This window comes from Cyprinodon tularosa, unplaced genomic scaffold, assembly GCF_016077235.1.
Source record: "Cyprinodon tularosa strain WSP-4 unplaced genomic scaffold, ASM1607723v1 ctg484, whole genome shotgun sequence".
Classification (NCBI taxonomy): domain Eukaryota; kingdom Metazoa; phylum Chordata; class Actinopteri; order Cyprinodontiformes; family Cyprinodontidae; genus Cyprinodon; species Cyprinodon tularosa.
Window position 1 is genome coordinate 992,416 of NW_024039212.1, and position 115,081 is coordinate 1,107,496.

Genomic DNA, 115,081 nt, shown 5'->3' on the forward strand with positions numbered 1-115,081 from the left:
CAACTATGAGAGACAAAATGAGAAAAAAAAAAATCCAGAAAATCACATTGTCTGATTTTTAAAGAATTTATTTGCAAAATATGGTGGAAAATAAGCATTTGGTCAATAACAAAAGTTCATCTCAATACTTTGTTATATACCCTTTGTTGGCAATGACAGAGATCAAACGCTTTCTGTAAGTCTTCACAAGGTTTTCACACACTGTTGCTGGTATTTTGGCCCATTCCTCCATGCAGATCTCCTCTAGAGCAGTGATGTTCTAGGGCTGTCGCTGGGCAACACGGACTTTCAACTCCCTCCAAAGATTTTCTATGGGGTTGAGATCTGGAGACTGGCTAGGCCACTCCAGGACCTTGAAATGCTTCTTACGAAGCCACTCCTTCGTTACCCGGGCGGTGTGTTTGGGATCATTGTCATGCTGAAAGACCCAGCCACGTTTCATCTTCAATGCCCTTGCTGATGGAAGGAGGTTTTCACTCAAAATTTGACGATACATGGCCCCATTCATTCTTTCCTTCACACGGATCAGTCGTCCTGGTCCCTTAGCAGAAAAACAGCCCCAAAGCATGATGTTACCACCCCCATGCTTCACTGTAGGTATGGTGTTCTTTGGATGCAACTCGGCATTCTCTCTCCTCCAAACACGACGAGTAGAGTTTTTACCAAAAAGTTCTATTTTGGTTTCATCTGACCATATGATATTCTCCCAGTCATCGTCTGGATCATCCAAATGCTCTCTAGCAAACTTGAGACGGGCCTTGACATGTACTGGCTTAAGCAGGGGGACACGTCTGGCACTGCAGGATTTGAGTCCCTGGCGGCGTAGTGTGTTACTGATGGTAGCCTTTGTTACTTTGGTCCCAGCTCTCTGCAGGTCATTCCCCCCGTGTGGTTCTGGGATTTTTACTCACCATTCTTGTGATCATTTTGACCCCACGGGGTGAGATCTTGCGTGGAGCCCCAGATCGAGGAAGATTATCAGTGGTCTTGTATGTTTTCCAGTTTCTAATAATTGATCCCACAGTTGATTTCTTCACACCAAGCTGTTTACCTATTGCAGATTCAGACTTCCCAGCCTGGTCCAGGTCTATAATTTTGTTTCGGGTGTCCTTTGACAGCTCTCTAGTTTTGGCCATGGTGGAGTTTAGAGTGTGACTGTTTGAGGTTGTGGACAGGTGTCTTTTATACTGATAACGGGTTCAAACAGGTAACATTAATGAAGGTAACGAGTGGAGGACAGAGGAGCCTCTTACAGAAGAAGTTACAGGTCTGTGAGAGCCAGACATCTTGCTTGTTTGTAACTGACCAAATACTTATTTTCCACCATATTTTGCAAATAAATTCTTTAAAAAACAGACAATGTGATTTTCTGGATTTTTTTTTTCTCATTTTGTCTCACATAGTTGAGGTATATCTATGATGAAAATTACCGGCCTCTCTCATCTTTTTAAGTGGGAGAACTTGCACTAGTGGTGGCTGCCCCACTGTACGTAGATCATATAAAACATAAAATATTGAAAACGATTGTTCTATTAAGCAAGATAAAGGAATTCCTAAGTGAAAAAGTCTTGTACATTCTGTATATCTCACTGATTGTACCATATCTGACATACTGTGCAGGAATGTGAGGGAAACCTGGGGTAATGCTTATGAATCACATTACTGGACAAACAAACAGCATTTTAAAATCGTGTTTTTAGCATCTCTGTCTTTTATCTACAGTAAGGTAAAACTGCTTTTATCTTTTAACCTTTTTTGAGCAGGTTTTACACTTTATTACACTCCATCTGGAATACTTTAGTGAATCCTGCCATGTTAATCAATCCTAGCATAGGAGCCGGCTGGAGTAAATGCTGAGGGACCAACCTTGCCAATATTTTCTGCAGTGATAACTACTAAACGTAGATCATAAGGAACAGATCATCATCATCATTTTGGGCTAAGATTGGTTCTGACAAAGAGCTTTTACTTGGTGAGAACAATGCAGAAACATAATAGATGGACTATCATTTCATGCATTTTAATTTTTTAGCTGTGTATTTCACAAACAAATTGAATCAAATCACGTTTTCCAAATTACCCTGAGTTACAAAGTGCAAGCACAGGCAAAAATATATCAAAACTGTTCTTTTTCAAGGGTCCTAAGCTTGAGCCATAACTGCAAGCAGGGTGCGAGACACTGGATAGGCTTGGAAATTTATACTTTTCCAGGCCTTTATAAGCAAATATATATAAAATATAAAATGAAGGAAAATATTGTTAGTATGTAGAGAAGGCTAAGGATTGTGAGAGAGTGAAATACATGTAAATGAACAATCCAACTTTTTATATAAAATATAAAATGTACTAATTTACAAAAATACCACATCTCCTTTTTAGCATAAAACTGTATTTCAACATAAAAGTATGTATTTAGTTACATATGTATTAATATGACAAAACATATCAGTATTAAATAACATATCTTTGTATGTTAAAACACATACATTATGAAATTCCTTGTTAAAACAAGGTGTTTCAGTATTAAAACACATTTTACAGAGTGTGCTGTATCATTACCACATTTTTACAATTTGTAACAAACCAAATTGTGTGAAAAGAGTTTTGATTTATTTGGGTCAATACATTTTGTGTCCGCCATCAAATCCAAGATGGTGGTCTTGTTGAAATGTTTGCTCCAACAGGCAGCACCAGTCCATTGGGCGTCTTCCTATATCGATTTTATGATTGTGACTGGAGCGGATTTTAATACATCAGCTTGTTTTAGAATTAGCTTAAATAAAGGGGCATTGGCCAATTATTTTTCATATAGCAACTTGTGAGATAGTTTGCCCGAGGATCAGTAAGGTGAACAAAAAAAAAAAACAGTTTCAGTCACTGGTTCCAGATTTCTCTGTTGTTTTTTTTATTCAGTATTTTCACTCTAATAACCCTCCCTGAGCTTCCAAGAGCTCAGTGCTTATATAACCAAGTGGCAACACACCTGCACTTGAGTGGGACAAGCCACAATTAAACAGGTAGAAAAAAAAAAAAACAAAGTCTAAACAGAAATATGAATCTAATTTACAAACTCATCTACATAAACAAAGAGTCTGCAAAATAAACAATGCAATATAAGATAACTCAAAAAGTTACTTTAAAGAAAAACAAACAAAGCATTACTCCAAAGGAAACCTTCTAAATGGTAGAACCCATCAGATGACATCATCTATCCAATTTAGCAGGAAATACTTGGACAAACAATGGTGAGTAAAAAGGAAAACAAATACCATGAATATACTTTGAAACAAAATAAACAATTTCAACCAATAATCCAGAAGTAATAGCTTTTAACCTAAACATAAATAGATGGAAACTGCAAGATAATGCTAACACAAACAAACTGGGGATTGTAAGTGAAGCAAAGTTGCAAACTAATGTTTAAATTTAAGCATTACAAAAAATAAAAAATACAAAAAAAAAATAAGGGACAAGTGCTGAACACAAACTGAACCACTTTGTCACACAACTATAAATTCAAAATTTGTGCAAAAGCAATGATAGCTGATGTTGGTATATTTAAAGTAATTTATTCACCTACTACAGAAGCAAAACTTTGCGGTTCTTCTTTTGATCGCCGTCTCCCTTCCTGTTTATAAACCTTTTAAAAAGTGTACTGTGGAAATGAAATCCACAGTAATGGATTTCCTCTGGAGGAATTAGCACTAATGTAGGATAAAATATCAAAAAGCACAAATAAATACAGAATGATGATTTTGAAGACTGACACATTTCAGCTTCACAGGTCAGTTTACGGTTAGAAAAGTTAGCAAACATAGCTGGTTAGCCATTTTATTTGATTTAAAGCTTAGTGTGAAATATTAACACTGAACAGACACCTAAATAAATTGATTCCTGTATTTTCGGGTAAAGTCTTAAGAGACTAGCAGATCTTAAAGCTAAAAACAAATGTTTAACAAATTATATGTATAAGAGCATTTTTTGCTGTTCTGGAATGTTAAATGTTTTTAGTTTTCGATTGAAAACAATGATCTTTTGAAACACGAGATTATCAGCTGAAGGCCTATGGAGGCATTCTTGTTATGTATAAGCAATTTGTTTGACATTATTATTCTATTCATGTTGCAGGATAGCTTTAACAATTACAACAAACAACATTAACAGCTACTCTCAATTCACACCTTGTCAGTATGCTTTATATTGTAAAAATAAAATATGAAATGCAGTTAATTTGGTATTGAAGATTCATTTTTTTTATTTTTGAACATTTCAAGCCTGGTGTCACAAACTCCCAGGAGACAACCTTGGATCCAGACTATCTTTAGCCTTTCTGCAGAAAGGACATGCTCCTCCTTGATATAATCTTGCAGTGTCTTTCAGTCTCCAAGGAGGTTATGGATCTATCGCTCCAGCTTATTTATGCGACACAGCATTTGAGACAACAAAGAGAAGGTGTTGTTTTAAGAAGCAGGGAATGTGATGATGGTGCATGAAGGGGTGACAGCTGAAGAACCTTAGGTGCAGAGTCAGATATGGAGGTCCCAATGGGCGTTGAAGTTCCCCAGCAGAATGATGGAATCCCCGGGAGAGGTGCTCACTAACCCTAACCCTCTCGTTCATTGGGGTACCCCATCACCAAATGGTTCAGCTGAGAGGAGACCAGCAGACTCACTCCTGCCCTCCGACTCTCCCACTTCAAAGTAAAGGACAGTCCAGCCTCACCTGAGGAGCTGGGTTCCAGAGCATAGGCTATGTGTAGAGGCAAGCCCAACTATTTTTTTTAGCCACCTCCACCTGCTGCACAAACTTAGGCTCCTTCCCCCACAGCAAAGTGAAATTCTACTTCCCCAGAGCTAGTTTAAAGGTATAGTGGAGGATTTCTGTGAATTTTTTTTTAAATACCCACCCTCTCCACTTTAAAAATAAGAGCAAACACTTATTAAACATGTTTGAGAGCATGCACAAGCCCATTTCTCCTCGTGCACGCTCTATTTAAAAGTTGCTGTTTGCATCCGTCACACAAGATTACTTTTTAAAAGAAGATTTGCAATTTTTTTGACTATGGCTACGTTCACACTGCAGCCTGAAGTGACCCAATTCCGATTTTTTTGCCCATATGTGACCTGTATCAGATCTTTTTATGACAGTCTGAACGACCCAGATCGGATTTTTTCAAATGCGACCCAGGCCACTTGGATATGTGGTCCTGAATCCGATACGTATCTGATCTTTTCAAATGCGACCTGTGTCTGTACGGCCAGGTCGCATTCATCCGACCTACACGTCATTGATACTTGACAAATGTTACTAAACGTTACTAATCTGCGTCCTACTAAGCTGAGGCGGGAAAAACTAACAACCATTGCGGAAGATAACAGAGAGAGCAGTCAATGGAGAGAAAGTGAGGTTGCTGACTTAATTCATACTTGGAAAGATAGCTCGATTCAGATCAAACTCGAAGGGTCTTACCGGAACCTGGCTCTCTTTCTTTTTGATCTTCTTAAAAAGATTTCGTTCGTAATGTGCCTGCTCCTGTTGGAGAAGAACTTAAAGAACGCAATATACGCTGCGGTATTACGAGTCATGTTTTTACTTCCGCAAACACTGAGGACACTTCCTAAATGTGACGTCATCGCGTCCTCGAGTGCGCATGCGGGACACTTCGGTTGAACGCTTTCAGTTCACACAGTAGATCACATACAAGTCGCATATACTTGGAAGTGGGAACGGACACGCAAAAAAATTTGATTTCACAACAAAATCGGAATTGAGCATTAAGGCCTGCAGTGTGAACGTAGCCTATGTCACACTTACCACCAGTAAGTGAAAATGGGTACGAGAACGTAGGAAGGCCTTACTGGGGACCACTTTTGTCACTCCTGCTGCTCCTGGCCAGGTTCTGCAAGGAAGAACCTGAACACACCAGGTGCTCATTGATTAGCTCCCTCCCCAGGCCTGGCTCCAGGGTGAGGTCCTGGCTGCGGTATACTGGCCGACATCGCGTGCCTCAGTTTTTATTTGGTGCATTAGTCTTCATAAGGGCTTTTTGGACCATTCGCTTTCTGACCTGTCACCTAGGGCCTGTTTTGCTTGCATTGCAAGTCCCTAACGGAGACTTTGAAGCACCCAACAACATAGCTTCTGGGATCATCTGGGCACCCATTCTGCCACATTAAGGTGGTGATTTAAGGAGGGGGAGAATATTTGTTATGAATAAAAAAATCAATTTCAACAGCTCTGGTTTCATTTTCCCCAAGGAACATTTTGGTTACTCTAGCTTTCGTCCACGATTCATAAAATGTATTTTAGATCACTTAGTGGTTCTAATTTATTTTGATCAGTGAGTCTGAATGCATGGTTATTTGTCACACAAATCTCTGTGTTGGCACTTAGTTTAGGGGTATATTCCTCTCACCCAGTGATTGCTGGGATAGACTGCCTCTTGTGTCTTTGATAACAAAAGAGCATATAAGAAGATGGATGAATAAATAACAGCACAATAGTGATTGGTGCATTGTAGCCATAAAAAAACTTTGGATGCTTATCTGCCATTAAAGACATTGCTGTCACACATTGTTCATATAAGTTATTTATTAAGTCATTAAGAACCAACTGTACTGTGCTGTGTCTAACAGAGGGATGGCACAGCATGGTCTTGGCAACTATGAATTATGCAAAAAGGAAAATATATCAAATGAGCAGACACACACAAGAAGTTAGTGTCATCAGTTTTTATTTATTTAGTTTCAATGCCATTTCTCACATTGTAAGAGTTACACATCATCTGTGATTCATGCTTTACCACAATAATGATATGATATCTTTGGCTGAACAAACACTGCTTCCCTTTGTCAATGTAATGTGAAACTAAAGCCGGAGGGTGCCGACCAAAACGCAGAACTGTGGGTGAAAGATGAAAAGGAACATTTTGTATTAGCCACTGATGTCTTTGTTGGGATGCCAGGCCTGCCTACATTTCTGTGGCCTGACTCATGTCTTGCTATCTAGAGACACTAAAGCTCTATTCCTACATTGAAGTAGTGTCCCTGTTTCAAATATAAGCCCTAAACTGATTATTTTAACAGCTACACAAATTTGGATACAAGTGGTTACCAGGTTTTGCAAACATTATTGTGCACACACATTTTTTGATTTATTTAGACAATTTAGTTTTCACTATTAGTAGTCAAAAAAAGGAAGCTTTTTCAAATTCATATGGATGCTGTGTCCTGAATACCTGGTAGTTTCTCTTATACACCTGCAGCCCATCAACTCATAATCACCTAATTTTGTGTTGTATCTGCTTCCCTCTCTGTCAAATAATCTTTGCTGTTGAAAACTTGATAGTTGTTTTTGTTTTCTAATTAAACCCCTTCCCCATCCACAGATTACTCTATAAACAGCTGGATTTATCTCCAACAACTCCTCTCAACAGCAGCTTGACTGAAATGTTGCAAAACAAGTCAGGCTTATAATAATTTAGTAAAAAATACCTGTGATTTGTGTGGAGCCCAAACACAGAGGCAGAGGGTTCCGCAGTCCTCCTCAGCAGATCAGTCCGGGTCCTGTTTGTTTCCTTCTTTACTAATATGCCTTCTTTGATGAGACTGAGCAAAGTTATGCTTGGCTTGTCTCTTTAAGTGTTCTGCTGCTCAATGAGAAGTTATACTTTCTCTGGAACTCCTCAACCTTAATTAGCTGTTGGCTACCTGTAATTCATCATGTACGCCTTCTTTTTACACAAACTTGAAGAAATACTAAGTATTTGAAGTTTCAGTCATTACTGTCTTGTTACTGTTAGCTTTATCAGTACATAACATTTTGGATGGGTCTAAGAGGTTAGATGCAAATAAATGGTGCACTAATGATAAGGCCTTCTTTATATAAACTGTCCTCATTTAGTAGCAGACACAATCTTCTTGTAGATGCACTGGGGCTATTTTTAACCAACATTTATTGTCAATGCACAAAATGTACAAATACATGTAATCAAACTGGAGAAATGCATTGCTGTGATAAATTACCTGAGCAAGAAATAAACCTGTAACTTTTACAGCAACCTAATAAGTAAGTAACAGATTTGTTACTGTAATACTAGCCTAACATTAGGCTTGAGATTTAGACTTTCTTCAATAGACATAGAAATGAATAGGCCTGGTTACACAGCACCCTCACTTCAAAATTTTGAAGATGTTTCTTATATCCAAGCACACAAATATTAAGAAATTAAACTAAATCTTTCATCTGATAGTTCAATTTATATGTGATTGTTTCATAAAGGTAATTTATGTTAAGTTTATTTGAATAAAGGGAACTAGGGAGAACCTAATAAATGACAATAAAATAACAAAGGTCGATTACAAACAGTATAAGATGTCAAAATTGATAATCTCATTGCATCAAAGCATCATGAACAAATTTTTACATTTTTATTTATTTTGTAAATTATTAATCAATAACCTTATTTTTAGTGTTGGATTTTTTATTTAGTTTAGAATGCTTTGGTGCATTTTTTCTGTTTATCTCTCTGTTGTTCTGGGCAATATATTGCAGTTCCGTCCATGTTGGACAGTTTTTCCTGTACATATACACTGTTCTCACCCCAACAGCAATAAGCATCAATTTAAACCTGTGTGACGTGAGGTATGAAACATTTTTAACTAACCTTAACATGTTGTAATATGCGTATTAACCAGCTATATTATTCTTATATTATACCATGATTGAAACAATATTTTATATGTGTCTATACAAGGCTCCTTCTTAACTATAACTAAAAATAATCAACAGATTAGGAAGTGTATACAATGTTTATTGACAATGTAGTAAATTCCATTCTTATAGTGAGGACAAAAACTCACTTTTTACAGGGCTTCAAGAAGGGGAGAGCTCTTGGTTTCAGGACAGTAGCTGTTAAGAAGGTATGGAGGAGCTGAGACAGTTAGTCAGGAGGTCCAGGCCAGGAGGAGGCTAAGGCTTCTTCTGTGAGTGTGTGCAAACATACACCATCTCCAAGTTGTGTCTTGTAAGCTTTTACAAAATCAACATTTTATGCTCGAGAGGCCATAACTCCATACAGAAAATATTGCATTTCAAAAGCCTTCAAGCAAATCAAACAAAAAAGAAAGAACATTTTCAACCATTACAGATGTTATATTTTTGTATTCCTAAAAATTTTACTTGAGAGACGTTGACTCTAATAAATAGCTTCACTTTTATAACCATCAGGGTGATCATTCTCAATCATTTATTATACATACATATATATATATATACAGTATATATACAGTATATATATATATATATATATATATATATATATATATTTATATATAATTAACGAAAAGGCAATATGAGTCACAAACACTTATCCAAAAGTTTTTATTTTACAGTCAAGCTGTAAAAAGTTGATATGGAAAACATTCATTCCCTGTATGGTGGCATTTTAACATTACAAAGCTATATCTGTAGCAGGCGTCGATTTATTGTGTAAAAGACACTTCAAGAAAAAAAACAAACAGAAGTACTATGCTGTGTATGATATTGGTGTAGATATTATAAAGAGCAATGTTGGGCTTATAATGGCCACTGAAATCAGTCAAACCCAAGGAAAATAATAAATAATCTCACAAAGTCAAACCATCTTAACAAGAGTCGATCAATATTACTAAATATGCCCAGAGTAGCCAGTGGCATTTCATGACAGGGGCCATATGGTTGTTTTCCAGGGCAGCTAGAATAGCTGGCAGGTGTGTGAAAGAAACCTGCACAAAATAAAGATATTACTTATCTGCTGCCTTTTCTATTTATCTAAAGATTTGTTGCTGGTGAAAAAAAGAATGTGCTTTGTATAAGACTGCAGAGCTTCTTATTTTGCCACAGAATAAATTATATTCCCTAAATATAGGTTGGTTAGGAGCAGCAGGTACGACTCACCCAGGGTACTGCTCATTTAAAAAGAGTGACTAATACTAGTTAAAATCCTCCTGGTGGGTTAAGACTGAGCCCTGCCTGTCATTGAGTGTCCGTTTATTGTTTACGTATGTGTGTCTATCTGCTTAAATAAATCATTAATTTGGCTGAAATTTTGTAGCAAATAAATTTAGCAATAAATAGGAATCATATTGATTAATGCAGCTTTACAGTTTTGTGAAACAACATATACTTCAAAGCAGACTATTTACATTGTTTTACATCAGACTGTGCTTTTTCTAAACAAAAAAATTTTTTTATTTTTTTCTAAACTTTATGTATTTATACAATATATTTTATATATACAAAGTTGAGTAATCTTTATGATCTCCATTCTATTATTATTTGAATAATATTATTTGAATTGTCTCTCCATGTAAATGTTCAGTGACTGGCCTGTGATAGCCTTTTCACCAACACTAAGGGACCACTTACATCCTCCCTATAAAACACTGCAGGAAATGTATCATTCTTCTGTAACATTAATTTGCTTTTTGCTTTTTATTTATTTGCCTCTGTTGTTTTTTGTTCTTGGACAATGTTTGCTCCTGTACTTCTATTTTTTATGTTTATTTAAATTCATTTGGGAGTTGTTTATCTTATTGTATTTTTAAAATGTTTGTTTTACTAATTTGACCTCTCTCTTGTGCTTTTTATTAATTAAAAGCTTCTGATAGGAATCTTTATACTGATAAGGCACAATGGGAAATAGCACAAACAAATCAATTTCGGGAACTTTTTCTTGCCAGTAATTCACGGTCTTCAATGAAAAAAAAATATCTAAACATTTTTTTGCACAGTTTTAGGGAGTGGAAAATCAATAAAAAAATGGTTTTATATTGTAGTAAACAGCAGTGAGGTAAAGTTAGGTAATATTGAGAAGCTTAGTGTCACTAATAAGGCAATGGTTGATAATCTGCAGGGTAATTGTCAATGGAATTAATTTAAAACCTTTGAAAAGTCTTATTTTAAATGCATTCTATAAATACATAGTATTCCATTTTCATTCATCAACCATAGTTTTAAGCTATATTTGAAAAAAACAAAAAACAAAAAAAAAACATGCAATTCGAATATGTATACTATTAATGTAGTCTGAGATGACTTAAGGACAGATAAATGTTTGTAAAAGAAAAAGTAAACCTTTGACATGGTTTTTAAAATCTGGCAGGGTCTGAAGAACACATGCAATTACTTATGCAGATGTCTTGTTCTTAATATTGACTTGCCTTTTTCTACTTAGTTATTGAGAGTAATAAACCCCTGGAACAACACTGTTTATGTGACCTGAATATTGAAGGTATTTATTATTTTAATGCCTTATATTAAAGCCTTTCAGTTTTTCTTAAAGACTGTCTATGGGCGATCATTTAATGTCCGTGATTATACTGGCTACAAATGTTTAATGCTAATCAAAGAACATAATATTTCTAGGAGAAAAAAAACACCTTGATTGGCCTTGTTTCTTCTGAATGGATGCGTAGGCAGCTTATTTGCAGCACAAACAAATTATAAACAGTTTCAACCTATATCCTCTATACAGATAATGTGGGCGAGGTCTGATGTAGGGAGCACAGCTTTCTCATTCTTTCAATGAAAATATTATCTTGATTGCAAACCAGTGCAATCAAGAGTCAGACCAAAGAAGAGTTTTGTTTGGGTGTATAAAGATTCATTTTGGCTGTAGCAATATATTTTGTTTCTCCCTGTTTGGACAAATAAAGTGAAAAAAATGTATTGTGGATACAATTGAGTAATTTAACTGGCCTTTCAACCACCATATATGCAGCATTACTCTAACTTTACGTTTAGGGCTAAATAGAATGTTCTGGGAAAGATAACTTTCTGATTAATTTAAATGATGAGACAGAAGATGTCCTCAGGAAAACATGTAAAGAAGTACCTAAGAGGAGAACGACATCTGTGGGCATCAATGTACAGCTGCCTTTACAAAGTAAACACCATATATTTTGTTTACCTCTTCATATTAGGGGTCAGCTAAAAGGGGTCACACTGTCAAACTGCATACTGTACTCCCCTAGCTGTGGTTATTGCTAAAAGTAGTCTTGTTCTCTTATGGGGAACAAAGAGTGTTACCATATGCTAAGAATGGCCTGTTCTTACATTCACTCGTCATAAATAGAAGACCAAAGTAAACAGCAATTGTATGGTAAAGCTGCAAGAGTTCACTTGAAACTGAGATGAGTAAGATATTCCGCTCAATCAAAACAACTTACTTTTTCCTTTAATCATTGTTATCAGTTACAGTGAACCTTTCATAAACACAAAATATAGATATTTTGTGAATTAACCCTTTCCAGAGGTCATGCTAAGGTAATATTACAAAAAATGATCCTTAAAGTGTTTTAAGTTAGGCATGATGCACATGCTCCACAGTGTGTTGTTGTCGCTGCATCTCTCACCATGGTCCAAAACAGCATCAATCTCATGCACCATGGTCCAAAACAGCATCAATCCCATGCACCATGGTGCAAAACAGAGTGCCATTGCACAACATGTACTAAAGAATGCATTCTGAAGCTGTGTAACAGCGTATAGGAGGGAAACATGTTTAGTTGTTGGCAACAATGTTGTCCATAGACATTAATATGTAGTGATGTGCTCATGAGGCATTTCCCCCTTGTGGTCTGGAGCAATTCTGTCCTACTAAGCTAATTTGCAGCTGTTTTAACTTGCTGTTGTTTTTGCAGATTGCACTATCTCTCCTTTGCATGTACAAACAGTCTTAAATTGGAAGGTAATTGAGAATGGACCTCCATGTTGCTTAATACATAAGCACTACAACAACAGATTTCTTTGACAGACTCCTGGATAGGTCTTAAAAACATCTTAAAAACACTAAGCGTAAGTCCAGTTGCCTTCCAATTTAAGCCTGTTTGTGATTGTCACAGCCCAGAAGACTGATAATTTACACACGCATATTCCTTTGCATGGATTTGTATATTAATATCCTTTATGTATTTCCAGCGGGTTTTGTGTTTGCAGTATGTTTTAAATGTTTGTGTATTTTTCTTATTTTTATGTTTCGAGTGTCATTTTGGTGTTTTCAGCACTTTTTGAATTTGCTTTGAAATAATCTCTTTGCAGAACATTTGCACCCTTTGGGGAACATCCTAAAGGATGACTATAACTTGCAACACCATTTTAACTGACTGAATAGTAATGTACATTACAACTGTAGCCATAGGTTGCTGGTTGGTTCGCTGTGGTGAATGACACAGAAGAAACTCTAGGAGTAGTACACAGCCCTTTTAAAAACCTCCATATTGTGCTTTTTTATAATAACCAAATGTACTGTACTCAGGAAACATTCTGATCAAGTCCTTCACACTAGATAAATCCCTTTTTATATCTTCACTTTTTAAACTTAATATGAGCTTAAGAGTTTACTATAACAACTTTCTATATGTGCTATGCATTATTACCTGAGTTTATCCCAGATATTATTATTATGGCTACGTTCACACTGCAGGCCTTAATGCTCAATTCAGATTTTTTGTGATATGTGATTGTTTTGTGTGGTTTTTCACATTCCCAAATACATGATCTCCTGAGTGAACTCCTGAGTGAACTGCATTCATAAAACTTAAGTGTCCCACATGCGCAGTAGAGGGCGTAATGATGACAACTGTGCTCTTTGTTTATTGAAATAAACATGGATGGAAGTGTTGGACCACATCTTGTAATCTTTTATTTTACAACCGAGAACGAGAGAATTTATTTCCAATTTTCAAGAAGGTCGAAAAGAATGACTGGTCTTCACATCATCGTATACCATGGTTGCTGTTTTTTTTTTGACGCATCTGCATAGCAACAAGCAGAACAGTGATCTTTGTCAAGTATTAATGATGTTCAGGTCAGATGAATGCCACCTAACTATTTCGACGCAGCTGGAATTTGAAAAAATCAGATCTGTTTTCTTCAGATTGTCATGAAAATATGAAATACAGGTCACAAATTGCTTACAAAGCAGAATTTGGGTCATTTCAGGCTGCAGTGTGAACGTAGCCCGTAATTCTTCAGGAAAATTATGCTACGTTAAATAATAATGGACATCCAAAATTTAGAGTTTTAGAAAATTAGAATATAACATAAATTAATAGAAAAGGGATAGCTAAGGGGAAAATGCGTGGCTTCTAGTGATTTACAGAAAAGTTCATTTAGGACCCCTGAGCTACAGTTCTTCCCCACAAGCCCCAAGTAAGACACTTGTCCCATGTGTATGAGTAATGTGGATCTTGATGTGGTTAAGTTGACCTCAGTAAGGGCCTTGTTTAGCTTCCACTAATTTTCTAATTGATTAAATCAAGTTCTCCTTTTGCTTGTACCCCTTTTCCCACCACCCTTTTTCCTTTAAATTTTCTGTGATAATGCTTGAATACGACACTCTGTTACCTATTAGTTTCTTTAGCATAAACTTTGGTGGCTTTACAATCTCTACTCTGGTCTCAGTGACTGTTTTCTGGACATCTTACAAACCCACAGTCTTCCCCATGAATGTATAGCCTTCTGACAAGACTGAGAGACTACAGTAAGGCCAAATAAAAACAAAAAACATTTGCAGCTGTGTTGATTGGTCTTATTATAGGGTGTAACGGCATAAATTGAATTGTCAATATTTTTTAAAAATAAAAATTTTCTGAGCTAATACATTGTGGGTTCAGATTATCTTAAAGCCATACTTAGGGTTAATATTAGTAGAAATAAAAAATTTGTACATTTTCCTCTATATGTAATGGATGTATATAATATATGGACCTGCAATATATGAAAGCAGATACAAAAAATGTTGAACTATTTTACATTTTTAAGATCTTTTATGTTCTTTTAGGTAATGTCTGATAACCATGTTCGGCTTTAGCCAGTTAATCTACTTACAAAACCTTGATATTTTATACTATTTTGTCAATTTTTTTTCCTCAACTCTGTCTGGATTTTGATTTGCAGCAGATCAAACAGAAATTTTGGTTTTGTGGTAGTTTTCTCTTCTTTTTGTGATTTTACAGAAGAAGAAGTCCAACTGACAAAGATGTCTGAAAAATACAATGATGTAATACCACCAATTTCACACACTAGAAAAAGTTTTAAAAAACATTGGTTTTATAAAATTCACCTTTTATCATACAAGAAATGGTGAATCTTAAGTATTTTCTGTGAACTTCTTTAAGCAATTTCATGCAGTTTGATGGATTAGTGGTATTGTGTAGTCTTTGAAATGATTATGGTGAGAAAACCCTGTTGACCTGTGGTGATAACATAGCTTTCGTCAACATAACTTTGAAGTTGTTTTATCTCAGTTTATATCTAATTGACTGATGAATATAAAGTTTGAATGAGCATAATAAATTAACAAAAAGGCAAACAAACCTAAACATCACAATACAGAATAAAACAAAAGCATGTAACACTTTAAACAAATATTTAGGAACAGGCACCTTATAAGTCTGTAATCTCTTATACATAAGGTTGTTTTGTGTTACCCAGCAAAGATTGTGTTCCAAAAAATTATGGATCTAGTCTTGAACACAGCAGTTTCATCCAGCTTTAAAAAGAAAATATATATAAAGTCACTCAAACACATACAATAAATTCTTTTTTTGATTTAGCTGCACTTGCTTTTACTTTTATGATTTGTGTTTAATTGACATAGTAAAGCCAGTAAATAATGTTAAAGAAGGAAAAAACCGTAGGGAAGATCATCCGTGACCATTTGTCAATAGAGTTTACATCAGTCAAATCTGGAATGTTTACTTTCAGCTGAGAGGCCCGCCTCCGTAGTCGGCTTTTCTTTTGAGTCATGTGGCGATCCAGAGCATTTCGCCCAAAGTTGTGTCTTGCCAGCCCTGATTTGCGATATTGCAGATTTGAGCTGTCATATGTTAACATGGTATTCCGTGGATCATTGAGACCTAGAGCCAGCTCTGTGACACCCATGTCGTTCTTGATATCCAAGGTACCCAAGAGGATGTTTTCATGTGAGTCCATCTGTCCAGGAAAAAAACAGTTATTTTCCCCCCCTTGCAAATATAAACTGAACACATAAATGTGTGAATTTATGTGTATGTGCATAAAAATATTCAAAACTCTCTTCCAAAAAATGCAATTTTAATATAATACATTTGATCTGATTGTTTACGTAATATTAACCCAGGGGATTAATGGAACCACACAAGGTTCAGATATATTTCACAAGCACAGCTTTTGTCTAGTGTGAACAAAGACAATATTACATGTGCTATACAGTCATTGACAAAGATATTAAACCACTCTTATTTTCTTTATATTCTGGTTCAGAAGGAAGGTGTTCAAAGTTAGTAATCTAGAGACGCTGTCCTACAGGTTTTAGATTCTTCCCTTATTATGCACTGCTTATTTCCATTGAACAGGTGATAAACAAACCTTTAAAGTAAAAATTTCATTATGTGTGTCAAAACAGGGAAACACATGAAACACGTAGGACAGTGGCCATCAAAAACTGACTCTGGAAACCCATGCTCTAAAAGGTAGATTACCTGAAAAATTTAGATTTAAAGAGATTTTGGTGTACCTTGTTTTTTTGATCACCAAGTCCAAGTGCAGCATCATCCATAAAGATTGGCTCCCATATTGAATCATGGCCAGCTAGGTCTCTCTGTTTCATTCTTGCGTAAAGGGTATCATCTCTGCCAACTACATTTCCCACAAGCCACTGCAGACAAGTGTGAAATACAAAGAAACAAAAAGACATCCAAGTTCCAAATTATAGTGAAGAATAAGCAGAGCAGCAAGTATTCACTATTAAACCATGCTCCAAATTTTGAAAACTAACTTTTACTGACAATGCCTTTTAATGGAGGCCTTATTTAACAATACATTCAACAATACATCTTCACTCATGGCTCTGAACCCAGTAAGAGAGTAAGTGAGGTAATCTGTGCTTTAGGATTTCTGGAAGGTTTCAATCTCTGAGGCCAGTGCACTCCCATCACATCAGACTGTTCTCCCATGATACATTTGTCTTAGATAAGTTTTTTTTTGCTTTAAAAAAAATATAAATTTTTTTTTTATTGTCATTACACTGTCACAAGTACAGAGCAATGAAATGAACTTTCAACATTAAACCCATCACCTTGGGGAGCAGTGGGCTGCCTATGTGCGGTGCCCGGGGAGCAGTGTGGGGTTAAGAGTCTTGCTCAGGGAGCCAGTGTGGCAGTCCGTGGGACCGGATATTAATATCTGATATTGGTCAGATATGAACCAAAAAACGAATATCCAATTATAGCGATACTTTCTTGCTAATAGAAACACTCTCCTTCTGTTAAAATTTTTCAACAACTATTGTTGTTGACATTTCTTTCTTGTTTTAGTAATATTACCTTACCAAGCCTTTTCAAAGCTGTAGTATATTCTAAGATAGTGGAAATGAAAAAGTTGTATCGAGAAACCCCTACTATTCATAAAATTATTTATGTAAACTAGACTTCCACCTGTCAATCTGCAATACTCAGAAATTTGCAGATTTTCAGGTGATTGGCAACACCTCGGTCATTATGAAGTCGACTGATTTCGAACGCCATCTGTTTTGTTTTTTATGAGTTTTTCTCTGAGCGTTTTAAGTTTTAGCCTACACATTTTAAAGAAGTAAGGTGAGACGTCTTTCTGGAAATTTGACAGGAGCAGCGGAAACAATCAGTGCGAAAAAACCATGAGAGAGAGAACCAGAACCGGGACAAGGCCGCCAGCAGTGCCCCCCTCTGGATCTATATAAGGTACCAAAGCAATAGAGGCAGCAGTTTGCGGTGCTAACTCAGAAGGGGAACGGAGGAGCACAGCTGTAGATTGGAGAAGACTGCAAGGCAGGGCAGTGGCTACGGCTGTCAAGGGCTAACTATAGAGGCTAACTATCACATGACCTACGGTGTTGCGGCCGTCATACATCAAGAGTCTGCCAGAAGTAATGGAAGTTATTTATTCTTTTTGTGCAGGTCGGCACCAAATGACACACAGACTGGTAGCAGACCTGGGGCCGGGGGTTGGGTGTCACTGCGGGATATCAATAAGGGATTTAAAGACATTTCAAAGGAACCAGAAATTATCCAGTCTTCAACGTAGCGAAACAGATGCATGACATTCATAACAACTGCCCCTAAGTTTTTTTTTTTTTTTTAAAGCAGACCATAGGAAGTTAAAAATATCTTCTACAACACATCATCAATAACTTAAGTAGAATTTTACCTTATTTGCATCTATCCTCATCTTTTCATTGTTTGCTGTTGCTGTTTTCTCAGCTGCTTTTTTCTGACGCTGAGGACCCTGGCCAAAGAAGATGTAGTTCACCAGTGCATACTCCAGCAGAGCCATGAAGACAAACACAAAGCAGCCCATGAGGTACATGTCAATGGCCTTGACATAAGGGATTTTGGGAAGCGTCTCTCTCAGGTGGGTGTTAATCGTTGTCATGGTGAGCACCGTGGTAATACCTGTTGAAGAAGAATCCTTTAATAAAATAAAGAACAAAAACTAACACTGGAATTTTACTTTTTGTAGCTTCCCAACAAGGTATATCACAGATAAATAACAATATTTTTAGAAGAAGACATTTTAAAATAAAAAAAAAGCAAACCAGTGCCATTTTATAATAAGATTACAACTACTTCCATTGCTATTTTGGCTAGATGTGTTCTACGGACACCAAAGAGGATTTAGAATTTCTTATTCATTAAAAGCGCTATGATCAATCACACAAAGGTCATTTCAAAATAATTTGACAGTTACAGTTATTTATTTATTATTCCTATATCTGAGTAAGATTAAAGGAGTTTTTGATAAAAGGGTTGCCTAAGGAGACATTAAGTAAGTTTTAACAAAAAAATATCTTTAAAATAACCTTTTTATTTGATCCTTTACTACCGAAACATCGTTTGATGGGCAGACTGACACCTCAGTTGTTAATTGCCGATGCATCTATAAGCATGTTGCCCATTTTGCCTAAATACACTTCTGATCAGAAGTTACCGCGCCTTTGTGCAGATGTGACATTAAGTGCGTCCATGTTAAATACGTCCAACCTAGCAAACAATTGAAGCAATATATTCAAGATGCAATGTGTGGACACTAAGAAGTGCTTGGAATCCAGCTCAACTCAGACACCAATGGTAACTCTGGTTAAGGTGAAACTTTGGCCACAGATGACAGTGTAATTACTGTGCCCAAACATCCGCTCTAACCCCTAAATCCCTCAATTACTATATAGAGCAGGGACTATACAGTGGAGATTATAGTGAACTCAGTTAACTGACCGTTCGGACAAATGATCACTGCTTTTTGCGCTCTTGGTCATGTAACTCCTCCTTCACTGCGCGGTGCCTGCGCCATCTTTTTTATTAGTCACTTAATGCTTCGCGAAGAGAGCTCTCAGCACAAAGCATTCTTGGATATATCTGCCTCTTCTGAGGCCTTTCTTTTCTTGTCATACAATTCGTAGACTCTTTTCCTCTTACGACCCTCTCCCATTTTCAAAGAACCACAGTCAGAAAGGTGAGCTTCAATGACTGTCTGAAACCTTAGATAACTTCACATACGCCAGAAAGTGCGCAGAAAAATATAACTAATCCGCCCGGCAATAAAATATCATCCGCTATATCTTTAAGAACTGAATAACTATGGGATGCTCTCATCTAATAAAATTTTCGAACTAGTGTGACCAAAAAGAAGGTAATGCAAGATACAAAAAATGTATGATACAAATTATTAATAACTAGTTAATACTACAAAACAATAAATTCAGGCAGAAGAAACTATTCAAAATAATACATATTATGGAACTAACCCTAGGTAATGTATACATGTTAGAAATCGCAAACAACATCCACTGACAATATATGTATTTTTCATCTTTGAATAGCTGACTGGCCCTGCGATGGACTGGCGACCTGTCCAGGGTGTACCCCGCCTCTTGCCCATTGACTGCTGGAGATAGGCACCAGCACCCCTCACGACCCCACTCGGGACAAGCGTGTAAAGAAAATGGATGGATGGATGGGATGAATAGCTGACTGTTCGTGGTTAGAGAAAAATGCAACTGAAGTGAGGATAGAGTTACTTTACTGGGATATTTCTAAAACAAAATAATTTTTTCCCCCCCAAAAAAATTGTATTTCTAATTTTTTTATTTTATGAGACTCAAGTTAATGCGACACAGTAAATGTAAGTGGTTAATAGCCATAACCACTCATATGTGCTCTTTCTTGTCTAATGTTGACTAGTGTTTTTTTCAATGGAAAACATTTCACTTACTGTATAGACAACATGAACAGTTCTAAAGAAATTCTAAATAAGTATTGAATTTTTCCGATTAACTTTTCATCAATTCATCACTTTGTTTCCTTTGAATACAAATATTCCAGTCTATAGTAATCCATTTCTTTTTGCCACTCCTTTACCTAGACATATCCAGGTTGAGCAGCAGCTCTTATCCATCTCTAAAAATTTAAAATACAGAAGACTGCTGTTGAAGTAAGGTTGAATTACATGGGGGGGAAAAGGTTAAGTATCTATTATTAGAGCAGTAAGTATAAAGTTTAGCAAAACTGTAACAAAAGCAAACAAGGCTGGAGGAGACATTAAGACATTAATATTGCAAACACATGCAATCAGCAGAATGACAAGTCACAGCAAAAATCTATAACACCTGAAACCATTTAAGATTTATTCTCTCACCCTCTTTAGGGTAGCTACTAAATCTGAAGTGTCCTTTAGGAATAGTTTGGAAAGCATAATGTTTTAGTGTATAATACGTTTTCAGAAAATCTGGGTAGGAGCCTCTAAAATACCGGAAAATCCTCCAACAGGCAACTGCTTTATAGAAAAAAAAAGTAATTCTTGCCACAAAAAAGTGACTTCTTTTTTGCTATTATAAACTGTCACACTAGAAATTATGTTCTCCAAGATTATTGTAAAGGCTGAACAACACAAACACACATTAACCATTCAGGTTTCACACATCTACTTTAATGCCCCTAAATTAGGCCAGAGTAAAGTGGTGCCTAAATTTGGTGGGGAAAGGAGTATGATCAAATATTTCCCAACACTGTTAACCTCCATCCATTACAAAACACTACTTGTTGTGTTTTTGTTTTTTCTTCCTCCAGCCCATGCCTTTCCACTGAATGCAGCTCAGCTGTCAATCAGTAAAATTGAGGCTTAAAATAAGAGGCTTCTAAAGGCTGCAAAACCTGACAACAACCATACACTTATTTTACAAAAGAAGGATAGTTAAACTGCTAAATAACTAACCGAAATCTAAGTTGCAGAATTAACTGAAATTGAGACATTTAAATCCCCTCAAAATTCATTTGGAATTACTTATTTTTGAATGAAAAAGGTTTAAATTATTCAGTTGGTAAAATATTCATTGTATGTGCTCACCCAGGGCCACTCTAGCAGCAGAGGCATCATAGTTGATCCAGAAAGAGACCCAAGACAAGATGGTGATGAGGATAGAAGGCATGTATGTCTGCAGGATAAAATATCCAATATTCCTCTTTAGCTTGAAACTCAGGGAAAGACGTGGATAGGAACCTGGTCAGAAAAAAATGAGAGGAAGGGAAAAAGAAAAAAAAATCCCACTTTGCATGACAACATTCTCTTACTTACATGTCTAGCGACCAGCGGCGTAGGAAGCGGGGGGGGACAGGGTTAGTGTCCCCCCCAATATAAAAGCCAGGTGGATATGTCCCCTCCAAAAATTGTACCGCAAAATATTAGATTTTGACATTTTTTTAACTAGCGTGCTTTTATTTTGAAGGCGCAGCATAGCGTTACGTCACTGTACTCCCCCTCCCCTCTCTGAACTGCTGAGTGAGCTCTCAGAAGGGAGGGAAACGGCGACACAGAAGTCAGAAACTTGTGAATGAGGTAAAATGGTCTGTCGGGATGCTGCTATGAATATTGCCTATTTATAACGTCTTGTTGTCAGTTCACTTTCATATATAGAAACTGAATCTTTTTGGTTTAGTCATCTTAGTCTTGTACGGAAGAGGATTAGGGCCACTGGAAAAAAAAAAGTTAACTGATTTTTACATTTTTTTTTTTAGTTTAACATGGGGGGAAAAGTCAGAATTCTGACTTTTTTCAGAATTCTGACTTTAATCTCAGAATTCTGACTTTTTTCTTCTGACTTTTTTCTCAAAATTCTGACTTTAATCTCAGAATTCTGACTTTTTTCTCAGAAATCTGACAGATGATTAATATTTCTAATCAATTTACAGTGTTTTAATTTTTTTTTGGGGGGGGGGGGGGGGGGGGGGGGGTACTATACAGATATATAAAAACAAGAAGGTCTAACTAAAAAATAACCAGAATATATGTTTAGAGTAAAGACTGACTACTTGTGTTTACACAAGCACACAATTTCAAATCTGCTGAGCTTGCTGTGCAAGAAAATGTAAAATATACGTATAAAGAAATATAACAGGAAGTACTGCTAAAACTAGGGCTGCAACAACGAATCGATAAAATCGATAAAAATCGACTTTTAAAAGCGTTGGCAACGAATTTAATCATCGATTAGTTGTGTCGCGCGATTAATGCGTCATCCGCCGCCGCCGTCATCCCGGGGAAGCAAAAGAAATATGGCGGAGCGAGTCAGCGCCGCAGTTGCAGTGTTGCCAACTCAGCGACTTTTCAGACCCCTCCAGCGACTATTTAAAAAAAAAAGCGACTAGCGACAAATCTGGCGACTTTTTACGGTGTCACTGGCGGCTTTTGGAGACTCTTACGTGAAAGCATGTATCGTTCCTACTCTTGTCCTCCAGCGGCAGCTGCTGCCGTGGGGCGCCTCCCCCATCCCAACGCCTTTCTCCCTCTCATTTGTAAAAACAAATGAACATGGCACGGAAGCACCACTGTTATGACGCAGCACCTGAAAAGAAAACAGGTTGGAGCCTTCGATGGCAGTGAAGAGAGCTGATCAGCAGGATGAGTAACCATGTTTGTTTGGTTTTAAAGTGGGGGAACGTTACGTTAGTTTCTCAGGTAGCTCATCTGATGCTTTCCTTACCGTGTTAGTAGGTTACAGACAGTGATAAGGTTGGCTACTTATTTTACTTTTAATTTCATTTGAATTAGCTTAAGCAGCGTTTATATTTTCTTTATAAATAAATTAAATTGCAAATTATGAGGGCAAGGCTTTTAAAGTTTAAATCTTCTGGCAAAGATAAAGTAAAGAAGATCCTGCAATTTATGGAAGTAAAGCAGAATAAAATCCAGCAAGATCAGTAATATGTCAATTAATTAAATGTAAATATCTGTCTTTGGAGGATGTGTTTTTTAGCACCCCTAGTTCTCTCATTTTTATTCCAAATACAATTTATAATTTGAATCACAGGGCTATTTTTATCTCTATGGTTCAGTATTTTCTCTAGTAGCAACTTTAACTGCTATACTTTCCTGTCTTAAAAGGCAGAACTCTTCTAGTCTAAAAAAACCTCATTTGTTGAAATGGGGGGGCCTATTGTTTGAACCCCTTAGGGGCTTTTAAAACAAAAATGTATTTTTTTGCGCTTTATGAAACAAAGTACCCTATATTTTGTGGATGTACAGCTACATTTCTCATGTAAGTTTGCGTAGTTTTAAAACAAACATTTATTTTTCATATTGCACCAGTACAGTTAATGAGCAACCTGTACTTGTGTGCTTGTTTGTTCTGTCTAAAATGTTTATTTTGGAATAAAGAGGTTAATATAAAAAAAATATTTTGTGTCCGATTCATCGATTAATCGAAAAAATAATCGGCCGATTCATCGATTTTCAAAATAATCGTTAGTTGCAGCCCTAGCTAAAACATAAACTAAATGTTAAATAATGTAGATATTGGTTTAAAAAATTCTTCAGATTTGGAAATTTGGAAGGAATACATAATTTTGAAATTAATCAACAAATCTGGTAAAAAAAAAAAAAAAAAAAGAAAAAATAAAAGTTGCACTTTTTTACTTGAGGAATTTGTTGAATAACTTCATAATTATGAGTTTAACTACTTGGAGGTAATGCTACACTTCTCTGCTTACTGTCCTGCTCATAAAAGGTAAACATTATGAACCCACCATTCATTTTCTACACTATTTGGAAAACACAACACAAATGTAATATAACAAAAGTATGTTTAACAACAAACATGTTAGCATCAAGCCATAGCCATGTCTGTTTTAGAGACTATCTCTCTTGTTTTAATGACCTTCTGCTCCTCCATTAATGAGGGGACCCCTCGGGCACGTAAAAAGTTGCCTAATTCTGTCATTTTCCACCAATGTGTCACTGGCCACCTCAAACAACTCACATCTTTGTCAGTGAAGCCGAGTGCTCCACATCTCTGCCTTCATGGTGACCATCTACAGTACATTAAGATCCAAAATTCTGAGATTAAAGTCAGAATTCTGAGAAAAATAGTCTTAATTCTGAGAAAAAAAAAAAGTCAGAATTCTGACCTTTTTCCCGTATTAAACTGAAATAAAATTTAAAAATCACTTAACATTTTTTTTTTTTCAATGGACCTGTCTTCTTCCGTAGTCTTGGGATGATCACTCATCCAATATTTAACTGCCAACTTTCTCTAGACGTTTGCCACGCTAGCCAAAAATTTTTTTTTTTTTTATAGATCTCATTTCAGTACAATGCCACCACCAACTAAAAGGCTGAAACAGCAGTAGGACTTACTCAGATTTTTTAAAAAAGAGAAACGTCAGTGTGAGTAACAGTCACCTAACACAACTTGTGTTGAAATTAGCCCGGTCTGGGCGTGCGTTTAACGAGGATTTTTTATTTTTTGCGTGGTTTTGATTCGCCGAAATGGACAGATGTTATACCTGCCGCGCTCCTGATCGTTAGTTAAAACCACAGGGAGAAATAATTTTAATTCTTAGCAGCAGCGGCCGCATTGGTTGTGCAGCGGAGTGCTGCACAACCACTAATTAACCAACTAATTAACTTCTGCACCTTTATTTCCTCAAATAAACTGCTGGCTCCTCTTTTTAGGCTATAAACAGATTAACACAACATTGAAAACTCTGTAGTTTTCTCTGTTCTGTACTGCAAACTGGAATTAAAGGCGCAATTTCTACCAAAGGTCTGGACAGACTGGCCACCTGTCTAGGGTGTAGCCCACACCAGCACCTCCCGACCCCACTAAGGGACAGGGTGTACAGAAAATGGAAGGATGGATGGATTTCTACCAAAGGTTTAGAATGCGTTTTTCAACCAGATGCTTCAAAGCGCCCTGTCCATAATTCTTCAACACACCGTCAGCTCCCTCTGTCAGTCAACCTATATAAATTCATTTTTGAACATTATTTCAAGTTTGACAAAATAAAACATATCAAACTTTGCACTTCTGTGGCCTACTGAATTGTTTTTAATCCAACTGAAATATTTGATTTTCTACTGCGTATGCGGACACTAATTATGCCAAGGGCTCCAAGACTCCAGTCATTTTGTTTGGTGATATGCTCACATCTTATGAACAAATGCATTATGTAAATTTTAAATGCATTATTTTTGCAAGACACATTTATAAAGGAATAAAGTACAAGATTAAATAGCCTTTTTTTTAATTAGCATACTTAAGATATGTTTCTGTTGAATACGAATCTCAGATTTCCGACATGTGTCCCCCCCAATAGTAAACATATTCCTACGCCCTTGCTAGCGACAAACATATTATACCTTGTAACTACTTTCTAATTCTTCAGGTGCAAGCAGATTACCATTACCTTAAAAAAACATGTAATAGTTCTTAACAGAATCTAATAAGTCAGGATGACAGCTATTAAAGGGGGCAAAATTCAATAAACAAACATCTTGCTTGTGTTTAAAATGATACACATGATTATTTTACTCTGTTGTCTTTCCCAACCATCTGATAAAAAGTGAAAAATAAAAAGTATCAAATAATAAAATCAAACAACATTATTGCATTTAAGAGCACAATTAGAATCATCACCAAATTACTTAAACTGTCAACGTGACCCATCAAAAAGAGTGGAATGGATTGGACAACACAACTTTTTCCTAGTCTGCTATTAGTCTGAGGTCAATATATTCACTGAAAATTATGAAAAATAAAATGTTTCAATTAATTTACCACACAATTGCGGCTAAAAACTCCATCCTTATTTTGGTTTAAATATATATATATATTAGGGATGGGACGATTTATGAAAACCGTCCGAACCGTTCGGTTCGACTGTCTTGGTTCGATTTGCGTGTGTTTCATTCGGTTCATGCGCTGCTCCTTTCTCTCATAGGCGAAGCGTTTACACTCCAGAGCAGAAGGTGGCGGTAATGCGACCAAAGCCAACCACCAGTAGTAAACAAGAAGAAGAAGAAGCGAAGCAGCTTAGCCGGGTGTAGCAGGGAAAAAAATCAGTTGTTGTGGAGAATTGTGTCGGAATGGCGAGTGGGAAAGAACAGGAGTTGGAAGACGCGCCAGCAGCACTTTATAGTTCTGCTGTATGGGACCACTTTGCACTTAGAGTGACCTACGATGACGGCGGAAAGAAAGTTGTGGATAAAAGTGCAACAGTGTGCAAGCATTGTGCAACACGTTTTGTTTATGCTAACAGCAACATGACCAACATGTCATGCTAACCCCGAAATCCCTCATACTCCGTCAGCAACCCCCGCTCCGCCCCGCTGCGCTCCAGACCGGCTGCTCAAAGCAAAGCCTATAGCCTCCACTGTGGCTCCCGTCCGCTCCCCTCTGAGTCCCTTGGAGATCGTAGAGAGCATGCGGGAGATGATTAAATTCAAAGCAGCAAAACATACGGAAATGATCCAGGGTTTCCGCGGATCATTTAAAATAATTACAATCCATTATTTTTTGGGGGATTTTTTAATTAATTTCATAATTTTTTATGGGATTTCGGTGTAACAATCAACATATACCGAATCGAACCGAACCGAAAACCGTGACCATGAAACCGTGAATCGAACCGAACCGTGTGAACCGTTCCACCCATAATATATATATATATATATATATATATATATATATATATAATTCACAGGAGAGCTCAACGACCAGATAAGAACAATCCGTTCTGTCCACAGACTAACACTAGCCAATACTCTCTCAAGAACTTAGAAGAGACAATTAAGACATTTCCAGCGAAAATGTTGAACACACTAATTAATATTTTAAGACTTAAAGTGAATTTTTACATTTTTTTTCTCTAGTTATAATTGACAGGATCAGGCTCTAGATTTAAAACCTCGCTCTTCTTGCTACTTTTCAAAATAAGGGTATATCAAAAAAAGTAATGGAAGAAAATCAAAATCCAAAGGCAACAAAAGCAATGTCCAAAAACAAAATACAGAAAACCAAAAAAAACAGAAGATGCCAGAGAAAAACAACACATGGGGAGCAAAGCAAAGAAGAGAAACCAGCACTGATAAACTGCAGAGTAGGATAATATATGGGAGACAGAAACAAGAGTGGAGTAATCAGTTAATTGGGAGCATGTGTGGACAGAAGAAGTGAGAAAGGAGCCCAAGGGGAAAGGAAACTGGCTCAAGGGGGCAACAGAGAGTAACACAGAAACACAACACTGGCAGAAAACCACTACAGATAACAAAATCACAGTGAAACTAAAAAGAAAGCTTAAAGGGCATGACCCTGACTTGAATGTGATTGATATTTTTATCCTCACTAACTGTTTGCATATACATGTTTCATTCCAGGGTTTCATCATTTGCATTACCTTGAAAGCTTGCTTGTCCACAGTCCAGTGTTGCCTCGAAAAGTACTTAAAGCATATTGACACCACCTAAAGGGCTGTAGTGAAACAAATGTGCCTTACTCCTGTAAAACGTAATGTGACCAAAATTTGAAAAGTGTGTTTTGTTAAAGTGCGATTGTATAGCAAATGCAATTAATCTAATTTGCTATACACCTGCACCTAACACTACGTTTATTGTGATTCAGAAAAAGCTAAACTTCTCAGACATTTTATTTATATGGAAATAAAGAAAACTTTTACATTTCTCCTAATTTGTTTTTTTTTTTCTAGGTTGTTTTACATCTGGTGAATACATCTTTTTTGTCTTTCAGCAGGGTGCTACATTTAGAATATATGCATAACGATTTTTAGTTCAAGAAATTTATTTGAGTGTCTTAGTAAGGCAACAGTTGCAACTTAAAACAAATATATATATACTTTTTTGTTATATAGAATTAAATAACGTGAATCATGTTTATGAAATTACCTGTAGAGAAGACAACATTCTTGGAGATGAGCTTATGATCCACAATGGAAAATTGGGGAAGTTCAATCTTGTCCACCCCTGTCACAGCATTATGTCCTCCTCGCCAGTAAAACTCAATATCATCAGTGGTGTAACCATCTGAGAGAGAGCAGAGTAAAAACATTGCTGGGAATTAATTTATAATTATTCAAAATGTGCCTTAGATTTGACTTGTGCAGATGCAATTAAGTTTGAAACTATTATGTTGAACAATGTTAAAACAAGAACATTTGATGATGGGTTTAGAGATAAATGTTTTAGCTAAGCTTGGATGACAAACTTATCCACTTAAACATTAATTTACAAAGGAAGTGAGAAAAACATGGTCATAGGGTAAAAAATAGCAGGGGGGCTTATTGAAGTATGAAAAACCTGTTCAGTTTTATTTCTTTAAGCTTTCAAACTCACTGCAAGTCCCAGGAGCTTCAGGTTTTCCTGCAAAATTTCATTTATCCACCTTGATAACTCTCACTATTGTAATGCAAATAACCTCTGATGCTGAGATTGGAGAATGGCTGAATCAAGCATCAGAAAGAACACGTTCTTTCAAGCAACTTCATTACTTGCCCCTGCAACGTTATACTCATTTGCAGTGATACAAATATATTGATGCTATATCTCAATATTTTATACAGACAAACCTGTTGAACAAACAGCTGAAATAAATGTAATAGCCATGCTTTGCCAACAAGACAAGGCAGAGCGTATTTATATTATATATGGAATTCACCAATTTGTCAATGAGAAACTATACTGCAAAGCTCATATTGTTAAAGAAACAACAACTTAATGAATAAACAAATTGTACCTTATCTTATTGTTCACTATTTCAGATTAGAAAATGATCTACAAATAGAATTATTTCAATAAAAGAATAACATTTATTTCACACAATGAAAGGTACTATGTATGAAACCCAAAGATGTCACATAAATTGACTTTGTCTAAGTTATGTTTGTCATTTTTGACATTTGTCCTATTTAACAATTACCGCAAAACCAAAGGTGAACCCTTCCTTCATTTTTGACAGGTCCAGTATTCTTTGCTAAATGCACTTGGTGCTATGGTTTGTTGTTGCCCAGCTTTTGCATCTGGTTTTAAGTTGTTTTTCCTTTAGGAAATCTTGTGATCTCATGATGCTGAGTCATGTTTTTTTCTTGCTGTGCCTTTTCCTCCATAAACCCATTATGGTTCATTTGCAAGTCACAGTATGAACTTTTCCTGACTTTCTTTGGACCCTTTGCATCCCTTGTATAGGAAGCAGGTTGTAAAAGACAGTCATGGCTCATCTCCATGTTTCAGCACACTGATTAGGTCTGTAATTTCCATAATGTCCACACCGCATTTCAAGTGGTTATAGTCAATAACAGTGGTTTTTGTTTTTCAGTGTCTCCAATCTCCACTCTCTGGTGCATAGTGCTATGCAGACAAACATATTTCTTCTTTTTTGTTGTATAAACTGTCCGCAATCCACCTATGAACAATTGTGTAGAGTACAGCCGGCATCCTGAAGTTTGTTTTGCTGGTAGCTGCTGATGATCTTTGCTTAGGGTGTTAAGCAGAGTTGTGTTGCATCAAGGAAAAAAAATAAGCCAGACAACATAACATATTCTATATAGTCTGAGAGAGAGAGATGTGAAGACACTGTCTAAAATTACAATCTTTTCTGGTCCTTAAATTGCTCCATCAATTTCAAAACATTATTCTCAGACAGCCTTTCTCTTGTGGTGCTGGAGGAATCTTTTCCCAAGTAAGGGATTGCTTTGCACATTTATTTTGTATCCAATTCTGGTGCAATCAAAAATTTAATTTCAAATTTATCAGGCTTCTATTGCAGGAAATGACAACAAAGCACACAGTTCTATACAAACTGTTGCTCGATGATTGAAATTGCAGCTAAATTGTCTGTTTTATTTTACATTTTCCACATGAGTGTCTTTGTTGTCGTAGCACAGATATTTCATTACATCTTCAGCCATTGTGGCTTTGACATGTGAATTACCAAAGTCTATGGACAAAAAGTCACACATTGTGCAAACACTTCCCTTTGCTGCCTTTATAAAAAGAACTGCAACGAAGGCCATTAGCATACACATTAATTATCCAGCCTGGTTCTGTTCTGCATTTCTGCTGGACTTTGAGGTCTCTCATGGTGAACAGCATACTGATATCCACCAAACAGAGGCAGCTTTGAAGGGATTTGTGATTTTGCGTTTTGGAAACTTAGTTGGGACTCAACTCCAGTTTAATGGCATCTGTGAGGTTTGAAGAGAGATGAAATCCTCAACTTTTCGACGGATCCATACATTGCCATCTCTTGCCGTCTGTGTGTTCTGGTGTCCATATCAGCAGCCTTGCGTTTCTTGCTACAAGGAGATTTTCTGTCCTCATCTGATGTAGCCTGATCATGCTCTTCCTCAATCAAAGCACTGCTTCTGTCCTGCTGTATTTTTTAAAAGGGAGCCTTAGCTGTTGCAGGAGAGGCCACATCCTCATCAGATAAAGAGTCTGCACCTGTGAAGTCCTCTTGATTGTGAAGCTCACATTTTTGCCTTCGGAATCATAGTCTGGCATGTCTTGTAACATAACCAAAACCAAAGATTGTGATATGTGTAATGCCAAAATGAGGAAAATGGACTCACACTAACAAAACATTCAACTTTTAACCCAAGGCAAGAGTCCAGAATGGCCTAGAGGAGCTTGGCTTTGTATACATTTTGGCAAGTTGGTTTATCTGATATGCAGTACCATTTCTCAAGTATTAGAAATTTCTATCTAAACTATATGGTTTACATTATCACAATGGTAAAATTAAATTATACTTTATGAGCACTCTAATAAAATCTTAGGATTTTTGCATTTTTTGCTATACCCATTGTTGTGTATGAACATATTCAATGAATTGCTTTCACTGAATATATTAATATTTTGAGTGAACGGTGAACTGAACGGGCCAGTTTTGAAGTAATGAAGGTGAACGACGATCGCTCTGAGAAGAATGAGCGACACACACAGCTGACGTTAGCTGGATAACGTCAGCTTTAGTGGCACTTATTATGGCAAACAGCATTACAGATCAGTATGTCTACTGCTAGAATTAATGTGTAAGGGCTTTACAGCACTTACAGTTTACCTTGATTGCATCGAGTATTTTCTGTTTCTTTCTATATATTATGAACACACATTTAAAGGATGAAATTTGATGTTCTATTGTGTAGGATTGTGGCTTAATTTACCTAATGAACTTGAACTAGTTTATTTATAGGTTTGTAACCTTCGATCATTTTCTGAAAAACTGAGCTAGGAACGTAAGCTATTTCTTTTTCATCTGTCTGAACTGAACTATGAGCTTGTTCTTTTTAATTATGAACTGGCACTGCATTGACTATGCCTATTTAAATTATTATTAAGTAAAGTAATATTACTATGTATTATTAAATAATACATAGAGTGAATAAAATAAATAAAGAATTAAATATGAAAAAAAATCATTCCTGGTCAAAAGCAGATGCATAGATGTTTTCTGAAGCTATTTACTGTGACGGCTGGGCCTGCTTGTTTGAACAGAGCAGCTGTAGTCTTGGCTTTATGTTAGAAACGGCCACATGGAGATCCCTCTCAACTCTGAGGAGTCATGATCTGTTTTTGTTTTTCACATTATGTCAAAAAGAAAAGGTCTATTGGCACAAATATGTGGACTCAAATGGAAAAAGTAGATTAGTTGCAGCTTTTGACTGGGCTGTGTACTCTGTTGCTACTGACAACCAGAACCTTAGAGGGTTGATGTGGAGAAAGCAACTTGTAATGGTGGATCAGAGGAGCGATCGAGCAGGCCATCCTGCAGCTCTAATGACAGGAGATGCGCAGTGAAGGAGGTGAAAGGCTGGTGTATCCAATCGTAATTTTCCGCTGTGTCATATTTCAGGAAATACTTACTGAAACTTTCAAGGATGCTCATGAGGTGAGAAGCAAATAGCCTCAGCCCACCACTACAGCTTTCTCTTAGATGCTGTGACCTTTTCAGAAAGCATAAGCACAGTTTTGTTTGAACATTGTAGGGACAAGTTTAAGCTGTTTAGTTTGTAAAAGATGTTGGCTAAATACACAAGGCTCGCAACCAACATTGGGTCTGTCAGACAGTCAGCAAGGGAAATACTAACATGCAGAAATCCTCACACAGTTCAAAGAGCCTTGTTAAAGGCTTACCATGAGGTAGCAACCTGACCTCTGTATGAAAGAGAAGTGCCTTATGGTCTGATCCCATTTCATGACAGTGTGGCAAGAGGTCTGCTTTGCTGGAATTCACTGAAATTAACAATCTTAACAGATGTTTGAAGAACATCACAAAGCTCTGGCTCGAGCAACCAGTGCAGAAATTTTACATGGGGGGCTACTTCCAGAGTGCAGGCCCTCAAATCTTTTCCACCCCCCTGCATAGCTATAGCTCCATCTGTGCACATGGATATACAACCCTTCCGTGTCACTTTTTTTCTTTGCCAACCCCCCACTCCAAAAACACGTTGCTTTGCTGACCAGAATCTTTCACGCACGATCAGAGTCTCATATAAATACGTTGATACAATGAATTTTGAAAAAAAAAGATGCAACAGTAAACCAATCTCTGTTTTAAATTATTTAAGTAGACAAATTTTTAAGTTGAATTTTTGTCACTGCGAGGGTTGTCTTTGAAAACCAGAATGTTTACATTTTGGACAAAGAAGAGTGTGAAAGAAGCTATTTATGTTAGGAGAGAAAAACCAAACTTAAACAGAGGGGGTGGTCTCAGGTTTCAGCTCTCAAAAACCTACAATGCAGAGATAGAGTTGATTCCTTCCTATATCATCTCAATCCTCATTGCCATGCAGGAGACCAAAACATCTCACCTGGTCAGCCAGGCAAACAAAAACCCTAACGGCTCCCCTTTCAGAGGCATGGGCCAGTATTGGGTTTGGCAGGCCAACAAAGACCTCACTGACGCCCCATTACTAAGGCGTGGACCTGTTTTTTTCTGTTGAATTTGTATGTTTTTCAAACCATAAAAAGGCTTTTGTATTGGCCACTTTATGAGCCTAAACCTCAATGCTACTCCAGACATTTTGAACTGAGAAAGCTTTCTAGATGGGAGGCGAAGTGTCTTCAAACTTTGAAAACAACATCCAATGGTTTGTTTTTTAACTTTTTTGGAGTCACTGTGAACACTTCCTGCAGCTCCCGACAGCTGCTGACAGCAGACTGGCGAGAGAGAGAGATAGGAGAAGCCTAGATAGGGCAGACAGTAACTAGCTTTGAGTAATAAAATGCCTGTTGGAAACCAATCATTCGCTGTCCTTTTAATGTCTGGTTGAAAGCTACATTAATTTTGCGTATTTATATTCTTCCAAAATGATTTGGCGACCCCCATATATCATCTCGCAACTCCATATACGGTCAGATCTTTCCACTGATTTTTGATTGGGTTAAGGGTTGGACTTTGACTGGGCCATTTCAACTCATGAACATATTTCATAATAAGGTGTTCCATTTCAGCTTTGGCTTTATGTCTGGGGTCGTTGTCCTCCTAGAAGGTGTCCTATTGGAAGGTGGCCCCAGTTTCAAGTCTTTAGCAGACTCCAAATCCGTTTTCTTCCAGATAACAGTGCATTTGGCTCCATCCATCTTCCCATTAGCCCTGACCATCTTCCCTGTCTCTGCTGAAGTATCCCCAGAGTATTATTCTGGCACCACCTTATTTCACAGTGGGCATGCTGTGTTCAGAGTGATGTGCAGTGTTAGTTTACCACTACATGTTGTGTTTCATTTTTTGGCCAAAAAGTTTAATCTTGATCTTATCTAATCAAAGCACTCTCTTCCATATGTTTGCTGCATCACAACATGGCTTCTAGCAAACTGCAGAAAGGACTTTCTCATGGTTTCCTTTCAGCAATTATGTCCTGCAATTCTTCCATTAAGACATCCTTTGTGCAGCCCATGCCTAATAGTTGGAATTTTTGGAATCCCTTCCCTACATGACTCAGTTACATTTGACAAAGCTGTTATTGTATCTGTGTGAGTCGTTCCAGGTTGTAATAAACTACAAACTATATTCTTTTTGGCTATAAATGCATACTATGACAGTATATCAAAGGCAGCAAGGTCTGGGTAAGCCTGGGTATTCTGGCTTTTTCCCACAGTCTAAAAATATATTAGGTAGATTGGCTACATTCAATTTCCAGTGTGAATGAGTGTGTCTTTGCATAGTTGTTTAAACTTTATATTGAACAACGTGTACATTTATGTGATACCTTTCAATTGATGTACAGTAAAATAAAAACTAAAGCTCATGTATTTTTATGTTTTGTCCTAGATTACAAATTATTTTGCCAAATTGACTGTTGGAGAAATTGAAAGGTTACCACCAAATCCTAGACAAATAAGAGGACAAATGATAGAAGATTAATGCGGAATTAAAACTGAAAATGTGGAGTTTTGTTTGTACTATGTTGGATATTAAAACTTCACAATAATATTCCTCAAAGAGAAGCCAATCTCGCAGAGCATTATCCAGATGCTACAATCCCAAAATTGTAAATTATATTTTCTCATTAGCTAAATGTATCATTACATTTCTAGTTTTTACATATTACCATAGGACAACACATTCAAAAATGTCAGGACATTCCAGCAACCCTCTGTTCATCACCTCTACTGAAATAGGATGACCTTATTTTGTTCTAAATGTTCCTCCCAAACTGACTCTAATGTGTTCCCGAGTGTGTTAATTAAATTTGCGTTTGGAGTACTGTATGCAACAAACTGGTAATCACTATGTGTCTGAATATGGAGGAATCAATTGAAGATGCTGTAGAAACATCAAATGAAGATCCTACATTTTTTAAAGATAAAATCTTTCTAACTTTTTAAACAATGCCTCATATTTACAAGGTTTTTAAACGGCAGCATACAAGTGTTAGTGTATCAACATGTTTTGCAGTGTGGCTTGTTCTCTTTCGGGAGGCTTGTTCTATTTAATTCATGTCCAAATCTACCCTCCATTGCTCCAGTTAGACCATTAAGTTAGAGAACTATTCAGTTATGTAGCTTTACTTTACTCTAAACCATTTATCCCCTGTAACACATGAAACACGTTAAACAAGTTTGAACAGGTTAAACAAGTTAAACATCAACAGTAACATTACATCTGACTGAATTATAAGTCTTTAACTCCAACTCATTGTTGACCTGCACTATCTCTATTGGAAGGCAGCCTCTCTAGTGATGAGAAGCTTAATCACACACTTAGCTGACGGCTATGTCGAAGATAGAAGAAGTTATTACAGCTTTCTTAACCTTTGATACTTTGAGTTCAGCATTGTTGCTTGCAGCCACGGCAGATCACATGATAGGTGGCTTATTGCTCAGTGGGGAACTGATGCTATACTGACTTCTGCAGCTACTGTACCTTAGTAAACTGTATGTGATATAAACTGTCATGGAAATTATTATTAGGAGATGCTGCATCATTTACACTGTTTTTAGATGACACTTTTAACAATGAAAATGACTATTTTTTTCAACATTAGTGTCATTGATTATTGAATAATTGTTGCAACCCTTCTTAAAACCCACCAAAACTTTTTAGCATTTCCCACCCCTCACATGGCAAGGAGCTACTGCAGTACATATTTGCGCATGCCCTCGCTGCTGCTTACTAACAGGCAGTGTTTTTTAATCCTGCCCTAAGGATACACTGCTCTACATGTTTAAGATGTTTCCTGGACTCAGCAAACCTGATTTTAACTAACTGCTGACTAACAGGCTTTCACTGAACTGCAATCAATGGAATGAGGTATATCAAAGCAGTGAAACATGAAAAAAAAAATATGTAGGGCAGTGTGCCTTGAGGGCCATGGTTTAAAAATGTGGTTTGTTCAAACAAATAGTTTCAAGTGCATCTAAGCTGCACACTAGCACGGGGAATTCAAATTTAATAGGCAATTGTTTTCTGGTACAAAGTAAATTTACCATGGACCTTAAACCTTTTATTTCTCTCTAAAATCGATAATCGATTAAAGGTTCCATATTATGCCACATTTGAAAATATATAGATATTAACAATGTAGCCCACATAACATTTCTTGTCATTTTTACAGGAACATTTCTCCAAGATTAGGCAGACAGCATGAACCGAAAATACCCTTATTCAGCCCTCCGCTGGATGAGGTTTTTTGGCTTTCCACGCCTTTACCTGCCAAACGAACGCCCCAATAACCCGCAAACATGGAAACCAGTCAGAGTTCATAATATTAACATCTAGTAGCAATGAATAACATATTAGATAAAGGCCGTAGCTTGACTGATTGGCTGCTACAACCAGCTATGAACAGCTTATTTCCCCTTATGATGTCATAAGGGGAAATCTTTTTCACACAGCATTTTTAGCACACATTAGTTAGATGGGGAAGAGGGGAAGAGAGGCATTTTCATTTTTCATTTTGTGAACATCATACGTACCGTTGAGGACACATATGATTATTAGAAAAAGTATTTAATCTAAATTCTGCATTATATGGGACTTTTGAAGAGAGGAGGTGGAAAAAAATGTGCAAAGGGTTATCTAGTGCTCCCGGATGTGAGAATAGAATTTGTTTGTAAAAGCACTTAAAGGTTTTAACAGTAAAAAAAAAAAAGATTTTTAATCTTCTAAAAACATACTATAGTACTACCTTTGTAAGACTTGTTACCTTTTTGCATATTCTTAAAATAAAAAGTTTATTAAACCTTATGATTTTTAATTTCCTGGGTTGTGATCTTTGGTTAACAAAAACTCAAGAACCTTGTGTTTTTCCTTAACGCTCTACTAATGCTCTTTGTACAGCAGGCTCAGCTGCAGGCCCTCCAGCCAATTTGCAAGGTTAAGTATGTTACCCTTTAGTTGTTTCTATATGTGAAATGAATGCTGAATTTATCATTAGGTTAGCTGAGCTCCCTCTGATGTTCCCAATATAGTCCTTCCTGGCAAAGGCATTCTTTGGTCTCATAATTACAATGTTGACTTTAAAATTACACATTTTACTAGTTTAATCAGTCTTGATATACTTGACGACAAATACACAATGAAAGCACAGTATGAACCACATAAGGGCGGTTGGTTTCTAGGAACACAGCTCAGTTACGTTTCAGGTTGGCCTGTGCTTGGTAGGTAACATGGTAAGGCAATAAATATGAGCTACTTCTGCGCTGTCAGCTTTGTCCCATTGGTTTGTAAGATACTCAGTTTTCAAGCACCAACTTTTGAATAGATGAAAACAAAATGAGGAATTCTATGTGATAATAAAGGTACAATAATGAAAACTGAAATAGTTTCTAGTTGACTTGGATCTAAGACCTTGGTAGAGTTGTTAATGTGTCCTTCATATCATGGAAAATGATGAGCCCAATTTTAGTGTATTAAGGTATCCAATACTGCATGAGTATCCAGTACAATGGAATTTAGCAAGCGCATTCCTCTCATGACCATAAACAATAAAGTCAGCAAAGACATCTGCATGTTCCCAGCAAATTACTAAATACGTTATAGCAGTAGCTCTTAGGGCCTATTCACTCATCAAATTCTTTATTGCCCTGCTCATTAGGGAGAAAGGGAAATAACTGAATGTGGGTTATCTTCCCTTTTGCATGAGTGCAAAGGGAAAATAACTGAATCTAGGTTAAGTTCCATATCAAATGACTCAGCTTTTCTCATAAGTCTTAATCTATTTTTGTTAGAAATAAAATCAATAATTTACAACATTTTAAGATTTTTTTTTTAAACTTAGACAATGCATTACTTTAAATGTTTCACATCAATGTCCCACAAAAATTTGAATAATTAAAGCATTCTTTTATAATGTGCAGTAGATACAAAAATAAATGTTTGAGCTTGAATTGGGCTCTGATCCCCTCTACTGGGTTAATCCAGTAAGAGGAATCAGAGCCACCTTTTGTTTTTCCCAAAATTCTTTGTTACATCTACAGTACAGTAATCTCAGTGCTCTCCATCATCAGTTAGAACTGAGGAAGCCTCTTCGATAAGAGGCGAAATGTCTTGTTTCACCTCTTAATGTGTTGCCTAAACTGAACTTTTTAAGCTTGACGATAGCAGAGAAGATTCTCTGGATGACAGAGAATCTTCTCAGATATCTTTTATAAAATCTGGTCAAATTTTGTTAGCTAAATAATATGTAATTTAAATCTAAATATACAGTTGTGTAAAGTGGTACTATATAGTGAGTAAAATCTAAAGTGTATACTTATATTTGGTATACATCCATCACTTCAATACCATCACTAATTTGAAAAATAGTAAATACATACTTACAACTCTCTATCTCAAGTGTGCAGTTTTGCTCATCCAGAGGATACCTCCGTAGGTCCATCATACAAGCAGCTGTAGTAGTAATCCTGAAAAATATAAAACAGAAGAGAAGGAATCAACTTGGATTTTATTTTAGGAGGATTAAAAAGGGTACAGCACTATAAAGTAACTGTATCAATCATTAATCTCTTCAGGTAAACTACACAAAACTGCAAGAGCATCTGAGTAGCTTTGTGGAGCCAATGAAAAACATCTCTGTTTTTACAATTAGATATATAGTAGTTTCACACGATATATTGCAAGTAATGAAATTCAAAATGTAAGGCTTGAAACAAAATGTATAAGATCTTGTTTAAATTCCAATTTATTGCTATCTGGTTTGAATGCTGACAAAGAACTTAGTTCATTCTCATTTAACAAAGAGTAATGTATTTTGAAAAGGCTTCTGATTAACATGTAGAATCTATATGAATGAAAGCATAAAAAAAGTAAAGCTAGAACTTTTGAGCTGCTGCACCAATGGTGATGGTGGAGAGTAAACCTGGAATAATAGATTCACAGCTGATCTCTGTCCCAGTTTCACAGGATAATCCTCTGTTTGCCCCAGCTTAGATCAAAGTGACATCAGGGATCAAATTCTGTAGTATTGCTGTAAACCAGAAATATCACTGGTTGTATTTTTGTCTCTTGCAACCCTCTCTTCATATTTTAAAACATAATGGCTTAACACCTTATACATACAGTACCTACCTTTGAAGTGTAATTTAAAGTTCTACTATATTTTCTACTTATACTGAGACATTTTTGTAACTGTTTAATAATTTTTTTTGCTTTAGTGTTTTTTATTATTATTATTATACCTATTTTATTTATGCCAGCAACAACATTTTACTAGTTCGAATGAAAGCTATTAATTATGTATTAAAGTAAATCAGTGATTTTTCTATATAGTTGCTGTTTTTCATTTTGAGTTTATTTACCTTTGGCATAGTTAAAAACACAAATTTGTTGACAATGTTACAGTAGTAATTTACAGATATAGTGTAACTAATTATATTCAGGACTGATCTCAGCAGTAATCCTGAAATTACTTTTGATTTGTCTTAAAGCGATAGTATCAAGGTGTTACTTTATTGTATCTCTTATACTATATCCGTTGGTTGTGCTGTTCTTTTTACATCTCTTTGCAGGTGATGAGGCAGACTGAAGATGATTTATCGTTATTTCCCCTTTATCTCTTCTTTTTTTCATATTTTCCTTTTTTTCTGTTTTTCCTTTCCTGTTCTACTTACATTGAAGTGTCCATCAAATCTGTAATATTCCCTGCATTATTATAATAAACCTATCTATATGCATAAATCACGATGGTGATAGCATACTGCTCCACTTGTGAAAACAAAATCTGTTGGGCTTACTTTTTGGCATCAAGATAATTATTGTTATTGCCACATTGCCGGACAGGATTCTGTAAAAAAAAAAAAAAAAAAAAAAATATATATATATATATATATATATATATATATATATATATATATATATATATATATATATATATATATATATATATATATATACCATTGTCACCCTAAAGGGGATTACACCTCGGAACTTCCCTTCTGGTTCTTTTCCTGGGAGCAAGCTACTTAGTTTAATTTGTTATTAACTTTAAACTTGGTAAAACTATATAAAAATGACTAAAAACAGGAGTAAAAATTAATAGAGTTTATTCCAATTCAGATTGTTACAGGACAAAGAAATTGCTTGGAGTCCGTACAGCTGTGGGCTCAGGTCGTTAGCATGTGATGGCATCCGGAAAATGAGCCCCGAACAAGGTCATCTCCTGCTTCTTATACCTCATAAGTCTATGTGTTGCATCAGGTGGATGCTTAGCTGTTCGTGTCAGAAACTGACATGACATCCATGCCCTGACCTTTGTGCCTCTTGCCTCTACGCCTCAGGATTACAGTTAGCTCTCCTTTATCAGTCTGGCTCTAGGATGTATCATTATCCAGCGTTTGTTGTACAGACAAAAATACTGTCTTCATTAGATGGCCCCTGCGCACACAATGTGATACACCATGTAAAGGAAGGCTGTCCCCACCATCTAACCTGGCCAACAGATAAGTAATACACATGACTAATAAAGAATAAACCTAACACCATGGAACATAGATGAGAGGTAAACCAGTAATGGAAGTTGCCAAGAGGTCGACAGCCACAGTGAAGGAGCTGTAGGGATTTATGGGAAGTACTGGCTGTACAACATGTGAGAACAGTCTACTGTCATCTTCATACGTCTAGGCTATGGGGTAGGATGACAAGTTGGAAGCTTTATCTTGCAAAGAAAAACATGTAAGCCCAGCTTAATTCTGCAAAAAGACACCTGACAGCTCCCAAACACGTGGGGAAATGTGTTATGGTCTGATAAAACTCTGGTTGAATCTTTTGGACATTACACAAGTTATGTTTAGGAAAAATACAGCACTGCTTATCACCAAAAGAACATACTCACACCATACCGACAGTGAAGCATGGTGGTGGCAGTATAATGTTTTGGGTCTGTTACATCAGCTGGAAGTGGGGCCTTAGTCAGAGAAAGAACAGTTCCAAATACTAGTCAGTGTTAGCACAAAACCTTGTCCTTCTGTTAGAAAGCTGAAGATGGAAAAATAACTTCATCCTTTAGCACAACACAACGGAATAAAATTGAGGCTTTTGAACAGCACAGCAAGAGACCTGAATTCCGTCAAACATCTGAGGGGTGATTTGAAGAAGGCTGTGTACAGAAGATGCCCTTACAATCTGTCTGATTTGGAGAGTTTTTCCATAGAGAGGTGGGCAAACACCACTTTAAGATGTGCCACACTGATAGGCTACTATCCAAAAACTGTAGTGCTGTAGTAAAACAGAAAGATTCTGCCTGCAACTGAGTATTTTATTTAAAGGTGTGCACATTTATGTGACCATGTTATTTAAGTTTCTATTTGATATCTTCTATTTTAAAGGTGTCAGTTTGTATTTTGATTGCACAGGTTTTAGGTCACATTAAAGATGAAAAATGTTCTGAAGTTTTTTTTTGTGCCATTGTTATTTGTACATATTTTTTACACTGCAATGACCTGGCATTTGAACAGCTTTTCTAATTTCTTAATACACACTGTTTACGTTTGGTTGCTTGAAGCAAGAAAATATACAAATATCTACAAAAAGAATCCCATATTGCCCAAGTATAAACATAATGTAAAATTCTAAACTGAAAATAATTATAGTTATGTAACCGTTTGACACAAGGCTTGACATGAGTAATATAACAGGCAAAAATACCAAATCCTGAACTCAATCTAATTATGAAAACTGAATCTATAAATTGTCTTTTTTAAACTTTTTTATTGTTGATGAGACATATCATATAGTATTCAACAGAAACTAAGCAAGTCTATTAGAAGGGAAACACTACAAAAATAATAAAACTATTAAAGAATATTTCTAAGGATTACTATTTGATTATCAATATTCTGTGGTATACTGGTATACTGTGCCTAGGAAATACTGTAAAAGTGCAATGGAAAGACCTCACATGTGTTTCATATTGTAAACTTTTTTACCCTTCAAATAGCATGTTAGAGGAAAACTGTGCAAGTCTGAGTATTCAGATTAATTCCCCTTTTCTTTTGTTCCCTGTTTATGTCAGAATTTATTTCTGTACAATCGGTTTGTTGGAAAGAAGCTGACAAATTGGCTTCAACGTGTTTGGCTGAGAAGTAATTTGCTTGTTATGTACAAAGAACTCTAAGATCTCTGTCTCAAAATGAAGCCAGTGGTGTAGAACTCAGTTCAATAGCCTCAGGTAGAGTTCCATAAAAAGTAAACACATGTTTAAATGGAGCATTGTTTCTTTCTGTGAATCTGAGGATCACTGGATGTCAATTTGCTCACTATATACAGAGCTGACTTTACCTCTATTTCAAGTTTGCTCCTTTTGTTAAATGGCACAAAGCAGCATTTGTCACTCGTTACGGCTTTTTAATGCATGGCAGCAGTTCAGAAAATTAAGCTAACCATGTCAACATACCCATAATCCAAGTGTCAGGTGTGGTTCCCAGAAAATAAGGAAAAATCTAGTTTCTAAGCAAATAAAACCTTTGACGAAACAAGAGAATCATTGACTAAAATACATGCAGTTCACAAAATAGTACATGTATTAGGCTTAAAGGAGCAATAAGAAATTAGATAATGAAAGGAGGGGGCTGCACGGTGGCACAGTGGGTAGCACTGTTGCTTTGCAAGAAGAAGGTTCTGGGTTTGATTTTAGGCACAGGGTTTTTCTGCTTGGAGTTTGGATATTCTCCCGGTGCATGCGTGGGTACTCCGGCTTCCTCCCAGAATGCAAAACATGACTGTTAGGTTAATTGGCTTCTCTAAAAATTGTTCTTAGGTATCAGTGTATGCATGGTTGTGTACCCGTATGGGGTTACTTAAGTGTTACAGCATTTATGAAAACAATTTGAGGTTTAAATAGACCAGGACATTCAGTAAATCACAATTTAATACCTTAACTTCGTTTCATAAAATAGGCCTTTGTCTATCATTCTCTAATAATTGATAAAAAAATAAATAAACTCAATATCAACCTAGAAACCCCTGTAAAGGCGTCACAATACATTTATCAGTCTCTTTAACATAATTATCAATTGTATAAGTTTAAAATAAATCTAAAAATAGATGGTTTCATGCCTAAAACTCATTTTGCATGCTTTTTTTTTAGCTTGTTTTAGCTAAAACAGCCACTGGATAAAATGTTGAATAGAATTGTATATATGTTTTCTTTTAAAACAGTTATGTAGTAATGTTTCTTTGATCTAATCACAGCAGCAAATCATAGTGACTTGTTCACAGACTTGGCAGAGTTTTTACGCCACATGCCCTTCTTAAGGCTTATTAAATTATAACATATTTTCACAGTTTAAAAATCACAATTTTTAAAAACAAATGTGTGAAGAAAATAAATGTAGAGCCATGCTACACTTCCATATTAAAAAAAAAAATTAAAATAAGAAAAAAATTATGTCTCAAAGTGAAAAACTATGTAAGTTTATTTCTCACACATCAATATTTTCCAGCTTCTTTTCTCTTAATTATCAAAAATGTTTTGATTACAGCGGATAAAAAAAAAAAATTAGGAGTGTTATATTACATCAGATTAGTAAAGAAAACACAAAAAAATATTTGTGACTAACTAAAACCTGTTTTTATTTTTGTCATTCTTACTTTTAATCTTTAATACAAAATTAACACTCATGCACAACATTAATGTTAATACTCAATGGAAAAGTTAAAAAATAACAAATAGGGAAAAAGAATTGTTTGGTTATCATTGTGTTATCTTATTTATGCAGAGCTCAGAAATTCACAAATTAAACTGTTTAATTAAATAACATACAAATACAAGAATAGAAAAGAGCAAATCACAAAGTGCAACACTTAAAGGAACTGTGAAATTGCTTATCCTTTTTTGATACTGAAATGTTCTTTTCAGATGACATTTACCGTGTAGGATCTGAAGACTATTACCATGGCAATTCCTTTCAGAAACACACTATTTGCCAACTTCCAGAGATGCATCATTTGATATTTAAGGTAATGACTGCATTTAGAGCACAGTCAGCCCCCACTGCCAGCTGCTTCCCACCCACAGCCTGTCATGAAAACATAAGGGTGGAAGTTATCAGTGAAAATATTGCTGTTTGACATTTTTACTGGAAAAACCTAATTGGCTGAACCTTGATTATTGTAGTTTTTATCCTTCATTGCTAATAAGTGCACCATTTAAATGTCTTGATTTTGCCTCTGTGCGTGCACTCATTTTCTATCATAAACCTTAATAAACATTCAGCTCAGCAAGTGATTTTATATAGACCCTCTGCACAAAATGTGTATTAAGAAAAAACTAGATTGCATGTTTACAAACACAAGTTGGAGACTTTGTAACAAACAGACACACTGGCAATCTTATTAGGTACTCTGTGTGGTTTCCAGGTTCGATATCTGTTGTAGTCTCACATAGACATACTGTATGAGATAAATACATGTATATTAGAGTTTAATTATATGTATATGAAAGTGGCAGTGTGATTTATGGCTTGTATGGCCTCTCAAACATATTTCACTACAATCCAAATAAGCTCTCAAAGATTATGATCTGGTGGACAAAGGCCCAATGAAGTATAATAAACTTGAAACCATTTTGAGATATAAGAGTGTTTTTTGTAATGTTGCATTATATCTGCCAGGAAATTCCCATATTCTGATTGGTAAGCTTTGATCGTAAAATTATTTTGATGGATGGATGGATGGATGGATGGATGGATGGATGGATGGATGGATGGATGGATGGATGGATGTTCTAAATACACTGGTTATTTGAGCTACTGTTGCCTTTACATCATTATCAGTCTTCTCATTACCTGTTGACTTCTGTTGTCAATTGATATGTTCTATTTTGCAGACCATTCTCCATAGCCATATCAAAATCTTATAACCCTTCCTTTTTTGTATCACTTTTAAAGTGTAAAACTTTTCCTGTTCAAATGTTTTATTCTTTGTATGGAAAAAAAATAAGTTTACAATTGTTTAGAACATGTTTGCTGCTTCATAGTGCATCAACATAAAAGCTTAGGTTTTAATCGTATACTTTAATAAAGTAAAACTTAGACCTATCAATCGTCATCAAAAAAATGATTCAAAACAAAAAAAACAACAATACATTTTAGTATGTAAAACTATATTCCAGTTTAATATGCATATGTTTGGAATTCAGTATAACTCATATATACATATACAGTATGTATATGTATATATATATATATATATATATATATATATATATATATATATATATATATATATATATATGAAACTGAATATCTGCTCTCCTGTACTCTCTTAAAATATTTTGTTTCAGTAAAAAAAACATACATAGTGAAAATTGACTATTCTTCCTCTTTGACAAATTGTCATTTTACTGGCCTTCTTTGATATATGTTTAAAGTTTGTCTACGGCCCCAGCTACACTAAAAGCTTACGTTATCCTTAAGTCTGATTCCCCCCCCCCAAAATAGGCTAATCTTAAGTATACTTTAAAATACAGAGCTTGGTATAAAGGTTTCAACGTAGGGTGGAGGTTGGTAGAGGACCCAAACGCAGGGATTAGTTTTTCTGATTTAATGCAAAACGTAAACAGAAAGAAATATACAACAAACAAAAAACCAAGAGACATCAGGGTAAAACAAACATGGGTAGTCAAGTAACAACAAAAAACAGCAAAACTTTTAGAAACTGAAGAGGAGGAGTATATATGTGGGACAGAACAAATAATGGACTAATCAGCTAATAGGGAGCAGGTGTGGATAGAAGTAACTAGAAGGGAGCTAGGGGAAAGGAGACTGGCACAAGGGGGGAACAGAGAGTAACTCAAAAAATGCATACAGCTTTAATAAAACTCAAAATGGAAAAAAAAAACAAAAAAACAACAACAACAAAACAACGACCAACAAAACAAAATGACATAAATGCTGAAAACTCAAAAAGGAGTCCAAAGGGAAGAATCATAACAAAAGGAAACAAGGAGGAACTTAGAAAGAAACACAGGGATGAAAAAAACACCTACAGGAATAAGATGCAGGACTAGACACAACAACATCCATGGGGTTTGGGAGAGACTGAAAAAAATGTCACAAACAAAACAAACCAAACTCTCAGGCTGTATGAGATTTGTGATGGGTGAAATATCTAAATTGGTTTTTACCATAGTTGATCAAACACAACCACCACCCCTCCACTCCTTCCTCTCCACACCCAACAGAGCTCAGTCTCCTCTGCTAAAACATCCCTCAACTTTAATGGCAGTCTACTGTACTTTTCTTTCAAGACAGTCTTTGGAAAGTGTAATGAAATTGAGATCTTTTGGACTGCAAATTCCTTAAAATCAGATATTTCTATTGCATACTTCTGTTGGGAGCTGGAGAAGTTCCACCTTTCTCCAGCAGAGTCTGCCGTGGATCCTTCTGAGTGAGCCTCCTGCACAGCTGCAGCCCATCAAGATCTTCAGAGGATCCACTATATAAGCTGTCTTCAGACCTTGCCTCAACGCCGCAGTGTTGATCCAGTTGGTCAGCGCCTAAGCCTAGATTCTCTGTGTAACTTGGTGACTTTGAATTCAGCCTGGATTCTAACCGTGCCTTTGTCTTCCAGAAATCCAGTGTCTCCTCTGAGAAGCCCTGGAAGAGCTAACTTGCCGAGCCGACCCTCTGAGCCAAACCCGAAGAACCATAGAGACTTCCATGCAGCTCAGGACTAAGAGCTGGAAAACCCTAAGCCAAGGTCTGTTCATTATTAGACGTGAGACGCTGAAGCAGCAAGCGGACTCTGCTGATCAACTCCTCTCCAGATCCAACAGTGACTCTCCCAAAGCTAACCTCAAGAACCCTCAAGGTACAATCAGTTATCATCTAGAAATCAAGCTCCTGCTTGCAACGCTAACTGAACTGTCTCTCACGCAGACTCCGGTGAACCAGTGCCCAGGCCCGAGCCAGAACCAGTACATTCTGTGTGCTTGTACCAAAATAAACTTGTTAAACTTTTATTCCTGTGTCCGTCAGTGGTGTTCTGCATATCTGGGTCGCTCTTTGAGAACCCATCATGACAGAACACTGCGGCCAAACTCAAGGCCCAGCAGATCACCTCACCCGTCAACTGGAGGAGCAGGATGCCCAAATTCAAGGACAAACCCAAACGCTCCGTGAGTTATACCGCCTGGTTGTTACTCATAACAATATGCTACAGAGCTTTGCTAACTATTTGAACAGCGCTAATGCTGCACTGGCACCTCAACCATTTCCGGGTCCAGTTCCACTTCCGGGGTCACCAGCAGTGACGTCATCCGAGTTCCGCCCAACTCTTCCAGAGAGGTTTTCTGGTAACATGAAAGATTGCAAAGGATTTTTATTTCAGTGTCGTCTGATTTTTCAGAACTCTCCAGGCAGCTTTTCCACGGATTACAAGAAGATAACCTTCATCCTTTCTCAGCTAACAGGAAGAGCCTTGGAGTGGGCTCAAGCACGATTTACCACCGACGATATTCTTAACTGCTATTACTCTGATTTCCTCTCCGAATTTACTCAGGTATTCAACCAAGAGACTGATCAAACAATTGACTCTCGAGCTCTTTTCAATCTAAAGCAGGGAAATTATTCGGTGGCTGAATTTTCCATCAACTTCCAGGTTAAAGCGGCAGCTTCCGGATGGAACCAAAGCGCTCTGAAGGGAGCCTATTTCATGGCTTTAAATGAGCACATTAAAGATGAGCTTGCTACTCTCGACGAACCAGCTACCCTCGAAGATTTGATTCATCTTACGATCAGATTAGACAATAGAATCCGTGCCAGAAACAGTTCTAAAAGGCAGGGGACACTTTCTCCTGCCTCACATAACGTGACTGTTTGTTCTTCCCCTACAGAGCAGCCGCCCATGCAGAGACCTAGTTCCCAGTCTCTTCCGCTGCCTATCCAGGCCTCTCATTCGGGCGAAAGAGATGTCGAACCCATGCAGGTGGGACACACTACGCTCACCCCAGAGGCGAGACAAAGACGTTTTCTAAGCAAATTATGCATTTACTGTGGTGAGAGTGGACACTTCATCGCTTCCTGCCCGGCTAAATCAAAAGCGAGGGCCCGCCAGAGGATCTGAGGAGTCTGGCGGGCCAAATTAACACTAAGAAATCTCCTCGATTGTTGCTTCCTGCCACGTTGTTTTGTTCTAACCAAAGCCTCTCCTTTTCTGCATTCATCGATTCAGGCTGTGAACGGAATTTAATCGATTCAAACCTTGTCCAACAACTTCAAATTGAAACCATTCCTCTGACTCAACCTCTTAGTGTTTCTGCAATTGACGGAAAGAAACTTCACCAAGTTACCCATCAAACTCAGCCCCTCGAGCTACTTCTGTCAGGTAACCACCGAGAGACAATAACATTTTTTGTTTTTCCTTCTGCATGTTCCCCTCTGGTGCTTGGTTTCGAGTGGTTGGAGAAGCATAATCCTCACATAAATTGGACTGAGCGTCACCTGGAATCTTGGTCCACTTCATGCCATGAAACATGCCTCCGTTCGGCTGCCCCCTTGGTGGGGTCTCCTAGAGGTGGGGGGGAGATGGACTCTCCTGACCTTTTTTCTGTTCCTTCCGAGTACGATGACCTAGCCCCTGTCTTCAGTAAGGTCAGTGCGACGTCCCTACCTCCACACAGACCATATGACTGTGCCATTGAGCTATTACCTGGAGCACCACTACCTAGCAGCAGATTGTACAACATTTCCAAACCTGAACGAGAAACCATGGAAAAATACATAAATGAATCATTAGCTGCAGGAATAATCCGCCCATCTTCTTCTCCTCTGGGCACTGGGTTCTTCTTCGTTGGAAAGAAAGATGGCTCCCCGAGACCATGTATTGATTACCGAGGTTTGAACCAGATCACAATAAAGAACAAATACCCACTTCCTCTACTCGCCTCTGCATTCGAACCTGTACAAGGAGCTACAGTTTTCTCTAAACTGGATTTAAGGAATGCTTATCATCTCCTTAGGATCCGAGAAGGAGATGAATGGAAAACAGCCTTCAAGACTCCATTGGGCCAATTCGAGTATTTGGTAATGCCTTTTGGTCTAACTAACGCTCCAGCCTGCTTCCAGGCCCTCGTGAACGATGTTCTCAGAGACTTTTTAAATGTGTTTGTTTTCGTCTATATTGATGACATACTCATTTACTCTAGGAATCTCGCCGAACATAAGAAACATGTCCGCCTTGTTTTACAGAGACTGCTGGAGAACAAGCTGTTCGTAAAGGCAGAGAAGTGCGAATTTCACCAGTCTTCAGTCACCTTTTTGGGGTTTGTGCTCGAGGGCGGCCAGGTAAAACCATCTGAGGACAAGATAAAGGCAGTGTTAGATTGGCCAGTTCCAGAGAACCGCAAACAGCTACAGAGATTTCTGGTTTTTGCAAACTTTTATCGTCGTTTCATCAGGAACTATAGCCAAACCGCCCTTCCATTAACTTCTCTGACCTCTGTCAAACGCACTTTTCAGTGGACCCCTGAGGCGCAAGCTGCGTTTGATAAACTGAAATCTTTATTTTCCAGAGCACCTGTGCTAATGCAGCCTGACCCGGCTAAACAATTTATTCTCGAGGTGGACGCTTCAGATTCTGGAGTTGGAGCAGTCCTATCCCAGAAACTTTCGTATCAGAAAATCCACCCCTGTGCATTCTTCTCCCGTAGACTTTCTTCCGCTGTGAAGAATTACGATGTGGGAGACCGAGAGCTGTTGGCCATCAAACTGGCGTTGGAGGAATGGAGACATTGGCTGGTGGGAGCTGAGCATCTGGTTCTAGTATGGACTGACCACAAGAACCTGGCTTACATCCAGTCAACCAAGCAAGCCAATCCTCGTCAATCCAGGTGGTCCATCTTCTTCTCACGTTTTAATCTCATCATCTCCTACAGACCTGGATCCAAAAATGTCAAACCCGATTCTCTCTCTCGTCTTTACTCCGTCGATCATCCCGAGACGCCTGAACCAGTCCTCCCGGCTTCCTGCACTGTGGGAGTGGTAAACTGGGAAATCACTGACCTTATCAACTCCGCCCTGGCTACTGAACCCGACCCAGGTAACGGTCCCACTAACCGATCCTATGTGCCATCTTCCGTCAGGTCCCGTCTCATCCAATGGATGCAAGCTGCCAAGTTTTCTGCTCATCCGGGAGTCAGTAGAACTATTGCCTTGATCTCAAGACGCTTCTGGTGGCCCACCCTCCATAGAGATGTCAAGGAGTATGTGTTGGCTTGCTCCACTTGTGCCCGTAATAAAGCCTCACATCAACCTCCATCTGGCCTGCTTCAGCCGCTTCCAGTTCCCTCGCGCCATTGGTCCCGCATTGCTATTGACTTTGTCACCGGCCTCCCCGTTTCTCGAGGTATGTCCACCATTTTCACCATTGTTGACCGTTTCTCAAAGGCCTGCCATCTCATTCCCCTTAGGAAACTCCCAACGGCCTTCCAGACAGCCTCAGCTCCTCAGAAGATCTGGAGAGAAACCATCACCACCCTCAACCGATCTTCAGATACCAACAAACGCTTCGCTGACTCCAGGAGACGTCCCGCCCCCGAGTACACAGAAGGCCAAGAGGTATGGCTGTCCACTCGAGACATTCCCCTTAAGGGGATGTCTCGAAAACTCTCGCCCAGATTCATAGGTCCCTACAAGATCTCCCGAGTCATCAGTCCGTCTCCAACTGCCTCAGTCTCTCCGGATTCACCCAACCTTCCACGTGTCCCAAGTCAAACCTGTCGTCTCGAGTTCTCTGTGCCCGCCTTCCGACTCCCCACCACCCGCCCTGGAGGTCGATGGTCATCCAGCCTTCACCGTTCGACGCATCGTGGACTCCCGTCGACGAGGTCGCGGCTGGCAGTACCTCGTCGACTGGGAGGGCTACGGACCGGAGGATCGCCAGTGGGTTCCGGGCTCGCACATCCTCGATCCTGCCCTTATCGAGGAGTACGAGCGTTCCTGCCCTTCGACCTCTTCCGGACCGCCAAGGGGCGGTCGTTGAGGGGGGGGGTACTGTTGGGAGCTGGAGAAGTTCCACCTCTCTCCAGCAGAGTCCGCCGTGGATCCTTCTGAGTGAGCCTCCTGCACAGCTGCAGCCCATCAAGATCTTCAGAGGATCCACTATATAAGCTGTCTTCAGACCTTGCCTCAACGCCGCAGTGTTGATCCAGTTGGTCAGCGCCTAAGCCTAGATTCTCTGTGTAACTTTGTGACTTTGAATTCAGCCTGGATTCTAACCGTGCCTTTTTCTTCCAGAAATCCAGTGTCTCCTCTGAGAAGCTCTGGAAGAGCTAACTTGCCGAGCCGACCCTCTGAGCCAAACCCGAAGAACCATAGAGACTTCCATGCAGCTCAGGACTAAGAGCTGGAAAACCCTAAGCCAAGGTCTGTTCATTATTAGACGTGAGACGCTGAAGCAGTAAGCGGATTCTGCTGATCAACTCCTCTCCAGATCCAACAGTGACTCTCCCAAAGCTAATCTCAAGAACCCTCAAGGTACAATCAGTTATCATCTAGAAATCAAGCTCCTGCTTGCAACGCTAACTGAACTGTCTCTCACGCAGACTCCGGTGAACCAGTGCCCAGGCCCGAGCCAGAACCAGTACATTCTGTGTGCTTGTACCAAAATAAACTTGTTAAACTTTTATTCCTGTGTCCGTCAGTGGTGTTCTGCATATCTGGGTCGCTCTTTGAGAACCCATCATGACAACTTCTTTATTTTTTCAATACTAATTTCATTTGAATAATGAATACTACTTTTACTATTTTTAAGAACTAATAACTGCAGTGTTTTATTTATAAATTAGCATACCGATGTGCCTTTACTGCATGGTCTCCTGCTTTTTAAATTTTTTTATTTATGATTTTACTCTTTGTTTGCATGCTGCCATTTGTGTTTCATTTTGCTGCTGGGGGACATGAATTTCCCAACTGGATGACAATATAGTTTAATTATTTTCTGTTCTCCAGAGATGGGAAGTAACGAAGTACAAATACTTCGTTACTGTACTCAAGTAGATTTTTCTGATATTTTTCCTTTACTTTACTACTTATTTTTATGGCGACTTTTTACTTTTACTCAAGTACGGAAAGCGAGTACTTTTGCCATCTCTGCTGTTCTCTGTGTGTTAATAATGAATACGGTATTTATGTTTGTGATGTATGGAATCTAAGAGAGTAAAAGAACCACACAAAAAAAAGAGTAAAAACATCAGACAGAATATAGTTCTATAACCATTTTTGTTTCAAATCTTTTTTTTTTTAGTACTTATTAGTCTTAGGAAATACAGCTTAATCTGGGAGGGCCTAACTTATGGCACAAAAACAAACATTGTTCTTGTTTCAACATTTATTTATATAATAAATTAAACCCCTATATATTTTTGGAGAGGATTTTAAGGGAATAGCTTATTTGTGCGTGCTTTCTGAAGTTTTGAGCTCTCACTGATTATATGAACCAGTTAAGGATTTGTGGAATTCTGGTTATCCTTCTTAAATGTTATTGAGTGTCAAGGATGATGGATTTCTTCAACCAGTCTAATCCCACTACATCCAAAGCAATATTTGTAATATCTGTGTTGTACAGAGCATGGGAACCATGATGCCAAGTGATCACGGGTCTTGACAGCTGATAAGATGATAATGTGAGTTATCTTTTTGATTTCATGACCTGAAACAAGAATACCTTGTCAATTTTTATTTTATATCTGTAACAGAAAAAAAGACCAAATTAAAAACTGTTTTAGTGAGACCTAAACTAATAATTAGTTTTTTCAACACTTTTCAAAAACAGATCAATAAGATCTAACAGTCTGTTCCTGTACCAATAGATAGTCCTGGGAATCCTAGCTCCACTCAGCTAATCAGTGCCACATATGCGTATCCCAGCTTCCTGCATGTCTCTGCTTCTATAAAATTGATTTGATTGATTAAGTTGTAGTAACACCCTGCATTAGATTGCAAGTAATGTAAACACAATACCATGTAAAAGTAATTAGATACATTTTTAGCTGAAAAAGGAGTGTAGTTACAAAAAACATTATTATTTATTATTCATATTGTTATCAATATCAACACTCAGACTTAAATTCTGTTGAGATTGTCTGATAGAAACACAGTCCCGCCCATGAAACATTTTTAACCTTGAGAGAAAATTTCTGAATCGAAGGAAAATACTAGTGCTCTGTATAGTGATTAGGGCGGACGATCAGACACAGCCTTAGTGCCTCTGGCTGCTGCTTTTCTAACACCATCCCTACACATCGCAGGAAGATTTCCATTGTCCACAGCAACAGAAGCAGCAGTGGTCTTCATGTCAATTGTACCATGATCTTAAGTCCCCGCTTGTCTACCTAGTTTCTTTGCTGTTTGTTTTTTTTTTTTTTCTCATTGACTCACTTGTTGTGACTGGTGTTTAACCTCCAATGGGAGTTTATGGATTTTTTTCCCCTAGGTTTTTAGTGTTTTGGTTCTCATTTTGTATGTTTTCAGTATATCTGTGTTTATCTTACCATGTTAGTTGTTTTTTTTTTTTTTTTTTTTTTAGTTTTATAGCTTTGCTATGTTAAAGATGAATTTTATATCTGGATTCAGTATCATTTACAAGCATACCAAAAGTACTAATTTTTTCTGATACATTCTTTGTGTAATAAAGGCAAACATAACATTAAAACCAAACATTTTGGTAGAAAATAGGTTCAGGTTAATTCCTTCCTCAGAAGGTAAAATCCCAGCCATTTTTTTTTTTATCTTGTTCTCTTAAGCATGTGATTTTAAACCAGTGGTCACAAACCCAACTTCTCAAGGCCCAGGGTACTGCAACTTATAAATAGGTCCCTTGCCCTTCACACCAGAATCAATTTTGCAGAGGTCTGATAGTGAGTTCATATTGGAGTAAGGTGTACTGAAGCAGAGATGCTTCTAAAAGATGCAGGACACTGGCCCTTGAGGATTGGAGTTTGAGACCAAGCTTTTAAACATTCATCAATGTTGTAGAGCTGGAAATGCAAATGGTTGGAAGTAATCTATGTACAGGCTTTCTACTTCTGAACTAAGATAACCAACCTCTGATAATAAATTCTATAAGAGAAGATTAAGATCTGACCTTAGACCGTACAAAACAGTGCCATCCGGATGCAGTCGGATCATTCGATTTTTCACAGTGACACCATGAACAAATGACTTCTTGTCATTGAGGAAGTAGGTGTCAGGGACCCAGAGCTGGTCTGCCACCCTGTTATCTAAAGTCAGATTGAGTGGAATCTCGGAGTAGGACAGTCGCTTGTCTCGCCAGGCTTGCTGGAAGTACATTGTCAATGTGTAGTCCTGCAAGTGCACAGAGAAGGTCAAATGAGGACAGAGATACAGAAAAATGTAGTGAAAGGTGGCAATGGGGAGATAAAAAGAAGAGATGGAAAAACAAGACATTAAACTGTTATTCAACAAAATAAATGTTTAACAGAAATGCTCTGTTTAAATCTTTTTTTGTTGGCAAACTCTAATATTAGATAAGTCAAGCTTTCATATCAAAACATGTAAAAAAAAAAATAAAAAAAAAAATAGAAGCATAAGTACTTTACAGAATGCTAGTGACTGTTCCAATATTTTGTACCAACAAGTACCAATATATTCAGGAATTCTTTATGAAACATGGGGTTAAAGTAGAATGTGGGCAGAAATAGACTGAAAGTCTGGTTTGCCTGAAATTTGCTCCCTATTTGTGACAGTTTTTGTTGGTAAGTTTATGCTAAGATGATGTACATCAGTCAAAGTTATATGAAGTATTCCTACTTAACATGTGGGGTCACACTATCAAAGTAAAGTTTGTATTCATTGGCTATGCTGCCTAAAAAAACTGGCTTATATAGGTTCAGTTTCCCATCAAAAAATACAGTACAGCATTTATTTTTGTGTGTGCGTGTGGGTGTGTGTTTGGAGAGTTGGTGCATTAGATATATAACCCTCTAAAAAAACATAACCTGACTATTACTCTGCTGGTTTCATTTCTGATGACAATCCACAAGATGTTTATTGTCATTTTGTATACACACAGTGTATACAAAACAACATTTTGTTTTGTACAGCTTCCAGACAGCAAATGAACAGCAGCTTAGCAGCGAAAAAACATTTCATAAAGTGCAGCAGTGATCAAGGTGTTCTGTATAGGGGAGTTTGTAAATAAAAGACAAAAGACCAAAGACCTATCATAGTATGGTAAATCATGCTGTCGACACAAGAGTGAAAAAACGAAGCTTAGAAAAGCTTCAGAACAAATAAAAAAAAATAAAATGACCATGATCACTCTGGATGAACTGCAGAGATCTACAGCTGAGTTGGGGGACTCTGTCCATAGGATAACAATCAGTCATACTACAAAAATCTGGCCTTTAGGGTAGAAACCCATTTCTTAAAGATAATCATAAAAAGTCTTTTTTTTTTTTTTTTTTTTTTTTTGCACAAACCACCTGGGAGACACATCAAACATGTGGAAGAAGGTGCTCTGGTCAGATGATCTGGGCTCTGGTCCAAATCAAACTTTTTTTCCACATTGCAAAATGTTATATTTGGTCTAAAAGCAACACAGCTAATCACACTGAAGAAGCCAACCCACTATAAAACATGGGAGTAGCAGCATCATGGTTTAGGCCTGTTTCCTCAACAGGGACAAGGAAGATAGGAAGATGGGTGGAGCCAAATAAAGGACCATTCTGGAAGAAAGCCTGTTGGAGTCTGCAAAAGACCTGAGACTGGGATGGAGATTTGTCTTCCAACAAGAAAATGATCCAAAACATGAAGCCAAATCTACAATGCAATTGTTCATAAGTAAACATATCCAGGTGTTAGAATAGCCAAGTAATAGCCAAGTCAAAGTCCAGACCTGAATCTACTTGAGAATGTTTGGAAAGAACTGAAAACTGCTATTCAAACACTCTCCATCCGACCTCACTGAGCTCCAGCTGTTTTGCAAACAGGAATGTGCAAAAATTGCAGTCTCTTGATGTGCAAAACTGATAGAGACATGCCCCAAAGCTTAAGGTGGCGCTACAAAGTATTAACTCAAGGGGGCTGAAAAATGTTTCTAATTCTAAAGTAATAGTGCACAATAATACATTAAGGTCTTATATTTTTGGAATGCTTTACTCTCCTCTAGAGGTCACCATTGTAACTGTAGTACTTTTTCGGAGCTCAGTGTGACGAACAAATACATTTTAAAAAGTAAGTGATTCTTTTTATGTTATCAAAATTGAAGAAGTTAGCATAATACAATTTGAGAAAGAAACAAATTAAAGGGGTACAGAGGGCATCTTTATGCAGCATTAAACGTTTGCTCCAACCACAGGGAAAATTGCATATTATCTAGGAAGCCAAAAGATAACTGAGTACTTTAATTTACTGTAGGTTGTTCGTAACTTACAAAAAAACGCTGATATTTGAAATTTGGGTTGCACAAACACATCTCTAACTGCCTATGCTCCCTGCTCCACTCTTCTGTCCCAGGTTGATGGTTATATAACAGCTCACACTCTACTTTCTGGCATGCTGTGCACCAAAGCATGTGCAACAAAGATATGCTTGTTGCCATGCCATCCTGTAAAACTACCTACTTTGCAGTTGTTAAAAGATATCCCCAGTCTTTTGCGCTCATTTTTATGTGCGAGACTTCATAAATTCCTTACTTACTCACTCACAATAAATGTTCTGATTTCAGACTATTGGTACAAAATCAAGAAATTAGAAAAACACAGTAAATTAGATAACCTTTTATCCTGTTTTAAGATGTTACTCATTCATGGACACAATATATGTTATATCTGTAGTGTGCCATTATTGGCATTTTATATCCAACTCTGTCTCTTACAATTTTCCTATTTGGGAAAATGGAGGCTCCTAATTTCCCAAAAAAATTACAGTAGCTGGGTGAGTAATTATGTGTTGGGGAAGCTGCCATAAAGGTGCTATGATGAGCATCAGTATATAAACTATGGCGACGCACAAAAAAAAAAAGATTGTATGAGAGAGATAAAAAAAGGAACTGTGTTAAACTAATAAAGATGATGAATAAAAAAAAAAAACAGAGGAGGACACGCTCCCCAGCTAAATAGGAAGACAACAAAACATGCCGATTAAGACTAATTGGAATTCACATTGAAAAAATTATAACACTCAGTCTTGTTAAGGTTTCTTAATCATATAATACAATTATAATTTCCTTACTTTTCTGTCTTTAAAACTGTATGATTAAAGCTTTTTAAATGTAAAACATTAAATTTTATTCTATGGAATATTTGATTGTATTGGGATAGGTTCAAATGCTACATCAAGTGAAGGACTGATAGGTTAATCAACTGAAGACAATTTGATTTTAAAATCAGATCCTAGTTTTAATATGGAAAATATTAAAGAGAGTATTAATGCAAATAATTCTTAACACCCTTCATCAACATCAGGGATGTGTTAAAACTATTTATGACTTCCATCACTTTATTAAAAACACATGCAGATTCCAAAGGGGAAAAAAACAATAAAGAACTTTTATTTTGCTGAAGTCAGAATGGAACCTTCCTGGTTGCTTGGGTTAATGTAGTTTGATCATTTTAGGTTGTTGTTTTTCGTGCTGTTGTAGCTCAGCTGTGACAGTTTAGGTTTAGATTAGGTAGTGTACCAATTAGAAGTGAAAGTTATGGGTTTGGTTTTAATATCACCCTGTCACATGACATAAATAACTTTTAACTACTCATTGATAGGTAGAACGCAGCCAACCAATTTCCTTATGGGGTTATGTGCTCGTTTGTAATTGCCAACAGGTGAATGTGTAAAGCACCTTAATTGGTTTCTGTTACCAGTAAATTGCAACATAATTTCTGTACATTACCAGGTATTCACTGAAAGGGTTGGCCTGATGTGTTTTTAGTGACATGTTCTGCATACATTAGCTTTAATGAATGGTTATTTTAGCTGCTACTGCTGTCCTATTATTTCTGAACAGTCTTGTAATTATTCTCAAACCTTGCAAGTCATCAAGATTTGTGCAAATCCAACTAGAACCACTGGAGATTTTTATCTTCCTTTGTCCATAGCTTTCCGTAATCTCCAATAACATTTATCATCAGAATTCCATAATGTATTCCATAATTAATGCTCTTAAGCATAAAGAAAGCAGAGCATGTGTAAAGATAAAAATGGATGAACGCTCTTCTGGCTAGAAGCTTTTCTCTGAAAAACATTCCTTAAACATTTGTAACAATAGTAGCATAATCTTATATCTTAATGTTGAGTAAACCTCAATGGGTATCCCATCAAGGTCTGGAGTTTCCCCTCCTGGTTATCTTTTTCCAATGAATGATTGTTCAAATGCAAATGTTACCCAAAAATTGGTATAATTGTAGTGAATTTTTATTTTATTTTAATGTTATCATAAAAATATTATTTCTGAGCTATAATGGATCCCTACTCTTTTCATTAATGATGTTTGTAATGAGATAATTAGTCTTTCATCATGCAGCCATTTAATTCACCATGCCAGCACTTTACCAGAATCTGTCTCTTGCTCATAAAATTTCTGATTAAAATGCAGTATGTTCGCTGCATGTTTTATTTCATTGTGAGGTGCTATTAAGAGGAGTTTTTTTGCTAACTATATAAAGATCCTAATTAATGAAAATGTTCCTGTAATTTCATAAGTTACTCTGCCTCTGTTATTCCTGTAACTGCCTCTGTAAATGCCTTTGTCATTTCTGTAATTTCTTTAGTTTGGTTATTAATAATTACTTTTACTTTACTTTTACTTTACTTTTACTTTTACTTATACTTTTTTATGACATTGTTGAATAGTCTTTTAAACTCTTTCTGCTTTCAACAAGAGTATTTTGATGAAAATCTAGAGATGCTGAGTGATAAACATCATCCTCTACTTTATTTATTTTTGCTTCTAATTTGAAATAATTTCCTTTAGCCTTAAAGCTAGTGACATCAATGCCCCCTTCTCTGAAAAACGTAAAGCTGGGTGTGCAGGTGGCGCAGTGGTTAGTGCACACGACCCATGTATGGACCCGGGTTTGAATCCAACCTGTGGTCCTTAGTCGCATCTCTTTCCCCCTCTCTCAGACTCCATTTCCTGTCAGCCTACTGTCAGAAAAACGAGCCACTAGTGCTGTAAAAACTAGAAAAAAAATGTAAAGCCTAACACCTGAGATTTTAATGGTTTTTATAGTATTTATCTCAAAGTAGAGCTACATATTTTTTAAAATACACTAATAAAAAAAATAAAACACATGGAACCATTAATTATTACAATTTAGTTTTAAATCCTATTTTAGAAGTGTTAGTTGGGATTCCTATATATGAAGGTACAGTAAAGGATCATAAAAAACATATTTTATCTTAGAATGATGAAACCAGGAATAAAGCTACACATGAATAACTTTGGACATCTTTTCTCATGAAGGGGTTTATACCTCCAAATAGCATTTTTATTTTATTATTTTATAAAGTGAAAAATAAAAGCCCTCCATTTTATCTAATGACAAATATATCTCCCTGAACTTTTATCCATCTGTGTATTTAAAGTACTGTTGAATTACCTCTCATAATGTAGGTATTGGCTTAAGCTGAAATATGAAGAAAAAAAAATGATCTGAAAAAAATGTGAGTTCATCTGTACTAGAAGCATTTAAATATTGCTCAGAATTACCTTTTCCCTGATAATACTCAACTGGAAAATGAGGAAACATTATATAACATGCAAAAAATGTTTAAAATGTGTTAAATACTATTGTTAACTTACTGAGGGACTGGAGCTTTAATGTTTTATATGACAGGTTTCACAAATGCTTCTCTAACCTTCCCTCATGTCCTTAGTAGTTGACAAAAAATACTGAAAAAGAAAAATGTTCTTAGGTAGTTTAAGAATACATTATATTTCCACCTATTTTTCGGACCCGTTAATTATTCACCTGATTTTCCTGAATGAAATGCACCTGTTAAAAGTAAAACAATGTGTGACTTTCTACTCAGGCTTGCTTCTATTAATTTGGAATTGCCCTGAGCTTGTGTGAAGGAATAGTAGGTTGCTTAATGCTTAATTCGGGGTTAAAGACATTGCAAAACTCGTAGGAGGATTGATGCAGTTTGTTATTATTCTTTAACGTTTTCCCTTTAAGTCCCTGATTTGAAAACCTTCCTCTGTATATTGTCCATCATCTTTCTCTGTCCTTTTTGATTTGTTGCCCCAGCTAAACATTTTCCTATTTTCAATAGGAAAATCCAAAAGTAAATAAAACTTCTTAAAATTCGTTCATTTTTTTAAACTTTAGACTTTGCTTCTCCATGCAGATCATTGATTATATAGATTAATAATATGATTTTTAATTCTATTGTGCTATAACCTTGCAAACAGTCCCAAAGCAACCTGCCTTTAAAGCCCCTGCCTTTAAAGTTCCTTCATTCCTCAATATGCCTTCATCTCTTTCTGCGAAATAACTTTGCTTTAAACAAATGTCATTTCTCCGTTGCTAAGTCACATGTCCATGCTGCAGCTCATTTCCCCCTCTTCTGTTTCATGAAGAAACCATAGCAGCTGCATCCTCTAAATTTCTTATTAACAACAACAATTAACATTACAATGTATGTAAAGCAGAAATTTTCAAGATGTCCGAAGACCAATTAGATCCTCAAACCTCTCCCATCCTTGACGTTTATGCTGTATAGTCTGCTGCCTCTAATTACAGCATCGACCACAAGGCTCAACATTAGTAATATACTTACTAATCACCATTTTGTGGCAAAAGGTCAAACTGCTCAATTATTCTAAGGTGGGCTTTGTTAAATTAGCACATATTTTCCTGATGAATTAGGTAAAGTATGCTTTGTATACAGCTCTGAGAGTCAAATAGCTTGTGCAATGCATGCAGTAAAGGTTTCTTTGATCAATTTACTTCAGTAAAATATTAGTCAATCAAACTTCTTTTGCTGAGTTTTAGCTGAACTCCACATATATGTTGAAAATAGTTCAGATATAAAACATTAAGCAAGGCAAAAAAAAAAAGAATGAACAATTATGGAAATCATTTGAAACTTACATCATACATAAACAAATATAGAATATCTATTTATAGAACTATGAAATTATTGCAAGTACATTTAAATATAACATATTATTTAATATATCAAAATCTAATAAAATGGTAAGGATAAGCAAATTAAAGCAATATAAGCCAAACTGATATAGAAATATTTTAAGGCATTGAACTGAATTAATTCAATCCATTTTTAATCTACGCCATTTTCAAAGATGGTTTGTAGGTAAATGTAAGGTTTTCTTTCCACCTGGTACTCTTACACTTATTTTCTTTTCTTTTACAAATCTAATTCAGAAAAAAGCAAGGAATATCATTTCAAATTTAAAACTCTTAATTGTCTTATATTTAAGGTCCTATGAGGACATTACCCAGGCCAAAGATTTTAGACTGAGTTCATTACTTGTATTTTTCCTCTCAAAGATATTCCCTTAGTTTATGTCTTCCTTATGTTTTAAGGAATATATTTCAGCACAAAACAGCATGGAGTCTTGTTCGTTTACTTGTACTTCGTCTAGCCTCTTTGTCCATTACATGGCTGCTGTCACTGTCAGTGACTTTTTCTGTCTTTCAGTACACACCCCAATCAGTACGTCGGCCTGGACATAGCTTTCAATTGAACTCTAAAGACGATTCAAATTTAGTTCCTATTTTTCAGGTTTCCAAGAAGTTTACAGCTTTGCCAGTTGTGCAGCTAAACTGAATACAGAGAATCTGTTAGAGTTGATTGAAGCATCTGCAGGCTTTTCCTTCTCTGGTGATGAGATGAGTAGAGAGTCAATTCAGATCAGGAGGTCATTGACTTATGGGGTTGGAGTGCTGCACTACTGAGCAGCTGGTGGATTATTGGGGTATTTTTTAATCTGCCATGAAGGCAGGATGGAGACTGATCATGATGTAGTTATCAACTCCAATTTTTATTCATGTCAGTTTTAAGGTTAACTAACCACACAAACAAAGATTTTTTTTTTTTTTTTGTGAATACCAAACTTACTGCCCCTGACTGATTTAATGAATTGACCACTATCTAAGGAGGATGTTTTATAACTTAATGCTGCTTGAAGATTCTTCACAACTTTATCTCCAACCAACCCTCTATGTTCCATAGTCTTCATGAGAATGACTGTTACAATTGTGTTCTCCAAAAAAATCTCTGAACCTACTCAAAGATTTGTATACAAACACACACATGCACACTTTTTCCATATATAAGTAAAGATAGGCCAAAGTGGAAAAATATGATTCAGCTATAACATTTTATTTTATAAAAAGAAATACAAATGACAAATTAAAGCAATTTGCAAATCTCTATTAGTATATAATAATCTGTTACTTTGAGTTGGACTGTCAAACAAGCCTCCCATAAAACACAAATGACAAGGGAAAAAAAAAAAGTTTAAGAAAAATAAATTATTAATATTTTTCTCAGTTTTTGCATGTTTTTTAAAATAAATTTCATCCTTTATTAATAAAACCTCTTGAATTGAATAAATCAGTTTTTTTTTTTTTTCTAGACTGGGAAATCAGGGGGAAAGTTCCAAAATTTAGATAATTAAAAAATGCATTTCATTCTTATCCAATCTAATCCAAATGTATTTATTAAACACTTTTAATAATAATAATAATACTAATAATGATATATTTTATTTCAAAGGTGCCTTTCTGGACACTCAAGGGGTCATCATATAAAAAAAGATAAAAACAAAATGGCAGAAACAAAGTCAAAACACAGAATAAAAACCATTTAAAAAAATACAACAACCACAGCTGACCAAATTGTTGAACAGAAGAATAAACAAAATAAATCACAGATTTTATTTACATAATGCATTGCACTGCATATGCATATTAAAAGTGAGATTATCATTGGAGCCTGTGAAAAAAACAAATTCTATTAACATGTTATTTCTGCCTGTATCTATGTGTAAGTCAGTGATTTTTGTTAAAGTCCAGAGTTTGTGACTTCAGATAGCTTGTATACACTGTCTCCTCGAGCTAGAACACCTATAAAGAAGCAATATCTTTTTCCCAGTAGGAGTGACCTATGTGAGATGCAGAGGGCTTTTGGTTGCATTAAGTCTGTGTGGAGGCATGGGTGTGTGAGTGCGCATGTGTTTGGTGGTGACATCCAAATATAAAATGACAAAACAAAAATGCCTGTGGAGACTGATTCATTCCTCCTCCATCTACCAAACTAACAATATTATAGGCAACTGGAGAACAACATTTTACAGTGGTTTCATTAGCAATTCTTTTTTTTTTTCTTTGCTGTTGTTGTATTTAACTGTCCATATTGGAAAGAAACAAAATGTTATAAAGGTAGAGGGCTTAAAGGTAGTCTCTCATGAAAAAAAATAATTAAATTGTGACCACTAATAAATCCTTGAGGTAGAGGGGACTACGGGAGGGCTCGGGCATGGAGGGGTGGGTTGATTCAGGGGATGGGTTGGACTGGTGCCAGTATTAAGCGGTCATTTGTTGAGAGGCTGGGAGGAACCCTGGACAGATTGACAACTCATCACAGGGCAACAAAAAGACACACAGGACAAAAACAAGCACACACATACACACCCTCACTCACTGCTTTGGAATTTGTTTTGATATTAACCCATTTGGGGAATTGCTTGTGGAAGTCCAACATCCAAAGAACTAAAATAGGACACGCACTATCACTACAGCTCAACTTACTCTTAGGGCCTGATCATCAAAGATTCAAAGCCTCTAAATTTCTCATACAATTTTTTTAGTATGTGCAATAGGTAGCCATGTTGAATGGGATCAACAAAGATTGCTGCACAAATGTTAAGATGTACAAACAGATTGATTCCAACCAAAGGAATAAGCAGATTGTTCAATCTGGCACTTTGAGAGTGGCAGTAAAAGAAATAAAACTTAGACTTATACAAATGTTATTGTCATTTTATATACACAGGGTGTATACAAAACAAAATTTTGATGCATACAGCTTTTCAATAGTGAATGAGAAACTAACAACAGTGAAACAGTGGTTAGGGCATGAAGCTTGGAATCCTAAGGTTCTGAGTTTGAGCCCCACTCCCACAGACTGCAACTCTATTGTCAAACGCTTAAATGTCTCCAATGTAAAATTAATAAAGTTAAATAAATTGTTTTAAGTGCTTATTGTTTATTATTTATTTATTTCTTTTTATTAAGTGAGCTGAGTGTCTTCAGTAAGAGACTTCCAAGAACCTGTGTGAGGCAGACAGCTACAGAATATCCTTCCTGCTTACAACTATGAACACCTATAACCAGAGGTGGAAAGTAACGAAATACATTTACTCGAGTTACTGTATTGAGTAGGTTTTTTGTGTATTTTGTATTTTTCAAGTAGCTTTTAAAATCGGTAATTTAAATTTTACTTGATTACGTTTTGAGTGAAGTATTGTATTTCGTTACATTACAAATCCCATCCGTTACTGAGTAAAAAAAAAACGTTGTTTATGTTAAAAGAAGGATGGCACTCAGAATGAACAATTCAATTCCACTTTCAATTGATGTGGAAACTTTGAAAACATTTTATGGGATGTTCTGCACTAAAATGGCACATTATACATTTATAAGGGTCTTAAATGTCATGTGTGGCGTGTTTTATGTTGTTATTGCATTTGTATAGTGCTTATTAATAACCGTTGTTAATGTTTGAAGAAAAGAAGGACGGCCCTCAGAACCAACAATTTATGGCACTTTTACCTTCAATTGATTGTTTGAAAAACATTTTATGGGATGGTCTGAACTAAAATTGCACATTATACCTTTCTAAGGGTCTTAAATGTCATGTGTGACATGTGTTATCTTGTCATTACATGTGTATACATTTGTATAGATTTTTCTTTAATTAGAAACTAAATAGTTTTGGATTTATGACTTCTTGTCCTATTTTCACTACATGGGAGAGATCCCCTGCCCCGTTTAACAGTTTTTTTTTTAAATGTAACTAAGTAACTTTTACTTAAAATACATTTTAAATTAGCTACTTATTACTTTTACTTGAGTCATTTTTCTTATAGGTAATTTTACTTGTACTTGAGTAATATTTCCTCCAAGTATTGGTACTTTTACTTGAGTATGATATTTTAGTACTTTTTCCACCTCTGCCTATAACAATTAACCCAACCCTATGCCCCCTTGGGATGGTCCCTATATATCTGATCCCAGCTATGGTTTTTGTTTATAGCCCAATCTCCAAGGCATATATACAGTAGCAGCTTACAACATTCAATGTACGGTACAATATTGAAAAAACTGGTTCATATTATACTAAAGAAGTAATGGAAATAACATCATCTGAGCCTAAAGCATCATTACCCTTTGCCTCTGAACACCACCATATTATCAGCTCTGAGTGTAATTTTCAGCTGCTATGAAAGCCAATCCTCACCTGCCATCTCTCCTGCTTAGATATTGTGTGAAGGACTGTGTGAATTTCAACAATCTCAGTTAAAGAAAAAGCTAGAATCCAGTCCACACTGACAGTGGAGGGTTTACAGAAACTGTGAAAAACTGAGTGTGGTGCTGATAAGTTATGGTGCTCACAAGTCTAATTATAAAACACTGCTGCTAAAATCTCATTAAGACTAAAAAACATCAATACATTTGACACACTATATTTGAAACAGAACATTTACTTTTTTATGCAAGGCAGAGATCAGGAGGCAGAGTTGAGTCTTGTAGATTTAATTGTTAACTGAGGCAGAAATACAAACAATACAGAAATACAGAGAACCAAAATACCAGAATATCAGGAAGAATTCACGTGGGAAACCAGAGATAGGGAAGCAGCAAACACAACAAACCAGCACTGAGTGACTGCAGAGGTGGGTATATATTGGGAGACTAAACCAAGACAAGCAAATCAAGAGATATGGAGCAGGTGTGGGCAGGACCAACTAGGAGTAAGCCAAGGGGAAAGGGAAACAAGCACAAGGGGGCAACAGAGAATTTGAGAACTTAGCACTGGTAGAAATAAACTATAAAGACACATAACACGAATAAACTTAAAAAACTAAACCCAAGCAGAGGGCAGAGCCCTGCCATTGCTGCTTTATCAACCTCTAAGTTACATCAAATCTCTCAGAAGGCAATATATTCAGAAGCCAATTTCAGATATTAGCTTTACTAATACACAACCCTTTACATGTCATATATCATTTTTTTTTATTATTGAAATGGTGATATCAAGGGTCCTGACTTTAAGAGCATGTAGATGTTTGTGCAGAATTTGTAAAAAATGTAATATGTAATGTCTTAGCAAATGTTTGCTTTTGTCCAGTTAGGTAAATGGTACTATTAGACAGTGTAAATATTTATCCTGTTATTCGATCAGCAATATAGTGCATGAGAGTTGGAATGGCCAGTATGTCAATGAAGCTTTCTTCTTTATTATTGTAGATGTGGACAAAATATGAAACTTGAGTTCTTGTCTTTTTTAATCTTTCTCATCTTATTAAATCTAAAGCTATTTTTTTCATTTAAATAATGAATTAACAGAAATAGTATTTGTGCTTTTCTATTGCTTTGTAGATCCCTTAAAGCATTTGTACACAAAACATATTCAGTTATTAACATCAATGGTGATCAATACCCTACCTCAGAACATGACAAATGTAAACTGGGGAAATATCGTATCAAACTGCCAATCTTCCTGTTGAGAGATAAATGCTCTACTTTAGGAGAAGCTGCTTCCCTAAAACCTGAAAAGTAAATAATGTCATCGACAGCAGAACCATAAATGGAGCAGTCTAGCCAGTAAGCTGAGAAATGCCTTCTGAAATGGTACTCTAGTCGATTAACCCAATTTGAGTGGCATCTCTGTCTAATCCCCTTTAAGCATCGTGTCATCATCAAGCAAGTAGAGAAAATACACAGATAAAACCGAAACCATCAAGATAAAAAGGACTTTGTGAGTAATGGAACTGTGGATAATAAGACAGCTGTGATAATCATTCCCCATTTGAAAAATGCAGAAAATTCCAATATGCATTTAATTCTTCACACTAGAAACCACTGATTGTGGACAAATTCTTGGTTTCATGATGGACTCAGACCTGGATCTTCAGACGCACCTAAAGGCAGTTACTAATTCAGCCTTTTATCACCTGAACAAAACTTCCAGGATTAAGGACAAATGTTCAAGTAGCATCTAGACCAATTCATGCATTTATCATTAGTAGAATTGATTACTGCAACCGCATATTCATTGGTTTGCCTAAAAGGTCCAGCTCCAGCTGAACTAAAATAGACTACAGACATAGACATCTGCTGCCTGTGTTCTCACTAGAACTAAGAAAGTAAAACATATCAGCCCAGTTCTACAGTCCTTTTTCGTGGCTCCCTTTAGCTAAGAGAATAGACTATAAAACCATTCAAATAGTCTATAAATAACTGAATGGATCATACTTAACAGATTTGTTGTCTGTGTATCAACCGCCCAGACTATAAAAGGGCTGAAATTCTGATTTTTTTTTTAATTAATAAAAAAAAATTTAAATAAATAAATTGTTTAGAGCTGCCTTTGAATGTTGAAGTTAATCTGTTAACTGATGTATTATTAGTTTAGGGCCGTGGACCAACTGTTTTAAGTGTTTCATCTCCTGCTTTTTAATCTGTACTTGCTTTTATTCTGCTTTTATTTTCTTTATATTTTAGTGTTGAATTTGTGTAAAGCACTTGAACTGTCTTTGTAATGAATTGTGTTTTGTAAATAAACTTGCCTTGCCTTGCATTGACACTTTACCACACATTTAAAAAAGCAAGCTCTTATAGAACTAGAGTAACAGTGGGCAACATAACAATTTCAAATGTTAATTTTACATAGTCCATGATGGGCATGTGATTGTAAACTCACTAGTTTATGTTCTGTGGATCATGCTTACATATAAGAGACCACAATTTGGTGTTTCTAAGGTGGAGACTCATCCAGAAAGAGTACCATGACAGTGTTTCTTCCAACCTAAATGGATCCATTTCAAAAGATTAAGTGTAACCCTTTGGGATTTGTGGATTATAATCCTAATATTTTTAAGCAGTACACATTGTGTACTCAAAGTGAGGGAGAAGATCAGACAGAGTAAGATCTGCCTGATAATGTCTGGATTTTGGGGGAAAGAAAGTCCAATTTGGAAATAGTATTGAGGAGGTGATGCTGTAATTATAGGCCTGGAAAAAGGTGTACTTAAGGGTTTATAGGTTCCAGCTTCCTCTCCTTTACCCGCCACCTTAACGTGCTGGAGGGTTTCGGAGTCTCGACCATTCCTCAGGCTATGTTTTTGGGGGCTTAAATGCCCCCTGTACCGTCTCGTAAGACAAACAAGCTCGGTGTGACAGGTCAAAAGAGTGGTTAAAAAATTCTTCATGATGACCAAAAAACCCAAGGCATCTGACGGTGGCCAAGTACGACGGAGCCCACCTTGGAGCCAGGCCTGAGGTTGGGGTGTGTCGGGGTGTTTTAAATATACTTTGTGAGAATCTAGAAACAGATAATTTACTTACAAAGGCAAGTAACTTGCCTGGAACTTCATGTATCATATCGTCTTAGAATATTGACCATTTAATCTTGTTGAATCAAATTAAAATTGGAATTACACAAGACTCTATTTTTAAGTATTGTACTGTAGGCTAAGTGCAATGAGGCATGTCCTGACAATGAATGACTTGATGAATAATGAATTACAAAAAAAAACAGCTAATTTTTATTAATGCTTTTGTAAATATACAGCTTTTTGTCTTACATATTTAATATTAAGCCCTTTTTTGGGTGAATGAAAAAGAAATAAAAAATCTGACCCTCTTGATCACTTCATTTGATTAAGCACCTGGAAAACTGGGTCAGCTCTTATGGTACAGCACGTGATAGGTTTAAATCCTGCTTAAAAGACACAAAATTCAATGTGTCAGTAGGTAACTCTCCATCAGAGACCAACAAAATCACACGTTGTTCCCCAAAGTTCCATCTTTTTGGCCCCTCTTATTCAGTATGTACATGGACCCCTACATCAGCTTTTGTAATAAACATAACTATGCAGAAAACACAGCTATAGATTACAAGGTCATCAGGTGACTATAAACGCATTGAAGGTGTAGGTAAATGCATAGAATACATCAATTCATGGATGTGCCAAAGGCTTCTTCAGCAGAATCAAATAAAAATCAAAATAAAGAAAAACATTTTGAAACAAAGGAACAGCGTATAGAAGATACCACACAGCTTCAGTCAATGAAGCTAGAAACCACCAATAAGGCTGGAAATCTAGGTGTAGTCATAGAATTAGGCCTGAACCTTCAGAGGCACATACGTTCTTCCCATCTAGAAAAATTAATAATTGGTTGATCTTCAGTATAATTGATTTTAACAACAGTGTTATCACAGGTCTCCATAAAAAATTAAATACATAGCTGAAGTTGTTCCAGACTAAAAAACTAAAAAGTGATCCACTAAAACTAAAAAAGTGGAAAACATAACCCCAAATAAAAATTTGTGAAACTGGCCACCCGTAAATCAAAGGATATATTTTAAACTACTTCTGAGTATATCAAATATATATATAAAAAAAAAAAAGCTTAGCACCAGAGTACATTATAGACTGTTTTTAGTGTATATACTGCCCAGACCTCTCAGCTCTATTAGTCCTTTTTGGGTATCAGACATAAACATGGAGAAGCAGCTTATAGTTCATATGCTCCACTAATCTAGAACAAACTCTAGAAATGTTGAAACTAAATTGCTTTAAATCAAGATTTAACCTCTTCATATCCATCCATACCCGCGTGCTGGACTGGAGTTGTGACAAACAGCCCGGACCATAGGCAGCTACGCTCTACGCAAGCTCTTCGGCTAGCTATTCTGAATCATTCAATTCCATTTCGAGAGCGAGATCATCTACCGTATGGTAGTAGCACTAGACATCTTCCAGGCATGTGAGTAAAACTAGCATCTTTGATTTTAAAAGATATACATATAAAAAATATAACCGCGGATGTCTGGGGGACAGTGATTCACCAACATGTTATGAATGCTGGCATACCATAAAGAATAAATTATGAACAGTTTAGTTTGTGCCTTCAACTGGTTGCCCATAGGAAGACTTTACTTGGATTACAAAACCGAATATCTTCGGAACAGCTCCAAATGACAGAAAAATAACATGGGTGAGTAGAACATGATGTAATAACGGAAAATCAAGGGCCCAGTGTAAAAAAAACGATGTTCCCCTTTAAGTCTTAGGTGGTCAGACCCTGGCAGAAGTACTGAATGCGGTTGATCTGTTTCAGCTGGTAGATCTAGGTTAAAGACATATTCCCCTAGAATCTGAAAATAGTGGAAGAATGGATGCTGGTCAATAAGAAAAGTCATGGCCAGGCTGGTGGACTGATATGGTTAGTGTCATCCGAGGGTTGCAGTTCAACTGATAGAGAGAGCATCCTTAGATCTGGAGCTATAAAAACAGAATCTTGTATGATGATTGGCTGAGGCAAGAGCAAGAGCTCTTCTGATAGGCTGGAGCAGGAACTCATAAATTGGTGGGCAGGTTAAGAGTCTTTCAGTTAAATTTATGCCTGGGCTTCATGAGTACTTGTAGTACTTGTAGAACTTGTATTATATTTTGTTGAATTAAGAAAAAAAAAATAATCGGAAACTTTCTTTTAGGTCTGAGGAAATAATTTCAAGATTGTGACAGGAAATTAACAGGAAAAAAAAACAAAAAAATGAAATAAAATGTAATAAAAGATTGTATTTTAGAGCACACAGCTGTTAAGTGTTAATTTAAATTGCTGGTTGATCTCTCTGATGTCAGACTTTTTATTATGTAAATTCATTCACTGTGTGCCTTTCTTTTTTGAGGAATTTGGGTGAGACCCTTTGAATTGTGTAATCCCCTGTGCTCTTGTCTTTATCAGGATTTTAAAAACATAACCCTTTGTAATGTTTCCAGACCCTCGATTGCTATTGCCTACTAGAAATCAGTGTAAAGAGATTTCCGTTGGAAATGCTCTAATTAAGTTTTTGGCATCATCTTATTTAACAGTGATTGGAGCATTTATTCCAGAAACACCAATATTAAATACCAATTCATGTTGAAAATATGTTTCTCTATTGCAGATGGATTTAGTAGACATGTAAGTCCAGATGGACTTCGGTAAAAGTCCATCTGGAGATAAAAACTATAGCATCTATTCATTACTAACATTTGTATAGATGTAGTAAAGCCATGGATAAAATTGTAAAAGCAAATATGTACAAATTTAAGACCAGAGATGTTATAAGTTATTAATAAAATTATATACCGTAATTATAATAACTCTTGTATATATATATATATATATATATATATATATATATATATATATATATATATATATATATATATATATATATATATATATATATATATATATATATATATATATATATATATATATATATATATATATATAATATCTAATGTGTTCTAATGAACCCACATTTTCCCTTCAGAAAATGACTGAAAGTAGTGCACCTTCTGTTCAAAGTACCTACATTATAAACCCTAAAATTGTAGGGGGCAAGTTTTAATATTTATTTTATTAGGTCTTTTCTTGGTATAAAGTGCATTGTCACTTTTAAACCACCAATTTAATTGGATTCTGCTTAGGAATAAAAAAAACAAAAAAACTACTCAAAGTGCATGTGCTTTATAGCAAAATTGTAATGTTAAAGAAAATGTTTTTTATTTATTCATTTTTCTTTTTACAATTGAATCCTTCATGTTTGCTGCCCTAATAGCTGACCTAATTGCTCACTTCACTCACCTGCCTAACCCTCCCCAGTTACTAATCACCACTCATCTTATTCACTCCCGCCTGCTGCTTCATATTAAGTTCAGCCCAGCTATCTGGGCAAGATTATTGTTTGTATTTTTGTTAGTTTGAGTTTTTTCCAAGTTTCATGTTTTCACTCTAGGAGACCAGTGGTTAAAGAAGGTGTCTTGTCTAGCTGTGGTGTTTCCTGACTGTGTCCTGGCTCTTACCCGCTGAGTGCGCCCTGTTCCTGTTTTAACTCGGCGAGGGAGGAGCTAGTTTAAAGCTCTGTAGTTCTCGCCCTTATCTACTAAGTAAGCCTTGTACCTGTTTTGGCTCAGTGCAGGGACCCGGTTTAAAGTTCTGGAGTTTTCCTGGTGTTGTATCGTGTTTCTGCCTCTTAACCACTAAGCCTGCCAGTCTTTATTTAAGCTTGTCTGCCTGAGATCCCTGTTGGACTCATGGAGCCCTCAAACTGTCTGAACGCTCTGTGGATCCCTGAGGTCCTCAAGCAACCTCACATCTCACGTAAACAACGAGTAAATAAATCAATTTTATTTACAAAGGTGTTTGGTTTTGAAGTATTAAACTTAAAGATGCTTTTACCCATAAAATATTATTGAATTAATTGTGCATATTTGCTAACATGTTTTCTCATAATTTCCACATAGATATGATGAATCTGCAACATAGAGGGACTTCAAGGTACTGTACTTCATGCAACATTCTGTTTAAACTAAAGCATATCTAGCAAAACACAGGAATGATCTAACCGCAAAAATACGTATTTGTTCTTTTTTATTCTAAAACATTTCATATTATGACTATATAATGACCCCCAATAGCAATGGAATAAAATTAAATTAAGACTTTTTCCGATTATCATATACTAGTTGTTTAAAGTGTGTGATGGAAATTCCTTCAAAATCTCATAGCCATGAGATGATTTGTCTTCCTGATGTCAGCGACTTAGCAATTAGGAGATCTGTAGAATTAACCAGCAGAATATTCGAGGTGACCATAAAACAAATTTAGACACAACCACTAATACAGGATTGATATTATTAATGGCTCCTGGGCCTGGATGATGTATAACACAATATTACATTAGTGCTCCGTCAACCTTACCTCCCTTTAATATTGCAAAGTACAACATAATGCATCACATCGATATAATGTAAAAGGTAGGTCTGTTTTGGAGAGTAATGTTTATGCATTTACAGTAGACATTTTAAGAGAGGTAAATTACAGCATACTGACATTGTGGGGGTGGTAGTTTGGGAAGAATTTCATAGCCTTCTTCCAACAATCAATAAGCTGCACTCGACCTTTATGTGCATCAATAATAGTATTTCTGCCTTTTCGAGGAGGATGAGAGTTTTAGTTCATCCTTAGACAGGAGTATTCCTTTTCTAAAGAGCAGCTGGCTTATGATTCAAGTGTTCTGGAGCTCACCCAAAAGTAAATATTGAGAGTAGAAAGGCAGCAGAGGATCACTAGAGGGAATTGCTTAGAGATATAAAAGAGAGACATCTAGCAATAGCACAATATGCTCCCATTTTTTTCTATTCCCTTTGTCCAATAGAGAAAAATTGAAAGCTTTAGTAGCCAAAGTGCTTACCCCAGACATCTTATGTGACATTGGGGTGCTGTGTGTATGTGTGTGTATACAAATACTTCTGTGTGTGACTCCTAGTCATGCACCAGTTACAACAGGTAAACAGCATTCCCTCCAACAAAAAAAACACAGTGGGTTCTCCATGTAGTAACATGATAATCCTCAAGCCTGATCTCGTCTGTCTCCTATCTCTTTTTCTGTTAATGTCACACACTCAGAGGTGAAAATGTTGATCCATGGGTCATACACAATCTCACCCTATTTGTTTTCAACCTTGCAGAATTGGGATGTTTACTGTGATGCTCCGGAGGCACTGACCTTTCATGGATGCACAAGAAACACTAGCAACAGCCTCCTTATTTCATGTCAGGATCTGGACTGGGGCAAAATGACAAATGGCCTTATGTATTCATCCGTAAAGATACAGAGCCTTGTAAAAAGTATTCATATCTCTCAAACTTTTTCACGTCTGGTGACCATATATTGTTTTGAAAATAAAATAAAATAGAGCAGAATTACATTTATAACCTCGAGAACAGCATTTATTAGGTTAAAAGAAAAATAAATATTCATAAAAGATATGTTGAAATGTAACTAAATGGAAAAAGACTAATCAGTGTGGGTGTTAATCAAGACCTGTGTGTTACAGCATGGCTGTTCTGTGAAGGCCTCACAACTTAAAGATTGTTTATAAAAAAACTGTAACTGTGGAAACAAGGAAACCATTGAGCTCAGAGTTGTGGTTAAGATCAGAAGGAAAGATGAATTCAAATCCAAGCCTTCATCTAAATTTTAAATGTTATAGATATTATGTAAGGCAAAAAAAAACTTACAGAGTTTTGGGGACACCACCGAGTCTTCCATCCCCACATTTTGTGGAAGTAGTGATTTTGTTTAAACCAAGTGTAAAAATCTTTTTCAGGTGCTCAGAGAGTGGATATTTTTTTGAGTCTACAGTATAATGTACATCTAGTGTCATTTTTGTTTGGCAAATATATACATTTGCATGCAAGCCTAGATTAGTGAGTCATCAGTAGAAAACAAGATACCTGTTGTCTTTTATCTCCCTTTGACATTAGTGAAAAAAAAAATAAAATAGATGGTTTTAGGATGTGCTTCTACTATGAGTCTCTGACAGAGCGTGTAGTCAAGGAACAACACACTGCATCATTAATACAGAACAAAGCACTCATGTCCTCCTCTGCCATAATGACATTTTAGGAAGCATCTCTCTGTGACATATTTCCATTACCCTCAACTCAGTTCCCCATGTTTTTACAAAGACGCAGAACATGGGGCAGCACTACCCATGCACCAAAAATAAATTCCAGATAGAGAACCAGATGGGATACAGAAAATGGAAGAAAGGAAAGTGCACTACCAGCTGGTATTCTGAAAAGTGGTTACATTTATATTAGCGGGAAGAGCAGATCAAAGAGGATGACACCATTACACACATACACATGTGGCCTTTTCTTTTTTACAAGACAACGATGGGTCAGGGGGTAATGACTCTCCTTTCGCATTAGAGGGTTTGGAGCGAACCAAACATCTCAAAGGAATGATCAAAGAGATGTGGCGCTTGCTTTGTATGGTAGGGGAGGTGGACTGTTTTGTGTGGCTGGTGTGTATAAAGGGAAAATGTCAGCCTTAACTTGTTATGGAGTGTTTGACTAAAGAACACACACTTTGCCAAAAATGTCAACCTTTTCTCGAAATTGCTAATGTGACTAAGGAAATAGGGAATACATTTAATTAAAAAGCCTTTTGCCTAATTTAACTCCTTACTGAGTTTTGTGCTGTTTGCTCATTCAAACAAAACATTGTAACCAAATGTTTGTATTGTTCTTTGTTAATAGGGGAAGGACTAAGGGGCAGAGGTCTTTATCCTTTTAAAACATGGATTATTTTAGGTGGAAAATAAAACGGATCAAGGTGCACCTGCAAATACACTTAAAAATAAATATCCACAAAGACTGCACAATTACCCTGAAAATTACAGTTATTTAGAGTTCATATCACTGTAAATAACTGTTAATCAGCATGAGTTAATTTTGCATTTAGTTTCAAACATCTTAACACAATAATCATTATGTTGTGGGGTCGGATGCAAACTGATACTCACAGTGTACAATTACTGTGAGATTAATAATGTTTAAATAGATTTCTCTATTCATTCAGAGTTGAGTGGTTAATTTTCCAGCAGGACTTGGCACCCACATCCCTAGAGGTACAGTTAGCTGGTTAAATGATCATAATACAGTAACTACATAAAAAAAAAGAAAGGTAACACCAGACCCAGCACTGCAGTTGACCCAAAGGCCACTGTCAAATATATATATGTTTGTAGTCATCTGTAATCCAAAATCACTGAAATTAGAAGACATTAAGGCCTCACATATTACCCTCTATGTGTAATGGAGATACATATGTGCAATATGGCTTATCTTAAAATCTATATGGTAAATTGGCTGAAGTTAAACAGTGCTTTTCTGTCTCTATGACCTCTGTATTTTACACTAGAACCACATTCAACCAGCAGCATTTCCAAACACACCCACACACAACTTAGACTGATACAAAGATCCGTAAGTACCATACTTTCCAATTGTTAGACAAGTACTTTTCCCATTGAGCCTACATTCAACAGATTTTACAAATATTTGCAGAAAAAAAAATATTATTATTTGGTACTTAAGTGCAGAATTAATTAATTAGGTTGTTGATGACATAAATTGAAAAAATCACAGTATGTATCTTCTTTGCAAACCCAAATTCATCATGACTAAGATAAAAATATCAATTTATTGAGTAGAAACAAAATAAATAAACAGAAAAAAGTCAGCTGACCTATTAAAAAAAGATGCATACTATAAAAAACACTTTCGGAAAGCTTTTTCAGCTGAACTATAAGCATCAAGTGTGATAATCTACCATGATAAAATGCAGCTTTGCCTTTTTCTGAAAAAGTGCAGTTCTACCATCTCAACACCGGGAGGCGCACTTGTATGAAACTTAATCTCCAATGCTCCTTCATGCAACATTCATGATTATCCACCTTCACCACTTCTTGAGAAACAGATATGATATTGTCGACATCGTCAATGAGACAAAATATAAAATTAGTCTTCATCAGCATTTGCTTGACACATAATGAAAGGCTGACAAATGAACTCTTTAAAATGATTGATTTTATAAAGGTGGACACTCTTGAAATGATTCACATATAAAGGGGCAGAAACGAAAGTAAAATTTCCGTTTTTAACAAGGACTTTTAAATGAAGACAAGAACAACAAAATCAAGTAATCACCTCTTTATGTAGTCTTTAAGTCCTAAACTGAGATCAGTGTAACACAAGTCCCTCTAAAACAAGGGCTTTCCCAGTGCCTTATGGGAGGGTATTTCCCTCAGAGGGTTATTAAAGTCCATGGGTACTAGTGTCTTGAAACTAAATGTTTTGGTGGGCTACTTACCATGTTGACTTCGGATACCATATCTATGCTGGCTATGTCTATATTCATTCCCACTCCAACTGGAGGACCTGGTGATCAAAAACGCAAAAAACATCAAGACACACTGTAGGTTAGATGTCACTTTAAGGGAATCAAACAATTTATTTGTTTGATGAATTTGCATAGGCTGAAACAATTTTTTAAAAATGCGTGTAAATTTAAAACAAATTTAAAAAAGCTATAACACTTCAGGGTTATAGGATGTGCTGACCTGCAGTCTCCTGAACATTAAAGCCTTCTCTAAAATTTTTTTTTCAATTAATCAATATTAAAAAGAAACAAGAGCACTTAAATTCGTAGTACTTTAATCATTTATATCATTATAATGATCGTACCTGGGCTACATAACTTATTTATTAGATGATTACACCAGGATGTTTCTTTTTTATTAGACTGTAGGTTGTCATACAAATAAAATAGCTATCTTTCAAACGCAAAAAATAATGGATTACCGATACTTATTGTAAATCAAAGTTGTTACCACCTGACACTGCTGAAACTGTGACACAATGTTTATTTTAGGAGGAAATTTACCTCCAAAATCTGGTCTCAGTCGTATATCATAACCCTTTAACAGTCTGTCCACAGTTTCTTTGACCAAAGGCATATTGCTAGGGTCGTTGACACTGCCACTATGCAGGAAGAAGAGAAAGAAAGCAGAGGTTCAGAGACGGCGAACTGCTGTTCGATAGACGTTAAATGTTTTGCATCCCGCTTGAGAGACAGTCACACTTAATAAAATGAGTGGAGCATCCTCCGACTCCCTTTCACTTACCTTTGAGCGCGCATCAAAGCTGCCATAAAAAAGATCAACAAGAAACACGTCGTGCTCGTCCCTCTTACCACAAAGGCTTCCATTCTTCAATTATGCTATTTTCTTATTTTTTTGAAGACTTGACGAGGTCTAAGTTGTTCTCGCCAGTGCAGTAATTCCAATTCCGGGCGCATGCGCATTAGCGATCACAACATCAAGAGGCAGCAGTGGTGCTGCTGTTGATGCCAGCGGTAGATCCAGATAAGGATTAATTAAAAGAAGAATCCTGTGTCCGTGTTACCCAGAAAGAAAAAGGGGTCTCCCCATACGTGCTAAGTGTGGGTTAAAGTTTTCAAGAAAAAAGGAGAGGGGACGCCGAAGGAAAGTTTAGGAGAATAGTAAGGTATTGTGGGTGGGGGGGTCTTTCCATTCGCTGTTTCCAGATCCGCCTTCTAACCAACTCGTAGCTGTCCAACAGAGACGCTCAGGGTTTTGGGGCATTTTAACCAAACTTTAAAGAACCAGTAGATAAAAAAAGAAAAAAAATAGCTTAATATAAAAGAGCTTATACTTTTCTATCTCTCTATTTATTTCTTAAACCACACTTATATTTCTACATAAAAAATAATTAAATGACTAAAACAAAAATACAGCAGGTTCAATTCAGGTTCTCTGTCCATGGTCCTGAATGCAGTCTTTAACTTCCTATGCTCTGTGCCTCTTTCCTTGAAAAGGAGATTAATTTCTATAGAAAAGTGTACCATATTATACTGGAATGCATAGTGCATTCAGCACCTTGGCTTGAAGTAATATACTTATTATTATTCTAATTTTTATGGATATATTATCATCCAAGGTCTTTATTACAAGTTATCAAATTATGAACTCAAATAGCAACCCATAAAGTGTGGGGTTTTGGGTTATATAAATCCATAGTTAGAGGCTTTATCTTGTCTACCTTTACCTCAAAACCAGCTCTCATGTAGTAAAAATCAATGAATGTGATCAATTCATACACACAGCAAGTATAAACAGATTTACTAAAGAGTATTCATTAGACAGACACTAGAGAACATTATTTTAGAAACACCAATCAATACAGTAAACTAACTTAAAAGGTTCATTATATATTCATTACATATGGAAGACCTTTAAACAAAATGAAAACTTTACATATATAAGGAAAAGAAAAAAGGAAAAAACAAAAAACTTGTCTTAGTGAGGGGTTAAGCAGGAGGATTCATCCACATCTCAGGCTATATCACTGCATGAAAAGTGGGATTTTCGTCAATATGCGGCACTGTAGATTGTCGTGGAACTTCAGGTTAGCGGCAGTTTACGACAATTTGCAGGCTTCGCCGAAAACTCCCGTAAATTGTCAGAAATTGACGTGGACTTTCTTAGGCAGTGTTCCCCCTATGCTTCCCCCCCATGGAATTCTAGGGGAGGCTTTAACATGTAAATGAACATGCTGTGAGCTATACAAATGCAAATCAGGGTTGCAGGGGGGGGTTTACTCCAAGTGACATTTTTCTAAAAGGTAAGAAAATCTCTGATACAAAGAGATCAGGCTCAGTATAGCCTCTTACATTTTAGCTTGAATTTATTTATTTAATTAAAGTATAGAGACCAAAACAGATCTTTAGCTGACAGAGCAATACATTTAGAGCAGTAATTATTTAAAAAAAAGATTGCATTTAAGATAAAAAAATAAAATGTTGTCTGTCAATATGCTCAATTCACAATTACTTAGGTGGAAAAGTTTCAAGAAATGAGTCTGAGATGATTCACTTTATAACATGCCGCATTATCCTGTTGGAAGTAGCCATGAGAAGATTGGTACACTGTGGTCATAAGGTCCGGCCAGGTCAAGATCCGCAATTGCAATTGCAATCGCACCAAACAGGAAAAAGAACATCGACAAATTCCGGTTCGTCAAATTAAAATATAGCAGCAACAGATCGGTGACTAGAAATTATAGCACAATTCTTATATATAAAAAAAAAAAAACTAACACCGTTTATTTAAATGATTGGATCCAAACTATTGGTTATTCACCAACGAGGAAGCAGATTTCTCATCTCCATCAAAATATTTATTTTATACCGAGGGACTTAAACTTTAATCAAATCCATTCAAAAGAAACTTCTTATTACAGGAATGAAAAGAGATGATGAGTTTGGAAGTAGTGAACAAGTTCATTAAAAAAAAGCAGTTTTGAATTATCCTTATCCCCGTTACAAAAATCTACAAAAATATATATATATATTTGGGCAGAAACTGAACATATGCTGGATGATGGTGGGATTTTTTTAATATGTCATATTAAATTGAGCGCTCACAGGGTTCATACAGGAATGAGTGACTCTAATTTAATGCTATTTTAATGCTATTTGAAATGATTTTAATGCCATCAACAAGAACCATGTACACAAGTTATTAGTGTACATGAAATATGAAGGAGCTGTAGGCATAGTTCCATGACTCCTGTATGTATGTAAACACACACACACACATATATACGTATATATATATCCTCTAGCTTTTTCTCCGCCTGGAGCGATATACTATATCTGACGAAATTGTTTTTATAAGCATTTTTTATTAAAGAATTATAAATACTTCGATAAACATATTTAAATAATTTTAGTGCCAATTAAGGCCTTGATTTAAAAAAAAAAGAATGATTTTTTAATTATTTTTATTGATCCGCGGAAACCCTGGTTCATCTCGCGCATGCTCTTTACGATCTCCAAGAAACTCAGAGCGGAGGGGTGTGCAGCCACAGTGGAGGATGTATGCTTTGCTTTGTGCAGGCGGTCTGGAGCGGAGTATGGGGGATTTCGGGGTAAAACTCCTCTTGGACGCGATGGCGACTCTGCATCGAACAAGACGAACTCAAAGAAGAGATACTAGCGGTAAATATATGTTCGATTACTGCCTGCTAGGCTAAAAGCAGCCTAGCCTAAGCTACGGCTAAAAGTAGCCTAGCCTAATAGTAGCCTTGCAAGAACAAGCTTTATTAAAGTGTATTTTTTGTGATTCACAGGAAGCAGTACGCTGTCTTCACAACTCGGAGACTAATTGCAGGCGCTATGATCCGGAGCAAGGGTAAGATTTAAAGAATATGCTTTCATTCTGCGGTAAAAGGCAATGGATACGGATGGATACCGATCAAAGCTGTACATTTTGTTTTCACAGACCTCCTATTTGCTCAGAGCCATATCAGCAAGTCCAGATTTGCACGATGTTGATAAAGACGACATTGTGTGTAAGTGACTTGTTTTAATGTTTTCTCCTTCCTTGTTACTGTGACTTGCGTTTGATTTTTTATTCATACCACTCTCATTTAATTGTTTTCCAGCTGCCTGTAAGACGTATTTTCAGACGGTACGCAGGAGCTTCAGATATACGCTGCCAGCCAACACGTTGCGTGCGGAGGCTATCTGCTCGGAGTCGGGCCAGAAGAAAGAGGGTAAGACTTTATTTGGTGACTATTTTTCAGGTGCATTAATAGATGTGTTGTGTCCATACGCAGTGCGCTGATTCATTGTTTTTTTTTTTCAGCTGCTGAAAGCGAGGCAGAGTGTGCTAGCAGATGAGGAAGTGGAACTCTGGAAGTCCGCCACCTTCGGCCTCATGTCCGACGAAGAAGATGGCGTCGTTGGCGGTGTCTCTGGATGGATTGTACGGTCGCCGCCATTTCGTAGGCCGGATCTCACTGAACTCTGTGTTAAGCTGCAGTCCCGGTTAGAAGCGATGCCAAAGTACAGAGCCACGCACAGTAGGCGTCTGCACATCGGACCTGCCTCGGAGAGAATGCTGCCAGTTACCTCCAACCCCGAGGAAGCAAACGGACCGTTCACGGACTTGTAATTTTTAGATACCCATGTGTTTGGATACGCGTTGTATATAGTTGTGTGTGTTTTAATAAAGCTCTTTCTTTGCATAAACAGCTTCCTGGCAAATGTTCATTTCCTGTATAAATTCATTCATGTCCTTGATGGTAGCCTAATAATTGTGTAGTAGTGTAGGATAACATAAATACACAGCATATGAATGAATAAATATATGAATGAATAAATATATGAATGAATAAATATATATATATATATATAAATTTATATGTAAATATATATATATGCCAACCAATCACGAGCGACTTTACTTGTTTAAAAAGAAGTGGTTCCGTCCAATACTCAGTAAGAAAATTAAAGCCTGGCGTGGCCACGTTTGGTTTTGCTGCCAATCACGAGCAATTTCACTTGTTTGAGAATAGTGGTTTCAGCCAATACTGAGTAGGTTATTCAAGCCAGACCTGGCCAGCCCCGCGGGTTTACTGCATTCATATGCTAATTAGGGCCATTAGTACAGCTGATCGCTCTCCACATACGTCAGAGTCCGTTTCCGACAATTTGTGGCACGACAAACGCGGACAAGCACGGGTTGCAAATTGTCGGAAACTGACGAAACTCAGGCAGATCTGCGGGAGTTTACGGGGGTTTACGGGGACGAAAATCTCACTTTTCATGCAGTGTATTTTCCTTTCCCAAACAATGGGTAACAGACTCTGTGGTGTGCAGAACCCAACCTTTACAAGACTCAACAATTATATCATCACACACCTGTTCCATTGCACGTGGTAAATTCACCATAGTATAGGGCTGTCAGTCATAGACATTTCACTACCATATAGATAATAACCCCTCTATTGGGTTCAGGGAGGGGCTCCAAGGTCGAAGAAAAACCATTGATGAAGTATTGATTGTTGGTGAAGCACTCATGTATCAGGGCAGCATGGTGAAAATTAATATTGTCCTAAACTATGACATGCACAGGATGCCCTGATTGTTGATCCCGAAGTTCACATGCAATCATAAAATCCAGAAGACCTCCAAGAAAGGTCAGAAGATGGTTTGTTTTATATGGCCCCAAGTTTGCATGCAGGTGGAGAAACCCCAGGTTACCTATGGCTACACAAAGAGGGACATGTTCACCACGCTGGCCAGGAACTTCCAAAGATTCCAAAAAGAAAAGAAAAAGGAGTAACGTACTGTAAGTGACACAAGGGCCCACGTTTGTAAAACATTTACATACTATACAAAATAGTTTACTGTACTGTAACACAACAGTTGCACCAATCAATTAGAGTAATGGTTGGTCTATAAGACGAGGAAGCAGGATGGTTGTCATTGCCAGTTCATTTAACATAAAGCTTTAAGCTGAACATGCATCACTACTTTTATTTTATACGTAATATAGCACTAAGGTCTTGAAGGAATGTTCATTTCAACATATGATCCTCTTCAACTTCAAATATAATGTGTATTTCTTCATGCTGCTCTCTTATAAAGTCCAGATTTGAAGAGAGCATTACTAACAGTAATCTTGTTTTCTTTTTAGCAGCTCCTCCAGAGTTGCCTGCTGGACATTTTTGGTGAGGGTTAGCCCTTTATGGCATGGTCATGCCTTCAGGCAACAAATCACTATTTTGGTCCACAGACTGCCCCTTTAATTTTTTTAAAGTAAAACTTTGTCTAAGGATAAGTCTTTGACCAATGAAATTTGAGGTAGGTATAGCTTTGGCTTTTCATCTGGGGATGAAAATGGAACATAGCAGGCTTGAACACACTACTAGTAGAAGCAAGATACATTTTCCTTTTGTATAGGATTGTATATAGAAAAATGACTGGAACTGGTTCCAACCTTTCAACACCCCCAGAATAGTTCCTGTTTGTTTTCATTTTCCATTCCTAGTTTCAATGCCCCGTCTGCGAACTTGAAATGGAAGCTGCCTAATATCAGCTAAGAAGAATTCACAGCAGTTAATGATGCTTGTTTAAAAATATTGCCTACCTTCTCAAAATGTTGCTTTAATTTCACATACATTATAATTGTCAATAATAAGAATATCTCTCAGTCCCAAGGATCTCACTAAAGATCCTTAACCTAAAAAGTTACATTTTTGTGACACGGAATCCTATTCCCAACCCACAACCATATAAAAAATGCAAGGCCACATGAATACTTTTGAAGCAACAAAATTAACTCTGTGCTTTTAACCCATCCCCTAATGCCTTAACCACTGGGGCACCACTCTCTCCGTCAGGTGCTGCCATCTTCCCGTAGGTTTCTCTTATCTTGATTGTAAGTTCCTGCTATGTACTCCTCATTAATTCCCTGTCTCCCATCATGAACACCCCAAGCATGGACTGTTCTCCGTGCTCCCCTCTGGGAAGAGGCTTTGAAGCATCCGATTCAGGTCCAGCAGATTCCAGAACAGCTTCTCCCCCACCGCCATTGGACTGCTAAATATTGTTTAAAATGGGGTTTTACATTAAAAAATAAAAAACGCTGAATGTTGGAATCTTTAAATCATATACCGGTCTTATGTTTGCATTTTATCTCTGCTGAACTTTAAAAAATGGATATGTCTTGAAAGCTGTACTGAAGGAATTTCTTTTTGTATACACTCTGTGTGTACAAAATGACAAGTCTGTCTAAGTCTATGTTGAAGGCTTGTTTTTTTCTTGATAAGCAGTTGTATCAGATCACGTGTGATCTATGGTTTATTTCAATGTTCTGGTAAAGTAGGAATGGTGTTAAGTAGTTTTATATTTATATAATCATTCATACGCTCAGTCATTGCATTAATGTCCTCTCTATTTAGCTGACAGTGCATCCCAGTCTGTAATCTGAAACCAACCTTGCAGATCTTCTCTTATAAAGTGGCATATACTATGTATTATTGAAGGAGTTTTAAAATCTCCAAACCTATTCTCTTTAATAACTGTTAAATGAAAGCCACAATCCAGATCATTATGAACCTTAGCATCACCAGGAAGTTTTTGGCTTGTATCCTGAAGAGATGTTTGGATGTTTTTTCAGAATCTCCATTATTTGCCAACCTTCTCTGTTCAGCCATCCAGGGATTTTGTTTTTCTCCTGAGTAAATTTATAAAGTTCTGATGAAAGTTTCTGAAAGTGTAAACACGGTCCAATGATTTTCCTTACATATGCAGCGACATATGACGGTAACACCTCTCTAAACCAACCAAACCAATCCACTGGCACTGTCCGCTGGACTGAAGGACAGGGGTGTTGTTTCCCCTCCAAAAAAGGATTGCTGGAGTGCATGTTCCAATTACAAGGGGATCACACTTCTTAGCCTTTCCAGGAAGGCCTAGGAGGAGGAGAATCCAGCTGTTTGTCTGACCTTGGCTTCAGGAGGAGCAGTATGGTTTTCTTGCAGGCAGTGAAATTCCGGAAAATCTCTACTTTTCACTACGGGTCACCTTGTTTCTGAACAAGCTGGCATTAAGTCCGACCAGTTCCAGTTGCATCTTGGACTTTGACTGGGCGGCTCTCTGCCAGTAGTTCTGTTCCTAACCTTTATGAACAGGATTTCTAGGCACAGCCAAGGGCTGGAGGGGTAGGGTTTGGTGACCAACAGATTTCATCCCTGATGAAATCACTGAGGAACAGCTCCTCCAAGTCTGAGGCCATTGTCCTCGACCAAAAAAAAAGGTGGCTTGTTTCCTTCAGGTTGGAGGAGAGTTCCTGTCTCAAGCAGAAAATGTAAAGTATATTGGGGTGCTGTTCATGACTGGAGGTATAATGGGTGGGAAAGTGATATAATGCAGACACTGCACTGGTCTCTTTTGGTGAGCTGAAAAGCTCTCAATTTACTGGTCTTAGAGACTACATTTTTACCATCCCCTTATGGGGATATAATTTGGATCTTGAACAAAAAAATCCTGGATACAAGCAGCAGAAATGAGCTTCCCCCACAGGGTAGCATATATTACCTTATACAGTAGACAGGATGAGGAGCTTGTCTCTCCAACAGAAGCTCTGTGTAAAGACCCTCTCCTCCAAATCCAGAGGAGTCAACTGAAGTGGCTCAGAAATATTTTTTGGATGCCTCAAGACCTTAGGGTGGTGTTTCAGGAACATACTGGGAGCAAGCCCATTGGACGGCAACTTGCTATAGGGACAATGTCACTCAGACTTCACCCAGTGGAGCTGGCTTCGGTGTCTGGGGAGAGGGATTTCTAAATGCACTGCTCAAACTAGGAAAAATCAAAATCAGACATCTACATATAATCTATCTAATTCTTAATCACCCAGCCAAATTCTGGAAGCAGATAGAATATCTCTACTGTACCAAGTCTAATGAAAGAGCATAGTAATTCACTCTATGGTCATTCAGTAAAAGGGAAAAAAGTGCAAATCCATCCATCCATCCATCCATCCATCCATCCATCCATCCATCCATCTTCCTCCGCTTATCCGGGGTCGGGTCCCAGCGGCAGCAGCTTAAGAAGGGATGCCCAGACTTCCCTCTCCCCAGCCACTTCTTCCATCCCCTCGGGAGGAACCCCAAGGCGTTCCCAGGCCAGCCGAGAAACATAGTCTCTCCAGGGTGTCCTTCCCCGAGGCCTCCCCCCAGTGGGACGTGCCCGGAACACCTCACCAGGGAGGCGTCCAAGAGGCATCCTAACCAGATGCCCGAGCAACCTCAACTGGCTCCTCTCGATGTGGAGGAGTAGCGGTTCTACTCCGAGTCCCTCCCGGATGACCGAGCAACTCACCCTATCTCTAAGGGAGAGCCCAGCCACCCTACGGAGGAAACCCATTTCGGCCGCTTGTATCCGCAATCTCGTTCTTTCGGTCATGACCCAGAGTTCATGACCATAGATGAGGGTAGGAACGTAGATCGACCAGTAAATTGAGAGCTTCGCTTTTTGACTCAGCTCTCTCTTCACCACAACGGAGCGGTACAGCGCCCGCTTCACGGCAGATGCTGCGCCAGTCCGTCTGTCGATCTCCCGCTCCCTTCTTCCCTCATTCGTGAACAAGATCCCGAGATACTTAAACTCCTCCACTTGGGACAGTACACCCCCCGACCCGGAGAAGGCACTCTACCCTTTTCCGGCTCAAGACCATGGCCTCGCATTTGGAGGCACCAATCCTCATCCCGGCCGCTTCACACTCGGCTGCGAACGGATCCAGCGAGAGCTGCAGATCACGGCCTGATGAAGCCAATAGGACCACATCATCTGCAAAAAGCAGAGACGCAATCCTAAGCCCACCAGAACGGATCCCCTCAACACCTTGGCTGTGCCTAAAAATTCTGTCCATGAAGATAATGAACAGAATCGGTGATAAAGGGTAGCCCTGGCGGAGTCCAACTCTTACCGGAAACAAGCCCGACTTACTGCCGGCAATGCGGACCAGACTCTGACACCGGTCATACAGGGACCTGACAGGCCGTATCAAAGGGCCCGACACCCCGTACTCCCGGAGAACCCCCCACAGGACTCCCTGAGGGACACGGTCGTACGTCTTCTCCAAGTCCACAAAGCACATGTAGACTGGTTGGGCGAACTCCCATGCACCCTCCAGGACCCTGCTGAGGGTGTAGAGCTGGAGCAAAACATTTAAAAAATATTTCATATTAGCCACTAAAATTGTGATTTGGTGAATAAACCAGGTTGTCTTCATTCAAGTGGTCTGACCACTTCTTCTACTTCTATAACACATTCACATAAATTGTAATGGGCAATGTAATTTCAATTTCTGAAATTAGAAATCATGTAGATGCAAACTCCAGTCTTTGTGAAATAGTCTTTGTCTATCTATAACTAGTTATATATTTAATGCCCTGGATAGAAAACTGCAATATACATCCCTTTTTTTGTATCTTTCCAAGGCATTTGATACTGTTAACCACCAGCTGCGCATACACAAACTCAGGGACATTGGTATGTGGGATTCAGTCCTTGAAATTGTCTAAGAACTATCTCTCAGAGTGTGTGTTCATAGAGGGTGTTAAGCCAGACTTTCTAAGAACCAGCAAAGGAGTTCCACAAGCATTTATTCTGGTGTATGTCCCCTTGATGGTTTTGATAAACAACTTATGAGTCTGACAAATACCATCATCTACTCAAGTACATTTCCATCAGCTTAGCACTGATTGAACTTCAGACTGCATTTCAACGTCCTAAATGCAACAAAATTAGTTATATGAATGTAGCAGAGCTCACACTCATACTTGTCTGCATGATGGTCTTCAAACATTTGCTGGTTCAAACATTAAAAACATTGTTGTGTCATACATAAGTATCTGGGTGTTGGGATTGATGATAAACTGTCTTTTGCAACACATATGAATTAAATCTGGTGACAAGTCTCATTTTACACTTTTTAACATGTCTTAGGCTTTGAAATTTACCTAAGCTTAGACCTAGACAAACTTTATTCTCATCTTCTATACACAGGGTGTACACAAAAATGTTGTTGCATAGAGCTTTTCAACAGTGAATGAGCAGCTTAAAACAGTGAAATTAAAGGAACATTACTATTTATAAAGTGCAGCAGTGATCAGAATGTAAACAGTGTTTGAGAAAGGGAAATCAATTTAAAAGTAATGGTGCAAAAGCCATTGAATGAAAGGTTCAGTGTAGTGCAAAATAAATATGGTGCAATATGGAGTAGAACAGTTGTGTTGTGTTTTATTTTAAGGGATTTATAAAAATAAATCAGCCACATTGGTAGAGCAAATATGATGTTTCAAGAGTGATACAGAACCCACTTTAGACTTTGACAGTTCAACTGTCACGGTTGGGTGGAGATTTTGGAGGACCCAAACGCAGAGACCAGGAGGCAGAGGTGAGTCTTGCAGATTTAATGAGGCAACTGAGGTAAAATAAAAAAAAATCCAAAACACCAAAATACAAAGAACCGGAAAATCAACAAACAACAGTGAAAACTCACGTTGGAAGCCAGAAATGAGGAAGCAATGAATAACAAACCAGCACTGAGTGACTGCAGAGGTGGTGTATATATGGGGAGACTGAACCAAGTCAGGCTAATCAGATTGGGAGCAGATGTGGGCAAGACCAACTAGGATGAAGCCAAGGGGAAATGAAACAAGGACAAGGGGGCAACAGAGGGTAACTAAATAACTCAGCACTGCTATAATTCAACTACAAAAACACAGAACAAAAACAACTTATTATTAAACCCAAGCACAGGGCAGAACTCTGACATTAACAGTCTGATGGAAGTGGGGGAAAAGCTGTTGCAGAGACTGCTGGCCTGCAGCAAATGCTGCGAAGCCTCTTCCCGGATGGCAGCAGGGAGAACAGTCCATGGTGGGGGTATGAGGGGTCACTGATAATGTTACAGTCTCGGGACACGCAGTGCTGAGATGAAATATCTTTAATGGGGGAAAAAGGAGCCCCGATGATCCTCTCTGCTGTCCTCGCAACTCTTCTCGTGTTCTTCAAGTCTGAGGAATTGCACCTTTCACAACACACTGAGACAGCTGGTCAGAACGCTCCCTATGGTGCTTCTCTAGAAGGTTGTGAAGATGGGCAGGGGCAGGAGGGCTCTCCTCATCCTTCGCAGGAAGTAGAAGTGCTTCTGTGCCCTTTTGACCAGTGAGGTGGTGTTTACTGTCCAGGTGAAGTTGTGTTGGATTTGCACCCCCAGGAATTTGGCGTTGCTGACCACCTCTTCAGCTGAGCTGTTGATGAGCAGTGGAGTGTGGTTAGGCCGATTCTTCCTGAAGTCGACAATGATCTCCTTCGTCTTTTCCACGTTCAGGATCAGGCTGTTGTCTCTGCACCAGCCTTCCAGCTGCTCCACTTCCTCTCTGTAGTCCAGGTCGTTGTTATCTCTGATGAGGCCCAGCACTGTTGTGTCGTCTGAAAACTTTGCAATGTGATTGGTGGTGAACCTGGGGATTCAGTCATGTGTCATCAGAGTTAACAGCTAGGAGCTCAGGACACAGCCCTCAGGGGAGCCTGTGCTCAGGGTGTTGACATCAGAGGTTTTCTGTCTGACCCAGACTGACTCTAGTCTGTTGGTGAGGAAGTCTAGAAGCCAGTTGCAAAGGGTTGTGCTGAAGCCCAGATGTTCCAGTTTTCCTATCAGATGCTTTGGGATGATGGTGTTGAAAGGTGAACTTAAGTCCAAAAACAGCATCTGCACGTGGGTGTACTTCTCCTCCAGGTGTGCCAGGCTCAGGTGAAGAGCGGAGGAGATAGCATCCTCAGTGGAGCGGTTCCGTCAGTGGGAGAAATGGAAGGGGTCGAATGTTATTAACAGACTAATATGCGTAATAATTTTATGTTAAGTTTTGAAGTATCAAACCTATTTTCTGATGTAAATTTCATTTAGAAAAAGCATAACCTTGGAGTTTAACCTCTTGGACACTAGGCCTGTTTTCGAGAAATATGCTTGAAAATAACATGCCCAAAATGAATTGAATATATCTCAAGAACTACAGAGTTTATTTTAATTGTTTTGGTATCAAATTAAAGACAAGACCCCAGAGAATATGTTACAGGTCTAAAAACCATCTTGGGCGAGTGCTGAGGACCCAAATTTGGGTCCTCATGTTATGAAAAGGTTAATTATTAAATGTGGTTATAGGTAAAAACATCTGACTACAGATATAACAGAATTTTGTTCAGACAATCAGATTAACTTGAAAGTTTAATCTATCAGATTTTAGTGATAGACTGCACTAATTAGATTAATTCCAAATCATCAGTTTTGTTTTATGCCTGGTAGTTAAGTTTGCCATCACTAGGAAAGTAGACAATTTGGAGTTCCTAGCTCAAAATGTATCATAATTTGAAACTTTAGGAGTGTCACAGATTATGTTTTCTTCATATATAAGCATGGACATCTGGGATTTGATTCTCAGGTCATGGGTTCAAAGATTTCACTATTGAATGGTGATAGCATATTTTAGGGCTTTGACATAGCCCATCATTTATATGTTCTGAGTCATATTCTCATAGATGTGCATGTGGTAGATGATCCTCCCATCAACACATCGTGTTAGTAATATTTTCTTGCTTTATATTATATTACAGTTTATATGTTTAAGATAGTAATTTCATTTAGACAGGTGTTTTCTAATGGGTGCACAATTTAGTTAATGTCCGTCTGAATGGTTTATTTACACCTTTTTTTTGTTTGAGGTGGTGCAAACAAACCAGCTGGAGGAGGAAACCTGGAGCATACCATTTGTGTTTGAAAGACTGATGGGGGGAGACTTGTTTTAAGTTGTGTTTAAGTAGTTAATTTTGTCACTTAAATACTCACTATTGTTTCCGCTAAGTAAAAGTTAGTTTTGCTTTATTTTTTTCATAGAATGCTTTAGTTAATTTTGTATTTATTGGTTCTTTTGTTATGTCTTGCCTCCCTCATGTGGTAGACTTGGGTTACTCCATCCCTATCTAAGCAGCCTTTAGTTCTTTGTTTGCAAGTCAATTTTGTTTGTGTTGAGTTAGAGTTCAGTTGACCTCAGTTAATTGGGCCCAAATTTGTTATTTATCCTTTGATTTATTCTTACACAAATTTTTATTTATTTTTTGCTTACTATTTTTGGAGGAATTAAATTGAACTATTTTCTACTCTGAACATTTTCTTTTGTCCTTGTTGAGTCTGGTCCCCCACAGTGTACTATAAGCTGTTATACTCAGTGCCCACTCGGGAATACCATTACATGTTATGCAATTAAATGTTGTTGGAACTTTATATTATTAAATTAAATAACTCTCCAGACACATTTTCAGAAGAAGCTGAAAGCTTTAATAAACTTTTACTAGAGAAATAAAAGAATCTTGATCCTACATGTGAAGAGAAGAGGAGCAGTCCACCTTCCTCTAAGTCCTGGACTTTGGCTGGAGCCAACATAACACACAGCAATATAGAGCTGTAATTCAATAGTGTGCCAAAAAAAAATTAGGTCATGTCTAAACAGGGCAGGATCTAAAAGAGTTGCTATAGGAAAGTCACTGTTAAAGGTATAGAGGACAATCTTTTATTTCCGGGTGGATCATCTAAATAAGTGGTCCCCCTAATTGTCAATCATTTTGGTGATATGTTTACGTAAGGCAATCCTATGTGCTCATTTAGTTAGCAGTCTTTTTCTGCATATACGCACTTTCAGGCATATATATGTGGTGAGTTGCGGTTCTTTGAAAATGGCAGATGGTTGTAGGAGAAAAAGTGTCTCCAAAGTTTACGAGAAGAACAGAAAGGCCTCAGAAGAGGCAGATATATCCTGGAATGCTTTGGACAGAGAGCTCTCCTTGCAAAGCATTATGTGATTTGCTGTCACAGCAGCCCGCTGTCGCCATAGGCTGCCGCTACCTGACAGCGGCGACTAATAACAAAGATGATGCAGGCACCACAAAGTGGACCAGCGGGGAAGTTATCATCTGTACGAACACTAAGTTTACTGAGTTCGCTATAAAGTTCCAGCTCTATATAGTGATTGAGGGATTTAAGGGTTAGGGTGGGCCTTCGGACACAGTAAGCTTGTATGACCAGCAACTTTTATACAGAGCATGCACAAGGAGAAATAGAGATTTTTTTTTAAGTGGAGAGGGAGGGTCTTTTAAAAAATATGAGAAAAACCTCCACAATACCTTTAATAGCAAAAAAAAATTATTTAACGATTTGTTTGGATTGTTTTGGACATAGCACTCATGAGTAAGAATGCTTGGAGGTTTGAAAAGTCTAATATTTGACATTTCAGGCTTATATTAAGAATGTCAGAAATGTTGCAAAAATAAAGTCACACCTCATCTCCCTGATTCCTTGAATGTTACATGGTTGTGGCATTAACATATTTCAACTTCATCATGGTAAGATAAGAAAACCCACAATGTTTGGTTTTAGGCTATAAAAGGAACATCAGTGAAAGGGTTTCATTAGATCTTTTTGGCTCCTTATTTCATATTTTCATGCTCAATGGAAGTAGACAGATGGGGGAATAATAGAGGCTTTACAAATTAAATTAAAACCAATAATGGGCCAAGTTGTATTGTGAGCTGTAGAAATTATTATGTTTGCATGTCAATATCAGCATGTCAGTATCAGCATGTCAAGATGGACTCATGCTGGATAACAAATGTTTTGACCTTCTCCGTTGCTGTTGTTAATGCTTGACATGCTTATCTTCAAAAGGGATCTAGGCTTCTGTTTGATGGCTCCATCTATGTCTTTCTTCATATTTGCATTAAGCACAATATAATTGGTTTTCAGTGCCCTTTACTCAAACGCCATGCTTTTCTAGCAGTCTACTACTCTCCTCTTCTTTGTACAGATGACTTAAATATGGATTTTCCTAATGCCTGAAAAGGGAATTTTCTGTTTATCTTAGTAAACAGACATGCGAGTTGTTGAAGAAATGTGTTTTGAAGTCAGTGCTTGTATACACACAAAACAAATTATTTATCTTTCTTTATTATATGTTTTCCAATAGAGTTTGCCAACAAATACAAGTTCTAAATCAAATGGCTTTATCAATGCTGCCCTTTGTGTAGCTTTCTGGATAGTAGGTTCAGTCACCAAGGAAATTCATCCATTCAACCATAAAACTATCTCCCTTACTTAGTAGCACATAAAAAAAACCACCATTGTAATCCGTAGTAATTCGTTTATACTTATTGGTTTATTGCTGGCATGTTTAGAGGGACAGTCATAAGGAGAGATGGTGAATTGACATGCAGTGCTTGATAAACCTTTACTCCATGCTGTCTTACTGTAGAGTTTGCACCTGGTCTGTTCTCAGCAGGTAACACCTCCTTTGGATTGGCAGTCTGACATTTATCCAGGTCTGTGCAAACAGACTGGCAGCATGCCAGAGCATTTGGTACATATAATGTGCTCTAATGCACTAGTGCCTCCATACTCTACCTGTTTGTTCATAATTTCAGTCTGTCTGTTTGTCCGTCCGCCAGTCCACACATCCAGTATATATATATCGTCTGTCTGTCTGTCTCTTTATTTTATTAAAAAAAACACGTTTTCTGCCAGAAATGAGGTATGCTGTCTACCTTGGCTATAATTAAAGCATCTCTGTCTATTTCTCTTTTATGTAAGTGTAATTAAAATATTGACTCAACTGATTAAATCTCCTTAGCTCTGCAGGGGAGCTTTGATATTGATGGCTGTGCCTTCCATTAACTACAGTAGCTGACAGATACAGTCAGAATATTTTTTATTTATTTTTTACTAATTGAACACAGTCTGCAAGTTTTAGCACTGTTGCCTTGCAGCAAGAATGTCCTGGGTTTGACTCCTGGACTATGTTTTTTCTGTATGGAGTTTGCATATTGTCCCCAAGCTTGTGTGGGTTCTTTCTGGTTCTTCTGGCTAACTTTAATTTCTGTGTAGATAATAAGAGCTGTAGGAAAGGGAGACAGGGAATTACTGGGGAGTATACAGAAGCAACATAAGGTCAAGATAAGAGAAACCAAAGAGGCATACAGGAAAAAGCTGAAACATAAAATGGGAAACTTACCCGATTAGAAACAAGCGTAGCAGAGTTTTGTCCTGCAAACATTCACATGGACATCCTATCATTCTTAGTCTCAAACCTTCCCTTGCACATCTCAAATGTTTTATCTTCCACCTCTGCCATGTACCCTCCTGCTTCTATGTATTTGTTCTCAGTCAAATCAAAAGATGGTGCTGTTCCTTCAGACTTTTACCTATCTGTCTCTAGAAATAAAGGGAAGGGGTAACTGGAGAGACTGAATGGTAATAAATCACTTGTGCAGGTGAGGCCTGTGCAGCGCAGGTCTGTTGGATTCTACAGCACTTCAATCCAATCTCCAATCTATGTCTGACCAAGGAGATGGTTCTAGTGTTCTGGAAAAATTCCTGACTTGTTACAGTGCAAAAGAAAATTCCTCCAAAAGTTTTGAATTGTTAAAACTCAGTTTTGATAAAGTAAGTTAGAATATTTAAGTTTAGGTACTTAAATGTTTTACATCACGATTTAAATGCTGTTAACAAAGTACTTCAAACTTAAATATTATAACTTACTCAAACAATTTGAGGTAATCAGTTTCTACAAACATTTTTGAACTAATATAAACTTTTTTGGGTTTACAAAGACTTCCGTTGTTTCACCTGAGCTTAAAAAACAAGCAGCTATCAAGATCCCCTGCAGCTGGATTATTGCCATAGAGTTGAAGATGTCATCCTACACCTGATTAAACAAATCCAACATCATTTAGACAAGACAGACTGTTCTGAGATAATCACTTTCTTTGATTTCTGTATTTAACATAATTTCATGATCTTGGCACCGATGACTGGCTTAATTACTCATTCCATTGCCCTGTCTTACTCTGCCCCATTTCTAATCACTGCTCATCTGATCCACCTGCCCCTGCCTCTATTTAAGGTGCTTGCATCCAGTCATCAGAGTCAGATTATTCTTGTTCTCTCTGATTTTCTTAACCTGACCTGTTCTGCCTCTCAACCAATGAGCCTGTCCTTTCCTATTCTGATCTTTTTGCCTGACCTAGCTTTGGACTACTGCATGTTCTCCGGGTCTACAGCACCTGGGACACTCTGGGCGGCACCTGCCGCATCTTGTTGGCAGCCTGTAGGATGGATCCTACCTCGTTCTCTGGGCATGGACTAAACTTGTAAACAGGTTGGTGACTCACGTTAATAATGTTCCTCCATTAGATTTACGTGGTCACTAACCTATGTTTTTCTCCTGCGGTGTTTCCAGCCTCCGCACTCTAGTGGATCTGCCAGTTTTAAATAAATACTTTTTGAGTAATCCCACTGTCTGTCTGGTCTTGAATAGTGAGTACTTGGTTCCGTGTCATGACAATAATTCAGCCTGACTTACTTTGTGAAAAACTTCAGAAATCTCAGGTGGAGGCATCAACAATCGCCTGGAGGCTACCTGACAAACAGACCACAGTTTGTTAGACTGAAGGGTCAGTTGTCTAATCAAGTAGGCAGCAACACAGGAGCACAGAGAGGATAGTACTCTCTCCATTCCTCCATGTATGTTAATTTGCATAGTTGCTCATAAATAAACACATTTTCAGAAAATAAATAGTTTTTATATGTTAAAAAATATAAAGCTGACTAATAGCTTCTCCGTTATTAAAGTGGTACATAATTTTTTTTTTTTTTAGGTTTGTGACAGAATATTGGACCATGCAAAACATAGATTTACCTTCACCAAGCCTCAGACGGGCAAAATTTATGTACAAAAAGTAAACCTGTTCATGAAATTATGTTTTGTTTTTATAAAGTGTAATTATTATGTTTTTTTGTTGTCGGCATTCATATAAATATACTGGTGTAATAACTTAGTATGTGGTTGATTGGTATTTGGAATACATCTATTTAGAATTTATAGCCCATCCTGGAGATAACTCCAACAGCCGCCACTGATATACTGTATATACCACATCAGCTAGCTATCTGAATATTTATTATTTTATGATCATAATATTATTGGCCAGACCTGTTCAGATACATTTGAAATAGTGGATTAGTAATTTTACCAAAGATAAACACATGGTGTTTTTGCTCTGTTTTGTTTTTATTTTGCTTAAATTAATTTAGCCTCATTTTGATGGGAGATCTTTTGAATTTTTTTTTTTGTGTGTGTTTGTATTTTATATACTCTAATAATTAATTAAGTAAATAAATAATTTAAATAATTTAACCCCCTTGGGGAGCAGTGTGCTGCCATTGTGCGGCGCCCGGGGAGCAGTGTGGGGTTAAGGGTCTTGCTCAGGGACTCAGAGTGGCAGTCTGTGGGAGTGGGGGATCAAACTCACAACCTCAGGATTCAAAGCCCTATGCCCTAACCAATAGGCCGCCACTCATGAATTTGTGTCTGTCATTTAAATTCCATAACAATACAGGCAGCCTTGGTGAAGAGTATGAAACTGCATTTTGGATGATTCCTTCAACACTTTAATTTTGTAATTGAAAGAGCAGTACAAAACTGCTCTTTAGATAGCTTTTGAATTACAGGTACAAACTCAACAATAACTAGAGAGCTGTCCCTAAATATGAATTCCAACTTATCCCATAAAACTTTTCACAGCACTGGTTTTGACCTCTTAATTTTAGATAAATAAGTTTTATCAACTGCTTGTCTTCTTTATGCCTGATTAACTTACTGCAACCAGAGGAGGCGCCACCCGCTTCTATTTCAAGGTTGGCATGTCCTTATCTGACCAACACCGAAGCCATGGAAAGCTGGCCAGCTCTGTTTCTTTTCATCTTCTCTCAGGTTTTTTACCCTGCTCTGACAGACGTTGGTTAGCCCTGCCAGAACTGCTGATTTGAGTCCAGGTTGAGTGTCAGCTTTAGCCACAGTTGGATGGAAGGAAAGATGAAGCAACTGATAGAAAAAGAGGAGGAAAAGGAGGATTATAGGACGATTTCAGCCAAAGGACCCTATTTCGGTGTCTTGGCATCAGAAGTGGTGATTAGACTGTGACACAGGATGACAACGCAGTGGTTGGCCTCTGGTCTTGCTGTTCCTCCCAACCACCTGCAGATTAAAAAGATCAAGAGCTCCCATGAGGCAGTAAAGCTGACATTCAAAGAGATGGTGAGGGATTACAATTTTATAAACACTGCAGACTTGTTCATGTATAATAGATTATTGCTATTTTGGCAGTACAGACAAATTCTGCTTTTAGACTATATTAATGCAAGAATTGGTCTAATGTTGCATTATATATTAACATAAAAAAAAAAAACTGATGAAGCAATGGTAATGTCCCTTAATGGCTGATTTATGAGATCACATCGGTTACAAAAAAAAGAAAAAAGACTTTGCCAAGTAAAACCTCTGCAGGCTCTCTGACTTTAATTTGACATTGACATGTCTTTCAAGAAGGGGTAACCATAGAGACTGGATACTAATATTCTATTCTAACATGAGCTCAAAAAAGATATTTAAATGCACTGTACTGTAACAAACACCAGCAAGTTATTATCACCAGATGAAGGATTTTTAGATTTTGGGAAGAGAAACAATTCTTTGTGTCTCCTGATTATTCATTATGTACTACCAGCTAGCTTTTGACATTAAAATTTTGATTTCTCAGAGGTATAATAATTAATAGTTTCAACATCTGCTGCTGCTGCAAAAAATAATCAAGACAAATTCCTTGTTCTCTGTTCTATATATCTTTCAACTTGAAGGATCAAAAAGATGAAGTTCCTTTATTTTTGTACATCACATAGTTTTACCAGAGGCAACTAGGCAAATTTAAAATATATAAGAGGAGTCTAAAAAAGTCCATTTCACAAGTGATTCCAGTAATTTACTGGAATCACATTCTAGGTTGAGTAACAATAGGCAGCTTTCACACATCCAAATTATTTAGAGTAAATTACGGGGTCAGTTTTTTTCACGCATAACCACGTAACAGTGGAATGGTAACAAATATTACCTGCCTATTATGTGGCCGTAATGTTAGGAATTTAGCTTTAACTTATCAAACTGACCTCTAAAGAAGAATTTAAGCTGGAAATTATGGTCATTTTTTAAATTCACAAAAATGCGAGTACAGACTTGTGTTCTTGCCAAGTACAATATGTTCTTGCGAAGAACCCAGGAAATTATAGACTCGGGGAGAACAGCAGCATGCAGCATGAATATGTGTCAATTGGAACAGAAGCTTTTTCATGACATCGCCACATGCTCAGCTTGTTTGGAGCTGCCTTTCACCTCCTGTTATTGACAGTCTCTAGATCAGGGGTCACCAACATGGTGCCCACGGGCCCTCAAGGGGCCCTCAAGGACCACAACGGGTGCCCTTAGAGTCTTCTGAAAGTAGAATGACTCAACAGTGAGCTACGTTTGAAATGTCCTTGTATTCTGTTGCTCTTCTTTTTTAATCAGTTATAGAACCTTTCATCATTTAATCATATATGGCATTTAAGCCAAATGAAAATGTCTAAATTTAAAGAAACGATAAAGATATGTTTATAATGTATGAAGTTTAGGTGAACGATGACCCTTGCAATTCATTCGGTCAGTATTGGTAGCCCTTCCTGTGACTCAGTACCCCAATTAGCCCTCAACTCTAAAAAGGTTGGTGACCGCTGCTCTAGATAATAATAAATTCTTAGTTTTTTCATTTAGTGTGGGAAAAATAATTAACAAAGTCAGAAAAACACAAATCAAATGAGCATTTTGCCAAACTAAAACAAAAAACTTCACATAAGGCTATGCCGAGTGAGGGCTGCTGCAGATGGGCTAAGGTTAGCCCTGGCTGCAGTTAGCCTCAGAGGTCCACTGGTTGCCGCAGTCCTCTCAACATCAGGATTTTTTTTATTTTTTATAATTAAGCATTAAATCGGTAAATGGGCCGTGTAGTGATGCTTAAAAGTATAATGTTCTCTCCTCAAATGATCGTAAAATGTACTTTTATAGTAATTTTATATAACAGCAGCAACAGGAAAGAGAACATATGAGCATTCCACTGGAAGCTGGTGCTGCCGCGGTGGATGCTGGGACAGCTGTCAATCTCAAGAATGGACAAGTCTGCTCTGATGCATACTTGGTAAAGAGGGAGGGGAGAGAACCGCATCCGGGGACTTTTTCCGCTCCATTTGTGAATTGGAACAGGACTAGGGCTGAGGCTGATGATGTTTCACGGCCACACAACTACATGAGAATGCACAAGTACACATATTGAGAAACGGCGAATATCTATCAATATCTATGCCCTGTGATGAACTAGCAACCTGTCCAGCGTGTACCAGCGACCCAGCTTGGGATAGGCGTGACATAAAATGGATGGATGGATGGATGGATGAATGTCTATCAAACAGCTGATCAGTTAGGCTCTGGGACAGGCAATTCTTATAGTTGTCAGTAGTAAAAAATTGAAAACTACAGAATAAATTCCATTTCAGTCAGAGAAGTGTCTGGCAGATATTGTTGGATTAATTGTACAAGTTATTCTACTTTAATCATATTATACTTATACATTCATATTTACACATTTGCATATTCCTGTATACTTGTATTACACAAAGTGTTGAAATGTTTCACTTGCTGTCTTTCTAATGCTTGTTACTAGTGTGTGCAGGAAGCAAGGTCAGGAGAATGGAGGATTGCACGTACTGGCACCGGATGAGGAGTGAAGCACTCCTTATCTCATGATATTGTATGATGTGATGCAGAACTTCTGGTACCGACTGGGTTTCAACCCCTCCCTTTAGCAGTCGGAACCAACATTGTAGCCAGGGCGTTTCCTTTAATAAAGGCTTGTGAGGGAAGAGCTGTTTCAGAGTGGTTTGGAGAATTGTAACTGAACAGTCTCTGATCACTCTCCTTGCAAGTAAATCATACTAAAATTCTCTGTGTCTTTCTTTGTACAGGTTACTGCATAAAATGTTTGGTGTTTAAACCTAACATTAATTGGTCCTTCGAGCCGGATTGCAAGATACCCGACGACCCCCAGCAGGTGAGTAAGATCCAGATAAGCCTGCGGCCGCAGCAAAGAGACCCTTTACGGGACTGGTCTCTCCCTTACAAGCTGGGGTCCGACGGTTGAAGCATTTCGAGGACGCAGAGAATTGTGAGTAGTTTTTCTTTTAATAAGGAGTGAGTGAATTATTGGAAGAAAAATATATAAAAATATAAAAAATTTATAAAAAATATAATAATATAAAAAAAAAAAAAAATAGAAGTGAAGGGCGTGGGGTCACGAGATTCCCCTTTTGAAGTCCTCTCAGCGTGGGGTCACGAGATTCCCCTTTTGTACTAAAACCCTGACAATTCTAGACTCTATCAGGTAAAACAGAAATTTTAAAACAGTTAAAGTCCGCGGGAGGGCAGGCTCCCCTAGTTTGTAAGGGCAGGCTCCCCGATTTGTAAACTAGTTAAATTCTGCGTAGGATAGCGGCGTCCTCTGTGTTTAAAATAAAGTCAAAGTTAACTGCGCAGTGTGTGTGTGTGTGTGTGTGAAAGGAAATATAGATATCACTAGATATCTGTATTTCATACCAAAAAGACAAGGGTTAAATGGTGAGCTTTTGTGGATGTTTGTAGACAAGAAAACTCCACCTGTAAAGGTTGAAGTGAGTTTTACCACAAAAAGTAGTTGATCACCATCTTGTCTGAAGCCCCAGTGTTTAGAACACGACAGGTGTTGAAAACCCACTGGGCCCAAATTTAGTTCAAAATGGGAAAAGGGCAAAGTAAAGAAAAACAGAAGTTATTAGAGAAACTCCAGTGCAAAGATTGGAAAGCAGTCGAAAATGATGACCCATTGGCGGTAGAGCCATTGTGTCACTGGATAAAAAACTACGGTTTTAATGGCAAATTGAGCACCGCAAACATTAAAGAATTGCAACAAAAAATAAAAACAAAAAGCAAAACTAAAGACACTTTGATGGCAAAAGAAGGTTACATGCAAACCATGGTCTGGATGAAATTGGCAGGACAGAGAGAAGAGGGAGAGCGCAGAGCTAACAGAGAGAGGGAGGAGAGACAAAGAAAAGCAGTAGAAGGAATTCCCTCTCCAAAGAAGGATGTGGAAGAATGTGTAATTCAAGAATGGGTAAATCGTCACCACATAGAGATGAGTGGTGCAACACTCCAAAAGTATATGAATCACGCCCTGCATGCAGAGAAAGTCATAAAAAGTAAAAAGAATCACAATAAAGAATCCACTGTGTTTTATCAGGAGGAAGAGGACACTGTGTTTTATCAGCAGTCCAGAGGTAGGGGCCGAGGCAGAGGCAGAGGCCGAGGCCGTGGAAGGGGAAGAGGTTTTGGATCACGCTCAACTGATAATTCCAGAGCGTGTTGGTCATGTGGGAAAAAAGGCCACATAGCTAGAGATTGTCGAAGTAAACCACAAAATGCAGGAAGCTCAGCATGACTAGATGAGCAACCATTTTCTATTAGAGAGATAGAGGGTGAAAATATGGATGTCTTAAACCTAGAAGATTTGTTTTTTAAAAGAAAAATATAGACCTGAAATAGTTCTGATGGTCCAGGCACTCCTGTTAAATTTTGTGTGATACAGGAGCCTGCAGAACCACAATAAAAGAACCCATACCCTTGCACATACCCATCGTAAAGATGATTTACCTGTAGGTCCATATTCAGCATTATTACAGCAAGCACAAGCAGCTGCCCAAGCAGCTTTACAGCAAGACCCAAATGAACTTGGTGCTGCTGCTGCTTCTGCTTCAGCCCCAGTCTTGCCAGCTCCTAAAGTTGAGAATCCACCGGCTTATTCTCCTATGCCCAGCACCTCCACAAGGGTTACCCGTTCTGGGGGACCCGTTCTTAATTGAGCTGCCCAATCCTTTGGCGGGTCAGGGGCCAGCTGAAAATCCATTTTTTCCTGTCATGATGGTCTATAGGCAGGGGCGGATTTGGGAAATTTGGGGCCCTGGGCATGGACGGGAAGGGGGCCCCCTAACAAGAAAACCTATAAAACAGACCCATTCTACAGATAGAGAAATGTTAATAGAATAGACATTCATTATTTGTTCTAGGTTTAGTCCCTCTCTTCTTGTCCCTTTTTCCTCTCTATTTATCAGCCTTCTGATGGCATTTTAGCCAAAGCATTTTTATCAAAAAACATAATTAATATGCACAAATAAGGATTAGTTGTATTAACTATACATGTGAATAGCACCCCAACAGTTTTCCTGTGTGACAGTGGTGCATGCAGAACAACTGTTAAACAACAAATTCCAGGTGCTGGCCAAGGACCTGAGACTGTCATAGTCCGATCAGCTCAAGGTCATTTAAAGGCTGTGCAGGAGATCCAGCTTGTGTGGTTGAGAGACCCTGAAGGACTCTCCTGCCGGCTGTCTGTACTGACTTTGCCTGAATGTCCAGTTACCTCTTAGGCAGGGATGCTCTAGCCATGCCTTGCTTAGACAGAGGCTGGGCATCCCATCCCTAGTAGGGACACTATTGGTCTGGTGTCATTGGTGCTATGCATTATGCATGCCTTTCTTTTTTATGCTTGATATGAGCATCAGTACTGATGAGAGGAATTCATTGTTTAAAGAGAAAAGGAGCATTTTGCTACATTAATAAAAATTTTTAAGCACTACACTAACTAGATGCTGTTTATCAATGTTGGAGTATCACCGGCTCTGATGAATGTGGAATTAGGACTGTTTTCCACTTTGTAAATGATTTTATTTGAATAACTGAGACAGACGGTAAATACAGTACTTTCTTCTGAATATATAGAATTGTGCAGAGTTAAACCCCACTCTTATATTTTTACCTACTATGCTCTCTCTGTATCAAGCAAAATAATACATTCATTAAAATAATAACTTCACTATAAAAGTTGAACATCTGGGCTGTAGTTACTCTGTGTTGCCCATCTCATGTATTTTATCTGTGGCTGAAAACATGAATCATATTAATTGATTATTTGCATATTCGTAAAAAAATTTAGTGATTCATCATTAAATGGAGTATAGAGACTCTAACACATAATATACATGTAAAATCTGGCTTTCCCCGACAGAGTAACCCACTTGGATCAGTAATCATACCAAAACTGTAAAATAAATTTATAAACATTTTGCAAATACGATTATAAAATGTTTTTGTCTGTCAATACTTTCCGTCCGGAGCTCTTCAGGAGGAGATGTTTTGGTTTCACCTGGTTTAATGTCATTAGTAATCTTCTTTACAGAACTTTTGGCTAACCAATTAATCGAAAGAATTAACGATAGACTGATCGATTTAAAAAATAATTGTTAGTTGCTGTCCTAATTTCATCGTAACATTGTATTAAACATAACATTTCTTATTGAATACATGTGAAGTGGGGATGACATTCAACGAAACAAACATGTTAATTAGCCAAACTATCTTAAAATCCATAATGGCACCTATATGTGACCAGAACATAAACCAATCCTTCCAAATAAAAAAAAAAATTCTTTGAATGAGCTGCTATATTGAGTCATGATTTTACTCATGTCTCAACCGGGGGGATTGTAGGATTGATTGAGCATTGAGCATCATTATACAGCATATGGATTTATATTCTATGCAAAAAACTTTTGTAAAGCATGTCTAATATGTGCTAAATTTAAGACCTAAAAAAGGTGCTTTCCCTAAACCTATTTATCCTTTCAATTCTGTTTGGTTATAATAGATTTGTTTTCTAAATGGATTGCAAGAAAGTGATAGTTAGATCAGATGAGTAATAAGTAAAATCACCTTCTTAATTATTCTCTGGAACCTTATCGTACTGCTTAGCACTCTAGTAATTCTACTGTGGTACCTGTTATAGAATACACATTTGGTCTCCTTCACCGACCTCCAGAGGAAGTCCATCGTACAAAGGGGGTTGTATTTTTTAGCATACAACCATCTCAAACTGGTGAAGGTTCAACAACTCTGCCGAGAGGTCATAGGAATTAGACCATTGTGTAAAAAGATTACCCATAGAACACTTTTTGAAGTTTGAACCTAGATGATGTTGCGATTATTCATATTAGTTTTGTCTTTAGCTCTCACTCAGGGCAAGGATTCTTGTTGCCCTCATGATCCAGCTATTTGTAAAAGGGACGTCTATCTCTGCTATAACTCTACTAGAGTAATCAGTTTGGTGACTATTCCTTTTCAAACATTCTCGCAAAGATTTAAACATGACCCGGGAAATTGGCACGGTTATGATTTCTACCTATTTCCTCGCGTAGTTCAAAGAACTCATAATGGTTGGGGAGACGTATTTAGAACCACTGGACAGTGGAAAAAGGGATCGTATGGATGGACACCTTTAGCTAAGAAATGGATGAGTAGAATATCAGGGTTCACTGTTAACCATGCCTCCAAAGTTTTCACTATGACAATAAACTCCACAGCAGAACCCCTTGAGAAGGAAGGCTGTTCTTCCTCATTTCTATGTGCACGGTCTAGTGGAACCGATCCATGTTGGCCTTTGTATTTGTGCCCCGTAAATATTACACAAGAAGGAGATGAGATACAAGGGATTCTTACTTCTGCCCAAGGTGAACAGATAAAAATTCAAAATATTAATGGTCCGCTTAAAACAGATGAATTGTTTCAAGTCATCACTGGAATCTCTGGGCAAACAAACAACTGGCTTTTAATGGCAGAACAAGCAGCTAAAACAGTGTCTAATGATTGTCTTGTGTGTATGGGAGCCAGACCGCTGTTACGTGTGGTTCCTGCCACCATAACTCCTCAATGTCTTCTAAATATAATGAATTATACGGTCCCATCTGATAATTGCACCTATTGGGATAACATCTATCCCCTGACCACAGCTGAGAAAAAGAAACCAATCTTTTTGAAAAAAGTAGCTGTGGCAAATTTCACCTGTGTAAACAGGACCGGAGCGGGCCCGAAACTAGGCACACTAAATTAAACACAATGTGCAAGTATTTTACTGGTATCCACCTTTTTTAAACCTCAATCCCGCAGCGACATCTGGTGGTGGTGTGGAGATGACAAATTGTTTGACAAACTTCCATGTAACACCACTGGATTATGTGCTGCTGTCACCTTGATTTTACCTGTTTCTGTTATATCACTCACAACGGATGAATTGTTAACGACTGCAAACAGCATTTTACCTCACACAGAGCATACTAGAAGGAGGAGGGAATCTGAAAATGCATGGAGTGGAGATGACCCTACTTATATTGATAGCATTGGTGTACCCAGAGGTGTTCCTGATGAGTATAAACTAGCCAATCAAGTTTCTGCAGGATTTGAATCTTTCTTATGCTGGTGGTGTACTCTACATAAAAATGTAGACAGAATCAACTACATCCATTATAACGTCCAGAGGCTGGGAAATAAAACAGAACAAGGCTTCTCCGCCGTCCATGAACAATTGTCAGCTACCTCTCTGATGGCTTTCCAGAACCGTATTGCTGTTGACATGTTGTTAGCTGAAAAAGGTGGTGTGTGCTCTATTTTTGGAGATCAGTGTTGCACCTTTATTCCCAACAACACCGCTGCAGATGGCAGCCTCACAAAGGCCCTTGAAGGCCTTCACTCTCTTAACAGCAAAATGAAAGACCATTCTGGAGTTGACACAAAAATGTGGGATGGATTTGGAGACATTTTTGGTAAATACAAACAATTGGTGCTTTCTATTTTAATGTCTATAGCTGTATTTGCCGCCATCTTGACCTTATGTGGATGTTGTTGTATTCCATGAATTAGAGCGCTGCTAAATAGATTGATTACCACAGCAATACAACCCATGAAAGCAGAAATGTATGCCCTCATGCCCACTGAAAAATACCCATCTGATGATGAAGACAGCGCAGAGGATGAAATCTCTTTGCATTTTCCTGACTTTTATCCTAATTCCAATGATATTACCAGTAACCCACCAGTTTAAAGTACCTCTGAGTGTACCCTTTACAGCTAAAACATGATTTCATAGCTGAAAATCTGAAAAGAAGTGACTACTGAATGATAAAATAAATAGCTTAAAGTGAATAAACAGGGGGGAAATGTTGGATTAATTGTACAAGTTATTCTACTTTAATCATATTATACTTATACATTCATATTTACACATTTGCATATTCCTGTATACTTGTATTACACAAAGTGTTGAAATGTTTCACTTGCTGTCTTTCTAATGCTTGTTATTAGTGTGTGCAGGAAGCAAGGTCAGGAGAATGGAGGATTGCACGTACTGGCACCGGATGAGGAGTGAAGCACTCCTTATCTCATGATATTGTATGATGTGATGCAGAACTTCTGGTACCGACTGGGTTTCAACCCCTCCCTTTAGCAGTCGGAACCAACATTGTAGCCAGGGCGTTTCCTTTAATAAAGGCTTGTGAGGGCAGAGCTGTTTCAGAGTGGTTTGGAGAATTGTAACTGAACAGTCTCTGATCACTCTCCTTGCAAGTAAATCATACTAAAATTCTCTGTGTCTTTCTTTGTACAGGTTACTGCATAAAATGTTTGGTGTTTAAACCTAACAGATATCAAAAGGCATGACTTTATAATTTGTAAGCAAAAATATGGTGAGGACAGGCGGACATAGAGGTCTCTTTCTTCCAGTATCAGTCAGTTTCTAGACATCATTGAAAACGTACCTGCTTGCTTAATGAAAACATTTGTAAACCAGCATGTTTGTCAGTGATACTGTTGTTGCAAAGAGCTGACAGCATGTAGCATGAGTTAGGACTGTTGTTAGGCCTCACTATGTAAGTTTTGTGTAAACAACCAGTAATATAATAACTTTATTCACACTTGAATTGTCCTGGTAAACTAGTGAGTGGTAATACTAGGTCTTGACTGATGGTTTTTCCTTAAAAAAAAAAGTTCTGGTTTTATTTACACATAACCCTGATCCAGCAAATTACCAGACAATTGCTGGGTAAGGTTGAAACATGGATTCTGTTTTACTACCTGTCTGGTCTGAGATCTGTTTTACAGTGCGTTCAAACTGAAAGCTATTCCAGGTACATGAATGCCTCATTCATGTGCTGTTGCTCACTTGCCATTTCAACAGCTATTTATGTTGCCAACTGGGAACACACTTACTTCACGTGTCATCAAATAGGAGGTGTTTATTTCACTTGGGGAGTCCAGCAACTATGGCCGTATCATGCTCTATTCCAGCAGCATTTCCGCCTGACCACGACCCTTCAGATAAGTGATCATTACCTAATTTAATTTAACATCCCTTTAACTCTGTATATAAAAAAAGACTCCTGGACTCATATCATTGTAGAACGTTGACATTAACATCAACTCCTTTTCCTCTCACATCTTCAGAACTCTGATTCCAGATTCTCCTTCCATCAAAAACAGCTTACATTCCTGTACATTAATAATTTGAATAATATTCGGAACTCTGGCTCCATTAAAAACTCGGTCTGACTCTGATTCAGCTCCATGGATTACCCGTGAACTCAGGTCCATGAGAACTAAATTTTTTTAAGCTGATTTTTTTTCCCTTGGAAAACTGATCTCACAATTCACAAATAAGAACAATAATGATAATAATAATACAATAATAATAGAACAATAGTAGGACTTAATTACGCTGAAAAAAAAATCATGATATCAATCTGGGTTAACCTACTCCAATGAAGAGAAAGAAATACTTGGTTTTTACTCTTTAAGAATATTTTCCCCCTCATCCCTCACCTCCTGCTTTGCTGAAATTAAAACCTTGGTCACCTCTAACTTCCTGAAGCTCAGTTGCAACAAAACAGAGATCCTCCTTGTAGAACCCAAATCATTTTATCCAAGGGGTAGGAAACAAATCAGTTATATCCAAGACAGACAATTTATCTTGTCCAATTGACAGTTCCACTGTCTCTCACTCTCCTTGGGTCAAGAGTCTGGATGTCACAAATTATTAGTACTTTCTCATTCACCTGTTCTGCGTACCTTCATCTACATAATATTCATAGTCTTTGTTCTGCTTTTTCCCCATGCTCTGCATCTGTGCTTTTCCACAGCCCTGTCACCTTTCGCATTGATTACTTTAACTCTCTTCTCTTCAGTCTTCCTCAGAATTCCCTACATAAACTTGAGTTGGTCCATCCCATAAGTGCCAGCTGCTATTTGCCTCTCTATAACAGGCAGCTTTTCTATTTTAGTCACTTGCCTCTTGAAATCTAATCTAGCGAAAAGTGGATCATTCAGAAAGGAAGTCGGTTGATGATAAGCAAAGTGGATCCGTTGTACTTCACAAATAAAATACTATATTTTCAGACTTTGATAGCATTTCCTGGACTTTTGTGCAATAAGAAAATCTGTTCATCAAGTTAACTGACAGCTGTGATAAATATGACCACTGAGTGCCCTCTTTTAAGGCAACAGGAGCTCCTTTGCTACAATAACTTTGCAGCTGACTAACTCAGAAACTAACACACACGTATCACATGTTCAGATCTTCATCTGAGACTCCTCTACAGACCACAGCTCCAACACCCTGTCGAAAGGTACTCAGATGACCAAAATGTAATTTTCAAACAAGTTGTTTTGGTGGAACTGCTGGTTACAAAAACACAAAAAGCAGTGCCGAGTGATGCACTGCTAATGAAAGCCAACAAGACCCTGAATTGGCCGAAGTTAAACTTCAATGATGAAGTTAAATGACGAAGAAAAACTCTCATCATTTACAGCTGATGACTCAAAAAAAGTCCTTCAAAGACCCAGCAAAATCAAGCAAAGCACATAAAATCTGTCCTACCTTTGCTGTTTTGTTTTCTTTTTATCAACAGATATTTTCATGCAAATAAAAGTGGGTTTCTGGAATATATACAACCATTAGCTTAATATTCAGCTAAAGGTTTCTTCTCCTCTCCCTTGATTTACTGTGGCTTCTATCTAACTAAAAATTTTGGTTGGGTTGGCCTTGCGGTTAGGGCATAGGTATGGAATCCCGACGTTGTCAGTTCGAAAACCACTCCCACAGACTGCCACTCTGTGTCTCTGAGCAAGACCCTTAACCCCCGATTGCTCCCCATGTGCCCCATGATGGCAGTCTACTGCTCCCCATGGGGCTCGGTTAAATGCATAGGTATATTTTCACAATGTGAGATCAATAAAGTTATTATTTAAATTATTATTTTTAAATCATTATTATCTGGATTCTGTAGAATGTGACCTTTCCAAAGAGGTATAAAGCTCCCTGATTCAGATACGCCTGTGCATCTTAAAGGATCTATATACGGCTTAGCTCTGTATATAAAGTGTGAAATTACAGTGACAAAAAGAAATTAAATTGTGATTTTTAGGAGGAAAACTGTATTTTTATAACCAAATATATTTAAGAATTCCAAAAAATACATTTCGAGAATACATTTCAGATATTGTGCCCAACTGTTCTGAATGGCACAGTAGGAGTCCACCTGATTTTTTATTTCAATCAAACGTGTAACTTCTAAGGTGCTTGTTGGATGGACACCAAACATGCCACATAATGTAACCAAGATATTTTAGTTACTGTTTATTATCTTCATTTGCTTCTTTACAGTTAAAGTATAGGTTTTCAAACGTGATATTTTCTTTTAGGCATTTATTTTGGGCCATTCAAATCAAATTTACTGAGGCCCTGTATAAATGACATTCAAATGTATTACATCTGCTTCATCCTCCAGGATCTTAATGTAAGTTGATAACAAGATTAGCAGTTTAGAAGTTGAGAAAGGCCTTATCAAATATGACTATGCCTTCTTTGTAAATTACACCTGTGGGCTTAAGAGGATTGAAAGAAAAACTGACAAAACGATATATATCAACTGACGTACCCATGATGGTAGAAAAAAACGCATGGTGATTAGATAAAGAGCAGGCACAGGAGACACTGAACTGGTTAAATAAACACTTCACTGGATTATTGTTCTATTAAAAGCCATTAAGTACAATACTATAGTGCAGTAATGCAATCCTGACCTGATCAGAGTCCAACTGTGCAGAAACACTACTCTTTGAAAATGCTCCCAGTAGAATATGGTGTCTGTGAAGTGCCTATATCATTACATGTCCTCGGTTTAGCTGCTTCCACTTTCAGTGGAACCCAGAGGTAAGATTTATATAACTTTATTTAACCTTATTTACATTGTTGGAAAAACTTATTGACAAAAATATGATCTAACTGGAATATGTTTAATTATTATTCTTGATATGAATCCAAACTGTTTGTCTATAAAGTTGGATTGAGATGTTAGTTGTTCAAATTATGTGATATACATTGCATTATTTAAACTGAAGCCATATGAAAGAACTAAATTATTAAGAGAAGTAACATGATTCAAGAACTTTCTCGTATTGACTTTTAGTAATAAAATCTAATATTTTATTCTCCTAACAGTTTAAATGATGTACTCTGAACATGTTTGCATATTTATAAATAAATATACAAACATAAAAAAATTATTTTTCACACCTTTTTCTGTGGGCAGATTGTATCTATCAAGCACATTTTATGATGAGCCATGCCATTCCAGTCTGAGGAAAGTTCCTCTGTTATCTAAAAAAGAAAAAATATATATAAATAAATTATGGTATGGTTTCATCTCCATGGAAACAACAGTGTAAAAATTTTCATATGTCAGGTTGTAGGTGGTGGAGCATATCATTGGTAATAAGCACAGATTCTTCAGCAGCACTGCTTTTTGTGTAAAGCACTCTTTATGTGAGACTGAGAAGACTGAGTATTAAAGTTGTCAAAAAACTAAGATTGTAACATTCCTATGCAATTATTCAAACGCTGAATTGTCTAATGCAGTTTAAGTTACAAAGAAAAAAAAATAGGTCACCAAACAGACCCCATGAAAAAGTATTTTTTGTTTGTTTGTTTTATATTATATTTTACTTGGTGGTTCCCTAAACACTAGATTGTTCCTAACCTTACAGTGATGCTAAAGCTGGTTTCAAGTAATTTCAGTGGCTGTGATCAGATAATGTGTTTCTTTTTTTTAATCTTGTGATCACATTTGCTTCTTAATAGTCCTGAAACTTGCTCAAATTCAAATTGCACCACGCATGCTGAGTTTCTTCTACTCTAAGTGGTTACCATAGATACCACATGGTGAGGCTCATAAAATACAGTGGGTCCATCTCATGTGGGAGAAATCATGTATTTATAGAAGCATTGTGGTGTGGCCAGAACTGAGTTTAGACAATGCTTTTCTTTGTTGTATTTACGAGGATTAGGTATTTTAAAAATGTATAACTTAAGTGCAACTTTGAGTGCTGCTTGTATATTTACTATACAGTAATTAAAATTAATGTGACTTTAGAGCAGTGGAAAAAAAATAAAGATTTCACCTAGCCCGTGCTTATCTTTTAATTTTTCTCTCCTTTTTAACTAAAATAAACACTCATTTCCCTGCAATTCTAGTCTATTACCTTGAAGAGGTTGGCTAGTTTTTGAAACTTTCATGCATTCATTTGAAAACTGTGAGAATCATCCACAGAAGGCATATCATGACTTATTTAATTAAAACCGTTTTTGTTGAGTAATGAACTCATTAACAAACTCCTGCTGTTGAGTTTTTTTTTTTATCTTCTTCAAAACCCAGTGGATTTTGAAGTATGTGTCCTTATCTTCCCAGTAATTGTACTTCTTAAGATGACATAATTGAATTGCTTTCCCCACCCCTGGCATATGAAGTGCATTGTTCTCATGGAATGGGGTATAGATAAATCCAGTCTGTAACACTCACTGGGCTTTTTTCATCTCAATTCATAGCTCCAGTTTAACAAACAGTGAAGGCATTTTACATTTTATAGAAATGTTGCTGTTTGAGGTAATGACCTCCAATTTTTATCTTTACTCTTTTCACTTAGTCTTTAAAAACCTAATGTCCATACACAAAAATGTATAGACTGGACCAAATAGAAGTAAGAGTGAAATATCAAGAATGTGTTCGCTGTAGCTGGATAATCAATAAAACTGGAGCTTACTGTTACTCTTACTAGCTTTCAGGTCTAGGCCTAATGTCTTACAATCTGCACTTACACAGCTTCCAATAGAGCCAGTCAAAACATTACTTCTCCACTCCTTGTACCACTTACTGTGGATGTTTGACGCCTGACAGAACATGCTCTTGGATGGAGTGTCCAGATAGCCTTTATCCCGGTCAGGAAGGCTGGTATTGGATTCTTGTTGTTATATGTACTTTAGATTACCACAGAGGAAGCACTTACTAGTCTTTGCATTATGCTATTACTCAGCAACTTCACGAAGAAGTCAAGAAAACAATAAAACAGATCATGATGCTTTCCCCAATATGTCCCAGTGAGGAGAGAATGTGCAGCATTAGGGTTGAACCACATATTATATTATACATTTAGCCCAAAATATTAATTTTCAGTCTCAAATGAAAAGAGAATTTAATTCTGAATGCCTGCTCAGTCCCCTGAATGGCCTTTGGCTAACTTTAAACTGACTTATATATAGCTATCATTCAACAATTGATCTTCAGGGGAAACCTTTTAATAAAGCTTTGCTGTACAAGTTCAAGACTGATAATAGATACATTTAACAGATCATTAGATGTTTGGATATTGGATATTTTTATAGATTTATCCTTGGCTTTTGGGAAGTGTTTCTTGGTCTTGAGCATGTTTTATTTTTCAATCTCCTCCTAAAAATAGGCCAATTTAAAACAGCTGTTATCATACTGAGACTAAATTACACCTTGGTGGACTCTGTTTGCTATATAACCTCTAAATTTATTTGGTTGTAGTGGATTTTTATTTGAAGTGCCAGATCAAAAGAGGCAAAATTTATAATTATTACACATTTCTGATCGTAATTTGTGACCAAATATTAAAAGTAATGTGTCTCTTTCCTTCCACATAACTTAAATGTCCTTCCACATAACTTAAACCCTGAATGCCCTGCAAAGCCTGCTATAAAACCCCCACACTCACTATGTTTTTCTGGCGAGCCAAAGACCATTTGGAGTTAAAGAACTATGTTAAAAGAAACCCTTTGCTTTGAAACAAAATGTTCTCTGTACATACATGCAAATCTAGGCACATCAAATGAGTGAGAAAAAGTGGAGGAAATACATGATGATAACTGTCAGGTTTACCTGGCTGTAAAATTATTCAAATGCACTGGAGCACAGTCGAATGTATAACAGCAGAGCTCTGAAAAGTCCTCCACTACACCACAGACTTTTAGGTATTTGTGGGAATGTTTGTAATGGTTACGGTAAGGGTCTGGGTTGGGCCATAGAAATGAATGAGAAATAAATGTAAGTCAATGGAAAGTTCCCACAAGGATAGTGTGACACATCACATTTGTCTGTGTATGTGCATGGGTGTTTCTTTCTGTGTCTTACAGGTGAAGTTGGTGTGGTAAATCTTTTTGAGACATCTAAAAGATTTTTCTTTGTGCAATGGTCAGATGTAACACAACTATTGGCGTGCAGTGCTGTAAATTAACTTTACATAGAAAAGTAGTGCAAAGGCACTCTCTTTCTACCTCTCATTTAGCCCAGTAAATTCTATTTAATTCCAAAGCAAACTTTTGTTGGAAATTAGTAAATTACTTTAACATTTTAATAAGCCTATCATCGCTTTCATTGTGGGTGTTTGTATTTTAACATTAAGCCATCGCAATGGGAGAGAATCACAGCAACAACAACAACATACCTATCATTAAGAAATAGGGCTTTTTTTTTGTGTGTGTGTGTGTGTCTTTATACTACATGTCATAAACAGGACCCCAAGATACTTCAAATCCTCCACTTGAGGCAGGAATTCTCCTCTGATCTGAAGGGGTAGGCCAACTTTTACCAGTCGAGAACAATGGCCTTGGACTTGAGGAGCTGCTTCACACTTAGCTGCAAACTTCTCCACCATATTCTGTAGGTCTTGGCAGAAGGTAGCCAAAACTAACACAGTGTCGGCAAAAAGCAGGAACAAAATCTACTGGTTCTAAAACAAGACCTCCAAGCCCATTGCTGTGCATTGAAATCCCGTCCATAAAGGTTATAAAGAGGAGCAGTGACAGAGGGCAGCCCTGGTGTAATCTAATATACACTCAACAGAGTTATCTGAGTCAATCTGCTTTTATTTTTAATATAATTCAAGTTATATATTGAAATTATTATATAACTTGTGTTTTAAGGATAAAATAGGTAGAGTTTAGGGATTACATTGTGAAACCAGTCTTCACATTTTCAGTATGCCAGAGTAAAATCCTATATTTTTCTCCTACATATGAATTATTGATAGTATGACTATGATACCGCTTATAATGAAAAAGTAATGCATTGCTAAAAAAACAGAATGTATTCTAGGTCATTGATCACTCAAGAAATAAAACTACTGAAGCTTGCTGATATACTGAGAGGATTTGATGCTTCCCCTTTTCTATGTTTTAAGAAATCTGCAGCTTTCTCTTCTGGGTTAAAATGTTGCTTACTAAAGTTGTTGTGATTAATTTGCGTTCATATTATTTGAAATGAAGCACTGCATATCACTCCAACACATAACTTCCTATGTAGTTAAACCTTTACAAATATTTGGTTAACATTTTCAATTCATTTTAAAACTCATAATAAGATATTACACGTGCAAATTAGCTGAACAATATGCTGTGAAAATTAGAATCAAGTGCAGCCGATTTCAAGGCTGCTGATGATTGGGATACCTAAACCTTTTTCAATTAAAGTCACAACACTTGACAGCAATACATGTAATATACTAGTCATGTAAAAACAATTTAAATTTTCTGAAATTTAAACAGCATCAGAATATAGAAT

At 37.3% G+C, this 115,081-nt stretch overlaps 1 protein-coding gene across 1 annotated transcript; it reads right to left on the reverse strand.

Annotated features, from left to right (window-relative positions):
• Window positions 1-13,726: 13,726 nt before the first annotated feature.
• LOC119794599 (gamma-aminobutyric acid receptor subunit beta-2-like) lies at window positions 13,727-78,446 on the reverse strand. Its single transcript, XM_038302223.1, has 10 exons — window positions 78,035-78,446; window positions 77,794-77,891; window positions 77,221-77,288; window positions 54,365-54,585; window positions 38,606-38,688; window positions 28,231-28,368; window positions 21,400-21,552; window positions 18,208-18,452; window positions 16,541-16,681; window positions 13,727-15,978 (listed from the first exon to the last, which is right to left on the reverse strand). Exons 1-10 carry the CDS (start codon window positions 78,115-78,117, stop codon window positions 15,631-15,633), a joined length of 1,578 nt encoding a protein of 525 aa, XP_038158151.1. The 5' UTR covers window positions 78,118-78,446; the 3' UTR covers window positions 13,727-15,630.
• Window positions 78,447-115,081: the final 36,635 nt, after the last annotated feature.

Coding starts and splice junctions, on each gene's coding strand:
- LOC119794599 (XM_038302223.1), bottom strand. CDS start 78,117: ATGGAAGCCTTTGTGGTAAGAGGGACGAGCACGACGTGTTTCTTGTTG. Junction 77,289..77,793: donor ACTGAGACCAGATTTTGGAG/GTAAATTTCCTC, acceptor TTTGATCACCAG/GTCCTCCAGTTGGAGTGGGA. Junction 16,682..18,207: donor TGAGGATAGATGCAAATAAG/GTAAAATTCTAC, acceptor ACTTGTCTGCAG/TGGCTTGTGGGAAATGTAGT.